This window comes from Carassius carassius, chromosome 17 (assembly GCF_963082965.1).
Source record: "Carassius carassius chromosome 17, fCarCar2.1, whole genome shotgun sequence".
NCBI classification, from domain to species: domain Eukaryota; kingdom Metazoa; phylum Chordata; class Actinopteri; order Cypriniformes; family Cyprinidae; genus Carassius; species Carassius carassius.
In genome coordinates this window covers 21,535,878-21,654,154 of record NC_081771.1, presented here as the reverse complement: position 1 = coordinate 21,654,154, position 118,277 = coordinate 21,535,878, and the positions used below count along the sequence as shown (strand labels likewise).

The following is a 118,277-nucleotide window of genomic DNA, read 5'->3' as shown; positions in this document are numbered from 1 at the left end:
GATCCAAAAACGATACAGTAAGGAGGCAATTGTGATTACCAGCCATGGTGAACAATATGATGTATAAACAATAAAAACAAAAATAAACATTTTGTCATTTAGATATTCATGACTGAGTGTATTTAAACAACCACAAACTACATTTTCAACCAGTATTGGTTTAGTAATTTTTTTTAATTTTGCGGCACACTATTTTAATTTTGTACAGAACAAAAATTATCAAGGCAAAATAAGGCATAATGAATACATTCCATATTGAAATACATCTCATCTAACTGAAGTGCTGCAATGTGAAAGCAACTCTGTGTGCAAGTCCTCGTTGGTCACTGGCTGCCTCAGTCATGGGCACATCTGCTTCATCGTCATCTTCCATTGGAGGATCAGGACAGCAGCGCTGCTTCAGGTAGTTGTGCAGCACCGCTGTAGCAATGATGACCTTGCAGCATCTCCTTGGCCTGAAGCGAAGAGTATTACATAAACACTGGAATCGATTTTTCCATATTCCAAACATGCGTTCAACCATGCCTCTTGTTCGGATATGAGCTCTGTTGTATCTTTGCTGCTCAGCTGTTGTGGGATTTATGTATGGAGTGAATAAAAAGTTACTCTGACCATATCCACTGTCACCAAGTAGAAGTCCACTATACTGTCCACTCTGAAACTGAGCACATAATGAAGAGTTGACAAAAATCCTTGAATCGTGAGTTGAACCTTTCCAGCGCGCAACAATGTTTGAAAACTCTAAATTAGGTGTGCATACACCCTGAACGTTGATAGAAAACCAGTTCCTACGGTTCCTGTACTCCTCAGCATCAGGGGTTGATGGACACTTGACAGGAACATGACATCCATCTATACAGCCAATGACACCTGGGAAGTGCCCATATTCATAGAATTGCACTTTATATTTGGCTTGGTCAGCAGCATCAGGAAACTTTATGTAAAGACTCCTCAGTTCACAAATGGCTCTGCTGACTTTGTGAACTATTCTACACACAATTGCTTTATTGGCACCACACAAATCACCAGTTTCACGGTGAAAGGTCCCGGACGCAAAAAACCTCAGTGTGAGCAGAACTTGGAGAGAAATGGGTAAAGGCCTTCCTCTCAGAGACAGACAGGAAAGTCTAGGCTCAAGCAAAGATATTATCTCCACTGCATTTTCCTTGGACATACGAAAGCGGTCTTGAAAAGCTGTGTCATCAAAGTAATGTAATGGATCACTCCTATCCACAAGTACTCTGGCTGGCCTCTGTTGTGCATGTTGGTTTTCATTTAGATATTCCAAATATTCCATGCTCCCTCACAAACAGTACTAAGCAGGAGTTAAACCTGCCTCTTTGAAGGATTAATTTAAGATTCAATTTAGTCATAGACTAGCTATAATCCTTCCTCTTGCAATCGGCTTTGTTTAATCCAGAACAGGCTAAATCTTTGACTATTTTAATATATATCTGTGCAAGTCGCTTTGAGTTAAGACAGCTCAAGTGGGCAGTTTAGTCTGGGACTAGGCTTAAGCCATGTCTGTGAAACCGGGCCATAATGATCAACCAACTTGAACCGATGAACTGATGATACTGCGCGTGCGTTTAATTTTTCAAGTATTTTGTTAAACATCGGAAAGTGTGATAAAATAACTATATTTTATTTTCCTTTTTATTATTATTTTATTTTCTTTAAGATGAATGTTTCTTATCTGTAAATTGTAGATTATGTATAGGCCAAAGGGGTTTTCAGGGAAGTTGGACATTAAGACTCTAAAGACTCTTTGTGTGAGGAATCGCAGGAGAGTTCTGTGTGGGTTTTATCCATTCAAAGAATTTGAGGGCTACTGCTTGGCTTATTGTTTTATCAATTTTTTTCTTGTGTCATGTCTATAGTGTTAATCTATATTTGTATATACAATTATATTTTCTGTTTTGTTCTTTGAAATAAATAAAAAAAGATCACTGTCATCAGTTTGGTTTTTTTGGAGGCACCTTGCATAAAATGGGATGCAGACACCGAAAATATACTGTATGCAGTCAACTGAACTTTAAACTACTTTATTGGCTTAAATGTTTCACATGCAGAATTGCCAAAGCAAAAGAAAAATGTCCAAATTTATAGTTAATAAATATATAAACAAGAACCATAGCAAAAGAAAGATTAAAATAAGAAAGGCAGTGGCTATTTACACTAAGTGCAAATGGCTATAGATTATATTTATACTATGTTAATATAGTAGGATTTTCTGCTATTTATATTACTTATTGCAAATAGTGGCAATTATCTGCACCTCGGTATTGTAGTACATTATAAAACAGTATGCAATAATTACTGAGTGTAAATTATCATTTCAAATTATTAAATGGATGCCACCATATTAGGACAATAAAGCCCTCTCACAACTTTTTGATTATTTCCTTCGTTTTTATTTAAAATAAATGCTTTTCTGATGTGATTTGAAAAGGGAGAAAAAAACTGTCAAAAGGCAGATTCGGACCCTGATCGAATTGTGAACACCACACGTTTTACCATCTACACTATTAGAGCCGACGACTGTACTTTATTTGTAATTTTGACTAGCTCAATAAGAAATATAAGGTGCCATTAAAGTGTAATATTACAATATACACAGTGAAGTGCAACAGAATGTTAATATATTGTAAGATACTACACAGATATTACAGAATAAACTTTAATTCTGTATAATTTTACCTCAGATGAAACATGGTTAAACATGGTTGCTTTTCCCGTCTTTTTTAAACCTTAATGTTCTTTAATATATTAACATTTTATTAGAGTTTTCTGTTAAGTATGCGCATCGTTTTAATTTACACACGACGCGAAAACATCTAACGTCATCACGCAATGCAAATTACAAGGGCATGCTGCAGTAAACACATATCAGTCACATACATGACGTACATCACCGCGCTACAGTCTGCAGCAAGGGATGAGAACGAGAATCTGCTCATCGGTTCTCAAACCGACAGAAACTGTTTTCAGTTCAGTGTACTGGTGATCCGAAAACCGATGCAACCGGTTCTTGACTCGAGAAGGAGAACTGCTCCAGCAGTGGGCGTGTTCGTTCGTCATCTGGCTTGGCTGATGTTCATCTTCAGTTCAGTCTTCACAGCCAGGGCCGGCCCGCGGCATAGGCGGTATAGGCAAATGCTAAGGGCGCCACTCATCCATAGGGGCGCCAGAATGAGTGAACGAGTGAAATTTTTTTTTTTTTTACATTTTTTTTTTTTTTATAATAGGCTACTTTTTAAAATCATTAATTTGAAATACTACCAAATAAAGCAAAAAAAAAAAAAAAAGTCCGGCTCTTCAATCTTCCCCCGCCCATCGAGTGCTTGAAGTGCGTCAGAAACAGAGCACACGCACGATCAGTTGTTGGTCAATTTGTTGTGTAGCGTGCCCAACGCCGCATCCAATGTAGACAGCACTGCTTTTGTTAACACACAGCTCGTAGAAACGGGCCTGGCATCTTGCGCCAGTTCTAGACACGGTGAAAGTTTCCTGATTGTGACGGAAGGCCGAATTTACATGACACATTATAAATGAGCATAGTCTGCGATAGATACAGTGCCAAAAAGAAGAGAAGAGGATAAAGACAGAGGTAAAGAGATGTAGTGAAAGAACAATTTATTGCATAGGAGTAAGATACTATAATTTCATGGCAGTTATTTTTACCTTAAACTTAATGTTAGCAGTTGTTCTGAGTTCTGAGTCCCCAGACTGTGATTTTGTATAATCATGTCAATTTTAAGACGCATTTTTTATTATCACTTTTTTATTAATGTTTTACTCTACAGTTGTGCAGTTTTGGGGGGATACTGTAGGCTACAGGCCAAAAGTTAGGAAACATTACTATTTTTAATGTTTTTGAAAGAAGTTTCTTCTGCTCATCAAGCCTGCATTTATTTGATCAAAAATACAGAAAAAATGTAATATTGTGATATATTATTACAATTTAAAATAATTTGTTTTCAATTTAATATACTTTAAATTATTATTTATTTCTGTGATGCAAAGCTGAATTTTCAGCATCATTACTCCATTCTTCAGTGTCACATGTGACATCCGGTCTATCACATGATCCTTTAGAAATCATTCTAATATGATGATTTATTATGAGTGTTGGAAACAGTTCTGCTGTAATGTGTGTGTGTGTGTGTGTGTGTATATATATATATATATATATATATATATATATTTATATGTGTATATATATATATATATATATGTATATGTATATGTATATATATATATATATATATATGTATATGTAAGATTTTACCTGGCGCCCCATGCATCACAGCCCATTTCACCCTGTCATTGTGTTCATGATTTAGCATATATATATATATATGTATATGTATATGTATATATATATATATATATATATATATATATATATATATATATATATATATATATATGCTAAATCATGAACACAATGACAGGGTGAAATGGGCTGTGATGCATGGGGCGCCAGGTAAAATCTTGCCTAGGGCAGCAAATTGGTCAGGGCCGGCCCTGTTCACAGCAGTTCAGTCAGTGTACTGTTTGAGTAAATGAATTAATCTGGGATATTGGTTTATTCTGACTTAGAGGGAGTGTCAGTCACGTTAAAAAAGTTAACAGCTTAAGTAATTTGTGGATTAATGCTTATATATTGGAGATGCGAACAGTTTCAAACGATTCAGTTCGATTTGGTGAACTGGTTCAACCGGTTTACTAAAAAGAATTAAAAAGAACCGGTTAAATTGAACGATTCGTTCGCGAATCGGACATCACTAGAATTTTAAGGTTTAATATAATTTAAACGGATAACTTATTTAAAAAAATTCACACCCCTCACAGTTGTCATCAAAGGCGAAATTTGCTATATAGACCAAAATTATTTTTTGAACCAGGCTCAAGCAGCCAGTGATTTATTACAGTTTTAGTCACTTCCTTATTGGCTTCAAGAGAAAGAGCGGGAGGTTGCTGCTCGGTCGGTAACATAGGTCGGTACATTTGACAACACAGCCCGAAAAACACATCTTTTAACCTTTCACTATTCAATTTTTTTTTATGTTGTTTAGACGTCGGGCAGTGTCATCTTTTCAACAAGGTTTGTTGGCTTTTAACAGCAGTTAGAGATCTGGCTAGAGACCCAGATTTTTAATAAAGATTGGCAATACATTTGTGCATTTAAGGGTTAATTACATTAACGTTAATTTCCAATGAAAACACAGTTTGCATTGACATGGCTGACAAAAAATTTAATCAACTATCGTCTATAGGACGAATACTGAAGCAGGTCTGAGGCTTCTGTTTTAAATCAGTCTCAAGCGAATGTGCAACACTTTTGTTTTTTACTTTATTTAAAAATAACAACAAGTAATAAATCGCTGATTACTTACCTCAGGTATTACAAATATAGCTTTTGATCGAACCACTACTCTCACTAACGTTACTCCTCCAATTATTCTACTCCTACGACTCCTGCGACTACTACCTCTTCTACCTCTTCTTCCTCTACTTCTTCGCGCGAACTTACTTGGCATAGACAACGTTCAACGGCTCTGCCTCCAATAAACCAGGCGCGTAGCCAGTAATAGGCCAGGGCGGCACTGGCCCGCCCACATTACTCACTGGCCCGCCCAGGCAAGTTTGATTAAAATAAATGTTTAGTTTATTTTTATTGTTCAAATGTATTTAAGGAACTATATAAATATAAACCTGATTTATTGTTGACTGGTGTGTGTTTAATTTGTTTTCCGAATAAAATGGAAATTGTTGAAGCAAGTTGTAGAAAACCTCCCTCCAGAACGTAAGCCTAATTGGTTGCTATGGTTGCTAGGGCGACACAAAGACTCTCTGAGCGGTGGGCTCTGGTGGCCTTTAGCCAAAATATCGCCATGATAATGGATAAACAAGTTTCTTTAATGTTTTATTCAAAAAGTGCCAGTGCTCTCTCCCGGTCAGCCTGACGCGTGTTCACCCGCCGATCTTACTGCAATAGATGAACCACCTTCACAACCCAATCTAAAGGTATTCCATTGCACTTTCAAGAATGGAAAATCCAGGAGCTTCTCATCAAAGTGGTATGGACAGTTTTCTTGGTTGGAGTACAGGGAAACTCCAATGTCCGACTGCAGTGAACGCAGCAGCACGAGAGGTCGCCAGAGCAGGACGAGACTATATAGACAATATGTAAGAGACTGATTTGTTTGGAAAACTTTCTCAGTGCGCGCCAAGCGAGGGAACCATGAGACTCAGGAGGAAAGAGGTAAAAATGGATGATCTATCTATCAAGAAATTAAGCTTTAATGAAAGCACAGACTTTAAGATGATAAATAAGTAACGTTACAGTGGTGTAGTCTGTCTACTACGTGATACGTTACCCACTTTTAAAAAGCGTGAGCAGTGGCGTAGCCATGGGTGTGCCAGGGTGTGCCGGTGCCACCCACAATGGCAGCTGGCACACCTAAAAATAGATGCAGAATTATTTTTTATAGTCTCAATAAAAAATGTTTAGCCTACTAAACTTGGGCTATTGTTGTTTACTTAGAAAAAATATATTTTAAAACCAACCCTTTCACGCGTAAGTTACAAATATTTTAACAGACCCCTTGTTTCCATGGCGAAGTGTCATGATTGTCACAATAACTAACAGATGTATCGCTATTCGTTTTATTTCGTTTTTTTTTTTTTTTTATTAAAATATATTCACAAACTTGCTTACCATGTCAACTATCTGATATTCCGATTCTTCGTTTAAAAACCTTTATAAATGATCTTGATCTATAACGAGATGAGTCCTGCCAGCCGAATTTAACGTAGGCTACAGCACTTGAATTCCCCAGTTTCTCCCGAAATACATGAAAGTAAGTGGCTGTTGAACTGGGAGAAGAATAGAGTAAACTTTATTGTTCTGATATGTGTGTCCGATATATGAATAAAACACGTCGGCAAATTATATTTGAATAGATATATAGTTTTTGCTGCTTCCATAGACATCAGTGTGTATTTTACTAACTAAGTTACCACTGTATTGTTTTACTAGTGATTATGTATATTTAAATGTATGAAACCTAAAATAAACATTATGTGGTTGAAAACACTGCATATTAGTTGTGTTATATGACAAGCGCTAAGCGCGTCCGTCTCTGGCTCAGCGCCAGCCAACACGCGAAAGCAGTTTGAATCTGGCAGTTCTGTGATGCCACTGAACATTCTAAATCATACTCTCAGGGGCACAGAACTAAGAATCGATTATATGGTGCCATAATGCTCAAAATGTAATTTACATTTTAAATGATTTTCGTAAAAAAATATCTGCCGACATTCGGACTGCCAACCAATAAGCAAACAGCAGCTGACTGTGACCCCAGCAGCTCCCCAGAGATCTTTGCCGCGCATATAAACCTTACTGTCTATGATATAAACAGAAAATTTTGATTGCACATTGCTAGCTAGCAATATGTCCCAGAACTACCTTCTTAATTTTTTTAGCAAAAAAAAAACCTCGGCTTGATGGACAGCCGGACACAAGGCCTAACGTTACACCTGATGAGAATGTTTCTCCCTCCCCGGGCCCAACATCAACAGAGGTGAATCCTCCTGCACTCCTGATACGGAAAAAAACTCCTATATCAAAATTGTCCAACATTTGCTCAAATGATCTTCGGGTCGAGCCGCATAAAAGTACTATACCCGATTTCTGATGTTTTGTTCTTCAGGCTCCGGACTTCTCTTGGTGCTTAAATGCTTGCTGCGCTGCTGTGCTTGATGTGCGCCATACTTGGTCTGCTTGCTGTGCCAGGGCTTGGCCCCGTATTGCTGCTTGCAGCTATTATATTTTATATAGTTTTATGGTTGTGTGGGGCATGGTTATGGTTGGGGTTAATCATTTTGCACAGTAATCTGACAATAAATGTGGCACACCCAGATTTTCATATTCTGGCTACACTACTGAGCGTGAGGATAAGTAACAACTTCGTTTTGTGTCAGAACTTTCACACTTTCGTTCATAAATTCACCCCATCTGTGTTTGCAAAGCGGATTGAATCGCGGAATTCAGTCACAAATGGAACTTGCGGAGTAAACCAGAACACGGGCCGAGCGGGGCTCATTCTAAGCAATCCAACGCGGACATTCATATATCAGAATCTGACAGCGATCAGCAGCTCATCAGCGACCGCATTTTTAAGCAGCCTTTACAATAACCTTAATAAAAACTTTTAACTTTAGAGTCTAAAGTAAAAAAAAAAAAAAAAAAAAGATATGTAGGCCTATCTCTGCTAGTTCATTTATTTATTTATTTTCTATTTTTTTGGTTCTTTTTATTTAAGAAGTTCTTTATATGCGTCTGCCATATGTTGCACCCCTCAAAAATTCCTGCCTAGTGTCCAACATAAACCCACTTAAAAAAGCGTGTGGACACGTAACAACCTCCCTGCTAACACACGACGTATCGCAAGCCGTTTTAGCATTTAAAACCTTTTTTGACTATCCATAAATATAATTTCGGATAGTCACAATTGTAATTCGGATAGTCATAATTATAATTCGACTAGTCACAATGATAATTAGAGATATCTGCAATTATAATTGCACTAGTAAAAAATCGGATTAGAGATATCTCTAAATACTTTATGACTAGTCAAAACTCCATTTAAGATATCTTTAATTACTTTATAGATATCTTCAATAGATGCGTCATACATCCACAAATGTAATTAGAGATATCTCTAATTAAATTTCGACTAGTAACAATTATAGTTTGAGATATCTGAATTGCAATTCCTCCTAGTCGAATTGCTGTTGTGTGATATCAGAATAAATTTACTCAGCTCCTCCCTGCCTACTCTAGCCTACTAACTGCTTACAACATAATAAAAGTCTGCTTTTGTTGTCATGGAGAGAAAAGCTACTGGATGAAGCGCTTCATGGTATGGCAAGCCGTTTTAACATTTAAAACCTTTTTTTGACTATTCATAAATATAATTTCGGATAGTCACAATTGTAATTCCAGATATCTATATTGTAATTATGACTCGTCGTAATTGGAATTAAGATATCTACAATGTGATTATGACTAGTCATAATATGCATTGAAGATATCTACAATGTCATTTTGACTAGTCATAATACACATTCCAGATATCTACAATACTATTACGACTAGTCATAACCTTCCATTGACTTCCATTGAAAAATATTTTCAGATATCTTCAATTGAGTTTTGACTAGTCGTAATTCCAATTCAAGATATCTTTAAATATGATTTGCCTAGTCAAAATTCTAATTAGAGATATCTCAAATTACAATTTGACTAGTGATAATTCAATTATAGATATCTTCAATTGAGTTTTGACTAGTCGTAATTCCAATTCAAGATATCTTTAAATATGATTTGCCTAGTCAAAATACAATTTAATATATCTTTAATTCCAAATTTTTAAAGATATCCAAAATACATTTGTAGATATCTGCAATTCATTTATGACTAGTCAAATTACAGTTGCAGATATCTTTAATTGGAATTTTGACTAGGCAAATCATATTTAAAGATATCTTGAATTGGAATTATGACTAGTCAAAACTCATTTAAAGATATCTGCAATTTAATTATGGATATCCCAATCAGATTTGTGACTAGGAAGAACTAGATTTAGAGATATCTGCATTTAGCTTTGTTACTAGGCGTAATTGCAATGTAGATATCTGGAATTAACAATTTGACTAGTCAAAATACGTTTATAGAGATCTACAATGTGCATGCAAATACACCTTTGCTGAGCCCAACCTTAAACATTTTATTTAATCCTAGCTTGGAAACTGTTGTCATCTGCAATTTGTCAAAGAGTTGTATAATAAAAGTCCTGCGTCTTTGGGTGATTTTAAACTGTTTTATACAGAAGTAATTCAAAAGTATGGAAATAAAAATGTAGCTGGAGCATGTGTAAAAGTGGTAGGCTATAGAGAGAGGACTTAAATAGGCTTTTGTCGTGTTTTATATCGTAATGTTGAGACGTGTGTGCTGTGGATTAAATTTTGTTAGCCTTTATTTACAAATGAACACATGCATAAGCCTTATGTCAGCCGTTGCAACATTTGATATAATGTTAAAAGAATCAGTATCTATTTATATTAAGTGCAAGCCTGACTTGTTGTCAGAAACTACTTACACTGTCGTCCACCGACATTTGATATCAGTTAAGACTGATAAACGATGTTGGATTGACATCAACTGTAGTGGTGTAATGGTTAAAAGCTGTGCTCTTTGGTACATTCGACCCGTGTTCGCGTCCGTTTTTTGCCAAACATTTTTCTACTTTTTCAAAATCTCATATCGTATTGGAAAGGCATTTATTTTCAATAAAAATTAAGGAAATAATTAAAAAGTTGAAAATAAATATTGGTTAGGGTAGGTGTAGGGAGGGCTTTTTTTGTCCCAGTAAGGTGGCATCCATTAAAAATGTTTAATTAAAATGATCATTTACACTCACTACGCTATTATTGCGTACTGTTTTATAATGTACTACAATACTGAGATGCAGATAATTGCCACTATTTGAAATAAGTAGTATAAATAGCAGAAAATCTTGCTATTTTAACAATGTAAATATAATCTATAGTTCTTTGCACTTAGTGTAAATATCATCTATCGCTAAGAAAATATCCAATTTACACCTAGTGCAAATAGACGCTGCCTAAAAGAATACATTGGCGCTCATCACTGAAAACAGCAGAATATCGTCATCATGGATCTCTTGCTATAATACAATACAATACTCCCACCTTGTGGGCTATTTATGGAAGCTCGTTTCCACCACTAAATAAAGAAATTAATTAATTAATTAATAAAGAAAAAAGCAACTTTTTATTTCAGTTATAAAATGTATATCTCTTATCGTCTATATATCACAATCCTGATTAAAAAAAAGTCAGAATGAATGGTAAGAAAATCTGCAAATTAGGCCTAACTTTCTTTAAAAAAAAAGAAATAAAAACCATTGTTTTTCATTGTCTAAATATATAATAGATAAATTCAGACGAGCAGTTTGTGATTTTCTGCCTTTATTGAACATTACACTGCATTTGGTCTATTTTTTCAACATGATTCAATTAAAACGCTGGAGAGCTTTTAGCACACAAGGCTGCATCCAGATATATTCAATAATCCATGAAGCACTTCATCCAGTAGCTTTTCTCTCCATGACAACAAAAGCAGACTTTTATTATGTTGTAAGCAGTTAGTAGGCTAGAGTAGGCAGGGAGGAGCTGAGTAAATTTATTCTGATATCACACAACAGCAATTCGACTAGGAGGAATTGCAATGCAGATATCTCAAACTATAATTGTTACTAGTCGAAATTTAATTAGAGATATCTCTAATTACATTTGTGGAAGTATGACGCATCTATTTAAGATATCTATAAAGTAATTAAAGATATCTTAAATGGAGTTTTGACTAGTCATAAAGTATTTAGAGATATCTCTAATTCGATTTCTTACTTGTGCAATTATAATTGCAGATATCTCTAATTATCATTGTGACTAGTCGAATTATAATTATGACTATCCGAATTACAATTGTGACTATCCGAAATTATATTTGTGGATATCAAAAAAAGGTTTTAAATGCTAAAACGGCTTGCGATAGAAGTGCGGATGTTAAGTGCGATTGCATCACAGCGTCACGACGTAAGCTGTCCCAAAGTCAAAATGCGCAATTCGAAGACTGCATTTGAAGTGCGAATGCATCACCGCGGCGCGACGAAGGCTGACGAATTTCGAAAGCGACTTGAAATGCGCCCTTCAGTTCCCATGAAAATGAAGTGTAGCCTACATCTATGGACACTTCCCACTCTACCATATCCCAGAATCACTTGCGTGCATATGACGACGGTGGCAGGTGAGAGGTCTGTGGAGGACTTCACATTTGATATGTAAGTATTTCCATTCACTCAAATACCTAGCGAAAGTGTTAAAAGCCAGGTTTTTTTTCCATTTAATTTTTTTACATAAAGCCCACAAACAATAAGACAGTCGCTATATAAGAGTGTTTTTGAAGTGCTGTCATGCAAGAGATGTCTACAAATGTTTTAACCAAACTTAAGCACTGCAGTATTTTGTGTGCATGGCCTGCTGTGTCATATTTTCTATTGGTAAGATTACAAACCTGTCTTTATATTTTTCATAAGTGTTTCCATTTTCTCTTGTTTTATTACTATTCTGGAGCGAGTGAGCCTGCTGGGAAACTTAAAAATACAAAGTTAATAGTACATTTTTTTGTTGTTGCTGTAATTCATTGTGCTGTTGTTGTTAACAGGCATGGTTTATTTGCTAAAGTGTCCTGGGACAGGTGAGGGAGCGAATGGAGCTGCTCAGGGAGGACATCAAACTACAGAGAATGAGAGAAGAATGCACGTTTTCTCTTCTTAAGGGAATGCATAACAAATACATTATTCATTAGCCAAGAGATAACAGTAGGAAAATTTTTTAAAGTTTTTCATTGTCTTTTTTTTAAATATCATATTGTCAATGGAAAAACCTAATTTCTCTAGTTTATTTTTGTAATGCAAGTTGTATACATTTTTTTTAGTGTGTAATTTGTTCATATAAACCTGAGTACTTTCTGTACATTTTTGTATTTTTGTTTTTCATATTCATGTGTAAATAAAAGAGAAGTACTCATGAACATTGTAATTTTTTTAATGCAGCTTATAATTTTTTTTCACAAAACATTCTTTTTTGTGTTTATTTTTTTGTCCTGTTAATATTTTTTTACACATTAAAACTAGGGATGCACCGAATCCAGGGCCCGGTTCCCCAAAACGTTCTTATCGCTAAGTAGTTCTTAACCTATTCCTTAACCTCTCTCCAAACCTTATGGCACGGTTCCCGACACGTTCGTACGCTAAGTATATCTTCTGTAAGTCACACTTTCGTAAGGTTGGTCTGGGGTGCGTTCTCCGATAACGTTGTCTCTTAGCGCGCTACGAATACTCAAAAGGTACACCTTAACTACAGGTATACCTTTGCTACGTGTGTTCTCCGAACTATACCTTAGGATGTTGCTTAAGGTAAACCTTCTTAAATTCGACCTTAGCAGTTGCTGTCCATGGTGGAGGTGCTGAATAGGTTGTTATCGACGCCTCGATGATCGATTGTGCGCTCTTTCCTCCACAGCAGTATAGGTAAAGTATTGAGAAAACAATGTTCTTTATAAAGAAGCGTTTTAGAAATAGTACAAACTTTATCGGGGCTTATTGAAATAAGTACATGCAGATATAAATATGAGTATGTGTTTATAATTTAGCAAGTGTACAATCCCAAACCCTCACGACCATAAGTGTGTTAATGTTCTCCCCAACGTATGCTGATTATCCACCAGCCGTATCACATTATTGGCGTAAATCGCTCATTTGTGTAATTGGATGATTTCCTCAATAAAAGCGCAAACATGAGAGACATACCGACATTCACTATGTCGGGGGAAAAAGTCCGCAAAAAGAGATCGCCCAGCTTCACTGCTGGTGAAATGTCTATACTGCTGGATGAGGTGGAACACCACAAAGGTGTATTATTCGGTAGTTTCCGCACAACGGTCTCCAAAAAAAAAAAAAAAAGAACTCTGGGAAAGCATAGCCATGAAATTGGCAGCGTCTGGTTCCTGCCCATTGAGACAGTGGGACGTGATCCGTAAAAAATGGCACGATTTTGCCAGCGCTGCCATAGCTATAAAGTTTGTGTAAACTCATCTTTCTTTATATAGACTCCTAAGCCTTTTCTGTCAAATGGTTCGCCAGCTGATGTGCCTTAGGATAGTAATTTAAAAAGCTAACAACCATTAGTGTATGGAAACTTTATTAATGAAAACACTTCCATACACTGGGTGTAGGCTATAACAACTTAAGTATTTTATGTGTATAATTTTAAAGTAAAAATGTAATTTTAATACTAAATCAGATTTTATATTAAATGTTCATATAAAATTTTCTATGTGTAATTAAACTGCGATGTAAAAAATCTTTTTGCGTAGTGGTGGCCACTAGCGGTATGAACCGTCAGCAGTGATAAGGTATAGCTAAGAGCGCTCCAGACCAACCTTCCGAACGCATGACTTACAGAAGGTATACTTAACTAAGAAGGTTTCGGAAACCACGTATTAACGATAAGGTACTTCTTAAGGTACAACTTAAGAACAACGTAGCGTTAAGGTAGTTTCGGAGAACGCACCCCTGGACCATTCGTAGCTCTCTCTTAGCGTTATTTGAGCTCATGACGCTACTGTACAGCAGTCTTTAGAAACCAGCGCAGCGAAGTACAAGTCAAACTATGGTATGTTGACAATTTTGTGGCTCAACAATGATTTTCTGTTATTTTTTAAGACTCATAATAGATTATGTTCGCAATGGATACAGGCCTATTTATGAAGTTGACTTTATGTGGTTACAGAACTAATAAGGTGGTAATTAGCCTAGGCTTTTTCGTAATGTAATTAAAGCGAATTGGCAATCATTTATTTGATAATTAAAATCTGGCAAACAATTTGGCTCTAAATGGCTAAGATCTTTAAATGGGTAAGCATGGTGGTGTCCAGTAAGCGACCAACTATGGCAGCGATCCAACATGTCCTTGTATTGAATCAAAGACGGAGCCGGACTCGGAGCCGTTTAGTCCATGTCAGTTTTTTTATTCGGCAAAACTTAAGCCCTTTTGACATTTTGCCTGACGTGGCTATATTAAAAAAATCCCCTCCCAAGACAACTCATTTTGGAGCAGCTGGACCTTCCCAGACCTGCGCTGGCCAGACTAATGCGGCGAAATCCTGCTTTAAGCCCTGAAGCCCAGCGCTACTTTTTTTTTTTTTTCTTTTTTTTTGCTACAGAGAGATTCATCGAGGTCGTGGGAGAGGGCTACAGCCTAATCAAGACCTCTGTGTGGAAGTGCGTCCACACTGTCACCAACGCCCTTCTGCGCCATGCCGGGGATTGCATCCTGGTGGATGGCACTCATCCCTATCGCCAATCCATCAGTGAATGATCAGGCGTAGGCTACTTATCGCGAAAGGAAGACGCGGCCATAAATGTGCAGGTTATAGTGGACCATAGGGGTGTGATATCTGACCTGGTGGCAAGGTCCAGCAACACCTCCTCTGACGAGAGGCTTGGTGCCCTTTTTTACGTTGCTTCCCCAGCATATTTTGAAATCTAACTCTCTCTCTCTCTCTCTCTCTCTCCCTCTCTCCGTTCATTGTAGATAGGTTGATAGGTTTTATTAAAAACATAAACCAATTGCAATCAATACCGCATTAAACAGAAGTAACTGCAGCTGCTTGCCAATCAATTCTAATTGTAAAGTACCTTGCCATTAATATAAAAGTGTATTATATAATTTTTATAAGTCGTTAAACCCATGTCAAGAAGCGGCACAAGTGGCACAACGGGATAAGGAGGGTGGATGATTAGCGAGGGATACCCGGTTCGTCTAACCGTCACAACATATCATGTGAACATATTACTGACCATTTGATAATTTAATTTATAGTCTATATTCTACTGATAACTTAAACTATGTTAAAATAAATGTTACTGTAATAATTTGAGGAATGTTTCATTTGCATAGAACGTGTTGTCTTTCTTAACGCTGTAATGCACCTTCATGTGAAGTGGAAAAACGATTCATGAGCAATCGATGCAAACTAATTCAGCACCCTGACTTTGGACAGCGCTCTTGTAACGTCGGACGTAAGAGGCAGCGTGCTAAGAAGCTTCCTAAGGGACACTTCGGGGAACACACTTAGAAACATCAACAACTTTGGTAAGATATATCTTTCAATGTCTTCTTAGCGCGCTAAGAGTGAACGTTATCGGGGAACCGGGCCCAGATTTTTTGGAAACCGAATCCGAAACAGAATACCGAATCCTACTCGCATCCTCATTCCATTATAACACAGTAAAACACATTAATGAAGTAAACAACGTCCACAGAAGTTTGTTCATTTTTATTTTTAAAATTTTTATTTTTATTCTTACCCAAGTACAAACCAAAACCTTTCAATAAATGTGCAACAATGCAAAGAAAAGTGTTATTCTTTTCTTTTTTAAACCAGAATATGTTTGGTGACTTAACTGAAATTAATGTTATTGAACATTTACTCAATAAACATGGATAGTTGGCAGTTTTTGTTTATAACAGTAGGCTAGGCTACGATTAGAACAGTAGCCAAATATTACGAAAAATATTACGGAAGATCACACACATCTCCTGCGTCATAATGAAATTATTGTAAAACCTCTAACCTTTCACATGAAATGTGAAATTTCCTTTCAAAAAAACAAGATGCTCTGCATTAACAGGTGACAGCCGGTAGCGAGTGTGGGAACGAATGTCCCCAGCCGTACTGAAAAGTCTTTCACGTAATCAACGGCCGTGTGACGTCGACCAGCGTAGCGCAAGCCTAGGGTTCGGTTCGGCGGAAAAAAAATCTAAGGTTCTGCCGAAACCGAACCCCATCAAAAAGCCCAGTATTCGGCCGAATCCGAATCCTGGATTCGGTGCATCCCTAATTAAAACAAATTGTTCTAAACTGAAAGTACGTTTTACAACCATTTACAGCATAGCTTAGGTTTAACATCAGAAAAACACCCTCAGTTTGAGCCCAGCGCTGCCTCCATGTGTTCTGGGGTCTTCAGGAGGTGAGTCTCTTGGTGAATGGCCAGCACATCCTCAGAGACTCGAAGGACAATGCTGTGGCTGTGGAACGAGGCACATGTCAAACACTCTGGAGAGACCACTCTTTATGATGTACCACTGGCAGACAGAAGAGAAACACCAGGCCTTCACTTCCCAGAAGATCCAGCAGCACTGTCAGGACCATTAAACTGTCCAACACTGGCACATTCAGCTTCATCCTGCAGTACAGGGGTCCAGTCTGATTTAGAGAAAGAAGGAAAAGAGAAATTGTTTAGCGCTATGACAACATAATTATTAGAAGAAATATTGAGATGCTTAAGTAAACTACTTTTAGTAACTACCAATACCATATTGGCTGAACTATCCTTAAGTAAATGTATTATCTTGCATACTCTAATATACTTAAGGCACTGAGAATAAAAGTAAAGGTATGTACAGTAGTATTCTGAAAAATAATTTGTCAGGATGATTTTACATTAATATTATTTCTGCACTACTGTGTATGTTGCAGTTTACTTCTATATATGTTCAATGCTATTCAATTTAAAGTTGCCTAGTAAAAATACTGTTGGGTAGTTTAATCTACAGCAATGTATCATGTTGCAAAAGACCATATTTCTGTAGTGCCAATGTCCTGTGAGAAAAACAAAACGTAGTACTTTATATTTGTACGAGTAAACTTAACTAATGTACTTCCTTACATTTATTGTCAGAATATTACATTCAAACAGAGCACTGCTCAGTTGTGATTGCTGCTGTTGAACATTGAGCTTTACTACTAACTTTTTTCAGTTTTATTTTTATACTTTAACTACTTAAAAAACGGGTTGTAAACCTGTCTACATATGATCACCTTGGTCAAGACAATAAACTATATAAAATCGCACCTTTGTAACATATCAGTCATCATTTGAACTGCTATGTGTGTGTGTGCGAGTTTGTGTATTTAGTAGTTTTTTATATGTATCATTACATTATTCAAGTAAGCTCCGAACCAGTACCTGCATTTAAAGTTGTAATCCGACAAAGGATGCAGCAAACCAGTGTAATTTACCTGGACTCGGTCTTGGCTGAGTTCCATCACCGTCTCCTCCATTATGACGTAAAACATAAATGCAAAAACAAGCAGTTCTGTCTCCACCTCTCCTGACAGGATTGTCCTCTCGTCAGCTCTCCTCTCGCACCGTTGCTATGCGACACAGCGGTAATCGGAAACACCTGGTGGCGGAATTAGGAAATCCTGCGAAGGCGGAGCATCTCACGCACTTCGGAGGGCCCTTTGTGCACTTCAGAGACCTGGGCCGGGTTTCCCGATAACGATGTATCTTAGCTCTTAAGAGCGTTTTCTACGTGCAAACTTACGAACGCTCGCAGCAATTCCACGAGCGTTTCCCAAAAATGCACTTAACATGAACGCGCGAGAACGCGCTCTACGTGCTACTTACGAGTCGCTGTCCATTCGCGAAGTGCTGAAATTTAACCTTATATGGAATCGTATTCTGAACGTTTAACCTAATAATTGTCATCTGTTTTGGATTACCAATCAAGACAATCGAGTCTATATAAAGCACCTACATACAGGCGGAGACACTGACAAAATGGCTGAACAAAAAAAAACAAGAAAAGATACCTTTCATAGACAAAAAAAATCAACAACATTTTTTACCAGTACTGGTCTATGTGTACATTTTTATAATAAGCACAACTTTTCATCATTATGAACAGAGGATAGATTAAAGGAATATAATATGTAATCAATACAGTTTCTAAGCATTGAGGGTCAGAGAAAGACAAAGACAGAGACGACCACGAAGTAGACTGGTGACTTTAAATGCCTTCATCAGACAGCATCAAAACCCCTTGGATATCCTTGATGACATGGCTATAATAAGGCGATACCGTCTGCCAAGAGGACAAATAGCCCAATTGCTAAATAGCATTGGACCTCAGCTGATGCGTGCCACCAGGAGAAATTTTGCCTTGTCCCCTGAAATCCAAATCCTATCAGCCTTGAGATTTTATGCAACAGGCAGTTTTCTCCAGGTACTTGGTGATGGGCTTGGACTAAGTAAGGCATCAGTTTCAAGAGCTGTTCAAGCGGTCACCAATGCATTACTCCACTTGCTGTGGAACACATTCAATTTCCAGCATCAAGACAGGACATCACAGAAATACAACAGTATTTTTTAACACATCATCACATCCCACAGGTCATTGGAGTGATCGATGGTACCTTGATCCCGATCCTTACACCATCTGTGGATGGCCATGTATATATATGCCGCAAAGGCTATGCAGCTATCAACTGCCAGGTGATCTGTGACCATAAGGGTTTGATTACAGACATTGTGGCAAGGTGGCCTGGAAGCACACACGCCTCCTTCATGTTCACCAATTCATCTGTTGGTCAGGAGGCACAAAACTTACAGGGACAGTGGAGGCTGCTTGGGGACAGTGGTTACCCACTGAGGCCATATCTCTTCACGCCTGTGGCTAATCCTATGAATAACAGGGAGACAAATTTCAACGAGGCACACCGTGTTGCACGTAGTATTGTGGAACGCACAATAGGGAGGTGGAAGATGCGCTTTCGGGCAATTCACCAGTCCAGCGGTGGTCTTTTGTTTGCTCCACAAAAGTGATTTGCAGTAATAATAGTAACAGCTATGCTGCACAACATTGCAGTGCAGATGAGAGTGCCCTTACTTAACAGGGAGGAAGATGAAGAGGTGGAGGAGGAGGATGTGGAGGACGAAGATGGCATGGGACCACATGGCCAACCAAGAAATGCCCAATACATGGCTGGTTTTCGTGCACGTCAGCAAGTCATTGACAGATTTTTTTGAATTCATTCCTATTTTGCCCAGTCTTTGAAGCAAATTTCCCACATTACTTCTTTTATGATTTTTTTTTTGTTAATTCATTTAATTTAGATGTGTTTTTTATCTTGTTTTCCCCTTTTTATTTATTTTATTTATAAATTCATGTAAACAAAAAACGAGTACAATAAAGTGTACAATAAAGTACAATCAAAATATTATTATATTACTCGCGTTGCAGTGTGTTAAATCTAGATAAAAGTGTAATCTGCCGGTTGTCCTGCAGGTGTCCTCATAAATCTGTCTTCTTACGATGCACTTGGGGATGTACGATTACTCCAGAGCACTCGTAGATCTACGAAGATTTTCAAGTGCTACTTAAGCTACGATGCTTTTGGGAAACAGACCGTAATATTAAGATCAATCGTACGATCGTTTTTACGATCAACTTAGGCTTACGATGCTTTTGGGAAACGCAGCCCTGGTCTTCGAAGTCCGTGGCGTTCGAAGTGTGTACACTCAACTTTGGGACACTATGGTTACTATGGTTAGTGTAGCACAACGTTGTTTTTACCATGGTTTAACTAGTAACCAATAACCATGTTTTTTTCTTATTTTATATATACATTTTCATGTTATATATTTATTTTACGGCATGTATTTGTGAAAGGGATTAGACAGCCGCAACACAGAATAACACTGCGCATTACAATGCACTTCAGTGGACCTTTTTGTCATCGTTACAAATATTTTTAATAGATCAGTAATAAAGTATTTTTTAAATAAACCTTTTACTTATCATTTAGATCATGATATTTAAGCTGCCTACTGCTAACTGCATGCCACTATCTCTGTAAGCCTTTTTTTTGGCACTCACCCCCTCCCAACTCGTCCTTCTTTACACTATTGTGTTTTTGTGTTGTGTTTCTAGACACAATAGGTAATTCCCTAGAGCAGTCCATTGAGGGAAGTTACCTTAACATGAGGCAGCAGAAGCAGGCATTTTTGGGCACTATTGTTACCTTCTGCTTCATATTTTTACAGATAGTGGCAAGTTCCATCACCACATGTGGAGGAAAATTGCTGAGAGCAAGAGACTGCTATTGAAAGACATAGAGACCTATAATAGTCATGACCCTGCCATGCCAACTGATGTTAATGAAGCGGAGCATCGGTATAAGGAGACAACCCATCCCCAAGATGGCCGTGGGAGGTTCATGGTACAGCTAAGCAGAGCTTCCTGAGGCCTCTGATTTATTTTGTAAAGACTCAAGTCATAATTGTTATTTATACATTTTCTTTACCTCTGTTGTAGCACAAATCGAAGACAAGTTAACTTTTTTTAACAAAACCATGCTGAAAATGAGACTGGAGGAGGAAAGGACAATACTTGTTCATGTGATGGCCCAGCACTGCTCATGGATGCAGTAGTTGCAGTCAACTCTTAAAAGAAAAACTTCAGAGGAAGGCAAGTTTCAATTTTGTAATCATACCAACCAAACAAGGAAGTGATGGTGATAAGGACACCAAACTTTAATTTTACCTACAAGAGACATATCTTACTAGAAAGCAGTTGAAAAACATTACACTGGCCATCTTATTTTGGTGGCTTATAACAAATATTACAAAGCACGTGGGTATGCATTGGTAATTTGGATTTGTTTTTCACTTTTAACTTTTAACAGACAAGTGAATCAAGGGCTCTGCAGAAGATGACAGTCTGAAGTTTCGGATACATTGAAAGAAGTGCTCCTTCAATACAAGGCTGTTTTAGGCCCTCAGGGCTCTGCTATAGAGCTGGAAGATAAACAGGAGAATGAAAGTGATTTCAGCAGTTCAGACAACAGTGAAAATTAAGAGGAGTGCAGGTAATAAATATATGAAAAGTGTCATTTTTTTAATTCCCTTAATTTTTGTAACCTGTTGTAACCAATGGACAATAAAGTATTACCCCAGAATTTCTGCTGAAAGTTGACTCTGTTTAAATTAAAATTTTCTAAGTACTACATTTGTTTTCCAGAGTTTGAATAGGGAAATGTTTAATGTCTACTCCTTGGTCTGTTTGTGTCTCTCAGGGAGGAGCTACCGGGCAGGTGTCTGTAATCGCTTGATTGTGGCCTGGGCAGTGTAAAAGGACTTCATGGCTGACATTCCGGGTTCCTTCTCTCCTGTATCACATTGCTTTGCTTTTTGTTTGCCTTTTTGCCAATGCCACACTTTCATTTCATACCATATAATTTATACAGATTTTTGCTTATTTCTCATTTTTCATCTCACGTATTTACTGTAATAAATTACTATTTTTTGTATCTTTATCCATGTGTGGTCTTCCATTTCATGTTGCCTGAGCAAAAAGGATCATGGTCAGGGTTACACTGTTGTTCAACATTTCTGGACTCGTAAGGTTTATATGTGAGCTAAGTAAAATCACACCTTACAAATTCCCTGACTCTATATCACCCTCAAGAAATCTAAAATTTTCCAATCTCATGCTCCATCTCCTGACAACACACAAGCAGCTGGAGGTCTAAAATTTGACTAACAAGTTTATCATTCGCTGTATCAAAAGAATTTAATAATAATAAATGCATTAGGCTTTTAGCCAAAGCGACTTACAGAGCCTTCAGGCTAAATGTTTTTATCTAACGTGTTCCCTGGGAAACAAACCCACAACATTGCACTGCTTACGCAATGCTATACCACTTGAGCCACTGGAACACTAAAAAATATGTGCCACATGCTGACATTTCATTAAATAATAGGTCTAACACCTACCTAGGCCTGTCTGGCCAATATGGGTGTCTGAATTGTAGTTTATAAGTATATCCAGTGCATTGAAATTGTCACAGCAGGTACTGTAAGGTCGGTGAAACTGGGTTTATCTCAGCAAAGAACTTGCACATAGCCCCATATTGTAGACTGAGAAACCAACTTTACAGGTGATACATTTTGGCCTCTTTACCAATGAAGGACAGCTGAATCAACCACCAAAACCCTATATTTTTCTAAAAGCCTATAGCCTGTAAATGTGAAACATGCAAGTGACATGTTAGTCACATGCTAATCATGCTAGAAACATGCTAGTGACATGCTAGTCGCATGCTAATCATGCTAGAAACATGCTTACAACCTGCTAGTAACTTGCTAATCATGCCAAGAACATGCTAGTTACTTGCTAATCATGCTAGCGACATGCTAGTCACTTGCTAATCAAGCTAGGAATATGCTAATTATGCTAGAAACATGCTAGCAACATGATAGTAACTTGCTAATCATGCTATTGATTTGCTAACAGCATGCTATTGATTTGCTAACAGCATGCTAATCATGCTAGTATCTTGCATGCTAGTCACTTACTAGTAATGTTAACAATATGCTAATCACTTGATTTTTAAACTTCTTAAACTTTTTTCATTTTTCAAACTTTTTAAACTTTTCAAACTTTCTAAACTTTTTTAACTTTCTGGTCAGGCTTTCTCAAGCCAGCATAAAGTTTGTCTTGACAAACTTTTTTATCTAGTTTTTCTATGCTATTTATAGTCAATGTCAAATTACTGCAGTGATGACAAAGGGAATTTAGGCATCACAGCATTATGCTGATGAAATATTACAAATGTTATTTTTGAGATGACAGTTGAGGAAAAGGTAGATTTGACCAAGTCATGGGAAATACCATAAACTGTACACATTCAAATCTCTACTGTAATCTAGCACTCACAATATAAGCTGGTGTTACATAAAGGCAAATCATTAAAAATCTGGAAGTGGACAATTAGTAGTTCACCGAAAGATACATAAAGAAATAAAAAACATTAACAGAGATTTGTTTTTAAACAAGGGACTTACTTAACTGTAAAATTTGTGACATAGTATTTATGACACAAAGGACCTTTTATCAGGCAATGATAAAACACCTCAAACATGCCAAGTACTGGCCCATTAACCAGCCTCAACGATTTATCGGTCTGTCATTATTCAAGATCAGTTAATCATTCTTGGAAGCACAGAAAATCAGGCATGGCTGCAATTTTTTAAACCAATTGTTTATTTTAAGATTGTAAAACACTTTAACCTTACAACCTTAACTTTTTCGAAAAAATCATAAAATATTGAAAACTGATATGATCCTGGAGAAATGTATCAAAAGATGGAAAACCTGGCTGTTAACAGACATGGGTTAATTAAACAGTGTCAGAACAACAGATTGCAGATTTCAATTCTGAGACCTTATCGCTATTCAGTGTAGACTGCATTTGGTCCAACTTATGATTTGCATTCTCATAAAGGAGGCAAAATTATACACTGACCTGAAACAAAAAGCTTCTTCAAAATAAGAGGGATAGTAACTAAAGTACTTCTTATACGCAGGTAAAATGTGCAATATGCAAATAAAATATCAAAAGCTTCTTTGTAGATCAATAAATGATTCACAAGTATTCAAACATTTTCCAGGTTTCCATTTTGTTCATAACAAACACACACACTACTTGTGGTCCACTGCTCAAAACAGAACTTCTAAACACACTAAACTACATTACGCAAGGACACACATGCTCCAATCTGTTTACACAATGTTCAGCAGCCACAGGTGATGCACTTGGTTGCACAGAAAAGCAGATGATAGTCTATGGTTCTCCATCAAGCATGGATCCCTATGAAAGACAGAGAGAAAATGAAAACTCATTAAAACTCACATATATTCATTCTGAGAAAGCATGCAAACATTAGTCTTGATTTTGAACTTCATTCTCAAAAAAAAACATATACATACATATGTATAGACAATATTAAATAATCAAAAATTTAGATTATACTTTGTTATGTTTTGTTAATTTAGCATTGATTGCATTAATCTCATTTAAGTATCTTTGTTAACATACAATGAATAAGGTAGTATATATAGTCCATAGGGACAACTGCTTTAGGTTGAATGGCAACATTTAAGGGGAAACTGTGTACCAGGGATGGGCAGTTTTTGAGAGTAACCAGGCATCTACGATGAGATGTGCATGTGTTATGATGTGATGTGCACTGAGCAACATGATTGGCTCAAAGGTCCTAGTCTGTCCTTCAATGTATCTTTTTACATTCTATAAAAAGTGGGCTGTAAGTCTGTGTGTTATCTCTTTGCATACAGACTCGGAAGCTGTGTGTAAACCAGATCATTCTCTGCAGAGAATTAAAGCAATACAAAAACAAAACTCTGTTTGGTTTTTCATTCTCAGTCTCTACAAATTGTTATTGAATTAGAATTTCCACAACAACTTGTACAAATAAAAATACATTTTTAAACAAATATACATTACACATTGCATTTTATATAAGTTTGTATATTTTCCAAGTGATAGTCACACACAAACACACACACACACGTTTCCTTATTAAAAATTTTTTTAAAAGCTATTGTGAAAAAAGTTTTTGTCTTACCTTTTTCACATGTGCTTCCCTGCTTCTCCTGTGCAAAGCTGAGTCTGTTCTGCTCGACAGCAGTGCTGTTGGACTCTGGGCTTCTGCTGTATGGAGGACTGCTCTCTCCATTCTGATGCCATTTCCAGATGCTTCTGGGCCAGTTTTAGGTGTCTACGCAGGCGGTCAATATCTCTCAACGATGACTCGTCACCAAAAGACTCCTGACCTGAGTCCAAGTTATACTCCGGTTTCAATCCAATGGACAGCTTGTCTTTTTTCAGTGCAGTGGGGTATCCTGGTCGGGCTGTGGGCACCTGTCTGCATATGGCGTCACGGGGGTGTGCAACGGTCTGGTGGTGTGTGCATCGCCGAAAAGCATCACAGATTCCACTGAGGCCAAAATGAAGAATCTCCAGTACCGTGAGAGACAAGCAGAGACAGCTAACTGCATACATGATCAGCAGGAAGATCGTTTTCTCCGTGGGACGTGACACAAAACAGTCCACCGTGTTAGGGCAGGGGCTGCGAGTGCACACAAACTTGGGGTCGACCTTAAAATCATACAGGGTATACTGGCCAAAGAGAAAACCAACCTCGAAAACAACCCGAGATAGAAGCTGAAGGATGTACACCTTCATGAGGCCGTCCCTCTTTATCCTCCTCCGACCATCGTGTTTAGGGGCAGGCTTCACAGGAGCTCTCTCTTTCTCGGGAAGGATCTCCTCCATCTTCATGGGATCTTCCTCACCATTGTCCTCAGCCTCCTCATAATAACGGTTAGCTCCACATTCAATCCTGAGAATGCGTTTCCTGTTACTCGGCTTGTACTCAACATCATTCATACGAGCGATCTTGTGCATAGCAAAGCCTAGGTACATAATAGTTGGGGTTGTGGTCAAAATAATCTGAAAAACCCAAAACCTTACATGAGAGAGTGGTGCAAACGCATCATAGCAGACATTTTCACAACCAGGTTGAATGGTGTTACAGACAAAGTTGCTCTGTTCATCATAGTATATTGATTCTCCCCCAACAACAGTCAACACAATGCGGAAGATGATAAATAGTGTGAGCCAGATCTTGCCCACAAAGGTGGAGTGGTTGGAGATTTCATCCAACAGCTGCGTAAGAAAGCTCCAGCTCATTGTGCTTCGAGAAGAACCACTGTCTCAGTCCTTCAAGAGAACAAGACATTAACTTTTAGAAATTGAAAATGGTACCAAAAAGAGAATAAAACATAAGTACATTTCATCCAATAATACAGCATGAATATAGCCTACCTACAACAACTGACAAAATTTGACTATTATGAGATGAGGTGCTGATTCATTGTTAAGAACTCAAAATCATGAACAAGACATTTACAGCTTTCCATGCATCTGAGCAAAATGTCAATGAACAATCTGTACGAGGTGCTTTACACTCAAGAAAAAGTTTGTATAGAGATCGCTAATGTGTCGTCATCATGACGTATTCCCAGTGGTGAACGCAAAGCATTTTGGGGATCATGTGTTAGCGATCTCTATAAAAGGCTTGATTAACCAAACAGATCCACTAGATGGAGCTAAAAGGACACTTTTATGTCAAATTCTTTCGCAGAAACAAATCAGCTAAGCAAAGGGGCGAGGAAAAAGAATTACAGAAAAAATATTGTATCTGATAAGAACTACTTTATCTTTATGTAAATGAAAAATAAAATAAGCTATTTTGCCCTTACAGGAAGAAACATTTGAGATTAAATGTCCCAAAATATACATTTAAAATACACATTTACTTCAAATTCTCCTCACTTTGCATTTATGTACAGTCGTGGCCAAAAGTTTTGAGAATTACATAAATATTGGAAATTGGAAAAGTTGCTGCTTAAGTTTTTATAATAGCAATTTGCATATCCTCCAGAATGTTATGAAGAGTGATCAGATGAATTGCATAATCCTTCTTTGCCATGAAAATTAACTTAATCCCAAAAAAAAACTCTCCACTGCATTTCATTGCTGTCATTAAAGGACCTGCTGAGATCATTTCAGTAATCGTCTTGTTAACTCAGGTGAGGATGTTGACGAGCACAAGGCTGGAGATCATTATGTCAGGCTGATTGGGTTAGAATGGCAGACTTGACATGTTAAAAGGAGGGTGATGCTTGAAATCATTGTTCTTCCATTGTTAACCATGGTGACCTGCAAAAAAACGCGTGCAGCCATCATTGCGTTGCATAAAAATGGCTTCACAGGCAAGGATATTGTGGCTACTAAGATTGCACCTAAATCAACAATTTATAGGATCATCAAGAACTTCAAGAAAAGAGGTGCAATTCTTGTAAAGAAGGCTTCAGGGCGTCCAAGAAAGTCCAGCAAGTGCCAGGATCATCTCCTAAAGAGGATTCAGCTGCGGGATCAGAGTGCCACCAGTGCAGAGCTTGCTCAGGAATGGCAGCAGGCAGGTGTGAGCGCATCTGCACGCACAGTGAGGCCAAGACTTTTGGAAGATGGCCTGGTGTCAAGAAGGGCAGCAAAGAAGCCACTTCTCTCCAAAAAAAAAACATCAGGGACAGATTGATCTTCTGCAGAAAGTATAGTGAATGGACTGCTGAGGACTGGGGCAAAGTCATATTCTCCGATGAAGCCCCTTTCCAATTGTTTGGGGCATCTGGAAAAAGGCTTGTCCGGAGAAGAAAAGGTGAGCGCTACCATCAGTCCTGTGTCATGCCAACAGTAAAGCATCCTGACACCATTCATGTGTGGGGTTGCTTCTCATCCAAGGGAGTGGGCTCACTCACAATTCTGCCCAAAAACACAGCCATGAATAAAGAATGGTACCAAAACACCCTCCAACAGCAACTTCTTCCAACAATCCAACAACAGTTTGGTGAAGAACAATGCATTTTCCAGCACGATGGAGCACCGTGCCATAAGGCAAAAGTGATAACTAAGTGGCTCGGGGACCAGAATGTTGAAATTTTGGGTCCATGGCCTGGAAACTCCCCAGATCTTAATCCCATTGAGAACTTGTGGTCAATCCTCAAGAGGCGGGTGGACAAACAAAAACCCACTAATTCTGACAAACTCCAAGAAGTGATTATGAAAGAATGGGTTGCTATCAGTCAGGATTTGGCCCAGAAGTTGATTGAGAGCATGCCCAGTCGAATTGCAGAGGTCCTGAAAAAGAAGGGCCAACACTGCAAATACTGACTCTTTGCATAAATGTCATGTAATTGTCGATAAAAGCCTTTGAAACGTATGAAGTGCTTGTAATTATATTTCAGTACATCACAGAAACAACTGAAACTAAGATCTAAAAGCAGTTTAGCAGCAAACTTTTTGAAAACTAATATTTATGTAATTCTCAAAACGTTTGGCCACGACTGTATATATATATTAACCATGCAGGGAAACCTTTTTAAATATTTAAATAAGTTAGTGAAAATAAATAAATGACTTTTTAAACCGTTTAACTGATTATTAATCGGTCAAAATCAGCTGATCTGAGTTTGCTGCACTCAGAAACCGGTGACTGTGAACGAATCAGCAGAGCTTGTACGAGCTTTTGTCATCGTTAAACCTTTCTCGGACGTTTCCATATGTCGAAATTGGTTCGCGCATCTATCTGTGCATGATGATGTCCAATGACTCTGGCGAGCGGAGCTTCTCAAAGTTGGGAATAATCAAAGGAGAGCTGCGGTCCTCGGTTGGGCAGGAAAGGCTAAGCATGCTGGCGCTTGAGTCTAGAGACCTGCGCTGGATGGATTTTTCCGTCCCACTCCCGCAAATTAAATGTTATTTTCTCCCGCACCCGCCCGCAAACGATCAAGTATCGTCCCGATACGGTCCGTGTATATTTTGGTCATTTGATTTTCTATTTAAAAATAAATAAAGATAAATGAGAAACGGTTTGATTTTCGTTTTTTCGTTTTTTTTTTAAGAAACGGAAAACGAAAATTTGGCTGCATTTTTCGTATTTTTGTTTGTGGGTAAAAAATGAGATTATGCTTTAATATTTGTTTGAATGTGTGGGCGGCGCTGAAACGCCCCTTTCATCCCTTCTGTACTGCACCGACAAGCGGCAACCGCAAACTCAGTTCATTTTCACCAGGAGAGAAGCGGCAGACAGCAGAGGATATTAATCCCGCGGATTCTATACTAGTGGTGCTTGCAAGCTTTATATATATATATATATATATATATATATATATATATATATATATATATATATATATATATATATATATATATATATATATATATATATATATATATATAAAATTGTTTTGACCAAACAGAAATTAATTTATTCAATGACATTTGAATTTTACTGTAGGCCTATATGATCTACAATGACATGAAATATGCGGATTTTTAGCCTACTAATTTTATTCTATACCTATTTAAGAAAAACCTCACAAGTAGCCTATGTTTTCATTTGCTATTACAAACAACAGCAACTGAAGCTTTATCTTGTAGAGTGTAGTCTGCTGCACTTCTCTGATCGGCGGATCCCGATCCACACCTTCCATCCCGAAAACAGGGGAAAGAGCTTCAGCTCCGTCAGTTTGGATCGTAAAAGTAAACCAGTGGCGCCCCCAGAAAATGTTAACAGGGGTGGCCAAATGAGGCCACAGTAAATTTTGGGGTGGCACATTAAAATAAAGAAAAAAAAATAAGTTTTGCAATATAGACAAAAAGTTATATCTGTGAGTTCTTGGATTTTATCGATAACGATAATTACACTATTTTGCTGAGTGTTATTGTGCTGATATCTTATTTTTAATTGTGCTGACACCTGATTTTTTTTTTTTACCTTTACAACATTGTTTCTAAAAGTGTGCACCATATTTTAGGTCAAATACTTGCATTTGGGCTGTTACCAAGCAAATGCAATCAGTATCAACAAAATTGATCTTTGCAATGCAGATAAAACAGAAGCTGCATCTGAAGTGCCATTTAGATGTTTTTACACACTGTTTAATGTAGCACCATGGAACATGGAATACTTTAACCTGCAGTTACAAATGAATAAATAATGTTTTGATATTTTAAAGATAAAACATTGAAAACTGATGTTTGAAATTATTTAAAAAATGAAAAGGTTCCATAAAATGTGAAATTAAAACCGCCAATAGGTGGCAGCGAGTCACTGTTAATAAGTGAGTCATTGCGATTGAACCGAATCATTTAAACGGTTGATTCATTCAGGAACGAAACACTTTAATGTTGCTCAGAGACGCAAAACTGTGGCTGCAGCAGCTGCTGCACTTTTTTCACTTCTTAAACTATTGTGAATTTACATTCTGCATTTAAATTAATAGTACCCACTGCAAATAATCCTAGGGGTGACCCCTTGGCGGCGCCCCTGCGTAAAACACCCTAAATAACACGAAAACCTTACAAAACTCAACACGATGTACTTTCTGCCATCTCGGTCTACATTAACTCCTTCTGAGTCTACATTAGCTTCTTTCTGAAACGTCAGAAATGAACCAGGCTCATGCATCAGACGAACCATGTCTAGCTGGACATGTCTACTTTTAAAATAATCCATTTAAATAGAAAAATAATAATAATAATTTTATATTTAGGCCTATGTAATTCAAATGAAACCAACGAGAGGTGCAACGTTTCCCGTCTGAACTCATTATCTGTAATGATGTCACACCATCACTATATTCATACTGTCATCTACAGAATTCGTGAATTCAGTTCATAATTCTAAGTAGCCTATAAGTGAAGTGAAGTGAAGTGACATTCGGCCAAGTATGGTGACCCATACTCAGAATTTGTGCTCTGCATTTAACCCATCCGAAGTGCACACACACAGAGCAGTGAACACACACACACACTGTGAACACACACCCGGAGCAGTGGGCAGCCATTTATGCTGCGGCGCCCGGGGAGCAGTTGGGGGTTCGGTGCCTTGCTCAAGGGCACCTCAGTCGTGGTATTGAGGGTGGTGAGAGAACTGTACATGCACTCCCCCCACCCACAATTCCTGCCGGCCCAGGACTCGAACCCACAACCCTTCGATTGGGAGTCCGATTCTCTAACCACCAGGCCACGACTTCCCCCCATAGCCTATAGCCTATAATTAAAACATTTAAACTAGACTAATTATGGGGAAAACTTAACTTATTTTAATATAAATTTTATTATAAATGTGGGGTTGGGTTTTTCCTATTTTTTTTATGAATGGCCTCGAATAAAATAAATAAAAATTAAAATAATTAAAATAATAAAGTTGTCAAGTCTGCTTTGTCAATAACATGCAGCAGCTGGAAAATTATAATATTATTTTTTATTTTATTATTAATTAATTAATTAATTATTATTATTATTATTATTATTTTATCTTGCAAGCACCACTAGCAAAGAATCCGCGGGATTAATATGCTCTGCTGTCTGCCGCTTCTCTCCTGGTGAAAATGAACTGAGTTTGCGGTTGCCGCTTGTCGGTGCAGTACAGAAGGGATGAAAGGGGCGTTTCAGCTCCGCCCACACATTCAAACAAATATTAAAGCATAATCTCATTTTTTACCCACAAACAAAAATACGAAAAATCCAACTAAATTTTATTTTTCCGTTTCTTAAACAAAACGAAAAAACGAAAATCAAACCGTTTCTCATTTATCTTTATTTATTTTTAAATAGAAAATCAAATGACCAAAAGATACACGGACCCATATTAATCCGTGTATCATTCGTTCTTTCGTTTTTCTAATTGAAACCAAAAATGGAAAAATAAAAAAACGACTTGTTTTTTAAAAATCTGTTTCCAAAACGAAAATGAAAAAACGGATAAAGATTCTTTTTCCGATTTTCAAATTTGTGCTAATATTAAAAATAAAAAAACGGATAACAAGCGTGTGTGTTTCACTCTGGTGTTTTCGTCTGATGCTAGTTAGTGACGGTCGTTCTTGAACGATTCGGTCATTTTAAACGAATCTTTAATGTGACTCGGGAAGAACGAGTCGTCTCTGGGAGTGATTCGTTCAGTCGCATATGGTTCTAGTTCACCTTTTTCAGTCAATGCAGTGGGAGCCGGAAAGAGAATTGATTAGTTCTTTTTTTATTTGATTAATGCCAATGTACCAAAGATAAAAGTACAGATAGGTAATGTCAATATTGCATACAAAGAAGTGGCATTCAGTGTTGGGAAGGTTACTTTGGAAATGTAATAGGTTACAGATTACAAGTTACCCTGTTTAAAATGTAATAGTAGTGTAACTTTTTCAATTACTTTATTAAAGTAATGTAACTAATTACTTTTGAGTACTTTTTGATTACTTTTCTAAATTTGTGAAATTTAAAGAATAATAAATAAAAGCATATACATCAACTTAAATACAGTTATCTAATAAGCATGTGTCGTATTCTGTGTAATAAACTCCTAAACATTGGTGTTTTTTTTAAACTGCTGTCTCTGTATATGATGATAGTTTTCTCAAAATAAGTAAAATGCACATGAAGTGACACAGAGCAGTTCTAGAAATTATGTTTATGTGCTCGTGTACTCCTATATTGAGGCGGCAGAGGTTGAAAACACTGCGAGCTTCAGTAGGCCTATGTGTAGTAAATGAAACCATGTCTTTGCCATTAATTTACAGGAGGGGCGGACTGGGAAAAAAAATTCAGACTGGAAAATTCAAACTCATACAAACAAATTCATGGACAAAACTATTTTTTATCTATTTTAAATCTTTAATTTGGGGACATGCAAAATAATTATAAGTTCTCTCCTGAACTGCACCTTCACTTCTATTTTTCTCTTCAGTCTCTTTATTTTGCCCTGTTATCCATCTCTCTCATGACTTTAATACTCAAGATTGAACAAAACTATACAATACAATACTCTACAATACTACAATATCTTTATAGAAAAATCCTAATACTGTACACGAGTCATGTTTTCCTTACAAAAATTGACTTGCTTTTTTTAGCCTATATAAAAGTAAAATAACCTTGTTTTTTTGTTTTTTTTTGCAAATGGATTTGTATTTATTTTTAAATTTTTATTTTTGGTGATCACAGTTAAACAATAGTAACCATTTTCTCTGGATTTATAGTTAAATATTAAAATGTTAATTTTCGTAAGGGTTGTGTTGTTGTCTGTCGTAGCTCCCCCTAAACCTATAAAAAAAAATCTGATTGTTTTTCAGATAAATTCCTACTGTAACATTACAACTGATAATAATGATGTCCTTTATATAGTTTTTTTGAGTGATGACTGATGAGCAACGTGCTGCTGCTTGATTAAATAAATAAAAAAACAAAGACAAAAAAGCATCTTTACAGATGAAACTGACCTGAAACCCTGAACACTAGTTCTGCTTCTCTGCTCCAGCTGTGCGCTTCCCCAGTCCACTCTACTCTCTCTCTCTCTCTGTCTCTCTCTCTCTCTCTGTCTCTCTCTCTGTCTCTCTCTCTCTCTCTGTCTCTCTCTCTCTCTCTCTCTCTCTCTCTCTCTCTCTCTGTCTCTCTCTCTCTCTGTCTCTCTCTCTCTCTCTCTCTCTCTGTCTCTCTCTCTCTCTCTCTCTCTCTGTCTCTCTCTCTCTCTGTGTCTCTCTCTCTCTCTCTCTCTCTCTTTCTCTCTCTCTCTCTCTCTCTCTCTCTCTCTCTCTCTCTCTCTCTCTCTCTCTCTATCTCTCGCATTGATTACTCTGAGTCTGATCCAAACCATTTGGCCGAGGCGCGGAGAGCGCGCGAGTCATGACTAACACTTCATGACTTATTAGAGATTTAATTATCAAATGGCGGATTCGCAAATGATCGCTTTAGTACATTCGGCAGGCAATTATACAATAATGATATTAAATAGTGGGGCAAAATCGGCTGCCAGGCCACCGAAATTGTCCCGGTTCTCCCGGTGTCCAGTCCGCGCCTGATTTCCACAGACACGCAGAACGTGCATTCAAGTGTACTGACCTACTTTTGATTTAGTCATACAAAATGTGGCATATTCCGTCCGCGTTAGGCATTCCGTTTTTATGACTGGATTCTACGAACCATAGTCAGTGCGATTTGGGAAAGAAATCAGTTAAATCTGTATGTGGATGTGTGTAAATATTCAAATGTAATCCCCTTTGTAATCGTAAAAAATTTCATAAGTAACTGTAATTTAATTACTCATTTTTTCGTAGTAACTGTAACTAATTACAGTTACTATATTTTTGTAATTAAATTACGTAACGCTGTTACATGTAACTAGTTACTCCCCAACACTGGTGGCATTATATGCAAAGCACCATTTACAGACGTGTGTCTGTATAGCATTGAAAAGATTAAACATTTTTGACAGCCTCAAGATTTTTGGAAGATTAAATAGTTTGGATATACTGTTGAACCTCTTGAACAAAAAAAAAACAATATATAATGGATTTTGATGAGTGAATTTACTGCGGTGAATATGACATTTTGCAAGAAGTCATAATTGGTTAATAATGAAATATACATTAATTTTGTCTTTTTGAATATTAAAGAAGCCAAACAGTACATCCTTAAAAAGCAGAGAGAAACCCTGTAGCACACTGAGATAGATAACATTAGAGAATTCCTTCCAAAATAGCTGTGTGAGGACAATCCCAAACGATATGTATATCAGTTTCATTAGGGTCACCACAAAAACAACAGCTTGTATCTATGTCTGATTTAAACCTTTTCAAAAACACTTTAGCTGGGTAAAATCTGTGTAACAATTTGAATGAGATTTCTCTAACCTTGTTAGTTATTATATATTCCAAAGACAGAGTCCATACTTTTTTCTCATCAATATAATCAACCACATTCCTCAAATAAGACACCACATATGGAGTCGTTACACGCTCCTTTTGAAAAAGCGATCTGATCTTATAGTTACGTGATGAAGGATACTGGACAAAGTCGTGGCCTAGTTTTTAGAGAGTTTGACTCCTAACCCTAGGGTTGTGGGTTCGAGTCTTGGTCTGGCTATACCACGACTGAGGTGCCCTTGAGCAAGGCACTGAACCCCAACTGCTCGCCGGGTGCCGCAGCATAAATTATGAAAACGGCTCCGGGTGTGTGTTCACAGTGTGTGTGTGTTCACAGTGTGTGTGTGTGTTCACTGCTGTGTGTGTGCACTTTGGATGGGTTAAATGCAGAGCACAAATTCTGAGTATTGGTCACCATACTTGGCTGAATGTCACATCACTTTTTCACTTTCATGTAACAAAAAGCATAGTTTTCCTACTGGGATTTCAAATGGGTGTAAAGATAAAGATAAAGTGCTGGATGATCTAATGAGTCCCTTGAAAGCGTAACAACTCCTTTAGGAATAGTGTCCATGATGATGGAGAATTCTTTGGGAGTTACTGGAAAATTACATTTACATAAGATTTTTTTTGTGAATTAAAATAAGACCTTCCAAGTTAAAGAACTAGGAAACAACCAAAACAAATTTCCAAATCAAGTACGGCTGAGAGGTGCTTAAAAATGAATGACCATGCAAGTAATGCCTGTTTATGAAATTTGGTTAAATTGTAAGGGATTCTAGCAATATTATAAATACAGATCAATAGGAAAGGGAGACCACCTAATTTGGAAAAGTAGTCATTGGGGATAAAAATCCATATTGAGTTTGGATTACACAAACACTGTCTAATCCAATTAATTTTGAAAGTGTTGTTCAAAGAAGAGAAATCAAGGAAATTAAACCCACCATAATCATATGTGTTCATTAATAAGTACTCTTTATTGCCTTTGTTACAACATTCAGTGTATAGAAAATAACCATTATGACAGAAATGTGTACATTTATAAACTGTAAGAAGTAAAAAGCTCAGAAATGCAGTAACTGTAAGAGTAAATAATAATTATAATAATGATGATGATAATAATAATGATTAGGCACCTGTTTGTAAGGAAGCATGTAAATTAATCTATCCAATGCTGTCACGTCACGTGACAAAAGAACGAATGATAGGATAAAGCCTTTTATACAGTCTTTATTATTATTATTATTATAATTATTAAACAATACAAACATTAAAACATTAAGGCAATACACTTAAAATCATAAAGACAAATAATAATAATAATATACACAGACATTTGTTGCAAGGGTAACTCCAGTCTATGGTCAAAGCTTACGGGTCTGTCACGTGAGGAGCGACTCGAAAACCCGAAAGACTCAAGAGATTAACTAATCAATTTTCTAACACCGGCACCCACTGCATTGACTGAAACAGGTGAACTAGACTATTCCTGTACAGAAACTATAGAATTTTGCGCATGCGCGACTGAACGAATCACTCCCAGAGACGACTCGTTCTTCCCGAGTCACATTAAAGATTCGTTTAAAATGATCGAATCGTTCAAGAATGACCGTCACTAACTAGCATCAGACAAAAACACCAACGTGAAACACACACGCTTGATATCCGTTTTTTTAATTCTTGATATTAGCATAAATTTGAAAATCGGAAAACGAAGCTTTATCTGTTTTTTTCATTTTGGTTTTGGAAACAGATAAAAAAAAACAAGTCGTTTTTTTATTTTTCCATTTTTGGTTTCAATTAGAAAAACGAAAGAACGAATGATACACGGATTCATATTCTGCCTGCTACTCTGTTATTTTTTCAATTGCTCCCCTGTTGAATATAAATTAAAACAAGAAACAAATGTTTCGTTTTATTTGCGTTTAATAAAATGTATGAAAGGAACGAACAAGGAACTTAGAACATAAATACAGTAAAAAGTAAGAAATGTAAATAAAAGAATATACCTATTAGGCTAGCTATAGTATAGCCTAATGAATTAGAATATATATAGCCGAATGAATAGACCAATTTTAAATATTTAGCAAAATAAATAAATAATTAAAAATAAACGGAATTAAAAAAAATTGTAGACTACGACTATAGTCCGTGCAGGAATAGCATGTCGTTCATTGATGAGGGCTTCAGATTAATCCGTCTCTGCCCATTTATGCGACCGCAATTACTGAAAGCCCTCTCCAATGGTGCGCTGGGAGCTGGAATGCAAAGTAGCCTACATGTCGTGTTACTTTGCTTAATCTCGGAAACTCTTGATATCGCCTTTTCCACCACTGGATCTCTCTTAGGAATGGAATTACACGTCGCTGTCCATGGTTTCATCAGTCTATTTTATTTTATTTTAGTCTATTATAAATAAAGGTTTATCTGTTTTTAGTCATTTTGCTAGATATTTCCACTTTGCGAGAGTCCCGCAAATAACTTTATTTTCCCGCAACCCGCACACAATAATATCTTGCTAATCAAATATTGTCCCGCGCCGCACTCGGTTGCGCTGGGTCCCGCGGTACTCCCGCGGGAATGCAGGTCTCTACTTGAGTGTCGAATGCACATGCACCAACGTAGTGTTAATTTCGTCACCTATTTTTAATTTAGTCTTAGTCTTAGTCTTGTGCCAAATGTCCTTGTTAGTTTTAGTCATATTTAGTCATTCACATATCTTTTTTTGTCAGTCAAGTTTTAGTCGACTAAAAGTCTCGTCATTTTGGTCTAGTTTTAGTCAAAAGAAAACTCAAGGTATCTTAGTCGACTAAAAGTCTTTTAATTTTAGTCTAGTTTTAGTCATAAAATTTTAGTGATTTTTTTTTTAAATAACACATTATTACTGATAAACATTTCAGTAAAAAAAGTGTTTCACATATCTCAAACATTGGTTAAATGTCATAATTACCTGACAAAATACACTTGTTGAATGATTTTTGTTGGATGCAAATGTTAAATGTGTCTGGTTTTCAAATTCTGATTTAGGAGACACATTCACAAATGATTAACCTGATCACAATTTTTTACTTTATTGATACTGCTTTTAATCGTAATGCAAAGACCGGTCATCGGGACATAAGCTGTCATATACAATAAAAGAGCCTGCGCAGCAACAGGAAATATAATTTAACACAAAAAGCCTGCCTAGTTCACTGTATTATTGACCACAGAGTTTCCTTGACTTTGTTCTTCATTAGTGGTGGAGTATTTTCAAAGCAGCGCTGGCAAATACAAGTTGTACCACGCAATGGTCAGACAAATAATGGAAGTGAATGGGAAACACGGCTTTTAGAATAAAAAAAAAACACACATAAACAAAACCAAATGAAACCCTGCAGCTCGTGACGATACATGGATGTGTAAAGGCATGTAACAATCGGTTTGTTCAAGACAATTAACAGAAGTTATATAGTTTTTTTACCTCTAGTTTACTGCATGAAATGTCCTGAGCACGTCCTGAGCCAACAGCTAGATGCTTCTTCTTCTTCTTCTTGCTTTAGGCAGATTGCAGACTTATAAGTGTATTACCACCACCTAGTTCTCAAATTAACCATTGACACTCTATCTACAATCTCAATTAGGAGTGTCAATGGCCACTGGAGAGATAGGTGGCGGTAATGCACTTATAAGTCTGCCATCCGCCTTAACACAAGAAGAAGAAGAAGAAGAAGCTGCCCACACACATAATCTGTGTCCCAAAGTTGAGTGTGCACACTTCGAAGGACACGGACTTCGAAGACCAGGTGCTCCGCCTTCACAGGATTTCCTATTTCCGCCACCTGGTGTTTCCGATTAGCACTCTGTCACATAGCAACGGTGCCATCGCAGCACTGACTAGAGGACAATCCTGCCAGGACAGGTGGAGCCAGAACTGCTTGTTTTTGTTTTTCTGTTTTACGTCATAATGTAGGAGACGGTGATTTACCTCAGACTCAGCCAAGACCGAGGCCAGGAAAGTTAAACTGGTTTGCTGCATCCTTTGTCGGATTACAACTTTAAATGTAGGTACTGGTTCGGAGCTTACTTGAATAATGTAATGATACATATGAAAAACTACAAAACACAAACACACACTCATAGCAATTCAAATGCTGACTGATATCTTACAAAGGTGTGATTTTATATAGTTTATTGTCTTGACCATAGTGATCACATGTAGACAGGTTTGCAACCCGTTTTTTAAGCAGCTAAGCTTAAAAATAAAACTGAAAAAAGCAGATATCACAGCTGAACAGTGCTCTGTTTGAATATTTTAATCAGAGGTGGACTATAAGGAAGTACATTATTTAAGTTTACTCATAAGAAGTAAACTGCAACATACACAATAGTGCAGAAGTAATATTAATGGAAAACCATCCTGAAAAATTATTTTTCAGAATAATACTGTACATACCTTTACTTTTACTCTCAATACAGTAAGTATATTAGATTATGCAAGATAATACTTCTACTTAAAGGATAGTTTAGCCAAAAATGAAAATTCTGTGATCCTTTGCTCATCCTTAAGTTGTTCAGGTTGGTAATTTTCATTTTTGGGGTTTTAAACATGACTAGAAGATTTTACCCAATATGGTATTGGTAGTTACTAAAAGTAGTTTACTTAAGTATCTCATTATTTCTTCTACTAATTACGTTGTCATAGTGCCAAACAATTTCTCTTTTCCTTCTTTCCCTAAATCAGACCAGACCACTGTGCAGGATAAAGCTGAATGTGTCAGCGCTGGACAGGTTTTTAATGGTTTTGGGCTGAGAGAGCCCCTGACAAAGCTGCTGGATCTTCTGAGAAGTGAACGCCAACAGTGAATGGATGCCACAATCCAGTCCCTGGTGTTTCTCTTCTATCTTCCAGTGGTACATCATACAGATGGTCTCCAGAGTGTTTGTCATGTGCCTCGTTCCACTGTCACTGTATTGTCCTTCAAGTCTCTGCTTCACCAAGAGATTCACCTCCTGAAGACCCCAGAACACATGGAGTGTTCAAAACTGATGTTGCTTTCCTGATGTTAATCCTAAACTATGCTGTAAATGGTTGTAAAAAGTACTTTCAATTATATAATTTGTTTTAATGTGTAAAAAAATGTATAAGCTGCAATAAACATTAACAACGTATATAAGTACCTCTTTTATTTACGCATGAATAAGCAAAACAAAAATACAAAATGTACAGAAAAGTAAATATTTACGAACAAATTACACACAAAAAATGAATAATGTATACAACTTGCACCACAAAAATAAACTACAGAAATTAAGTTGTTCATTGGCAATATAAAGGCAATGATTCAGTTTTGCCTTAGTCTTCTGAAGAATCGATTCAAAATTAATCTTACACCTAGATTTCTGATCTTTTCTGATCAGTCAGAAATTGAGGAGGACAAGGAACAAGAAGAGTGGTCTCGAATGAGATTAGGGCTACAGTAGTCGATCATGTGATAAACCATGGTTTAACAATGAGATAGGCTGGACTGAGAGTAGATTTACCGTGGCGGGTATAATTCGAACCTTTCGAAATGAGAACCGGTATGTAACAATCTAATGTAATGTACACATGTTCTAATGTACACATAATAGCTTTTTTACCATAACAAACAATAGGCCTATACTATAATAAATATATTTTACTGTAGTACCCTTGCATTCATTTACTACAGTGTATTGCATTGGTCACAGTTTGGTAAGGTATCAAGAGAGAATATAGCATGTGACGTGGATGAAGTATTGTAGCCGGACCCAGCCCGGAGGAGAGATGGAGCCTAGATACACCCAACCATCTCCACATGCAAGCACACACATTATGTTTGGTTTTACACTACATGCTACAACACTACATCTTTTTGATGTATTTTTTTTTCTTTTCAAACTGTGTTCACTAATACTAAATTTACAACCACAAAGAGCAAAAAAATAAAGTTTGGTTTCAATTTTGCTTTTGTTTTTACTTTATATATTCAACAGCTCTCTCCCAATTACATTCAATCATGTACATGTGAGCTTTTAAAGAAGAGCTTTAGGTTTTGAATAAAAGTGTGTATATGACTTAATCAAAAATATAACATTATGGTAAAGGTGTTTACAACGTAAGACAAATGTTTGCTTTTGAAATATGTTTGTGATATTTTGACTCTGGTGTTTCATTTTGAAAGAGATGTGAGGCATTTTGCATCTTGTGTTGTCAATTCTTGAATTGTGTGTTAAGTTTTGGAAAAAAAAAGAGGAAAACTTTGGAAAATGTGTGTAAGCAGTTGAAAAACCAAATGACTTGATCTAACATAAATATTCATTAGCTGAACACTAAAAAGAAAAAGGTATGGGGAAATGGGACAGCCTTGTTTGACATCACGTTTTAAATAAAATCTAGTAGATGAACCTCTTATGTTTAATAGAACTGTTTTTTTCAATTCAATTTTATTTGTATAGCGCTTTTTACAATACAAATCTTTACAAAGCAACTTTACAGAAAATTTTTTTTGTACAATATTTAGTAGTAGCTTAAAAGTGGTGACTGTCAGTTTGTGCGTGTATGACAGGATTTGTAGAAAAATTAATACGAGACGTAGTCAGCCAGACGATGAACATTATTACAATTATTAATAATTATTATATGATGCATTCACACTTGTAGCAATATTTGTTAGTTCTGTTTGTTGATTCAGGGTTAGCATCATCTGGGGTCCTATGAGGGTCAGCATCATCTCTTCTCAGGTGTTCTGGATCCAGACTGGAGCTTGTGTAAATCCTAGTAAAACATAGAAACAAATAGAGACATCATTAGCATAGCTGCTGATCCAACAAAGTAAAATTAAATAGTTTAACCCAAGCTAAAGAATAAAAATGCGCATTTGATCAGATGCAACTACACTCACAATTTAAGAGATGCAATACTCGAAATGCTTGGCGAAAGAGATGTGTTTTTAATCTAGATTTAAACAGAAAGAGTGTGTCTGAACCCTGAACATTATCAGGAAGGCTATTCCAGAGTTTGGGAGCCAAATGTGAAAAAGCTCTACCTCCTTTAGTGGACTTTGCTATCCTAGGAACTACCAAAAGTCCAGCGTTTTGTGACCTTAGGGTGCGTGATGGGTTGTAGCTTGGTTGAAGGCTAGTTAGGTACGCAGGAGCTAAACCATTTAGGTCCTTATAGGTAAGTAATGATAATTTGTAACTGATACGGAACTTAATAGGTAGCCAGTGCAGAGAGTGTAAAATTGGGGTAATATGATCATATTTTCTTGACCTGGTAAGGACTCTAGCTGCTGCATTCGATGCTAATCAATTTAAACTCATAGTGAAGTGACATTCAGCCAAGTATGGTGACCCATACTCAGAATTTGTGTCTGCATTTAACCCATCCGAAATGCACACACACAGAGCAGTGAACACACACACACACACACACTGTGAGCACACACCCGGAGCAGTGGGCAGCCATTTATGCTGCGGCGCCCGGGGAGCAGTTGGGGGTTCGATGCCTTGCTCAAGGGCACCTAAGTCGTGGTATTGAGGGTGGAGAGAGAACTGTACATGCACTCCCACCACCCACAATTCCTGCCGGCCCGGGACTCGAACCCACAACATTTCAATTGGGAGTCCGACTCTCTAACCATTAGGCCACGACTTCCCCAAAGTAAGCTACTCATTCAAACTCATCTAATCTATCTTGCTAGAAACATGCTAAAATCAAGCTAATCATGCTAGCAACATGCTAGTCGCATGCTAGTCATGCTAGAAACATGCTAGCAACATGCTAATCATGTTAGGAACATGCTAGCGACATGCTAGCAAACATGCTAATCATGCTAGAAACATGCTAACAACATGCTAGTCGCATGCTAGTCATGCTAGAAAGATGCTAGCAAAATACTAATCATGCTAGAAACATGTTAGTCGCATGCTATTCATGCTAGAAACACGTTAGCAACATGCTAATCATGCTAAAATCATGCTAGCAACATGCAAGTCGCATGCTAATCATGCTAGAAACATGCTAGCGACATGCTAGCAACATGCTAATCATGCTAGCAACATGCTAGTTGCATGTTAATCATGTTAGAAACATGCTAATCATGCTAGCGACATGAGTAGTCACTTGCTAATTATGCTAGCGACATGCTAGATACCTTGCTAATCATGCTAAGTACATGCTAGTCACTTGCTAATCATGCTAGCAACATGCTAGCAACTTTGCTAATCATGCTAATGACATGGTAGTCACTTGCTTGTAATGCTAGCAATATGTTAATCACTGGTCGCGTCCGAAATCGCATACTTCCATACTATATAGTAGGCGAAAAACAGTATGCGAAGCCAGTAGTATGTCCGAATTCTTAGTATTCGAAAAACAGTAGGCGAAATGTACCCGGATGGCCTACTACAGGGGTTGGCTACCTACGGCACGCGTGCCAACAGTGGCACGCAGAGGGATAATCGCTGGCACGCAAGCAATAAGGAAAACTGTATAATGACGTACAGTTTGATGTAATAACTTCTCATAGTCACACAGCCTGTTAGGAGCTACAAATACTATTAAAGTGTGAGAATTAACTTGCATGGATGCACGTGCAAACACTGCACATACTAGGTGCTTCAGATCAAAGCCTCGGTCTAACAGCACTCGTCAATGTCAAAATGACTGAGATGGCCAATCAGATCAAAGTAGGCGGGGTTTACTGTTCACAGAAGCAGAGCGCGAAGCGTCAGTTTAACGTTAAAGAGAGTGAGGTAAGATGAAGCTGCAAATCAATTAACATTAGTCAACTTTTAATAATACGTTTTACCATAGAAATGTTAAATGACCTTAAGCTATATCCAGTGATGAAAAATTTTCTGAAATATGGCCATTTTGAGAGAAAGAAAGTGGGGGGGGGGGGGGGGGGGGAATTGTCTCTCTCTGCAGACAATGAAGCGATTTTGCCCCTTTGTTGTTGAGAAATATAATGTAGCGATTCAGTATCGATTAATAAAAGTAGCGTGACAACACTCTGAATGCTACTTTTTGCACAGCACGATCTCAGATCTCTGTGTGCGAGTGGTGTGTGTTGTGTGTGTGTGTGTGTGTGCACGTTCATCAATTAAAGCAGTGCATTAACGTTGATTAAACGTTAAAAAAACTGTTTTTTATCGTATAATAAAAAATTGTGTATGTACCGTTTAAATACAGAATTATATCGGGGTGTTTGGGGTGGGGGGGCTGTGTTGGCACAGTGGTTAACCATAAAAATAAAAAATGGCACGTCATGCCGAAAAGGTTGCTGATCCCTGGCCTACTACTTCCGCCCGAATTCCGTAGTATGCATAGGATGGACACTACTCTATCCCATGAGGCCACGGGAGAGGACTCGTCATATTCATATTCAAAAATAACGGAAAATCGTGACGCCGCTGTTTTGAAGTGTAAGTACCTTATGGATAAACGCTGTTCATTGTGGTTAAAGTGTAACGTTACTTGTTAAACATAATCCAAGTAAACGACTGACTTGTTAAAGTTTTACACATTGTAAACTGATGAGACTATTTTGTAAATTGAGTTTAAAAATATGTTTAATAATCATTATCGATCAGAGGCTGTGCCTCAGCTTGTTAAGGCTGCTTTCTACAGACGGCTCGTTAAGTAATTTAATGAGATAAAGTAAAAAAAAAATTTACGAGTTAATTTACATTTTACTAGTGTTGATAAAAATTGTTGGATAACTTAACTTAACTTAATAGGTGCCTCAGTTTGATCATAAATCATCAGTAATGTGTAAATCCTGTTCCGATGTTACAGAGACTGATGAAACCCTACTCACTGGAAAGCATAATTCAGTAAGTATATAAATTAAATTTAATCTTAACTACACACACTCTTTACATGTATTTATGTTAGGATCATTACTGATTTATGCTATATATATATGTATATATGTGTGTGTATATTGTCTATAATGTATATATTATGTATGTATTTATGTATATATTGTGATGTGTGTATATATATGTGTGTGTGTGTTTCTGTGTATATTTCGATAATGTATTTATGTGTATATATGTACATAAAATCAGGCTGTCATTCTGTTCACAGATGTAGCTGCTGTTATTCTGAGGTAGAAAATTAAAAGCTAAATTTATATTTAGTAAAGGATTTACAAGCTGTCAACGAAGGCATGATCTGAATTGTTAATTCAAACGACGTAAAAACGCAGACGAAAGCGGTAAGAATAACGAAAAACATCACCGATTTTATATCATGTTCGCTCAGTAGATTGGGCTCTTTAAATTTACGCGCTGTTGTGACGACATATGTCACGTGACAATGTCAACATGGCGGATGTAGTACGTCCGAATTCCATTCATACTACCCACATTCATACTATATAGAACGTACTTTTCTAACGGTCGAGTAGTACGTTCAAATTCAAATGTAGTACCCAGTACGCAGTATGCGATTTCGGACGCAGCTACTGTCTTTTTTAACTTCTTAAACTTTTAAATCTTTTTAAACTTTTTTAAACTTTTCACATTTTCAAACTTTCCAAACTTTCTAAACTTTTCAAACTTTCTGGTCAGGCTTTCTCAAGCCAACTTAAAGTTTGTCTTGACAAACGTTTTTTATCTAGTTATTCTTCTTCTTCTTATTCTTCTGACCCAAAATTTTGCAACTCTAACTACAAACTCTAAACTCGGGTGAGTCGGGTCAGACTTTCAGACTGTTTTGACTTGGTGTGCTATATCATTTCAGACTGATTTGACTTTCAGTTTTCTTTTCAATTAATATAAAAAATCATAAAAACCCCATAGACTTACATTGCAGAGAGCTCAAATTGAGCCAAGACTACGGTGGCCCATTAGTGCACAAGCCAAAAATTCAAATCTAAACTCCCTGAAGCCCTAGACTCAATTAAACAACCATTCTATGTCTATCTATCAATCTATCAATCTATTTATCTATCTATCTATCTATCTATCTATCTATCTATCTATCTATCTATCTATCTATCTATCTATCTATCTATCTATCCATCTATCCATCTAGCTATCCATCTATCTATCTGTCTGTCTGTCTGTCTGTCTGTCTTTCTGTCTGTCTATCGGTCTATCTGACTGTTTCTATCTATCTATCTATCTATCTATCTATCTATCTATCTACCTATCTATCTATCTGACTGTTTCTATCTATCTATCCTAGCAACATGCTATTGTTCGAAACATGCTAGTCGAATGCTAATCATGCTAGAAAACATGTTAACGACATGCTAGTCGCATGCTAGTCATGCTAGAAAGATGATAGCAACATGCTAGTCGCATGTTAGTCATGCTAGAAACCATGCTAGAAATCTACTTAACTAAGTTAAGTAAAAATAAAAAAACGAATAAGTACCTGTAACTTGATCTGTTAAATTTTATTGAGTAAATTTAAATTAAATAATATTAAATTAATGCATTTAGAAGACACTTTTATCCAAAGCGACTTACAGTGCATTCAATTTAACAATTTTCACCTATCATGTGTTCCCAGGGAATCAAACCCCCAACCTTGCGTTTGCTAATGCAATGTTCTGCCACTTGAGCTACAGGAACACTTCAAGATCTTGTGAAAAATAAGTGAAAATTTCACTTACAAATCTGATATAATTAAGTAAAATCAGTTGTTCTTTTAAATATTTTGGAAAAGTAATTTGGAAAAGTTTACACTAATAAAAAACCTGAAAAAGAGATTCTAGAAATTTCTAAATGTATTTATTTTAACAAGAACTACAACTGACTTCAGACACAGCCTTAGATAAAATAAACTGAAATAAAATACATTAAATCTACCCCACAAACAGCATCACCAGCTCCACTTATTAATAACCAGACTGAATTTATTTCTGTCAGACGTCTACAGAAGATCTTATTGAGAATGAACTAAGGCAGTGATCCTCAAATCTGGCTCGCGAGAGCCACTTTCCTGCAGAGTTTAGCTCTAACCCTAATCAAACCCACCTGAGTTTGTTAATCAGTGTCTTCAGGATCGTTAGAAAATCACAGGTAGGTTTGTTTGATTAGGGTTGTAGCTTAACTCTGCAGGAAAGTGGATCTCGCGAGCCAGATTTGAGAATCACCGAACTAAGGTTTAGATATTGATTTATTGTTTCATTTGAAGTAACTGTTACATCCTAGGACGTATGTCATTGTTGCTGTTAATACTGTGTGTTAACTCCATATGTAACTGTGCTTCATTAATGCCTGACATCCTGTTGGGAGTTGTAGTTTTTGCTGGTTTTGCTCTGTTCCTCCCTGTCCTCTCGCAGAAGACCTAATTGATGTCACCTGTTCCTCGTCAGAGCTGTGGAGAGGAGCTTGTATTTAAACAGAGGGAACGGACACAACACCAGAGAGAGTTTGGCTTGTCTGTTTTCCCAGTTGGTGGTTTAAGCAGGGGTGCTGCTTTAAGAAAGCCTGTTGTATTTGATTGCTATTGTGTGATCAGGGCCTGTAGTGTATCTTCAAGACAGCCTGTTGTACTGGCTGTAGTGATTAGAAATTTGTTTCTTTTTTTTTTCTTCTGCCTGCAGATGCAGTAAGGAGGTGGGTGCCACTTTTATTTTATCAACGTATGCTTTTCTCCTGGTTTTGTGGAACAGTGAGGAAGTCAGGGAAGAGACATGTTGTTGATTTTGATGTTTTCTTTGCTAGGTAAGTTAGATTACTTTGTTTCAGTTAGCATCCCCTTTTTTTTTTGTTATTTTGGCCTTAACCCCCTCCTGAAGCTACAAGCGTCTTATTCTTTCTTTTTGAATTATCCATATTGTTTAACCTCTAATTTCCCCTTACCTTTAATGTTGTACAAAGACTTCACATTGTAAATAAAATCTTGAAGAGTTTCCATGAGTGTGAGTGCTGGGATTACAGATAGTCAACTCTCTCTCACTATTTTGTTTGCAGGTTCACCGACAAAATTGTTAATTTTTCTTAAATAGCATATGTTACTCCCCTTGTCACCCCTAGACACAGAGGGGGACGTAACATAACCATGTTAGAGATCAGTGTTTGCTTTAGTTGGGCTCTTGACCCTTAACTTCTGTTTTAGTGTTTTCTCTGGGTGTTATAACGTACTCCGTTACTAACGTAACCTCGGTTCTCTCTAGAAGAGGGAACGAGTACTGCGTCTTAGCTAAGACGCTACGGGAAAAGTCTCTTTTCACGATACACTGAAGCAAAAAATTAGCCTTAATTTTGAATTATTGTAAATTACATTTGCAGCAGCACACAGCCATAGGCGAGACGGCTCGCTCGCTCATTGGCTGCTCTGCGGCAACTGCACAAGCCTATCGAGTGCACGCTCGCGCCCTCCATGCTACTTCCCGCCGAAACGGGTGTGGCCTAGCCCTATAAAGGGAGCTCGAAAAGGCTGACTCACCTGATTTATTTCATCGCCGAAGCAAACCAGAGTGAATCGTGAACCCTCCGTCCGTCCCATATCTAGCAGCGTCCGTAGACGCGGCAAAATGACATCACATAATCAAGGCAAGGCCTGACCAATGTGGTAATGTGGGTCTTACGCAATACTGCCCATATAACAGTCGGCAGCGCATAGCGCTTGCGATCTCAGAGTTCCAATCAGGACCCTGATTCAACTATACCGACAACAGCTTTGCTTGCAAGGCGGGAACCTCCAGGTTATAGAACCTGATAAATGTAGACGGCGAGGCCCATCCTGCCGCCATACATATATCCTGTAAGGAAATCGCACTAGACCACGCCCACAACGAGGCGACGCCAGTCTGTCTGAAGACAGCAGAGCGAGACACATAAGCTCTTAAAGCCCTAACGGGGCAAAGAAGACTTGAGTCTCCATCCTCTTCTGACACCGACAGGGCAGACAGGGAAATAACCTGAGCCCGAAACGGTGTGTTGAGGGATTTCGGCAAATAAACGTGCCTAGGTTTGAGTATGACCCTTGAGTCATTAGGCCCAAACTCCAAGCACGTCGGGCTCACCGAGAGCGCGTGCAGGTCACCCACACGCTTCACTGAAGCGAGAGCAAACAAGAACACTGTCTTGAATGACAGATGTTTGAGGCTAATCGTTCGGAAAGGCTCGAAAGGGGAACCTTTCATGGCCACCAAAACCATCGAGAGGTCCCATACAGGGACTGACGGAGGTCTGGGAGGATTCAGCCTCCTAGCTCCTCTAAGGAAGCGGATGACCAAATCGTTCCTTCCTATTGACTGACCGAGCGTTGTCTCAGAAAACGCTGCGATAGCCGCCACGTAAACTTTGAGCGTGGAGGGGGCTCTGCCCTTATCCAACAGCTCCTGTAGGAAGGAGAGAACCTTCGTCACCTCACAACTAAGGGGTGAACGTCCCCGAGCTGTGCACCAGCTGGAGAATACTGACCACTTCGAGGCATATAGCCGTCGAGTCGACGGAGCTCTAGCCTGAGTGATAGTATTTAGCACTCCCACTGAGAGATCAGCGGGTAACCGTTGAACGCCCACACATGGAGGGACCACAACTCCGGTTGAGGGTGCCAAATCAAGCCCCTGGCCTGCGAGAGGAGGTCCCTCCGCAACGGCACTGGCCACGGGGCAGTGTCTGCTAACTGCATCAAATCTGGAAACCATGGTTGGTTCTTCCAAAGTGGTACTACAAGCAGTACTGAGCATCTTGTTTCCCTCACCCGTTCTATCACCTGCGGAAGGAGGGAGACAGGGGGAAAAGCATAGAGCGGGCAGCACGGCCACCTTTGTGACAGCGCGCTTTCGTTCTTGGAAAAGAACGCGGGGCAGTGAGTTTTCGTGGGACGCGAAGAGGTCCACTTCCGCCCTGCCAAATCTCTCCCACAGCAGCTGGACAGTCTGTGAGTGTAGAGACCATTCGCCCGTGGGAACATTGCCTCTGGACAGTCTGTCTGGAGCCAGATTCTGTAGCCCGGGCACATGAACTGCTCTCAGCGAGCGCAAGTTGCGCTGAGCCCAAACCAGGAGGCGTTCTGCCAACCTGTACAGGTTTCGGGACCTGAGACCGCCCTGGCGATTTATGTAGGACACCACAGACATGTTGTCCGAACGGACTAAGACGTAGTGGCCCTTGATTCGGGGCAAAAGCGCGTCAGCGCGTTCTCTACTGCGAGGATTTCCAGACAGTTGATATGTTGGAGCTTTTCCCGTTCTGACCACAGACCAAAGAACGGTCTGCCCTCGAGCAGCGCTCCCCATCCCGAAGTGGAGGCGTCCGTCGACACCATTTTCACTTTCGAGGAAGTCCCCAGGCTTACACCTGATTGGTACCAGTCGTTCGCTGTCCAGGGTTTCAAGGCTGTAACACAGCTCTGATTGACCTTGAGACGCAACTGACCGGATATCCACGCTCTGCGCGGTACTCGCGCTTTCAGCCAGAACTGCAAGGGGCGCATGCGGAGCAGGCCCAACTGAAGAACTGGAGATGCTGAGGCCATGAGACCTAGCATCTTCTGAAATTCTCTGAGTGAGAAGGTCGCGCCGCAGTGGAGAGAGCTCGCTTAGCGCTGAATGCCCAACGCGCGCTGTGGCGACAGCCGCGCCGTCATGGAGCGTGAGTCCAGAGCTATACCCAAAAAGTATCGTCTGACTGGGGTTCAGCAAACTCTTTGTCCAGTTGACACTGAGACCGAGTTTCTCGAGGTGATCAAGTAAAATGAGACCCCCGTCTTTCTTGGGCACTAGAAAATATCTGCTGTACAGCCCCCCTTCACTTTGAGCTTGAGATATAGGCTCCACAGCCCCTTTGCTCAACAGTTTTGATATTTCGGTCTGAAGTAGGTGTGCTACTTCTGTTTTGACTGTAGTTTCGACGTGCGCTAAAAAGCGCGGAGTGCGTCGAAAAAACTGTAGCGAGTAGCCTCTCTTTATAATGTCTAGCACCCAATCCGAAACCCTGGAAGCGCTGACCATGCATCTGCATGAATGGCTAAGGGTTGGATGCGAAGCGCGCTTTGTTGGCTGGGCAACGGCAGCGCTTCGATGTGCTGTAACATGGGCGTTATGCCTGTGACATTTGAGGCGGGGAGCGCGCTGATCACAGCGGGCAGATTGCTCTTCCTCGACCCCGCCACGGTGCTTAACCGAGTGAGGGAGGGCTGAGCGGGTAGTGTGGGACTCGTGCTGTCTGTGAGTAACTGTGGGCTGTAAGCGTGCACATTTACTGCTTTCGACTCGCTGTCTGCCTGGGCAGAACGCACGTGCACGGGTTTCGTTTTTACAGAAACCACACGCCTTGTGTGACATGGTGTTTGTGGCCACTGAGGAGTGGGCACGTTTACTATGTAGTGCGCGTGATCGACCTGAGTCGCTCTTATGGGCGCGAGCCCTGTGTGAAGGGCTGTGCTTATATGTGGAGATGGGCACTGAGCAGTGGGCATCGTCACTACATTTATAGCACCATCGGCCGTGGCCGGGACACCAGAAATTACACTCTTTTCGGGAAATATCTGGGTAGCCGTGTTAACGGCTTTTGTGTGCAGGCAAGCAGGCAACTGTACAGGCTTGTGCGTTGCAGAAAACGCTGAGACAGTCACAATTCCTGGAACTGAAACAGCTGTGCGCTTGGGTGAGAGCTCGGCCACAGCGGAACTCATACACCGGCGCTTTCCTAGGAGTGCTAGGATGACCTCGGTGCTTCCGGCCTCACCGTAATCCTCTGCCGTGGTCCCCGCGGCGCGGGGCGACGGCTGGTAGAGCGAGAACGGGGTCTCGAGCTGCGTTGCTGACGCTGTTACGATGAAGCAGCAGGAGGCGGGGGCCGTGGCTGAGAGCTTTGCGGGGCCGGTCTAGCACGACTCACTGCAGAACCGGAGCGCTTCGGGAGGAAGTGCTTGAAAGCTTGCGACGCTTTCTGGTCCTCGACGAATCTCTCAACAAACTCGTTGACAGACGATCCGAAGAGGCCGGCGGGAGTCAGCGGGGCGTCGAGGAACGCAGTGCGCTCAGACTCTGCCATGTCTGATAGCGTCAGCCATAGATGCCTCTCAGCCACAGTAGCGGAAGACATAACTCGTCCAATGGCCTGTGCAGCGGACTTAGTAGCGCGGAGAGAGAGTTCCAAAGCACTCCTCAAATCCGTGAAACAGATAGCTTCAGTTCCCATCTCATCCAGCTTACGGAGGAGATCACCCTGGCAAATCTGCAGCGTGGCCATGGTGTGTAACACAGACGCAGCCTGCCCAGCACCAGAAAAGATCCGCGCGAGCAGAGATGATGTAATCCGGCAGGCTTTCGATGGCAACACCGCTTTCGTCCGATGTCCAGCAGAGGGCGGGCAAAGGTGCGTCGCTATCGCCTGTTCCACCGGCGGAAGTGACTGGTAGCCTCTGTTTTTACCATCATCCAGTGCGGAGAATGCTGGCGAAACAGACGAACGAGTTCGCGCTGAGTATGGAGCGTTCCAAGCTTTCGCCACCTTTTCATGAAGCTCAGGAAGAAACGGGGCGGGCTTTGAGCTAGGAGAAGTACGCTCATCCGGAAGAAAGCTACCATCCAGCCGGGAACGAGAGGGGGGCGCTGGTGCAGACCACTCGAGGCCGAGGCTCGTCGCGGCCAGCGTGAGCACTCGCATCAGCTCCTTCTCGATATCAGCCCGTCTGCTGGGCTTCTGAGCAGAAGGCGCGAGATACCCGAAGCTCGTCCAACCCTCACTGCCCGAAGCTAGCAGAGAGCACGTGTCCTCTTCCCCCGCCGCGGCCCTGAGATCCACTTCCTCGGAAGACACGGCAGCAGATAGCGGGGGAGGCCGGTGAAGCAGGGAGAACCGACGAGCTCTGTTGAGCTGGAGACGGTTCCAGAATTCGCTGGGAGCGGCGCTTTTTACGGCGCTGTGGCGCAGCGGAGGAGGCAGGCTCGGAGAAGAATGCCAGGCGAGTCCTCAGAGTCACCATCGGCAGTAGCTCGCAGTGAGGGCAGCCTCCGTCAGCGAGCGCGAGCGCTGCATGATCCTCACCCAGGCAGGAGACACAGATGACGTGACAGTCTCCTTCGCTGAGCGGGGCTCTGCACGAGCCGCACGAGGGCATCTTTAAAAAGACACAGCTCTTTTACGTGTGTGTGTCGCAGGGCGAACACACACGAGGATATAAAAAGGATATAGGCGCCGGAACGCGCAGCAGGAACGGCAGTGGAAGGCGGCGTAGGCCAGCAGCTTCAGGAATGGCTCGTCCCGCTGAGATGCTATCTGACGACGCTTGCTTTCTCTCGTGATCCAACGATGCGTGAGCTTCACTGAAGAGATGAAAAATCAGATGAGTCAGCCTTTTCGAGCTCCCTTTATAGGGCTAGGCCACACCCGTTTCGGCGTGCGCCCTCATTAGTCTGCTGTTGCATCAGCCTGCGCTTGATTTTTATTTGAGCTCAGAGGGAGTGTCAGCCACATTAAAAAAGTTAACAGCTTAAGTCATTTGTGGATTAATGCGTATTAGAGATGCGAACCGTTTAAAACGATTCAGTTTGATTTGGTGAACTGAATGATTCGTTTCGCAAACCGGATATCCAGACTGCTTTGTTTTGAACTCTCTCTCACAACAGACACGGAAGAGAAGACAATGCTGAATAAAGTCGTCGTTTTTGCTATTTTTGTACCAAAATGTATTTTCGATGCTTCAAAAAATTCTTGCCGTAACCCGACCGACCCTGTCAATTTAGGACCGACTAATTGCTTTTAGTCCGACCGACTTGCCAAATGTAAATTTGCGTTAAGACCGACCAATTTTTTTTTTTACTCTTTTAAACAACTAATACAAAAGCAATAAAATACTATTAATTATATTTAAGTATTGTAAATATATACATTTCCTAAGCCTACATACAAACGAAGGCTATTTTCCTTAATTAAAAAAAAAAAACTGTGATGTCATCTATGTTTACACGGATGTCACACTGCCTGTGCGTTCGCTTCGTCTCATACTCTCATTCACTGTCAGAGTCAACGGTTCGCGCTTGGTAATGATGGCTGCGGCTGCAGTTAGGGCTGTCGCGTTTAATAAATTTCCCCTGCGGTTATTATGGGTGGCTCAGTAGCGCGATATGTGGATTTCAGGTTTCGCAAAGGCTTCAGCTACTCCTAACTGTCGGCAGGGGACGGTCTCAGCTGTTCATTTTGATGTTCCGCGACCTGATGCTTCAGCAGCTGCGCTGGATGACAGGGGACCAGGGGCGTCGGACTGGGGGTAAAACCAGTACTGATTACCAGGGCCCCAAAGGAAAAGAGGGCCCTTGAAAAGTCTGGAATATATATTTTCAAGGAGGGGGGGTTGGGGGGGGCCAATAGGACTGCCTATGCACAGGGCCCGGGATCTTGTGCAGCACCCCTGCAGGGGACACTCTAAAACGCTTACCATCAAAAACGCTTAACATGGCTTGTACTAATAGATGTATTGCCGCGTCACAGGAACCTTTTTGCAGCAAATTTTGCATATCGGCTCATCTATATTGCCTGGCTCGCCCTTTTCATTGGGTTGAAAGCCGAAATGTTCCCAAACTGGGAAAATTACAGTCATTAATTACAGTCTTGTTAATTAATTGAAAGATATAAAATATCACCATCAATTTTGTACTGCCAAATATCGTTATACATGCCCTAAATACAATAAAAGATGTTTTGAAACATGTTATTTACAAATTACTGACATGCAAGGAAAAAATACCTCTTATAACAATTTAAAATACTGTTACAGTTAAAGTTGAACATTGTGTTATCTGTGTTTGTCTGTGATGCCATTTCTTCCACATTGTGCTTATGTAATATTTGTATAAACATTCTAATATAGACTTACTGATGAAAAAAGTCAGTAATATAATTTATCGCAATTGATTTCTGGGACAATATGTTGCACCAAAAAGTATATATATCGTGACAGGCCTAAGAATGATATGAGCAAACTATTCTTTTATTGTTTTAACATAGATGGTGCTTGCTGCCTTAAAAGAGAAATCAAAAGGAGATTAAATTCTTGAAGAGTACAAGGCCACCGATACTTTGTCAAATGAAATGAGAAGAGCGCTTGTTAACATACTGGTGGGGCACATGACAGCGAGGTGTTGGGTAAGCTACATTTTCACATTTAAGATAATTGACTGTAATATGTGTTTTTTTTTTCAGCTAATGATTAAGACAGAGACCTAAATCTATAATCTAAATGTAAGACTGTTTTTTTTTTGTATGCATAGCTGTCACTTACCGTATTTTTTCATAGTTTGGCTGGTCCTGCGACTTATAGTAAGGTGCGACTTATTTATCTAAATTAATTTGACATGAACCAAGAGAAAACATTACCGTCTACAGCCGCGAGATGGCACACTATGCTGCTCAGTGCTCCTGTAGTCTACACTGAAAACAACTGAAAACTGTAAACTGAAATATATTTACTTAAAGACAACTGAGAAAGACTGAATGCAAACAAAATACCCCCAAAAAGAAAATCCTATTCTGCAGATTACAAACTGCAGGTGGTAAAATATGTAGCCGAAAACGGTAATCGAGGTTACAGGAGCACGGAGCAGCATTGAGTGCCCTCTCGTCGCTGTAGACGGTAATTTTTTCTCTTGGTTCTAAATAAATGTGACTTATAGTCCAGTGCGACTTATGTTTTTTTCCTTGTCATGATGTATTTTTGGATTGATGCGATTTATAGTCCGAAAAACATGGTACGTGCTGTCCCATCCCATATATGTACCTTTTATTTTTGGTAGGAGGATTCCAACCCAGAAGCAGAGAGAGCAGTATGCCATTGGAATTGTGTCTTTGTTTCCGTCATTGAAAGACCTATTTTCCAAGAAGGGATATGTAAGACTTTTCCATAAAATTATCAAATGTTTTTACTTGAAGGAATTGATTGATAAGTGGAATCTTTATCGCTAAAGTTCACATGATCTTATGTGACTGTCATTTCACCTGCTATAGATTTAGATGTATGAATGTAAAATGGTCCTGTTTTCCCCCCAACATTTACAGGAGCACTTTTATGATGCAGCAAGTGGAAGTGGTTATCTTGCTTGGCGTTTAAAAACCGTTCAAAGAAACAACTCTCGTCACACTGAAAGAAAGAATAAGCCTAGCTCTGAAAAAGGAGGTCCAAACATCAGGAGAGACATTAGCTTAGAACATCAGCTTGAGGGAGATGCTCTTGTGGAGGCCATTTCACTTCTTGCTCATACAGGAGTTGAAGAAACCATTTTTGAAAAGATGAGACCGACATTTCGCTATCGCCAGGAACTTGTTCACAATGCTGATACAACAACAAATATTCTAAAAACCTTTCCAAGGTTTCTAGACACCAAAGGATTAGTAAGTAATATTTAAAATGATTGAATGTTGCTTTAAGTGCATGTGTAAGTGTCTAATGCTGATAAATATTTTCAAGGTGAACCAAGATTTTGTTCTTCTGTTCGATTTTGAACACATCCTCAAAGCTCTTGGAAAGGTGGGATGGAACCTTTAAGCCAAAAATCATTCAAGAAGCAAGTGTATTGTGATTGACAACACTTGGCGCCAGGTCAAAAACTAGCTAGCCATAGTCACCTGCGAGCTTCAGTGTAAATATAATGTCAAAATCAAATCAATTTGAGCGCTATTTAAAACCAGATTATTGTAACCACTCTAAGCTTGTCTTTCTTGGGAAGGCTAGCGTGTCTCCAGCATGGTGATAACACTCATTTCTTTCTCTATTGGAGCTCAACCAGGTCTCGTCCCATTCAAAAAAATAAATGTGTTGTAGTCCAAATGAGTCATTTGTAGTAGTTTTTTAAAAATTATTTCTGTTAAATAAAATATCCCTCTGGAGTTTGATCTTTGTAACTTTGCAGATGTTTTTTATGCTCAAACAGCAACATTACAGACTAACAAAAGTTGAAAAAGTGAAAAAGCATAATAGGATCCCTTTAAACTTCACATTTTTAAATCTCCATATGAGGTCAAACCAGTTTTTGTTTCTTCTAGGTATAAAATGGGCAATGATCCTGCTGACTGGCTCAGTGTGTCTCCAGAGACTGGAGTGATTAAAGTCAGAACCCTTATGGATAGAGAATCTGCTTATGTCAAAGATGGAAAATACAGAGCTATCATTTTTGCTGTGGATGATGACGGTAATTTGTGTTTCTAGGTAGAAGGCATTCATGCAGCATATACTTTTTTTTCTAATATTTTTGACTTGTGTGCAGCAAAATCTCCAGCAACTGGCACAGGAACTATGATAATTGAATTGGAAGATGTAAATGACAACGCTCCTGTTATTAATGAAAGGAATATAACAGTTTGCAACCGTGGATCAGCCCCAGTTCTTCTCTCTTTAAAGGACAAAGATGGACCTCCTCATGCTGCACCCTTTATCGTTGAGACCCAAGGAGAAACCAGTAAAAACTGGTCCACCTCAGTGAATGACACATGTGAGTGGTTTCTAAGAAATTAAACTAACTGTTTCACATTAACATTTCTGGCTGGTTGGTAGTGGCTACATGTCTAAATATTATAATGTTCCCATTTTAGCATCAGGTGTTTTTCTGCATCTTAAGTCTCAATTGGAGCAGGGAGCATACAATGTAGTCCTGAGAGTGTTTGATCAACATAAACTGTATCAGGACAGCTCCATTCAAGCAACTGTATGTGACTGCTTAGGAGATCAAGTCCAGTGTACTGACAAACGGTTAGCAGAGATGTCATCTGGAGTTCTTGGGATCCTGGGAGGAATCTTGGCTTTGCTGTGTATGTAGTTTCTCTCATGCATTATGAGTCCTAACACTTGGCAATCAAATTAAATGAGGCTAAAGAAATTTATTGTTGCTGGTTTACTAGGTTGTCATACTCAATGCAGTGGGCATACAGCAAATTTATGCTCTGTATACTGATAATTTTACAATCGTAGTTGGTCTTCCAGGTGTTGTGTACATATTAGGGTGGCCATATTCGCCGTTCATATGGGATACGTCCTGGCCATGATTGTAATATTGCCTAAAGCATCCAAAGCATTTTGACCAATAACATGCAGGTATTGAACACAATCAACCAATCATGGGGCTGCACGTGAGAAGGTGAGACCTACAGGGAATGATCAAAGTGATGCAAATATGTACACGTTTGTTAAGTCGTTTGACTTGAAGAGTAGCTGCGCACTGATCAAAAATGACACCAAAGTAGGTGCGAGAGTGATTCAAAAGCATAAGGAGCCATCTCCTCTGCTCTCTATAGCTCTCATGAATGTCACACAATGATCGACCTGCACATTGCAAACAACCTTAACCTGGCTATTTTAAGGAATAATAAAATCCTGGCAGGGACGTGTCCCATATGAATGACGCATATGGCCACCATAGTGCATATAGACAGTTGCTGTATATAAACTATACTGCAGAAATTGACTTTTCAGTTTAATTCCTTACTACTACTCAATTTTAATGTTTGCTAATATTCCAGTAAGTTTTGTCGTTTCTTGTACCACAGTGCTCGTTTGTCTTCATTTTTTTTTACTGAGGAAGAAATGCGGTACCAAAAAAGAACCATTTCATCCTGAAGGTGATGGAAGAGACAATATCTACTATTATGATGTGGAAGGTGGTGGAGAAGATGATCAGGTGGTTTTAACTTGAATAAATTTATCAGTTTGTTATGGCTGAATTCAAAGTGTTTGGTTAAATTTAAAACAAAATATTGACAGTCAAGCAACCTGTTATTTGATGCTACTTTATAAAAAAAAAAAAAAAAAAAAAAAGAAGATATTTCAGTCAAATCCTGCCTGCAGTGTTTTAAGTATCATGTACAGATCTGTCTTTTTCTTGACATCTTTTTGCAATATAAGCATTTTTTAAGCTTTGTGAAATTCAGTGATGTTATCAACTCAGTTCAGTTTAAATAGTATCTGTGCAATGAAGTCAACAATATCGCTGTAAATGAATTGTCCCCAACTAAGCAAGCAAGAGGCGACAGCGCCAAGAAACCCAAACTCCATTAGTGACAATACCTCGATGTAGTAGTTGGTTTTCTTCTTTGCTGTTCGTCCACATCTTACACCCTTTCTGCACAGGGTTATGATCTGAGGGTGTTGCATCTTGCTTTGGACAACAGACCTGAACTGTTCCGAAATGGTGTGGCACCCACTTTACTGCCAGCACCTCAGTATAGGCCTCGACCAGCCATTGGGATTGGGATGTTCATTGATGATGTAAGGGAAATGCTTAAAGTCTGTGTTTGTTATATCTTTTTATAACAAGGCGTAAATATTGGAATAAACAACTTTGTACCACAGAATCTGAAGGCTGCGGATAACGACTCAACAGCAACCCTCCATGACTCCCTCCTGAAGTTTAACTATGAAGGAGGAGGCTCAGATGCAGGTTCACTCAGCTCCCTCAACTCTTACAGCTCAGGACACGACCTAAACTACGACTTCCTCAATGAGTGGGGTCCACGCTTTAAAAAGCTGGCAAACATGTTTGGAGGAGTAGAGGATTAAGGACCCCCCCACCCCCGAGCTGCGGCGCAAGAGGCACGTTGATGGTTCATAAGTGCATAAATGCTAGAATTCACTTCATTGCCTGGTTATTTGCATACTATGTTCAAATACGTTTTATATGTTTAAAGTTGGGACTGGAATAATAGCACCATTCATGAATCAGCATAAACACAAAAATAATTTGCTTTGAAGTGTTTTCTTTTCATGGGAGCAGGTTTTTTTTTTTTTGTCTGTCTTCATCCTCTTTAAATGAAGCTCCCAATTAAAAAGACTTTGAATATTTGCTCTGATTGCTCAGTAGGCAAGAAGGAATAATAGGGCAATCCAAAGCTGTTTGACTGAATATTTTATGTAATGTTTTTTGTAACCTTTTGTTAACTTTGCCATTAAAGATTGATCGAAAGGATGAGTGGTACTGTAAATTTACCATTTTTGAAAAGCACTTATTTTACAAAAACCTTTTGTATATTTGCTGCTGTTTTATTTCTGTCCTGTATATGTTATTAAACCAATTACTTTGAAAACTTTGAAAGAAAAAGAGTAAGTCTATAGCACCTCTCACAGTAAACTGGAACATGGGAAAATCTTAGTTTTGACAAAATTTTTACCGCTTACCGCTGGCAATGAGCCTGACCATACTAACCACCGTTTTTTTTTTAAAGGTCACTCCACCATTTAAAATGCAAGGCAAGGCAAGTTTATTTATATAACACATTTCGTACACAATGGTAAGTGCTTTACATAAAAGAAAGTAAAATAAACATGAAGAAAAATAAACAAGTAATTTTAAAACTTTGAAAATGATTTTAAAATTGACTTATTTAAAAGGAATTTAAAAACAAATAGAAAATTATTTTACACACAAAAAAAAACGGTGAAAATGTAAAATACAGTGCAATCGGTTCAGACATTGCACAGTGCTCATTCAATAAATGCACAGTTAAACAGATGAGTTTTAAGTCTAGATTTAAATGTGACTAGTATTTTAGCACATCTGATCTCTTCTGGAAGCTGATTCCAGCTGCGGGTGGCATAGTAACTAAAGGAGGACTCCCCTTGTTTTGTGTGAACCCTTGGTATTTCTAACTGACTCGATCCTAATGATCTGAGTGGTCTGTTTATATTCAGTGAGCATATCTGCAATATATTTCGGTCATTAGTCATTTAGTGACTTATACAGGTCCTTCTCAAAAAATTAGCAAATATGTGATAAAGTTCATTATTTTCCATAATGTAATGATAAAAATTAAACTTTCATATATTTTAGATTCATTAAAAGACCTGAAATATTTCAGGCCTTTTATTGTTTTAATACTGATGATTTTGGCATACAGCTCATGAAAACCCAAAATGCCTGTCTCAAAAAATTTGCATATTTCATCCGACCAATAAAAGAAAAGTGTTTTTAATACAAAAAAAGGCAACCTTCAAATAATTATGTTCAGTTATGCACTCAATACTTGGTCGGGAATCCTTTTGCAGAAATGACTGCTTCAATGCGGCGTGGCATGGAGGCAATCAGCCTGTGGCACTGCTGAGGTGTTATGGAGGCCCAGGATGCTTCGATAGCGGCCTTAAGCTCATCCAGAGTGTTGGGTCTTGCGTCTCTCAACTTTCTTTTCACAATATCCCACAGATTCTCTATGGGGTTCAGGTCAGGAGAGTTGGCAGGCCAATTGAGCACAGTAATACCATGGTCAGTAAACCATTTACCAGTGGTTTTGGCACTGTGAGCAGGTGCCAGGTCGTGCTGAAAAACGAAATCTTCATCTCCATAAAGCTTTTCAGCAGATGGAAGCATGAAGTGCTCCAAAATCCTGCCACATTAACCAGAAAGTTACTCAGGTCATCGGTTGTCTTGTACCACTGTAACGCCTCCACGATGAATAAAGTTCTCATGACTCAGGCATCGTCTCAGCTCCACAATGAAAGCATTGCCTGTTTTTTCAGTACAGGAATTCGTTGTTTTCTGAAAAAGCAGAAGACAGAATAAATTTACTTCAATAAACATGGCCTGTCCCTTTTAATGTCCAAATCAATTTATTGTGATAATCTAACTAAATTAGAAGGTAAGCACTATCAATCAAAGGGGATTATTATTTTTATTTTTTATTAATGAATCATTCTGAAGACTGGAGTAATGATGCTGAATATTTATTTTTGCTATCACATGAATAAAATACTTGGGGGAGGGGTGGTCGCTATGGGGACTCGCTACGTCCGGTGTACACACACTTCTGGAGATTTCCATCAGGCAGCTACTGACGCTCTGTCGTCGGGGCTCTTTTGTTTACACCCTTACATTGGCAAGTTGATTATGTTCAGGGATTAGTAGCATTTCAAATATATGTATTGTGCATCCACAACACTCCTTGCTGTCATTAAAAGAGGAAAAGTGATCAAGCTCATCCACTACAGTATGTATAGGCTATGTCTAAATTCATAGAATTTTGATTTAATTAAAAAAATTCATAGATTTTTTATTTAATATAAATATGTATAATGACATGAAAACAGTTGCTTAGTTCAAGTTCAATTCAACAATATAATTTATACTATTTTTTAATTTTTAAATAATATTGTTTAAGGGAAATTAGCTGGTATTTTATTAATCATTGTTAAAATAAAACCACATTTTCCATTTTTAATTTGTGGTTTAAAAAAGGAATGAATGCAAACGTATACGGACCCATTGATTATGTCAGAGATCACAGAAGATAAAGATCACAGAAGAAACACCTAAGATATTGCATTTGGATATGTTTACACATGTCAGAGCATATAAAAAAAAAAAAAAACCCACAGTTGTTCCAATGTTGACCACATTATGTGCCCAGCTACATCTGATTAAAATATTATGCTATTTAACAGTGAGTGTAGTTTCAGACATTACAGTGCTTCACTCGCACTGACTCTTATTTCTGCCTGAAAGAATGAAAAGACAGAGCTGAAGGTTGAGCGATTCGACCAATCAGATGAAAGGAGCGCTTCAGCTCCGCCCACAAGTGCGAATGAAATATTGAAGCCATAAACCGAAATGATCAAAACGTACACGGGCCAACTGTCTTGTCCATGTTCTCTCACTTGAATCCTCTTCTTGAGATTTGAGTCTCTGACCTTCTGCAAGCCCCGCCTTGTTCACGCAGTGATTGACGTGTTGGGAGGGGGCGGAGACGTGATCGGCTCGGAATGCATTTTCAATGTGCACATTGAATTTTGATACATTCATTGTGGGACATTGAATAAAAATGCAATCGTAAGTGTCTTGACTGTGAGTGTTAATGCATTTAAGAAAAATAACATTTAAATGATAATTTACGTTGCACAAATGTATTGGAAAATGTAAATGTAAATACAGAAATGCATTGCCATTTTACATATTGCATTGTCATTTTGCATATTACATTCCAAATTGAATAATGCTACCCATATGCTTCCATACTCACACAGAACTAGACAATATTTACAAATATACATCATGTGATAGTACAGGCATATTTAAAAATGCTTTTGTTAGTCACTTGCATGAGTTCACACAGAGACCGTCACAGTTTCTTATTTTGGTTAGTTCATAATTTGGAAAAATGAAAGAAAATGAACAGTGTTTGATTTGTGTTCTCTATATGACAGCGTTAATGTGCTTATTTTTTGTATGTCACAATGGTCAGATTTGTCAGGGAACAGCACAAGTGTTACTGTGCACCCCTTTTCTGAAAATTAAAGCATTTCAAAATACAAGCCCTGTGTTTTGTAATCTTTTACATTCACTTTCAATGGCCGGCAATTTTTGACCGGGAACATCACAAGTGTGACTTCGTGCCATTTTGTACAAAATGAAAGCATTTTTAAAAAAATTTCCTGGTTAAACATTAAAGTAGGCTAGTGTGATCAACAGTGAAACTTTTTTTTCACCTTTCTCACAATATTGACAAAATTATTAACAAATAATGCTTTTTTCACTCCAAAACTGAGGTGCATAAGCTCAGATAAATGACTCCTACAATTACATAGTTTGAAAATTAAATGCAAAACCAGTCCTAATTGAAAGAGAACAAGTTGACAAAAAGATTGAATCCAAGATTGGGTGAAAATATGGTACAATGAGAGTGATTTATAAGCTATATTTTATAGGACGGTCATTTTTGACTGGGAACACCACAAGTGTGCCATATTTTTTACAAAACAAAAGTTTCAAAACAAAATTCCTGGTGAAACATTAGAGTAGACTAGTGTGATCAACAATACCAATTTTCTTCAGATTTTATTTAATATTTCCAAAATTATTCAAAAATTAAAAAAAAAAAATACTCAAAAAATGAAATGCCTACTCTCAAATAAATGAGGCCTATGATTATTCAGATGCAAATCAAAATATAAAACCAGTCCTAATTGAAAGAGAACATGTTGACAAAAAGATTGAATCCAAGATTGGGTGAAAATATGGTATAATGAGTGATTTATAAGCTTTTTTTTTATGGGCCGGTCATTTTTGACCGGGAACACCACAGGTGTTATAGGGTTTTGAACACCACATGTGGGTTAAAACTAGTATAATTACAAATTATACTATTGTAATTACAATTACAATTTTGTTGGTACCCATTAAGAATGATAAATAAATCCTACTAAATTATGTTTTTGAAAAGGTAAAAATGCAAGTTAAACATGAGTGCGTGAAATGCTCTTACCTCTTCAGGTGTTCCAGTAGAGTGAGGAATGTGATGTGATTTGGGTCTGGTAGTGACCGCAACAGATGCATCATGCAGTTTTCTTTTGCTGCAGGATCTGATAGAGCTATGATGAAGAGGAGTTTGATAAAGTGGAGTGTTATTACACATCTAAACATGACTCCTATTTGCTACTAATCACGCAGTGGTGTGGTTTTAAGTGTGAAAGATTACAGATGAAAGGCCATACCAAGGGTCCCTACAGACAGTGTGTGTGTTTGTTTACTGAGCCAGCCGACAGCTGGAAGGGGTCAGACCTCTGCGTGGCCTTTCCCACAACACTGCTGCTGCTTTTAGACTCAAGACACGGGCCTCCACTGACCTCACATAACCAGAGAGAGAGAAAACATTAGGGTTGCAACTAACTATTATTTTGATAATCGATTAATCTGTCGATTAGTTTTACGATTGACCGGTTTATGTACTTATATTTAGGTTTGCCCATTTTCCCCCAAGTAAATTATTAATAAAGGGTCTTTATCATTCAGCATATATTTTTAAGAGATTTTAACCATTTTGCATTTCTCCTCTGAGAAATCCTCAAGAAACACATTTTATTTCATTTTTCAGTTCTGTCTCTCTCTGGGAATAGAGTGGTTTAGTTGTGAAGACAAAACCTGACAAATAAAGATTAATTCTTCACCGCTTCCCTCAAGATTTTTTCTATTTTATTCAATTAATGAGTCAAATAATGTAAAAGACTCGACGATGCTTGACATTTTGTTCTATAATGCACATTACACACACTCCTGCAGAAAACACACATTTTGAAACAGTGGTTTATTTTTCCATGTATGTTAACACATATGAATGTTTGGGTGTGAGTGTGTGAAGTTTACCTTGTACAACAAAATCTCAAAGTATAGTTATGTTTATCACAGACCAGAATATGAGATGCTCCCCTCAAAAAACTTTATATTAATCAAAATTAATAATCATTATAAAAACATCACAATGATTTCATTAATGATATTGCAGCTGGACTCACTATGAGTTCCTGTGTTTTTCATTTCTAGGCTATTTACATGTAGTTTTTGTGTAAAGACACACGCAGTACATGATCAGCATTAAACAGCCTGTGCAAAGCTTTTTAAATGCAGTCTATAGTATTGTGATCGACTGAGGAAACTGGTTATATTTAATTATTAATAACTAATAATTCCTTACATTTAATATAGCGCTTTTCTGGGCACTCAAAGCACTTTACATAGAAGGATGAATCTCCTCAAACACCACCAGTGTGCACATCCACCTCCAAATATTTGACAAAAACTACAGAAACATTTAATAAGGTAATTATATTATTTATATTAAATTATATTGTTGTAAAAATTATCTTTACACAGAGAAACAGAGGGGGGGGGGGGGGGTTTGGAATATGAGCAGGGTCAATCTGGCCATTCATTCAGGGTTGCTCTGGGTTTAGTACAAACACAACACTACTCTAGGGAGGTATAGTCCCACAAAAATAGTAATGGGCTCAGATTGGTTAGCTGGCCCAGTGTGTTGTGATTCGCTTACCGCCTAGAGCACGTTTTTCGGTAACGTCACGCCCCTTACCTTTACCAGTCGTCTGTGCTTTGGTGGTATTAGAAACAATGGCGTCAATAAAACCATACCAATTTGAGCCTGAATCGGACCCAGAAAATTTTAGTGAAGAAGAACGAGCAGAACCTGTTCAAGAACGGCGTTTAAATGACGTTTCAGAATGGTATGTTTTTTGTTGTTGATATCTAATACTTTTTTTAAGATACGCTGTAATTTAATTGTACTAATTATAATAGTTGATGTTTAATTTATAACAATAATAAGTGTTTGTCTATTAACAAAAGTGTATTCAAGAACCTTTTTTATTTAAAAAATATATTTTATTAGGTGTACATGTAATAACTGTGCAAAAATGCCAATTGAAGAGGAAAACATCTGCTGCAAAGAAATACAGAAGGTAGTGTAATAAGCTAGTACCAAAATTATGCATAACGTGTTAATAGTTCTGTATAATTCTTTTTTCATATTTAAAAGATGAACATAGGTTAATTGTACAGTATGTTCTCATTGTCTTACATTACTGTTTAGGTTGTAAAACGAATGATGGAGGTTCCAGACCCTCCTAAATGTATGGTTGAGCATCCAGGTTTTGAACCAAACTGCTTAAATCCGTATACTTTGCAAAATATCAATAATATTTACAGAGCCGACTATGGACCAGTGAGACGCAGAAATGAAGAGGAGTAAGTATTTATTAAATTTAATGAAATTATGTTGTGTAAAAGAACATAAATAAAAGACAATAGATACAATATATATATATATTTACACAAGACATTTTATTCAAAGACAAAAACTAATCAAAATATACATTTTTATCAAACATATTTTCATATCACATATACATGTTTCCAATATACCACTGGTTTTATACACAATATTGAGGTTTTCTATTCCTGCCATAGGCGTTTCCGTTATCTGGCCTATCGCAGCTTTGTCAGCTGGTGCTGGGGCTACCTAGGACATAGTGTGTGGGTTGTCATCCCCTCATGTGTTGTTAACCGGATCCGTCTACAGTTACCTGATCCAGCGGGACAGTATGTTGGGTTCCGGCCACCCCTCGACTGAATCGTGACACACGCTGGGCAATCACCTCTTCTTTGGAAGGTTTTTCATACTGTGATGACAGAGGAGGTGGAATGGGGATTGCATGCAGCTCTTCTGCATATGGCTTGGGGTCCACAAAGACTTTATGTAACAGAAGGCTCATAAGGTCATCCACATAGTCTGTAAAAAACAGAATACTGAGTCACTCTATGGTTTTACATAATTACTGATAAATAATCTACCTTTGTTTTATAATTAACATTTGTGTAATATTTATAAATATTTTTTGTAAGCTTATATTTGTTTTATTATAGCTTTTTTTTATATTATTGTTAATAAAACAAACTTACTGTATGTTGGTTCTATTTTCACTGGCTTTGCTGTGCATTCCCCTTTTTTGGACTTTGGAAAAACGATCTTATACACAGCCTGTCCTTCAGTTGTTGTTGCCTGCTCACGGTTAGCATTTTCATTATAGTGCATTGCTGCAAGATACAGCCTGTAATCAGTGCACAATCCATAAAATATGAAAAGATTAGTAGACTGTGTTGTGACAAATAAACAAACAATTCAGAATAAGAGACAAATGTTCAATCAATGATTATAATGGTTTCTTTCTTGCAAGAAAGGCTCACAGTCGCACAGTCAGTCAAGAGAATGTGAGAGTTCTGGCCAAGATGGGAGGCTTTATAACTCTTTATATCTCTGCTACTCATAACATAGATAACATACTGTAGGGCCACAGGCAAGGCTCCTAACCTATTTAACCTTTTTCTTCCTTATTAGGAAAGAACATTATTTATTATAGGGAAAGATCATTAATATTAATAAAATAATGAATTAAAAAAAACATTTCCATAACAATTGTTAGAAACAATGCTTATAAATATTACTGAATATGTCAAAGATTATTACCTGCACAACATTCCTATGAAAGGGAAAATCACGTTCTTTGGGGCAAAACGCAAAATCAGACTGTGGAAAGCCTCCAGTGATGACGTCTGAAAGTTGTGGCTGAGCTTTTCTATATCCTTGAGAACTCTCTTGTTGTATAATAGCTTTTCCACTTTATGGAGCGCTATTGATCCTGTAACCAAACAGATAAAATATGAAGAAAATCTCAGAATTTTACTAGTTTACTGTCATTTTATTGTCATCTGTCTCTCTATACAGTCATACCTGGTTGGATCCATTTTTTTGGATCCCTGGAAACTTTGTCTGGGTGTTCACACTTGGGGAAGAGGTGGTTCTCATGAACATGTACATTTTGGATGTGGTTCTGCAGTGAAGTCCACTTCGCCACATTTTCTGGCCCAGTAAACATGGTTTCTGATGCTGTGCAACCATTTTTTCAGCACCTCACAGTCCTTCATTTTTGAAAGTTTGTCAAGTTTCTTAGATAAACCTGTACAAAGTAAAAGCTTGGTTGTACAATCATTATTTCAAGATAATCAAATTAACACAAAAATAAAAATGTACATGTTAGGTTGAACAATTAACTGAATAAGAATCAATTAATAATACAAAGATAAATAATTACCTTTCTCAAAGTGCCACACGTCATAGAACTGAGTGATATTGCGGTCCCTCAGGTACTTCTGAATCTGCGGATGGCGATCGGTGACGATGTAGTCAACAGCTAAACCATTAGACTCGAGCTTATCGAGACAAGGCTTCAATCCCTCCTTTTCCATATGATAACTTCCACCAACTTCATTGCTATGTTGTTGGGTACACAACATTTCAAATGTATAAACAGAGTAGAGTATAAACAATAACAGATAAAAGAAAATGTAACAATTTTTTTAAATGCTTAATTACTAACCTGAACTAGTTGAAGATGCAGAATTTTGTTGGTTTCCATGTGCATAATGGTGTAGTTGCCAAATTTTGCTGAGTGTCCTATTTTAAACATCATTATCATATATAGAACATTACTGAGAACATCAGTATCATAATATTTTAGGAAAAACTCAAAGACTATAAAATAAACGGCGTGATTTTTTTTGAATATACTGTAAACGTACCTGGCATGTCAGCACGCATATCTCCAGCCACAGCAACATTTCCTCCCTCTTGCAGCTGTCTTATAAGATTCAGTTGATCTTGGTTCCACTTGTGTATTATGGTAGGCTCAATGAAATTCCTGGCATGAATCCTAAAAGTTACGAAATGCATCATCTGGAGCTTCATGGCCTTGAAAATCTATTAACATAGAAATCATAGAAATCATACAGTACATACATACTGAAACAGTATTTTTTTGTGAATTTTATTGTAGTTGTAATACCTTCTCTAGTTGTTTAAAAGATCCACCGGTAAAATACGTTGCAGTAGACAATAGCAGGTTTCCAAGTGGGGTACTCCCTACAATGGGCTGGCTCTGCCACTGTCTGTAGTAGTTACACTTTTCACAAAGCTGGGTGAATGCAACAAAAGTCCCCCTTCGTCTGCTCTGGACAACACACTTTGTTTTACAAATTGGACAGGACACAAACAGCTCTCGAAGACAGCTTTCAAAAACAATGTATTTGTTATCGCTTTGGTCGGGCTGTGGATCTATCCTAAGGCAATATAAAAAGAATAAATATTAGGAAGTTGCTTTCATGTTTTATATATTTTTTTAAACACAAATGTTTTGGTAAAAAGTGTGTAAATATGTATTTATATCTTACGCCAATTCTGATTCTTCAGTAACAACAGAATCTGGGTTATATGTGGAATCAGTGGGTTCAACATTTAATTCTGATTCTTCTTTCTCATCTAACACCAGACGAGGTCTCTTACTGGGCCTGAAGACTGAGCCCCTTACTGGTGTTGAAGACTGCTGCACATAAGGGAAACATGTCAGTTGTTTGGGTGCCCACATCATGACCATAATATGTTGCCTGAATGCCTACAAGTACAAAAAAAAAGTAAAAAATACAATTACTCATAACCATCTGTCATGCTATTACAATTTTTTTTACAGTGAGAAACATAAGCCACTTTCTAATACACATAAGTTTCAGTAGCCGGTATAACAATTATAATAAAAAAAGACAATATGTACTAGAACTGCATATGATAAAGTAACACAAACACATTTAATGTCTGTATTTCATACCTTTGCTCCTTAAGTGGAAACTGCTCAATGTACCCATTGAAAGTTGTGTGCCCACTGATCGCATCTTTGCCTTTATCTCTGTGGCTACAGTTTCGGTCTCTATAGGGTCTGACTGATATCCAACTTCATGAAGTGTAGATGTAGTGGGGAGCTCTTGGGAATTCGAACCCTGCTGAGATGTTGTCTGTAAGAAATAATGACAATATGTAATCAATGATCAAATTACAGCTTAAAACATACATGTGTCATGTAAAATAGTAGGAAAAAATTAATTACTGGATAATAATCATTGGACCACAAAAAATAAGCTTCATAAGCAAGAATTTCATATAATTGTTCTAACAAATTATATTAGTCCTCAAAGGGATTTTTTTGATTAAAGAGTGAAGATCTATAGTAATCGGTAATGAATGGAATCGTTATTTTTGTATTTTTAGAACGCTTATAGCAAACTATCTGTCGCTATAACTATTAACCCAAAACGAACACTAAACATTGGATTTACTATAGTAGCCAAATCAAACACAGAACCATGTTTAGCATGCCTGCAGATAAACAAACATGTAGATAAACAATACATAAACGCTCTAATCAAATAATAATATACACTAATTCCAAGTTCGCTGTTGAGATTAAGAAAAAAAAGTTTGTAACGTTAACGTTAGGGGTTTGTCGAATGCATGAATGAGCATTTAACAAACTGGTTTGCTGAGCCAAACAGCGTTGTTATTTGTTCACTTCCTTGATACAATGTACAATAAGCAATACAAACTATTACAGTAAAACACATCGACGAAAAATAAGTCATACTTACAGGTTGTGGCCCGTAAACAGCTTCTGTTTTTAAAGTTGGAACTGCTCCAATTTTGAGGGACCGAGTTAAAAATAAATTTTAACCATTGATCCCTAACTTCCCCGTCCCTAGGAAGGCTGAACAAAGTGGACCAACTCTTCTCAATCTCCCCAGCAATATAAAATGGCCCCGCCCCCCCCCCCTAATTTATTATTCTCGGAGGAGGGGTTTTGGGCTTAGTGACGTCAGCAACCCTGGAGGAATGTCGTGTAGTCCCTATCGGCCGTTTGCTGTAGTCCTTAGAAATGGATTTCTTTAAAAGCAAATATCTCCCTTTGCTTAAAACTTTGAACATTTTAACTTTGCAGATGTTGTTTATGCGGAAACAGGAACATTACACACTAGCTAAAGTTAAAAAAGTGAAATCGTGTTTTATCACCCCTTCAAGGCTGTCCTTGTCCTGTTTGCAAATGGCTAAAAGGGAAGAAAAAATTATAATAAAATACATAGAATCAGTTCACAGTTTTATGAAAAGCTATGAAATCCTTAAAATTAAGTGATGCTAAACTTAATCGGTAACACTTTAGAATAATGTTCCATTAGTTAATGTTAGTTAACTACTTTAGTTAACATGATCTAAGCAAGAACAATACTTCTACAGCATTTATTAATCTTAGTTTATGTTAATTTCCACATTTACTAATGCATTATTTAAATCAAATGTTGTGCTTGTTAACATTAGTTAATGCACTCTGAATTAGCATAAACTAACAATGAAAAACTGTATTTTCATTAACATTAACAAAGATGAAAAAATACAGTAAATAAATGTATTGTTCATTGTTTGTTCATGTTAATTAATGGATTAACTAACATTAATGGACCATGATTCTAAAGTGTTACCACTTCATCTTTGTAAATAAGTAACAGTAGTGATGCTTTAGCTCCATCACTATTCTAGACAGTCAAAGTGCTCACTGTACATATTGTGCTCATAACACCATTTAGTTTATGATATAAACGTAAATAAGAATTCATTTAAACTTTGAATTTTTATAAAGTCTCAGCTTTTACTGCTAACTACGTTAGCAATGTCGCTATTATTAATAGTCTGACACTGGTGGTTAAATAAGCTGTCAACATAATGTTAAAAATGACCAAAACACATCGAGAAAGAACAGCTGAGTCTTACTTGTGAAAGATAATACCCCGAGATCTGTTTTTATTATCGTGTGACGGTTTTTAGATGCCCAAGCTGCAGATGAGTCAGGTATGTTTTCTTCTGTCCTGATGTGAGAGTAATGAGAGTTGCCCGCTCCAATATGGCGGCGACGTTGACGTGCGGTCGAGCAGCCAATGAGGCGTCTAGGTATTTATATGTCGATGGTTTATAGCGCCACCTACGGGGGTAAGTGTAATCGGCATTAATACTTTTATTTTTAAAATCATTTAAACTCATTAAAAAAATCTAACATTCTAAAAAGTTATAATATTCCGCGAACCATCTCCTAGTAACGTTCCAGAGTTACTTCGGAGATTAGAATTTCCTTCTTTAATATGAAATAAATCTCATGTTTTAAATTAAAAATTAGTCAAATATTTGAAAATAAAAAACATTTATTAAATTGACCGATGAAATCAAGAGACAATTATTTTATTAAACAACCTGCTTATTTGCATCATGTTAAACCCAAACCTGTTCAATTTGTATCAATTGTAAACCTATAATAGTAAAATGTCTTTTACATTCAGCAGGTTTTTATTTTGTAGTTTTTTTTTTCACACGTTAAAAGTGATTAGATTGATTATCCGAAATAGCTACTGATTTGGATAAATTATTATTAGATGACTGTCAAGTAAATGTCAACCCATAACAGCAAGGAACGCATTTAAATGCAATTTAAATGACACAAGTAAAAAGTTGGTTTTGGTGCACTAGAAAAATATTTTTATTTTGAAAGCAACCATAAAACGCGTTTCAAACTTTACCATGCAAACAACTTTTTTCTGAACATATTTTCACAACATAGGCTACTTCGAACACAGGCTTACAGTCTTTAGGTGAACAGAAGTGCGCGAGTGCATTGATTCACATGTTGCTGGTCCCCGGTGTGTTTCTCCGCGGACAGTAGTGGCGCGTGTGCGCCCAGTCCCCGGTGGCGGAGCAGAACGGGCACACGTAGCTCCTCAGGATCGGGCAGAGGATCCGTCCGTCTCGTGCCTTCAGCCTGTGACTCGTGTAAACCAGCGCCGTCTCTCCGTTTTGTCTGCATAATCTGCAGATGTCTCGCGGGGTGCGCAGGTCACGGCTGGAGGAGGCGGAGGTGCTGGAGGCGCTGCTGGTGGAGCCGGCTCTCATCGGACCCTCCGCGGGTGTCCCGTCCTCAGCGGAGGCGCGTGCTTCATCCCGATGCTCCAGGAGCTGCGACAGAGTCGCGCGGAGATCCATATAGTCGCGCCACATGATGAAGCAGCCGTCAGCTGCGGGGAGGCTCTTCTCGCATTCGGTCAAAGAAGGGGACTGCATCGTATCCGTCTTGAGTCAGGTGTGTGTCCCCCATCATCACACCGATCTATTTATAGGAGAATCGTCTAAAGATTCCAGACAGGAATGCACCTGGCCCGTGCATGACCGAGGTCGTCACAAGGTCACTGGGGTCATGCACGCGCTCCTATTGGTTGTGATCGTGTCACGTGCCAGACTGAGTCTGCCTGTCTGTCTGTCTTTTTGTTAACATTGTAACTTTTTCAACTAGGCCTACATGCCAGCTTGTACTATTAAAAATAAGTTGGCAGAACCTAGCAGTAAACAGCCTGACATGTAAGCAAACAATTAAAAAAAATAACTTTATTAACTTTGTTAACTTTTTTTTTTTTTTTTGAGTTAATGTAATGTGTTATTTGGAATATTTATACCAATAAACATTCTGAGAGCATGCACTCCAGGCTGGGCCATCTTTGATTTATCAAAAAAAATGATCTTGTATCTTAATTAGAAATTATAAAACCTTAATTTGTGTGTGTGTGTGTGTGTGTATCTTAACATATTTAACATATTAATATATTAACACATTATTAAACAACCATATTCAACAACATATAAAACATAAAGCCTAGGCTAGGAGTTCAATCCATAATTCGTAAAATTCAAAACAACTCGTACATTTTGTGCTGACATTTAACAGAAAATGAAAGTCTACAACATTAAAAATGTTATTGTAACATATGCAACAACTAGGCTAACTAAAAAAAACTGAAAAACTTTCTTTTCTGTCTGCTTTCTATAGTCTGATTAAATAAACTTTAATTGTGACCATATTTGAAAGATTTATATTGGCTTTCAAGTTGGTTCACTTTATCTTTTGAAAATCATACTCCACGTCATAAAAACCCGGTTTTATCATCTATAAACTGGCTACCTATTAAGTTCAGTATCTATAACAAAGTACTGCTGCCTTCTTATAAGGCCCTACATTTCCCAAGTATTGAAATAGTACACTTACAAGTACTGTATACTACTTGTACATTGAAATTAGTACAGTACATACTTGGAAAATATAGTTGAACAAAGTTTACTTATTAAAAATGAACTTCAAGAATACATCTTTTCGTAAAGGGAGTAATGAAACAGCAAAATCATAGACAGATTATATCACAATAAATACGGGACACCTTTCCCCAAACCGATATATGCATAACTAAATATATGCTGTATATCCTTATCTTCCTTATATAGTGGACTATGTGAGTGTGATTTTATTGTATTCACTTATTACTCCATAGCACTTACAAAATATGATAATATTGTCATTTTAGTTTAACAGACTAAATGAATGGCAAACATGATTCTAATTTAAGAGGGTTTAGATCTGCCTGTGTGAAACTAACATTCAGAACCACTGCTAGAGGAATCATGCATTTGTGTAACTCAACTTTTGTTTTAAAACCTTATTTGTGATAACTTCCCCATGTTGCAACTAGCACTGGACGTCCCTGTGTTTAGAGCAAACATTTAAATGGTACCTAGTTTATAATTATTTAAACAAATGAAATCATGGCTATGTTGTCTCCCAGAAACCAACACCAAATGTGGTCATTGAGCATTTCATGAGACCGATGGATTGAGCATTTCCCATTGAGCATTTCATGGATTGAATGATGGATCCGACTCTCTCCTTTTATTCATCCCAAAGTGTTGAGTGGGGTTCAGGTCCCAGCTTTGTGCAGACCAGTTCTTTTGTTCCACACTGGAGACAGTTAATCGTTTCTATACGGAGCTCACACAAGGGCAAAATAACACTGAAAAACGTTGATATATTTTAGATAACGTGGTGTAAGAAATGTAGCATGTGGCCATTTAATACCTGCAATTTATTTTAATAAAACAAAAACTTGCTGTGCTCAATGTACACTTTTATTTGACTAAAAATGGAGAAATAAGGTCACATCAACATTTACCCTTGTTAATACAGTATACTCAATATCTTTCCAACAGAAGTAAAATACACAAGTTTTTAATTTCCTTTTATATTAAAATATCAAATAGTCTGCAATCTAACAGTGCTTATGAAGTATGTCACTGGCTTTATAGCAGAAAAGCTTCATTTTTCCCTCCGCTCTGCCAGTGGTCTTCAGCAGAGTAAAAATTATAATAATAATAATAATTAAATAAAATCAAAATACATGAACCTTTGTTATCCTGCCCACTTTTCATTTGACAAGCTGATCATGCGTGTAAAAAAAAAAAAAAAAAAAAGGCAATTACACAGATCTTTCTACAGAGTAAACTGAAGTATCACCAGACACTTCAACTTGCAAATGTGTCAGGAGATGATTTTTCTCCAAATCAAGATCATTTTCATTTTTCCAAGTATAATCTCACTACATTGCATACCACGACTGGTCCCAAAAGCTGGCTGATTTAACTGTTAGTATCGCTCTTCTACTGTATAATCAAGTCTATACTGACAGGAAGTTAAAATGAATAAAAAACAAATAGACCACAAAATTGCACAAAAAAAATTGGAGTCTCAAATTGTACTGAAATGTACAGGCACAATTAACAGTATATATTCATAATAAATAGGGCAATGGATGTACTTCAGAGGAAATGGCAGAACGGATGCAGACATCCCAGCATGCATCTGCAACTCAGACGAACCAACCTCCTGAGACACAACCTTCAGATGGGACGGTACATGATGTGTTTGAAGTGGTAGTATGTGTGTTTGTGTTTGGCAGGACACCTGCGTGATAAGTGCAACATTTGTATAAGGTGATGCTGAATCCTGGGCTCGCTCAGATGGTCCTCCTCTCGCTGCAGTTCTTCTCCACACTGGAGCCAAGCTTAAGCTCCCTTTACACATGAACATGACTGGAGACAACAAACGCAGGGGAGAATGGCCACAGGCTCGCTCTGTCTCCCCGTTGGACCGTTGGCTTTGTACACACAAAAAAACAATGTTTGAGAGAAAGGGAGTCTCTGTTGTCGGAGTTAGACGTCAGTTGAGAAATAGTGTGTTCTTCTTCAGCTCAGCGAAGGATATGGGTGGATGCTGCAGGTAGTACAGCAATACCTGAACCTGTGAAGAGAGAGAGGGATTCATGACACTTACATTCTCAATCATGTGTCAAACGATCAGCATTATTCATCCACACCACTAGATGGTGCTGCAACTGAGTTTAGTCTGATGAAGAAACAGGATACTACTACTTTTTAACACGGAACAAGCCATATCAGAATAAGTTCAGAATTGGTACTGATGATTATTATTATTAGTAGTTGTAGTATTAAGACTAATGCCCTGTTCACACCAAGAACGATAACTATAAAGATAACGATACTAGTTTTCACACCAGTGAACGATATCGTCTGTTTATTCTAAGCGTATGCTCGTTTGCCACTTTAAATTCTCGAGCTCAATCCAGCAGGATGGATTCTGATTGGCTGTCAATGTTTTTATCTTTCATCAGCTGGAAAATCGTTCTGAAAATGATTCCAACGATACCGTTTTTCTGGCGGAGAATATAGTTGTGGTGTGGACTCTGCTATTCTTTAATACTCAGAACGATTTTTAGAACTATATCTTTATCGTTATCTTTATAGTTATTGTCCTTGGTGTGAACGGGCCTTAAGAGTATATGAGCTTTAAATTATTAATAATAATAATTATCATCGTCATTATCATCATTCCTCAAGAGATCAAGAAAGCAACAAACTAATAATAGTAGTAGTATTAGTGTTGTTGTTAAGAGTATCAATTTCCAATTATTAATATATTTTATAAAAAATAAAAAGACAAAATATGAGCTCCAAAGTTATACACACTTGGGAATTTTGTCAAAAAATAGCTGTGTGTGTATCTTTTGTTACTGTTACTGTTATTATTTCTCTAAAAAACGTTTGCAAAACGTTTACCTTATGTGCGCTGAATATACGCGATGGCCGGATCAACATTCTGTGCAACGTAATATAACCAATCCAGGGGTTTTTCTGCATTGATCTTTTTTTTTGGCGGCTGTCAAAGCCTTATTTGATCGGTGAGTGACAGTGACAGGGCGCGTACGAGAGAGAGCCCCGGCTGCACGCGCACTCACAGTCTTCAAACAACACGAGTGCTTCTTGCTCTCTCTCTCTCCCTTGTGCATATTAATCAAAATCATTAAACATGATAGAAAAAGGGCGGAACGCCAAAGTTTCACGCGCGCTCGCGCACTCACAATCTTCAAACTACACGAGCGCTGTCTTGCTCTCTCTCTCTCTCTCTCTCTCTCTCTCTCTCTCTCTCTCTCCCTCCCTCCCTCGTGAATATTAACCAAAATCATTAAACATGATAGAAAAAGGGCGGAACGCCAAAGTTTCACGCGCGCTCGCGCACTCACAGTCTTCAAACTACACGAGCGCTGTCTTGCTCTCTCTCTCTCTCTCTCTCTCTCTCTCTCTCTGTCTCCCTCTCTCCCTCCCTCCCTCGTGAATATTAACCAAAATCATTAGACACGATAGAAAAAGGGCGGAACGCCAAAGTTTCACGTGGAGCATTCGGAGATTTTTTTTTCTCCATGACAGGCTGCTGGCTCCCACTGTTAATGGTTTTTTTTTTTTGGAAAAGCACTCTCTGTATTAGCTTAAAGCCCTCAAGTTTACATTTACATACTGTATTCTTTCAATTGCTCTAAACAAGTATTTTGGGTGACATTTTTTATTGAATGCTAGACATCAAGTTGTTGTTATTTTCATCTGAAAGAACTTCTTTTTTCAGTAAGCTAGGCCCTGTGTTCAGTAAGCTTGTTTCAGTAAGCTATGTGTTTTCAAGGTTTCAAGGTTTTATTGAATGCTATCTCTATACAAGTGCAAAGTAATGCATTCTTAGTCAGTCTTTTATTTTGTAATTTTAAGAGCAATAAACATATATTGCAATGTTAAGGAATTGATGTTTTTTTCATTCAGATATGTAAATCAACATGTATAAATTGTTAGTAGTCAATTAATGGGGAGATAATCGAAATCAAATCGGTCTGGGAAAATTAATCGTTAGTTTAATCGATGCATCGAAAAAATAATCGCTAGATTAATCGTTTCAAAAATAATCGTTTATCCCAGCCCTACTCAGGCCGCTTGTTCAGTTTCTGATATATCATTGTACAATCCATAACAGCAAACATCAACAGTCAAAGAGTCTCTTCAGATCCACTCACACAGTAAACCTGCTGCTTTAGATGAGCAACACATGAGCGCATAAACGCACGAGTGAGCTAAAGAAGCCCAGGACTCTGCTCTCAGCATAAGGGCAGTGTTACCGCAATAATCAGTATTACTGTAATAATGTAAGTGCTGACGTGGATCTACAAACTGTCAAACACACCAAACCACAACGCATTAACTGATATATGATATATCCATGCTGGGAAAGACAGTGTAAAGCCCTAAATGGGCGGTGAGAATGTAAGCCAGGACTGACCTGTGCCATGACATCATGTGACCAGATGTCAGAAGCCAGTGTGACGTTGGGTTTACTGATCTCCGACTCTGACGGTCTCAGCAGAGTGGGGCCAAACACTGTGCCCAAATTATGCAGAGACATCTTATTTACCGGCTCCTTCTCTGCCACCCTAAAATGAGAGGAAACAAACACAAACACAAAACTGAATCACATCTTATTAAACTATTATTAAGTTGAACAGAGTTTCTAATGACTTGGCACATGTACTGTAGCTCAAGTGTGATGTATAGAGCTGTCCAGCAGGTGTCCACAGTGAGCGGTGTTGTTAACTGAATCCAGCACGTGCGGTTTGTGTCTGTGACATTTTAATGGCCAGTGGTTAGACTTGGCAATATGGCCTCCAGAGAGATTATTTGTGACAAAGTATATTTTCAAATCTGGAATCAATCAGCAGCCGTCTTTAGTGCCACGATTCTTCAGAAATAATTCTTATATGATGTTTTGGTGCTCAAGAAACATTTCAATGTAGAAAACAGCAGTTTTCAAGAAGCTGTTTTCACTGCTTTATATTTTTTGGAAACCTTTAAAAAGGTTTAAAAACCTTTGATGCGGTAAAATAAAAAATAAAAAACTGTTTTCAAGAAACATAATAAGGGAGTACCATATAATTGACAATAAATCAGCATATTAGACTGATTTGTGAAAGATCATGTGAAACCCTTATGTGGTGTTCGGGTCAATTTGACCCGGAGAAGATCTTCTTTTTCCCTGAAAATACTAGTTAATGTTATCGCTTTGGACTGAAACTTAGTGAATTTGTTCCCAAAGGGTATAACTAAATCTTTCTTACTTTTTTGTGGGGGTTTTGTTACCTTGTTACACTTGTGGTGTTCCCGGTCAAAAATGACCGGCCTATAAAAAATAGCTTATAAATCACTCATTATACCATATTTTCACCCAATCTTGGATTCAATCTTTTTGTCAACTTGTTCTCTTTCAATTAGGACTGGTTTTATATTTCTGTTTGCATCTGATTAATCGTGGGCCTCATTTATCTGAGAGTAGGCATGGTCAAAAATAGTCACAATGGCCGACCATTGAAAGTGAATGGGAGAGACTGAAAATAACAACAGTTTAGTTTTCAGGAGCATGTTCATTATTTTCATGTACACATATGAGCATATGTGCTTGCAAACATCGAGCCCGTGGACCTGTGCATGTATTGATACATTTATACACACGCTACCCAGACACACACACACACACGTTAAAACACACAAACTTTGAGTATTACACACATTCTTTTCCACAGAGAGAAATTTGATCCTACCCTAACCTGCATCTAATATACATTTATCCATCTGACATTACCACACACACACACACAAACACAAACTGGCCGTGACTGCAGTGACCCGGCTTCAAAAGAATCTTTTGTTCTATGTTCTTGTTTCATCACAGCTTCCAGACAAAATATTATGACATTTTGTTTTGGAACTGTGAGGTTCTCAAACAGAACTAGACAATATTTACAAATATACATCATGTGATAGCACAGGCATATTTAAAAATGCTTTTGTTAGTCACTTGCATGAGTTCACACAGAGACCGTCACAGTTTCTTATTTTGGTTAGTTCATAATTTGGAAAAATGAAAGAAAATGAACAGTGTTTGATTTGTGTTCTCTATATGACAGCGTTAATGTGTTTATTTTTTGTATGTCACAATGGTCAGATTTGTCAGGGAACAGCACAAGTGTTACTGTGCACCCCTTTTCTGAAAATTAAAGCATTTCAAAATACAAGCCCTGTGTTTTGTAATCTTTTACATTCACTTTCAATGGCTGGCAATTTTTGACCGGGAACATCACAAGTGTGACTTTGGGCCATTTTGTACAAAATTTCCTGTTTAAACATTAAAGTAGGCTAGTGTGATCAACAGTGAAACTTTTTTTCACCTTTTTCACAATATTGACAAAATTATTAACAAATAATGCTTTTTTCACTCAAAAACTGAGGTGCATAAGCTCAGATAAATGACTCCTACAATAAAATAGTTTGAAAATTAAATGCAAAACCAGTCCTAATTGAAAGAGAACAAGTTGACAAAAAGATTGAATCCAAGATTGGGTGAAAATATGGTACAATGAGTGATTTATAAGCTATATTTTATAGGACGGTCATTTTTGACTGGGAACACCACAAGTGTGCCATATTTTTTACAAAACAAAAGTTTCAAAACAAAATTCCTGGTGAAACATTAGAGTAGACTAGTGTGATCAACAATACCAATTTTCTTCAGATTTTATTTAATATTTCCAAAATTATTCAAAAATGTAAAAAAAAAATACTCAAAAAATGAAATGCCTACTCTCAAATAAATGAGGCCTATGATTATTCAGATGCAAATCAAAATATAAAACCAGTCCTAATTGAAAGAGAACATGTTGACAAAAAGATTGAATCCAAGATTGGGTGAAAATATGGTATAATGAGTGATTTATAAGCTTTTTTTTTTATGGGCCGGTCATTTTTGACCGGGAACACCACAGGTGTTATAGGGTTTTGAACACCACATGTGGGTTAAAACTAGAATAATTACTAATTTGTTGGTACCCATTAAGAATGATAAATAAATCCTACTAAATTATGTTTTTGAAAAGGTAAAAATGCAAGTTAAACATGAGTGCGTGAAATGCTCTTACCTCTTCAGGTGTTCCAGTAGAGTGAGGAATGTGATGAGATTTGGGTCTGGTAGTGACCGCAACAGATGCATCATGCAGTTTTCTTTTGCCGCAGGATCTGATAGAGCTATGATGAAGAGGAGTTTGATAAAGTGGAGTGTTATTACACATCTAAACATGACTCCTATTTGCTACTAATCACGCAGTGGTGTGGTTTTAAGTGTGAAAGATTACAGATGAAAGGCCATACCAATGCCCTCCATGAAGGCCGGGTACAGTGGGTCTGTGAGAAGAGGTTCTGAAAGCTCCCTGAAGTACAATTTCAGTGTCCCTGCTATGGCACTGATGTCCATATCACTCAACATCATCAGGATATCTTTGGTATCTGAGAGAGAGAGAGAGAGAGAGAGAGAAAGAGAGAGCGAGAGAGAGAGACAGAGACAGAGGGAGAGAAAGAGTGGATGATTTGCCATCACAACAAACGCTGCAGGAAACACTCATGCAGGCTGAGTAATAAAGCTCCTGGTATGACATATGACATAATAGTGAGTAAAACATGTATGCTAGCCGAAGCCACAGCTCTGGATGGTCCCTACAGACAGTGTGTGTGTTTGTTTACTGAGCCAGCCGACAGCTGGAAGGGGTCAGACCTCTGCGTGGCCTTTCCCACAACACTGCTGCTGCTTTTAGACTCAAGACACGGGCCTCCACTGACCTCACATAACCAGAGAGAGAGAAAACAGGGTTGCAACTAACTATTATTTTGATAATCGATTAATCTGTCGATTAGTTTTACGATTGACCGGTTTATGTACTTATATTTAGGTTTGCCCATTTTCCCCCAAGTAAATTATTAATAAAGGGTCTTTATCATTCAGCATATATTTTTAAGAGATTTTAACCATTTTGCATTGTCATATCCTAATCAAAAATATACCTGGAGTTGTTTTATTATGTGTTAGTAATCCTTTGTCAAACTCTTCTGCAATCAAAACACTGACCCATACTCTAGCAAATTTCACAAGGAGATTTCGAATAATGTTTTCACCATGGCAGTCCTTAGAGCTCCTTAAGTAGTTTAACATGGAATCTTTCAGAACATATTTTCACGAAGAATAAGGATAAAACAGAACAAAATTGCAGTACATTGCATTTTTTTATTTACTGGGAAACAGCTTTATAGCTTATGCTGTGAAATTGTAAACAATCCTTCGAAAAAAGTGCCAATGGCATAAAACCTGAATGAAACTCACATTTTAAAGTAAAATCCATCAGAAGGTTGTCCAGAAAAAAAAAATGGACACACAAAAACCTGCTGTGTGAAAAAGAGCAGTGAATAATTAGAAAAAAGTGCATTTCAAATATATTTAAACATTTACCTCTCTCATTCAGTCATAATTAGGCTGCAAGACTGAATTTTGAACTGGTAAACGACAAACTGATTACAGAACATGCTTGTAAAGCTTTAAATGTTAACTGTTAAAAAGGAATGTTATCAGCTTTTACGACTAAACATTTGCAAACAACATTGTACTGGAGAATCTGCACAAATAAAAGTCTTAGGGGCAGTTCACATATCGCGCCTAAAAACGCGTGGAAAACGCTAGGCGCACTGCTTTCTCCTTCTTTCCAAAGCGCTCGGGCAGAAGCGCCCCTGAGGTGTCTGCCTTTGCTAAGCAACCATGACGTGCTCTCTCCATGAAGACGCGGAAATTTCAGCAAAGGATAAATGGATTTGCAGCTTTAAAAATCGCTTGCAGTAGCTCTGCTTTTGAATTTATTTCAAAATGGCAATCCATATACAACTATGATCAGCTGTTTCTTCATCTTGGCTGAGCTTTCAACGTTGTTACGGGAAAGGATGAAGCTGGTTGGTTAGTTCTTGTCACATGACCCGCGGTGCGCTTGCGGCATTCTGAAAAGTTGAAATGTTTTTAACTCGATGCGCAACCGCGTCGCTTCCATTATGAGCGCGCATACCGTGCACCTACATTGGAAATAACGAACTTGAGCGCGCAAAAGACGTGATATGTGAACGGCCCCTTAAACAGTTCAGTAGTGCAGAGTTTACAGGTTACTCTTCTTGGGGGGCGGTGCGAAGATGGCGGGTTGAGCAGACGCGTTTGTCGAAGCTCGTGTCAGTTGTTCCCAAATGTTAATTTAAGGTGAGCAGTTCCTACTGTTTTACATCAAAATGTCCACACAAAAATTAGTTAAACCTGCCAAACTAAAACTTGACCCTAAAGGCAAAGATTCCTGCCAAACTAAAACTTGACCCTAAAGGCAAAGATTCCTCATTTAATGTTGAAAAGACAGATGAAGCGATAGACATGGAGCATGATTATGCAATGGAGATTGTTGTGAATAATAAGAGAGAACGTGGAAATGGCTCCCTGCCTTCAACTCCGAGCAAGATTTCTGCCGAAAAAAGACCTAAGCCAAATACTGAGGGTGAGAAGTCCGGAATCTCCAATGAAACTATTTTGGAGGCGATTCTAAATCTGGAAAGGAGGGTTGATGAGAAGTTGGCGGATTTAAGCGAACAATCCAAACAGAGCAGCGTTATGATTGCAAGCTTAACGAAGGCGATTCAGTTCAACACGGAAGAGGTGAATGAGTGCAAAAAAAGAGTGAAGGACTTGGAGTCACATAATGATGATCTTCGCAAGGAGAACCGGGATCTTAAGGTGAGGGTTAGAGAACAGGAAAGATACAGAATGAGATGGTGCCTCCGTATCAAAGGCATAGAAGAGAAAAAAAGACGAAGACATCAGATCAGTGGTTATCCAAACCCTTGGTAAGATTGCACCCGATTTGGAGCCAAAGCTGGAAGAAGCTGTTGATGTTGTTCATCGGCTGGGAAGAAAGATGGACAGTAGAAGCAGGAACGTCATTGTGCTATTTGTACAAAGACGGGTGAAGGACGAAATCTGGCATCTAAGCAAAGATTCTCCAGTCTGCAAAAAGGAAGGGATTCGATTGATCAAGCTAGACGGGCAGGAAAGAAGGTTTTCTTTAGCGGTCCGTATGGCTTTTTTGAAGGGCGGCAGATTAATGTTGATTAGGGGTGTGACGATTCACTCGTTTTCTCGATGCATCGATTACAAACCCTGTCAATTCATATGCATCGATCTTGAAACATGATTTTTGAATCGTGAATCGCCGATCTTGGACAGTAATCGATTCAAATGCTAAGAATCGAATGAATCCCGATTTCTATAGCGATTCAATGCTTTCAAAATGTATACACATTAAATTACTACACGCACGAATTAATGGAGACCTTGAAGAGTGTTCGTGAATCCTCTTATCTGTCCTTCACGCGCTCCACTGTTTACCGCCTGAGACTGTCACAGGATTTCGCTCGCGCTCCATTCGTCTCTGACGCAGCTGACGTGTGATCTATAGGGCTCGTGGCCAGTAATGCTAACGTGAAGTAGTTTTACTTTTCTGTAGTTTGTCAATGGCTCTCTGCGTCTTACCGACGGAGTTACCGGAGCAGTCGACAGCTGTATTTATTGCATGGACGGAGCAGAAATAAATCATACGCACAGTTCCACTGAATGATAAATGTGTTTAGACAATGCGGATGAACCGAGTATATGAAGGAAACTTTTAGAATTAACCACAGCATTAACAACGACCTTGAAATAAGAGCGCGAGATTTACTATCTGATAATCAGATGCATGAAAGTAGCGTTTGTTTCATTAGCAAACAGACATCTGACACGTTTTCTCTCAGAATCATTCGCTGATAATTAAATGTAGTCTAGTATATAAAACAATCATAAAATTGCCATTAGGAAAAAATATATATTACAAATGATTGATTATTGTCCAGCAGTGTATTTGATTTATTACAGCTAATTATAAGTAATTAAAAAAGAAGATAATTCCTTGTAAAAAAAAATTATAATAATAATAATTATAATTATTATTATTATTAATATTATATAGGCTACATACATAAAATGATTGTATTTGACATTTCTGTCACTTCTGTAATTATGGCTACGCCCCTGGTGTGACAAAATGTTAGCTTATACATAATACTCTTTAAGCTCTTTTTTAAAAACTTGGCTTACATACATTTTTACGTATGCCATGTCGCATCATTAAACTATCATTTAACAATGGACAAAAGTTTTTTTTTTTAACCTATGGTTCTCTAAACATAAATGCTACTGTAATGTGCCCCCTCACTAAGCATTTAAAGAATTTAGTAGAAGCATTTAAATAATCCCATGCATGCACTTAAAGAAAGCAGAATCGAATCGTTATAATCGAATCGAATCGAATATAATTGTGAATCGAATCGAATCGTTCTAAATTTTTTACAATTTAAAAAATCGTTCTTGAATCGAATCGAAAACCTATGAATTGTAAATTGAATCGAATCGCTGCCTTGCCAAAGATTCACAGCCCTAATGTTGATGGATGAGGTGTTAATTTTAGGACAGTGGGTAATTTTGTTTCATTGGGCAACTGGAGCTCTAATTGTAAGTTTACAGGTTAAGCAGATTCTGAGTGTCAAGTAGGTGTTTTATAGTTTAATTTTTGCTTTTATTCTTTTTTTTTTTTTTTGTAGAGTTTTATGGTTAAGGCTGGTTATGGTTCTCTCAATGTAAGGGGCTTGAAAGACATTGTAAAGAGAAAGGCAGTTTTTTTTTTGTTTTGTAAAGGGCAAAAAGTTCATTGCCTGTTTTTACAAGAGACTCATTCAACAGACTAGGATGCCTCTTTTTGGGCTAATCAATGGGGTGATAAGATTTTTTTCAGCCATGGTTCTAACCGTTCTGGAGGTGTGGCAATGTGTTTCAACAAATGTCCTAGGGGAATTCATTAGTTATAAAGTTGATGGTAATGGTCATTGGCTAATGGTGGTACTTAAAATTGATGATATTTTTTTCATTTTATTTAAAGGCCGTGTTGCAAGGTACATTTTTTTACGAATTTGTGCAATTTGCTTGATGGTAATAAACATTTAAACTGTTATCCATTGTATTTTATGTTGTTGGGTATCACAAAACGGAATATAATACGAAAAAGCTCGTAATCACTATTTCATACCACGACTAACGACTTTGTACCGTTCCAGGCAAGTTACGCCAAACTTTCTGAGTGCAAGGAATTGTAACTAGATTATTATTTTTTTTTTGCAACGGTACATTGACCTAAAATCGTTTTTTCAACATGTGCCACTTGCATAAACTGCATCCGTAGGCAGTATTATCCGTAGGGGCTGTCAATGTTGTTTCGCGTGCTGTGTGACCTCGGAACTCGAAATACATCGATCTAGTACGAGACACGAGTTCACGGGTGGGAAGTCACGAGTTTGATTGCCGTTCCTGTGCACTTTCATGGGTTTAAGGTTGGAAAAACACGGGTTACGGGTTGCCTGGAACGCGGCATCATACTAGACTGAGGCTACCTTTCCTCGACTTCTCCCCAACGTGACGTCATCGCAGAGTTGCATAAAAAAACCGTTAATATCAAAAACTTAAAAAATAGGTCTTTAAGACTATTTTTGAGAAATTTTAAAAATGATATACATGTCTTGAGTGATTTATGTACCCATTAATCGAAAGTGGTGGTTAACCTGCAACATGGCCTTTAATATTTATGGCTTTAACAATGCAGCTCAAAATCAGAAATTAATAGAAGATGTCTCTGAGGTGATTACAGAAACTAAATTAAAAAACCCAACAGATAATATTATAGTAGGAGGGGATTGGAATATGGTTCCAGATGAGTGGAAGGACAGATGGCCTCCCAGACTTAACAAACAGCGGCTTAATGTTTCCATTGAATTTTTGAAATCCGAAAATAATTTGTATGACATTTGGAGAGATTTATATCCTGACGCTGAATGTTTTTCCTGGTTTAAACCTAATGGGGAGAGCAAATCCAGAACTGAATATTGGATGGTAAGTAACAATATTATAAAATTTGTTTCTCAATCTTCTATTTTTAAAGCTCCGTTAACCGATCACTGCTTTATTGATCTTGTGCTAGAACCTGTGGGTAAGCAATTTAGAAACAAAGGTTATTGGAAGTTCAATGCCCATCTTTTACAAAATGAAGAATTTTGTCGTAAAATTAAGGAATTGATTAGAAATATAGAGATAAATGATTCTTTTGACTGTAATGTAAGCAAATGGGAATATTTAAAATTAGAGAATTCTCCATACAATTTTCTAAGAAAATATATAAAGAAAAAAAGATTTTTGAAAATAACCTAATTCCTGAAATAAGTTTGTGCTGTACTAATCCTGTGTTAAATAATGAGGAAAAAAAAAAGAGGCTGATGAAGCTGCAAAATAAATTAGATCATCTTTATTTGGAGAGGGCACAAGGGGCCCTTTTAAGGTCACGTGACAGGTGGATTAAGGATGGAGAAAATAACTCTTCATATTTTAGTAATTTGGAAAAAAATAGGCAACAAAGAAACTCCATTGATAGTTTAATGATCCAAAATGAAGAATGCAAAGATTTAAGAAGAATTGAAAAAGAAGTGTTTGTTTTATTCTAATTTATATTCTTCAGATTTTTCTTCAGATGACTCTGATCTCTTTTTTGCCAAAATTCTAAACAATATTCCACACATTGATAACTCGTTTAAAAATTTATGTGATTCGGATCTTAAGAGTTGAAGAATTGGATTCAGTTGTTATGAAGTTGCCTTTAAATAAATCTCCAGGGACTGATGGATCACCAATAATTTTTTTTTTACATTTTTTTGGAAGGATTTAAGGATTTTATTATTTAATGCCCTAGCAGAAGCTATTGAAAAGAAAGAGTTGATAGAAAGTATGAAGCAAGGATTAATAGGGCACTGACACTGGCAAAGATAAAAGAGTTTTAGATCATTTGAGGCCTGTTACTTTACTCAATACGGATTATAAGATTTTTTCTGGGGCTATTGCTGCTAGACTGAAAAAAGGTATTTCTACTATAATTAGTGAGACACAGTCAGGCTTTTTAGAAGGAAGGTCAATTCATAATGTAAGGTTGGTTTTAGACTTACTAGTGAGGCGGTTCAAGGAAGTGGATTTCTTATTTTTTTAGATTTCTTTAAAGCATTTGATGCGGTAGAGCATCCATTTATTTTGAAAACTTTGAAGCACTTTGGTTTTGGAAGAAGATTTATACATTTAATTGAAATGTTATATAATGATATCAATAGTTCGGTAGCTCTAAGTTATAGAACTTGCACACGATTCCCTATTAAAAGGGGAATTGGTCAAGGCTGTAGTAGTTCCCCATTATTGTTTATTATAGTAGCAGAGTTGCTATCGATATTGATTAAAAATAATGGTATTGAAGGGTTATCAGTGTTGGATAGTATAATAAAATAATAATAAGTCAATTTGCAGACGACACAACATTGTTTTTAAAAAATGAACAACAAATTCCTTTAGCTTTACATTCGGTTAATATGCTTTCTAAGGCTTCTGGCCTGTATCTGAATTTAAAGAAATGTGTAATGTTAACTTTACTTGAGTTTCCTTTACAATCATTATTCAATATTCAAATAAAGAAGGAATTAAAATATTTAGGGATTATTATCTCTAGAGAGAGAGTAACAATGGAGAATAAAAATGTATGGAATAACATAGAGAAGTGTAAATTGATATTGAATAGTTGGCTGCAAAGGGATCTTAAAATCTTTGGAAGAGTTCTTTTGTCCAAAATGGATAGTTTGTCTAGACTCATCTACCCAGCCTTTTCCATGCCCATTTCAACAAAAATGATTAAAGCAATAAATAAGATGAATTTTAAATTTATTTGGAGGAATAAATGTCAGTACATAAGAAAGGATGACATGATTAAAAAGTATGAAGATGGTGGAGTAAATTTGATTGATTTTGATGTTATGAATGGTGTATTGAAATTAAAATGGTTAAAATCCTTCATATGTAATCATCAATCCTTTTGCTATATTGTCCCAAGTGCAATTTTTAAAAAATTGGGTGGAATTAATTTCCTTTTACGGTGTGATTTTGAGTGTACCTCTTTACCAGTAAAACTTTCTGACTTCCATCAGCAAGTGCTGCTTTATTGGAAATTATTGTTTAAGCATAATTTTACGCCCCATAACACTCCACTTTGGAATAATAGATATATAAAATTTGGTAGAAAATCATTTTTTTTTTTAGGTATGGAAATCCAAAGGGATTTGGGCTGTTGCCCATTTTTTGGATTATAATGGGAATTTGTTATTACAGAGAGTTTTGTGAGAAATTCCGACTGCAAACAGAACTAACAAATATTGCTACATGTGTGACTGCATCATATAATTACTATTAATTAATAATATTGATAGTTCATCATCTAGCTGACTACGTCTTGTATTATTATTTTTATTTTTCTAAAATCCTGTCAAACGTGCACAAACTACTAGCTACTACTAAATATTGTAGAAACATAATTTTCTGTCAAGTTGCTTTGTAACGATTTGTATTGTAAAAAGCGCTATACAAATAAACTTGAATTGAATTGAAAAAATGTACCATATGTACAATATGTACAATATTTACAATCGAATTATTAGAGCCATTCCAGTTGCTTTAAGAGTAATCGTTAAAGAAGATATTGTGAACTCAAAAGTGTCCCCGGAATTGAGGCAGCTTTCCTTAGAAGGTCATGATTTTTGTAATAAAAAAATGCTCTAATAGAGTTATTAGAACTATTAGCACGACCAGGTGCTAAAGGCTTTGGCGGACTCCATCTGCACAGCGATCCAGCTCAGCAAGACCCAGGTAGCCCCCAAACAGGCAATCACCTTCATTAGAGCTGGGCAGAAGGAACAATTCCACCGGCCTAGCTCTACGGGGGGGCTCCTCTCCACTGCTCGTGATTGGCAGCTTCAGGTTGACCTTGGAAGACAGCTTAAGTTCCCAGGCAACATCACAGCCACTTCTCTCCACCCAGACATGGTGCTAACATCGGAGTCTACCAAGCAAGTGGTTATCCTGGAACTAACTGTCCCCTGGGAAGACCGTATTGAAGAGGCCCACGAGCGCAAGAAGGCTAAGTACGCAGGGCTCAGCTCGGAGTACCGGAACAATGGCTGGAAAACTCGCTGCGAGCCAGTCGAGGTCGGGTGCCGAGGCTTTGCTGGCCACTCACTGCTGCGAACCCTCAAACTCCTTGGAGTGAAAGGACTGCAATTGAAAAAAGCCACCGCAAACATCTTAGAGGCCGCAGAGAGGACTTCTCGGTGGCTGTGGATCCGTTGGGGGGGATCCATGGAGCAACATGCCACTTGGACACAAGCCGGGGACTGATCACCCCCGGCTGGGTCGCCCGGGTGAGGGTGTATGAATATTAAAGACCCGAAACACCCTATGACCTCGGGTTTTTCACTGATGACGTGTTCAAGTAGCACCAGAAGGTGTATTCAAACTCTATTAGAAAGTTGATTTCACTGGTTTTATATCAAAACCCAATTAGACGAGAATATGTGCTTAAAGATTTTGATAGGAATGAAGTTAAAAAAAATTGAAAAAACTAATTGTCTTACCCCCTCCCTCCAAAAGTTAAAGAGGTGTGCTTCAAGATTATAAATGAGATTTATCCTACCAAAGAATTTTTAAGGTTAAAATTTAATTTTGATACAAATTATTGTTTTTTGTGAAAAAAGTATTGAAACTCTAGAGCATGTTTTTTTTGGTGTGATTCAGTTCACTTCTTTTGGTGTGAGATGCAAAAGTGGATATGTTCCAAAGATGTTGAATTACCACCATTCAATGTGAAGGTAGTTAGGTTTGGTATTTTTCATGAAAACAAAGAGTTAGAATTTTTTCTCAATTCTCTGATATGGGAGGTTTTTTTATTCACAAATGCAGATGGTTTAAAGCTAAACCCAACTTTATTTATTGGTGTAACGAGCTAAAACTTTTATATAAATCCTTAAAATTTGTTAAAAAAAAAAAGGCCTTAAGCTATGTTGGAATTATATAATTTAATTTAAAAGCCCTTTTTGTAGTATTGTTTTCTTTTTATTTATTTATGCATTTGTATTATTTTTTATTTTTGATGTGTTTGTTGTTATACGCTTGGTTAGGCTCAACCAAGTCTGAATAATTGTGGTTATTTTTTTGAAAATATGTTCATGTACCTTGTTTGGTTGTAATGTTGTTGAAATAAAGGCAAAAAAAAAAAAAAAGGTTACTCTTCTTTTTTGAAGGCTCAAAGTAAAGCACTCCCACATCCGTTGAATGCTGCAGAGACGCTGTTCGGGAAGCACGTGACATAAAACGAGGCCAGCTATTGGCTATTCGCTACTTCTCCTGCTGTACTGGTTGAGTAAAACCTCCGGTGGCTCATTACTGCTACACTTTGGTCACCGCAGATTTGAAATATGCAAGAAATGAGCCGCTTACGGCAAATAAAAGTTATTTAGCAACTAATCGATGACTAAATCAGTTGACAACTATTTTAATAATCGATTTTAAACGATTAAATCAATTAGTTGTTTCAGCTCTAATTACAAAGAACTCAAGTCAAAAACATGTCACGTCGCACATGTCTGAAGTGCATGTCACACCACTGGAAAGCCTTAAGGCCCGTTCACACCAAGCACGATAACTATAAAGATAACGATAAAGATATAGTTATAAAAATCGTTCTCAATATTAAAGAACAGCGGAGTCCACACCACAACTATAACGATAAAGGCACAGAGAAACGATATCGTTGGAATCACTTTCAGAACGATTTTTTTTTCTGACGAACGATAAAAACATTGCCAACCAATCAGAATCAATCCTGCTGTAATGAGCTCGAGAATTTAAAGCAGCAGACGCGTGTCCGCTTAGAACTGGTGTGGACGCTAATATCGTTATCTTTAAAGTTATCGTTCTTGGTGTGAACGGGCTTTTAATCATCATATCTGATTCCATTGATGCAAGCATAAGTTCTCATTAGGTGTGCGATCATACCTGGTTACGCGTCCGTACAGCATGTTTGTCCTCCTCTGGTCCAGCATCTCAGCGCACACATGCCAGAAGCATATGTTAAACCGCTGGAAAACAAAAACAAGTCTGTGACCTCTGCTTCTTATAGAGATGCAAGAAATTATTTTACGATCTAAATCTGTAAAACAAAAACATGGCTGTGACATTTTATTGAGATGCAAAAAAAAGAAATTAAATATTTTAAGATGTAAATCAGTGATCTCTCCTCCTCGTGGCTCATCTGGGACTGCGCCAAGTAAGCTTAATAGAAAGCCAAGAGCGTAAATATCTGTGTTAGAAGAACTTGGTCCGTGGGCCAGGACTTGTCTTTATATTGAGGTTAATTTCTCTATGAATTGAGGTGAAAATCGGCATAGTTTTCCATATCCAATCACTTATTTCCTGTAAGCAGTGACCATTCAAGAATTTGATGCCTTGGAAACAATAGAACTATATTCATACCTGGTTGTGTGGCCAGACAGCACGTCTGTCCTACACCCGGTGCATTAGGCTGAGACGTAATAGTTCTAGTTATGCAAGACCAATATTCTCTCATCTCCACTCCTGGTGGCGGTATGTATATATATATATATATATATATAGTTTTTTTTAATACAAGATACGAATAGAGTTATTGGTAAAACATATATTTTTTTAATTAAGTAAATGATCAAATTTTTCTTGATTACAAGAAAAGAGTTCCCAACACTATATACAACAAAACTTGTGGGGACTGAGAACAAAAAAAGAAAAGGAACATGTCAACCATATAACCTTAAACAATTACTCAATACTAATAAACAACTAAACAGATAATAGTAACAATAAAAATGAAAATAGTCAGCAGGGGATGCTGCAAAAAGGAAAATTAACTACATGTCAAAAATTAAGAACTCAAAAAAAAAAACATTCCATAGCTTTGTGATATAGAAGTAAAATCTGACACATCCATCTTTTACCATTCCTTGTTGCCTTGTTTTAATTTGCATGGCTGTTGTATACACACCTACACGGGTTCTGATTGGACTGGGACGTGAAAAGCCAGACTTGTTTTAGCCGAGAGACTCATTTTCTGTCGGTATTTGACTACGTCACATGGAAGCATAACATCACTGAGTTCCAAACTGTATTTTAACATTTCTTACCTTTCCTTACCTGCACGATATATATCTCCTTATCGCTACTGATGCTCAGCTTGGCCTTCTTGCTTTCCTCAGGTCGAGATGTAGATGAAGATTATGAAAAGTCGAAAAAGTTTTTGTATCAGACATGATCACATTGGCGATGAAAGGTTTCCTCCTGTGGCACATCAGTTTAAAGGCCGGCCCATCTTTTAAGATTATGTTGATTTTTTTCACTGTAGCCATTGTGATCATTTCTTATCCTGTACATACAAATGGAATTGTTGCATTTTTGATGACTCACCTGGTCCACTGTTTACATGGTGGTGCAGGACGGGTCACTGCTCTCTACTGAGACCAGTAGCGCTTTCACCACATGGACTTGTGCGCCTCCTCTTCTTCTGTGGCTCTGGGCAACTGGAGTTGATGCAAAGAGCCACATAAATGCTTTGTCCAAAATCATTCCTAGTTTCCCTGGGTGAACGGCTTTCCTGGATCATAGGAATTAGTTTACCCTTTAAGCATCTCAAGACGCCCTTTCCGACAGACCTGTACAAAGTAGATATCATCATAATGATCCAGTGAGTTTAAAAATAAATAAATAAGTCTTTCCCTGCTTTCCCTGAGCAACTGGCTTTTCTGCCTTCAGGATGTGGCAGCATACCTTCATAAAAAAAACACAGTGACGGCCCGTCACCATCGAGCATAGGGTTGAGCACAGATGATCGATGTTACAAAGTGGCGTCAGTATCAGAACATTAAACTGGATGGTGCGTGGGGGCCACAACCACAGCTACTGATCGACCATCAACTTCACCAACTCCCTTCTGACAAATAGGGGCTGTCTGCATCAACATAAATGTACTTTAGGACTGTATAAAAACATGCCCTCTAAAATGCCTGTACAAAAACTTTTGCATTTTTACAAATATATACAATATGAGGAATGATAGATAATTTTGTATTTAATGACCAATCAACAAAAAAAAAAAAAAGGCTTACGGTGTGTGATCATACCTGGCTGTGATATAATGTTCCTGCGTCCAGAGCAGAGCAGTACTGTCTGATGAAGAGTTTATAAAGTGGAGCACATCTTAGCCACGGCTCTCCAAATCTCACCGCTCCAGTGAAGAGGAATTCCCCCGTAGGTAGGGTGACCATATTTTGATTACCAAAAACCTGGACACTCGGCCCGGCAATATGATACTCAAAGTTTACTCAAATTTGCTTTATTAATTTCAATACATCTATGCCTCCTCTGTATGGATATAAAATTTGGTAACACTTTACAATAAGGTTCATTAGTTAACATTAGTTAACTACATTAGTTAACATTAACTAATAATGAATTGCACTTATAAAGCATTTATTGATTTTTGTAAATGTTAATTTAAACATTTACTAATACTTTATTAAAATCTTGTTAACATGAGTTAATGCACTGTGATCTAACATGAACAAACAATGAACAGCTTTATTTCGATTAACTAACATTAACAAAAATTCATAAATACTGTAACAAATGTATTGCTCATGTCATGTAAGTTAATACATTAACTAATGTTTAATAAATGAACCTTATTGTAACGTTTTACTGAAAATTTTATATTACAAAATACTATCTATACACGCCAGGACATGATGTGAAAACCAGGACGTTTGGTCACCCTACCCCTAGGCAGCAGCTTTGTTGCATCTTCACAGGCTTCAGATCATATCTATATATATAAAACACGCACGCACACGCGCGCGCGCGCACACACACACACACACACACACCTGTCTCTCCAAGGAGATGCTTCTCTCTGGGCTGTGGCTTGATTGAGAATGATGATGAAGGAAGGGAACAGAGCGCTACTTATGTGAAATGCAAGATGAGTAACACTGCAGAAATAATCACACACACAAATAAACAACAAATGATTTTGAAAATGTAGATGATGAAATGGCTCTTCAAGTAGACTTTCTTCTAAGGGAGCTGGACAAGCGCAACACAGAATGCAATTAACTGATAAGTAAGTTGGACACAGCTTGGAGCAGGAGAAAACTCAGGTACAGAAGAAAGTAAAAGAGCTGAGGAAATACAGGGAGGAGTGGAGTAAAGACGATTAATATTATTTTGTGGTTAAAATGGCATTCCCTGAAATTGTCAAGTCGACTAATCCGTGTAGCAGGAACATTCCGTTCTCAGTTACAATCGCCACAGGGCCAGTCTGGTATGTTGAGAGCATGAATGCAGGTTTGCTGGGCATTGCTAACATTGTTGTGGATTTTTCCTTATACTTCTTGATCCCTTTTACACTCCGGATACAACGTTTTCAGACCAACTGGTTCAGATTGCCTGGTCTGGTACATTGACAGCATGAATGCAAACTGTGAGTAGTGGAGAGACAGCATGTCTGTCCTCCTCTGGTCCAGCATCTAAGCGCACAAATGCCAGAAGCGTATGTTAAACCGCTGGAAAACAAAAACAAGTCTGTGACCTCTGCTTCTTATAGAGATGCAAGAAATTATTTTACGATCTAAATCTGTATCGATTATTATTCCCCACTTTAGCCGTAGTCATCATATCTTATGCCGTACATACAAGTGGAAGTGTGTGTTTCTTTTTTTTAATGATTCACCTGGCCTTGGACCTGTTGAGATGCAAAAACAAATGATCTCCCGCTGGTGCTTATTTGAAGGTCCCGGGGGAGTCTCGGAGACATCTTCAGCATTTTAAAAGGTTCCTTGTAGAATGAATAAACGTATTCAATGTTGCTACATATTTCTGAAACTGTGAGCAGTGAAGAGACTTACCGAATCCCAAACCTGCCCTGAATATAGTTCCAGATGGCTCTACGGAGCATGGAAGTGTCCACACCCAGGTGTCTGGCCATTGTGTTGTGTTGCACTGATGAGGGCAGAGCTGCTGGAGTGGGACTTCCTGTTGGAGGAGACACCGTTCCTGCGGGCTTCTTTTCAGACACTATCTTCTCCGACTCACTGAAAACCAGACATTGTGTTAGAATGAATTGTTTCATTTCTAAAGACTCACCTGGATGCTGTATGGGTCGAGGAAGCTCTGCTATCTCCTGGGACCAGTAGTGCTTTAAGCACATGGGCTGGTGCGCCTCCTCTTTCTGCTGTGTGGCTGGCTGAGCTGATGCACAGAGACCCACAGAGAAAGAAATCTAAAACGCTCTTTGCCACTTACATGCAGAATGTAGATTTCATCATCAGAACTGTGAGTCCAAATGAATAAAATTCTAATTACCTAAAGCATGGCAGTTTGGCTGAGGTCCTTCAGGTCCGTGGGCCAGTACTTGTCCTTATATTGAGGTTAAAATCGGCATAGTTTTGCATATCCAATCACTTATTTCCTGTAAGCAGTGACCATTCAAGAATTTGATGCCTTGGAAACAATAGAACTATATTCATACCTGGTTGTGTGGCCAGACAGCACGTCTGTCCTACACCCGGTGCATAAGGCTGAGACGGTCTCCGAGGGCACGCCGTCACTGTGTTCCTCTGAAAGTTCTGTGAATGCAGTTATATGACTGACATTTGAGAGTGGCTCTAGCCATAAAATGCCATTTTCATCAAGACTTAAATCCACGCCGATATCCATCTCACCATCATCTGCTTCATTAGCCCAAAAAGGTCCCTCAGAAAGCTCCAGAACCTGCATGGTCAGATCTCCTTCAGTCAGTCCGACTGCTGAAAGAGCGCATATTCCATTTGAATGATGTTGCAGCCTAAGATCGCAGGCAGTGTGCAAGCTCAAATCTATTAACATGGGAGCCGAAATAAAAAAGGACACACCACGCAGCCACAACAATATTCTCAGAATAGAACTCAAACAAAAACATTGAATTTTTACTGACCTGTCAGCTTTGTGACATGGAAGTAAAAGCAGACACATCCATCTTTTACCATTCCTGTTGTTTCCTAGTTTTAAGTTGCCTGGCTGTTGTACGCACACCTCCACAGGTTCTGATTGGACTGGACGGTGAAAATACAGACTGTTTGAGCCGATAGACTCAGTTTCTGTCTGTATTTGTCCAAGTCACATGGAGGCATAACGTCGCTAAGTTCCAAACTGTCGTTTATTTTCTTCAACATTTCATACCTTTCCTTACCCATCACCTGAACGACATATATATCTTCATATATGTCTTCATCTTAAACGTTTTTGCATAATAAGAGTTAAAATTGAAAACTACAAAGTGAATGCAATGAAATAAAAACCTTAATTTTAAAATGATAAAATTAGCTTTTGAATGTAACTTAAAGCCACTTTGCTTTCAGTCAAATCTCAAGCTTTCTTTGTGTTTTGATTCATATTCAAGGTTAGTATTTGTAGTTTAGTTACTACTGATTTATCTGTATCTTTTTTTATGCAGTAAATGAGAAGTGGTCAAACTGGCCTTGTTTCTTTGAGATGTACAAAGTAGATCTCATCATAATGAGCCAGTGAGTTTAAAAATAACTTAAATAATAAGTCGTACCTGCTTTACCAGGGCAACTGGCTTTTCTGTAGTTTGCCTTCAGGATCTGGCAGCATAGCTGAATTAAAAAACACATTGACGGTCCGTTACCACTGAACACAGCGTGGAGCACAGATGGTCGATGTTACAGTGACGTCAGGATCAGAACTTTGGACTGGATGGTGCGTGGGGACCTAGGGGCCGTCTGCATGAACATAAATTTACTAAAATGCCTGTACAAAAAGTTTTTTACAAATATATACAATATTAGGTATGATGACAGGCATACAGTGTGTGAGCATACCTGGCTGTGTTATATATATTATATATATATCATATATATCATATCATGTTCCTGCGTCCAGAGCCGAGCAGTACTGTCTGATGAAGTCTTTATAAAGCGGAGCACATCCGGAGGAATTCCCCCGTGGGCCGCAACGTCATAGCATCTTCACAAGCATCAGATCATATATGCACTTCTCTCTGGGCTGTGGCTCTGACCTGAATATCACGACTGCACTGAGAAATCAGCAAATACAAAAACTTTATCCACCAAACACATGGGGGTTTTCGTACTTGCCTTAAACGCCTGGTTCGACCCGGTTCAGCCACTGGATCACAGGCTTCACGTCGCTGTGTTCGTCAGTGCCTGCACCAGTTGGTGCAGAGACATTTCAGTGACATGTGGGTATTGGTACTTGCCAAAAACGCTTTCGTCGAATCCCGAACTTGCACTGGATCTAGATCCAGATGGCGCTACGTAGCATGGAGGTGTCCACACCCTGGTGTGTGGCCATTGTGTTTTGTTGTACTGCACAAACATATTCATTCATATAGAGGTTTTTGCCCTAGACAGAAAAAAAATCCCAGATGATAGCAATCCCTAGCAAAATAGTCCCTTTTGTCGACGTCAATGCCATTTCCTACGACTGCTGTGGATGCTTTTGTTGAAGCAGTCGTATACGTTGCTGAGCAGGCGTAGTCAGGCCAAAACTGAAAGTAGAAGACCCTTGAAGTCTTCTTCAAGTCCTGAAATATGGGCACAACAAGAAGAACCTCATTCATCAAATACATGTGGGTCTTGAATACTTGCCATAAGCGCTTTCGTCAACTTGTTTCATCTGTTGTTCACATCGCTGTTTTCATCAGGCAGGCAGGAGAGTTGTCTGTTGTCCATCATACAGCCACACCTTGCCGACAATGTTACACCTGTACCTGGAACATACAGGGGAACTACAAAAGGACATGACTGAATAAGTATGAAACTCACTCCCCGTATGTGTCCCCCTAATAGCTTCAGTCAGGACCATAGAAATAATTGGGTTACATTTTGAAACGTTCTTTGCCACGAACATGTGAGATGTACATCTCATCTTTAGAATAACTGGAGCATTACACTAATTGGACTCTATGCTAGGAGGATGAGAGAACACAAGAATACTATTAAACACAAACAATACATTCTCTTATTGACAATATATCATTGAACTAAAAATACACGTCTGAACAGACACTACATAGACAATAGGTACTGCCTCCTGGTTCAACATCTGCAGTCTCTGGATCACTGGCCTAACGTCACAGTTAACGCTTCATTTACACATGTGGCTGATGCTGTGCCTCTCTCAACCCCAAACGCCATTTTTTCAGTTTTTTGCTCTCTTCTCTTTAACTTTCGGAAGTCTCTAGAACTAGAAATTTTTTTTCTCGGTGCGACCGATGAGTACAGAACAAAACTTGACCATTTTTCAGAAGCAATAATCAGCCAAATTTGCGAGTCCGGTCAGTGCCTCCAAAATGGCCGATGACGTGCGTGAAAACCCTCTATAAACAAATTTGGCCGCACTTATTTACTTTGAGCGAGTCAATGGCGGCCAACATTTCTAATAGCGGCTGGTGGATTTTGGCTCACTTCTCTGCAAAAAATCAACGAAAACGTCTGGAATATACAGCGGGGAGAGTGTTCGTCTATACGGTTCGTACGAGTTCAGTGCTGCTCGGAATGGTGGAGATTTTTGTTTACCTTTTGAATTGTTTCCTCCCGGGATGCAGATAGTTTTACCTGCCTATTCGGTTGGACAGCGCCATATTTGTCACAGGTAAGTTAATGTTTTCAGATGTAAAGGCTTTACGCATTATTTGTGAAAGTTTGTATCATCATTTGACTCTTATTCTTGTTTTCATGTCGCACACCAAGGCCAGATTATTTTGTTTACATTCGTTTCTGATGACAATTTCTAGTTCATTAAAGTTTATTTTTAAAGTATAAATTTATTTTTGTTTTGCTTAACGTTGCTCAAAGCGTTTTTAAAACATTTATTGTCACATGCAGCAAACATCTCCTCACTGTCCACTAGCTAACTTACCTGTCCCCAGAACACACTGTTAAAAGACGCAGTCTCTGTCGGCCCAAAAAAAACAAACTGGGCTAACAGGCAGTTTGAAACATAACAAATTGTTCCAGCCAATAACCACAAGAAGGATTTGGGGGTGTGGTTAGTGGGCGGAAGAGGAGGAGGGAGCTTTCTTTTACTGTCTATGGGAGGGAGGATCTAGCTAGCCTCTGTTTTTATTTTTATTTTTTTACAATACTTCGAACGTAAACAAGAAGTGACGTCAATTAGAGCACATTTAAGAGTGTTTTGGTGCTGCTCTTTACATGTGAGTGATCAGTGTGTTTTGGTTGATAATGCCTCTTATTAAGCTCAGAGGAGTCAATGTGGACTTTCCCTTCACTCCATACTCGTGCCAGGAGGAGTACACGAGAAAAGTAATCGAGTGCCTGCAGAATGTAAGAATCTCAGTCACCACACTGTGTGCAACCCTGCATGCACTGTACTGCAAGCAACATTTATTGATAGTCTTTGAAATACTCAACGACCTGTTAAATGTTCTGCCTTAAATTAATACATTATTAGGTAACTGTAAATGTGTATATGTACATTTCTGAAATGCATAACTGATAACTGAATTGCATGCATTTTCTGCCAAGCTCCTTTGAAACGATATGTATTGTGAAAAGCACTATACAAATACATTTGAATTTAATTTAATTGAAAATAAATACCCTCAAAAAAGATTCACCCTCAAAATTAAAAAAAAAAACTACTTTTACTACTAAGGTTATAGCCAAAAAGACAAAAGTCTGCCACTTTTTGTTGTTTCCAAAAAGTTAAATCACTTTTTCCATCAGAGGTAAAATGCAATGGCAGAATGACATTCTATCGAAGGTAGAATGACTTTTGTTTTACTTGCCCTTTGTTTGGTGTATAATATGAAGGCTGTAGTGCTTTAATCTAATGCAATAAAGATTTGAAAGTCTTCCTGTAAGGTCACACATGTTCTATTATTTTTCTATTAATAAGAATGACATGCACTTGTTCTCTTCCAGAAAGTCAATGGTGTTCTTGAAAGTCCCACTGGCACTGGTAAAACGCTCTGTCTGCTGTGTTCAGCGCTGGGCTGGAGAGAGAACTTCAAAGACACAATCTCTGACCGCAAGATAGCCGAGAAAATGGACGGTGTGGAGCTGTTCCCTGACAGACCAATGTCATCGAGGGAACACCAGTCACCAACAAAGACACTCCAAGTACTGTCCTTCATTTATTGATTCGAAATTGATATGGTTTATTTTCATTAACATTTCTAAACATTGCTTGTGTTTTCAAAAGTTACATTGTTGTCGAAATTATAAACCAAATCATAGTGACAGTTGACATTACGGACAACCATAGGAATTATATTTCAAGAACCAAGTTTCAATATCATGAGTTTTGTCTTGTCTTTGTTTTTTTACTTTAGCTTATGTCACGGACATCCCTAAGATCATATATGCTTCCAGGACCCATTCCCAGCTAGCACAGGTCATAAATGAGCTCAAGAACACATCCTACAGGTCAGATATCCGAGTTAACATCACATATTTAAAGGGATAGTTCACAGAAAGATGAAAATTCTGTAATTATTTACTCACCCTCAAGTTGTTCCAAACCTGTTCAAGTTTCTTTCCTCTGCTGAGCAGAAATGAAGATATTTTGAAGAATGTTGGTAACCAAACAGTTGACAACATCTATCGACTTCCATAGTAGAGGAAAGTCAATGGGTGCCGTCAACTGTCTGGTTATCATAAAAATTATAACTGATTATTAAAAATAATTATGTTATCTGCATTCATAAATTATTATGTTTGTAAGTGTCCTTTTTGTGTGTGTGTGTGTGTGTGTGTGTGTGTAAAAACAGTTGACCACAAACAAAGAAATCCTTCTAATATGCTGATTTGCCAGGACACTCTTGAAAAAGAGATTTTTAATCACAATTAAAAGAGTCTCTTCCTGGTTAAATAAAGGTTTAAAGTTTGGTGCTCATGAAACATTTCGTTTTAATATCATAATGTTAATATTTGTCGAAATTGTGATCTTTTTTTTCTCTCCAGGATTATTTTATCAATAGAAAAAAGAACAGCATGCATTTGTAATGAAAAAAAAATTATAAAAATGTCTTGACTGTCATTTTTGAGCATTCATCCTTGCTGATTAAAAGTATTAATTTCTTTAAAAATATTAATAACAGATGGTACTGTTCTTTATTATAGGCCAAATATTTGTGTTTTGGGATCTAAAGAACAGCTGTGCATAAACCAGGAAGTGATGCGTCTAGAGAGTAACCACTTTAAGGTATGCTGATCAGTACCTCAATGTGAGTATGTGTGACGACAGACAGTTAAAATACCAGAGGCTGTATCTCAACACCAAATTAATGAAGGCATTATGCCTTATTTCAAGGTCCACATGTACAGGGCAAATGAGACTATGAGACTAACATTGGTGGCCTGTCAATAGAGATTTGTGATTGTATTAGAGACAATTTTTTCAATTATAATGGTTTTAGTTGTTAATGTACGACTCTACGAGAAATAGCTGACTATGTTTTTGGGTTTGGGTCTTTATTTAGAGAAACGCACTTTCAAAGAAATCATGAATACTATCATGGATGTGGAGGATCTTGTGAAAACATGCAAAAAGGAAAGGTGAGACACTATCCTTGCCTTGACTGAAGCACTGAAAAAAATAGTGGTGTTCTTCAAACTGCTGATGCTGCATCTGAGTTAATTCCAATGGGAGTGTTTGTAAATAGTGACATTGCTCAAACTGTTTGTTCCCACAGAGTTTGTCCATACTACCTGTCACGCTCACTCAAACAACACGCTGATGTCATCTGCATGCCTTACAACTACCTGCTTGACCCAAATATTAATATATGTTTAATATATTTCAAAATATAATTCCTGTGATGGCGCAGTGGATAAGACACATGCCTTTGGTGTGAGAGACCCGGGTTCGAATCCACTGTGACACACCAATGTGTCCCTGAGCAAGACAGTTAACCCCTAGTTGCTCCACAGGCGTGCGACTTCTGACATATATAGCAATTGTAAGTCGCTTTGGATAAAAGCGTCAGCTAAATGAATAATATAATGTAAAAAGCTGAATTTTCAGCATCATTACTCTAGTCTTCAGTGTCAGATGATCCTTCGGAATCATTCTAATATGATGATCAAGAAATATTTATGATTATTGTCATTGTTGAAAACAGTTGTGCTGCTTAATATTTTTGTGTAAAGCGTGATACATTTATTTGAGGAAATAGAAAGTTCAAAAGAACAGCATTAATTTGAAGTCGAAAATAAGTAACAAAAAAATACCTATAGTCTTTTTATCAACTTAATGTGTCCTTGTTTAATGAAAGTATTTATTTAAATAATTTATTTACTGACATTTTAATGACATTGTATATTTAGTTTATATTTTAATTATTATTATTTTTGATTTGCTATGTATAGTTATAGGATAAACGTTTTTTATTGTAAGTGTTCCTGTAGCTCAAGTGGTAGAGCATTGCGTTAACAAGCGCAAGGTAGGGGGTTCGTATCCCAGGGAACACATGTTAGGAAAAAACTGTTAGCCTGAGTGCAATGTAAGTCGCTTTGGATAAAAGCGTCTGCTAAATGGATTAATTTAATTTAATTTAATTTAATTTAATTTAATTTAATTTAATTTAATTTAATTTAATTTAATTTAATTTAATTTAGTTTAATTTAATTTAATTTAATTTAATTCACATTTATGATTTCTGTTAATTTCTCAGAGTCGAAGAGCACACAACATAGAGCTGAAAGGAGCTGTATCATCATAGCCATTCTGCGGGAACATGCCTCAGACATTAGCAAAACTAATTCTGGTTAGTTTGGCAAAAACCTGTCGACATTTCAATTTAAAATGTATATTTTAAACATTATATAAATAAGTAGTTTATATATTTGTGTGTATGGGTGTGTGTATATATATGTATATATATATATCCAATAAATAACTCCATTATTTTATTCTTTGTTATTTCGCAGGATTAAAACTGGAGATGCCAGCAAATAATCAAGGAATCACCAAACCCGGCAGGTGAGTGGAGCCTCACTGAACTGGCAATCTGATTCAGTTTAGTGCTGGGAATGAGTATTAGTGACCTTGATATATTGACTACAAAATCAACAATTTTAGATGCACAACAGCTAAACTGAACTGGTCATTGTCTTTCTCTTCCTCTTTTGAAGCTTCTTATATGAGCTTTTTCAAACGGCTAATGTAAACTTTGAGAATAAAACGGCTATAGTGGAAGCCATGGAGCAGATTACAGGATATTTAGCAGGGAGTGAGTATTACTCAACTGATCCTCCAATATAATCTCACTTTCTGTTTATCGGTTCAACTTTGACCCATATATGCGTATTTTTTATTTTTTCTGCAGGGCCTGGTGTCTTTCTGAAACCCAGCGGACTACAGAAAGTAGCAGATATTATCCAGGTACGAAGTGTAGACCGTGTTAAAAAGATAAGTGGACAATTTTCTGTATGTTTAATGTTTTTGTCCTGAATAAGTTGGTGTTTGGGGCTAAACCTACAGAGGACAGCAAGACATCACAGATGGGAAACGGCATGAAGGAATTTAAGGTTTGCTCAGACTGATTTTCACATTCATGGAGTTTTCTTTGTTAAATATCTGCAGATATCAGGTTTTAGTTGGAGTGAGTGATAATGTGATGTTGCAAATTTTATAATAAAAAGGAAATTAATTAAAAGGGTACAAATGCAATCAAAATCAAATAATCCTGAAAAAGGATTTCCATCCACATATTAGTATAATAACTGTTTGTAATGATAAAATCTTCATATTCATCGGGAAGAAGGAGGAGGGAACCGGCGGACAATCAAATGAAATTTTAATAATCAAAAATAAACACAAAACAGCGCATTAGCCCCTCACGGACGACTGATGCGCACAAATAAAACCAAAACATAAAATAAAGCCCAGGCCTGGTCCTCTCTCGTCCTTCACTGTCGTTGCTCCAGTTTTATATCCTTCCATCTCCTCTGTGGGACTCGAGACCGGTCGCTCATTTCCCAATCACTCCACCGGCCTCGCTCGTTCCCACTTCCTCGGCCCCGCCCCACTCGTCACACTGTTTTAAACATTGATCATAAATCATCATATTTTCATGATTTCGGAAGGATCATGTGACACTGAAGACTGGAGTTATGTTCAACCCTCTTGAGTCGGTAGACGCGTATACCCGTTATGAGTCATTTTCTCCTGATAACCCCGAAAAGAACTTAAATTACACTTTCAGTTTTGATCATACAGATTAGAGCAAAATCGAATCTGTAAAGGGTCTTTTTTTGGATACAGACATAATAACAACAAAACTTTGTGCACTTATAAAATAAAGATAACAAACAAGGTGTGCTGTCTGCAGCCTTGGTCTGTGCTGATCTTCATTTACAAAAACGTCATTAAAATGAACTGTAACTCCGTGAATACTCAACGAGGAGACATGAGAGAGATATCTATAAATATCTCTCGCCACCGAAAACAAATATTCTGTGATAAAGTAATCCATATGAAAACAACGCGATGTCCGTTTTTCACATCTCTTTTTCCAAACTATAATTCCTGACTAAATGTATAATCAAGTGAAACATTATGAAGTTTCAATGACAATATACAATACTATACCATTCAAAAGCTTGATGTAAATAATATAAATGTAACAAATAAATGTAACTGTAACAAATGTAACAAACAATGCTGTTCTTTCAATTTATTCCCCCGAAAAAAACCTGAAAAAAAAAAATTCTCTGCTCTTTTCAACATTAATAATAATCTATTAATATGATTACAGCGATGTTTAGTTCTCTGGTGACAAGAAAAGTCATGATTGCCTCCAAAGGCAGCATTTGTTACTGTTGTGGAAATTCTAATTCAATAACAATTTGTAGAGACTGAGAATGAAAAACCAAACAGAGTTTTGTTTTTGTATTGCTTTAATTCTCTGCAGAGAATGATCTGGTTTACACACAGCTTCCGAGTCTGTATGCAAAGAGATAACACACAGACTTACAGCCCACTTTTTATAGAATGTAAAAAGATACATTGAAGGACAGACTAGGACCTTTGAGCCAATCATGTTGCTCAGTGCACATCACATCATAACACATGCACATCTCATCGTAGATGCCTGGTTACTCTCAAAAACTGCCCATCCCTGGTACACAGTTTCCCCTTAAATGTTGCCATTCAACCTAAAGCAGTTGTCCCTATGGGCTATATATACTACCTTATTCATTGTATGTTAACAAAGATACTTAAATGAGATTAATGCAATCAATGCCAAATTAACAAAAATAAAAATTTCCATAACATTACAAAGAGACTTTCACTGATGCACTACTTAAAAAAGCCAAATCTAAAACCTTTAACAACTTAAACAATGCAAAAGTTTTAACACTATGCGTGGAAAATTATTTAAAAAAAATTTTTATATTGACAACTGCTGGTTTTGCACATTTATTTAATGTTTTGATTTATTTATTTAGAAATATTTTTTTTCAGTTTACTTTTATATGTTATGGAGTAACTAATAAATCTTAATTGGTGAAAGGATATTATGTGTATAATATGTTTTATAGTGTTATGTATCTCATAGTTTTCTCACAGGTATGTGTGCAACGGTGGAGCATACATTGGCGGTGGGCTGTCAGGTTCTCGCGTGCGTGTGGGGGGGTTGGGTGGGTTGTAGTACTCATAAAATTTCTTCAAGGTTGGCAGGTATGATAATGTTACAAAATATTTTTTATTCAAATAAATGCAATCAAAATCAAAGAATCCTGAAAAAGGATTTCCATCCATATATTATTATAATAACTGTTTGGATTAATGATGCTGAAAATTCAGCTTTGATCACAGGAACAATTACTGGATTAATGTCTGTTTAAAATAAACGCATTTAAATGTGCTGTTCTACTGTGTTTTTTTGATCAAATAAATGCAGCCTTGTTGAACAAAAGACTTTTTTCAAATTAAAAAAATCTTACTGACCCTAAACTTGTGCATGTTGTAGTGTATGTCAGACGATAGTTCCTTTAATACTCGTCTGTCATCCACCCCGCCCCACTTGCTTCTGAATAACAAATTTGTGTCTGAAATCAGGTCCACAATTCATCCAGTCACCAACAACTTCAAGACGAAACAGCAGACTGATTTATGTGCTTCCTCTTCTACAAAGAAACAAGGTTTGAAACTCTTATTCAACACTTTGCTACACCTCATGTGTTTTGCTATTCATTGCTATTGACTGGAGCACACATTCTGGGTGTTTTTATGTAATTTTTTTTTAGTCATTGGAGAATCTGAAATGTATTCCCCTGGTTTCACAGTCAAGGCTTAAACCTAATCCCAGACTATAATGCATGTTTGAGCTGTTTTAACTGAAAGCAACTTGTCAGTGCTGTTGTTTTTGTCTCAAAATGCACACCATATTATATTTAATTATAATATATTAAATATTTAATTTAATTTAATCAATCAGTAATACTATTGATCAGCCTTACCAAACGTGGATGTTTTTTCCACTAGAAACAAACCTTGTTGTGTTATTTTCATTTAATACTGTGAAGCTGCTTTGATACAATCTGTATTGTGAAAAGCGCTATACAAATATACTGGACTTGATTTGACCAACACCTTGGTGGTGCACATGAAAACCACTTCCAAAAAAAAGTGATATTGCTCGTCAAACTTGTATGCCAAAGCTAGGAAAGATTGAAATGGTGTGTGTATATTTTATAGGGAATGTGCTGAGTGTTTTTCTCCGGGGTTCAGCATGCAGGAGCTGCTCTGACAGGGATTACGCAGCATCATTCTGACCAGTGGAACTCTCTCGCCGCTCTCATCCTTCACCTGTGAAATGAAAATGTTCGTGCTCTTCTCTTCTAGCTGTCCCTGCTGAGGTTTATGAGTTGATGCAGCTAGGATACTAATTCTCTGCTGATTTTCTGCAGTCCTTTCCCTGTATCCTTGGAGAATCTTCATGTCATCCAGCCTGATCAGATTTCCGTCAGTATCATTGAAAAAGGTCCGGACGGCGTGAAGTTGAGCAGAGCCTTTGACAGGAGGTGAGTGTTTCAAGTAGTGTAGTGTATCAAGGGCTGTTTAGTCACATCAACACCCTCTGTTTTATACTGTCATTTATTATTCACCCACTTTCTATTTCAAACCCAGGTGCTATTATTTTGATCTGAGAAATGTAATTTATATTTGACCATAGGATGTCAAGGTCCAAAAAGTACCATAGAAGAAGTTTATATCAGTGGTTCTCTACTGCTTTGGCCATGGGATCCACATTCTCCCATGGTCATTAAACCCGTGACCCAATTTTTGTAAGAATTTTACATAAAAGAAATTCCATCAGACTTTACTTAACCTGCACATTAATTTTAAGGATATGACTAATATTGATGAATAAAAAGTAGCCTATAAGGTAAGGCTGTTTAATAGCAGTTTTAAAATAGTATTTCACCCCAAATTTTAAATTATGTCATTGCTCACCCTCATCTCATTGCAAACCTGGAAGGCTTTCGTTCATTCTTGGAACACATGAAGTGAACACAAATGATCTTAATGAAAAACGTTCATAAAGAGATCGTAAAACTAATCCATATGAATTAAGTGTTTAAGTTCAAATTTTCTGAGGAGACTTGATCGTTTTATATGATGAACAGATTGAATTAGTCTTTTATTCACATATAAACATTGATCAACAGAACATAAACGGAACCTCAACTGAACCTGCTTGACGTTCAAGAACAAACCTAGTAGAAGGTTTTAGAGTTCTAGTAGAAGCTCAAACGTGCTGCGTAACACATGAGAATGAACCTCATTGGTTCTCACGTCAAGTGAACATGCTCAAGCTTCTGTTTACCATATCTGATGTGTGATGAATGTTTATATGTGAATTAAAGCCAATATTCAATCTGTTCATCAAATTAAGCTATTGAGTCTCTTCAGAAAATTTGGCCTAAACCACTCAATTAATATGGATTAGCTTTACGATCTCTTTATGGACTTTTTGAAGCGTCAAAGTGGAAGTTGTTTAGACTTGTCAATGGATGGACATAAATCTCTCAAAAAAGATCTAATTTGTGTTCTGAAGATGAACGAAAGTCTTATGGCTTTAGAGCGACATGAGGGTGAGTAATGATAGAATGTTCATTTTTGGGGGAACCATCCCTTAAATACAATAAAGTTAGTAAGTTGGTGTGAGCCACCACAGTCATTTAACAATATACACAATGACACAAAGTAAAACATAAAGTGGCATTTTGGGGTTACAGAAACAACAGTTACCATAATAAAAATAAAAAAATAGCATAAACTAGCATAAACTATTAATGAAATGGAAACTGCTCCTGGTTAATAGAATGAACATCATAGCTGCATGCAAATTCTTCCCAGCTAACACAAGTACCAGTTACCGAATTTACTGGTACTTTTTGGTAATTTTTGTGCTTTATTTATAACCAAGTGATATGTAGTGTGTGCCACCGCAGTGCACCCTATGAGTGCAGTGTAATAGCTGACAGGACAGGAAAGTTATTTTTCTGAGGTTCAAAACAAGTCAGAAAAATGGCTCTGACATACAGTAGCCTGACAACAGATACTGAAGCAGGACAACAAGTTTTTCTCAGACACGCTTTATTTAAACTGCGTCTGACAGAAGAGTCATCAGCTTTTATGCACGTCTTGCAACAGAAAAACTAAATTACATTTGTTGTTGTTTATTTGACTGCACATCCCCACAACCTACTCACTCAGTCTTGCGACCCACGGTTTATTTACTCGGGAAAGATTAAATGTGAGCCATTAGGAGGCTTGTAAACTGCTCTTTTGTTTTTGAAGGTTTGTTCCTGAAAACATGTCGTCTATGGGAAACACTCTTGGTAAGACTAGCACAGCAGCTGATCTTAAACTCTTATCAAGAATGATCTGATGATCAGCATGATGATATTCATATGATTGGGTTTGCAGTCAATCTGACACTGGTCCCTCATGGACTGCTGGTGTTCTTCCCCTCGTATCTGGTGATGGATAAGACTCTGGAGTTCTGGAGGGTAAGTCTGTTAAAGATATACAGCATGTTGCTGGCGCTGACTGACCAGTTCAAATTGGAGATGATCAGTTTAAGTGACGAGTTGTGATTTTGATTCAGACTGATTTCGAGAAAAAAAAATCATGATGATTTATTGAACAGAACTAAAACAATGATTTGTTTAAAAGTTAGACAGCATGTTTCTTACGCTTGCTAGGTTTTAAAATAAATGAAATACTTTTTCTTTTCTTTTTTTTAAGTTTCTTTGTAAATTTCTGTACCTTGTTCATCTTTTGCCAACTTTAGAATTTAATTTACTATGCACCAATCCTCTTCACTCTCTCAGGCTAGTGGACATGCAGGTCGCATTGAGAAAGTGAAGCCCATGTTTGTTGAACCGAGGGGTAAAGGCACTTTTACTGAGGTAACCACTCAGAGGATACCAGTGGCGGCTGCTGGTCTTTCAAAGAGGGGAAGCTCATTTTTGGCCTACATTATAACCCTCTGATGGTCTTCATTTGTAGTGACACTCGGGGTCTTTTTGACCCCAGACAATAACATTTAATTTTGTAATAGAAAAATATTTAATTTTTTTACAAATATAATTTTACTCTGTTCATTTATGTTTTTACCATACTTTGTACAGTTTTTGGAGGATTTAAATATTTTAAATTTCTATAAATAAATAAATATTTATTTAAATAGGCTTTTTTTTTTACAAAAAAAGAAAAAAGCATTTCAGGTAAAATTCACTTCATAAAAGACCCAGATATCTAACTTTCATACATGGGGATACCATGGATTTATTATTTTTAGCGTAAATGGCATAAGCATTTAACGAACACATACAACCGCGCACTTTGGCAGAATTCAATTCAAATAGTCATCAACAGCCATTAGGTAAATTGCCTTTAAGTTAAAATTGCGCATCAGAATGGACAAATTTGTTTTTTGAGGGAGAAAAAAAAAAGAAATTAAAAAAATGCCAGCAAATGAACATGTACAAACTGTGAATAGTCGCAGTATCAGTATTGAAGGAGAAGTGCTGGATTTTCGTTTTTTTTGCCCCGCAACTCACTTGAAGAAGTTCAGGCAAATAGAAACACCATACACTACGTAGCAATCCTTAATTGAAGAAATGTGGCAACACATCTCTGGAGAGAACCTCATATTATTAAATTCAAAAGTGTTTTCCATATGGATCAAAATAGGCTACATTTGTGAACGCACATTTTCTGAAATGTTGTGCATCAGGTCATGCAAGCCTGCATCTTAAAGCCTCTGTCAAACTTTCTGCGTCCGCGAGTCCGCTATGGGACGCTAGGTAGGCGTGACGTAAAAATAGTCATTGGAGAGTGTGTGCCGAGGCTCTGAACAGACGACCGCACGGACAGGTGCGCGTGGTCAGTAGGCTTCAAAAGCAAAATTGCATATGAGGCAAATTTATTTTAAATCTCACGTCAGGTTCTTTCGCGCTGATTTTTTTTAACGTGACACAACGCGTTTACGTCTCCCACAAAGCGGAAGGAGACACAAGCGCTGCATCCAAAATCTCATACTGCAAAGAGTCAGCAGTGTTTTGATTTGAGGGCGCGGGCAAACGTAAAGAGAACTTTGTGGTGTGTGTCCATTGCAAGATAGAGCTGGCATACCACAACTAGGGCCCTATAATTTCCGCGATGCAGAAAACGCGGAGGGAATCGCGGAATCCAGTCATAAAAACGGAATTTACAGTTTACCGCGCGGAATGGCACGGAATTTGCCACATTTTGACTGAATTAATCAAAAATAGGTCATTGCACTTACATCAAATCACGATATGGACTAATATCTGTAAATATTAAGCTGGAACAGTCTATTTAAATATGAATCCAGCATGTTCTGCGTGTCTCTGTTAATGAATGGATTTAGGTTTAATCTCACAACATTTCTTCCATGTTTTATTTTTAATAGTAAATCCCCTTACCAAAAAGTTAGGTTAATTTTCAATAATTAAAAGATAAATGAATGTTTTATGTGTTTAATGTTTAATGTGCATCTCAGAAAATGCTTTATTTAAAACCACAACTGAATGGCACTTAAATGCACTTAATTCATCTGTCAACTTTATTGTCATTGTTCACAGTACAAGTACAGACAGAGAAACAATGGGTAATAATTAAATGTTTATTTTTGATGTATGCATTGCATTCTATGCATTTAAAAAATACAAATATTTTTTTTCTAAAAAAGGAAACTTAGCTGTTCATTTTAAGAGACCCAGGAGTCTTTTTTTCTCTTGCATAATTAATATTACACTTTAATTAAGCAAAAACGCGACTTGCACTTAGACCATAGTGCGGCCCGCTGGAAAAAAAGGTTGAGAACCACTGATATAAAGGTTGCTGTCCCATTTTATACAGGAATTGTTCATTTAAAAAAATCGAATTATATTGTTAGTTCTAATTATATTGTTAACACAAGTTCATTTAGAACTTTTTTTACTTATAAACTCCTTGAGAATTTAAAGTTAGTTTAATAGTATTTAAATTCAAGTTTAAAAAAAGGTTTTAATTGCTCAATGTGCTCAATGAAATTCGTCTTCAATGAAATTCATCTTCCTTCCGTTAGAATGAATGTTTTCCTGCCTTGCTAAATGTTGGGCTCATGATCAATAAGTTCTATTCGCCTCAATCTGATTCAGTAAAGTCAAACCGCAGACATTGAAGCTGCATCACTGAGCGCGAGTCCCGCGCGCTGTGAGGCAGGAATAGAGGATTCCGCTTGGTCTTAAAGCCTTCCGCAAACATCCACGATCACAAATAACAATGATTTTCGTAAAATAATTATTAATTATTAATTGATGATTTGTTATTAGCATTATGGTCTTGTGAAAATAATAATATGGGCTGCGAGAAAATTATGAATACAAAGAGTAGTGCTGCTTGAGTGCAGGCATGTTTCAGCCCAGCAACACACCGTTCCTCAGAGCCAAAACACAGACCGAATTCTGTTCAGCTGGAGGGGGCTGGGTTTTGGGTAGTTATTCATGGCTTGTGGGGGTCGAGATAAAGGTGTGAATTGCTCTTTCATATGGACAGTGTCTTATGAGGCTTTCACTTGCTGAACTGGTTTATATAGGACTGTTGTTTTGGCTATATTCACAGTGCTGGCTCTCTCCGACGAGAGAAATGCAACATTCACACATTACACTATTCGTTTTTGTTTAAAAAACATTTCAAGCTTTCTGTAGATATATTTTTAATGTACCTATGTGAGACCACGATATTATGTTAATTAAAAAATTATAGATTTATTATCATGAAAAAATTAAAGTGATTAATGCACATTAATAATTTTTGCACAAACACTTGAATATGAGCGTCGTGGTTTTCACTCGCTCCAAGAGCGCTCCGTCACGAGTACAATTCATGCCAACAGCCCATAATATAACTGCATTTTCAGCAAGAATTCATGTTAAACATATTTAGCTTGATCAGAACGTTGACTGCAAGAGTCGAGCGGGATGTTAAGAGTTTGTCTGTTTCTTTTACTGATTATTTTCGAGTTAAAGCATGATTTAAACAGATTCACACTCAATCGCTTTTGCAATAATGCATTCAAACAAATGTAATCTTACAATGCTACATTATCAGCATACTATCTGATTTTGAAATCTTGAAGTTAATCGATCTGTTTAGAAAAAAAAACTGACAAAAATGTACTGTTATTTTCATCACAAACAAAATTTTCACAGCAGAAAGCAGCAATTAAAGATGTAATGCTTACAATGTTATTAGTTTGGCATGTGATATAGGGAAAAAAGTTTACACATAGCTTAAGCCACTTTGAAACTCTCCAGTTATTTTTTTAATTTTTTATTATATTTAATATGCTATTTTATGAACATAACATTTCAAACATACTGAAATACTTTATCCATGGAGTGAAGGCGGAGCGTGTTTCTGGTATCAGAGCGCGCGGAGGGGAAGTTGTTGCTTCTCACAGACTCTGATGCGGAGTGAGAGAGATATTTCACCCGACGAAATGAAGACAACCGCGGCTGCACAAGCACAGCACATCTGCCAAAAATCAACCTGCAGCGATGCTCGTTCATCGACTCGCCAAGCTTTACTTTTGTAGGTCGCATGGCAGTAAATAATTCGATAATATGACCATGCAGTCAATACAGATATTTAATAAAAACATTAAAACAAGCTGGGCTGTAAAATAAAACAATAAAAAACGCACGCCAGGTCTACACCAGACACAAGTGGAACAATCCAACAAAAGACAACAGAACACAGTGATGGATGCACTGGACTCGATCCCCCTCAGTGAACTGATGCTCGTTCTGTTTATGATGAAATGTTCTGACACTGCATTCAGATGATTTGACACTATAGTGTGATGTCATCAAGTTTAGACACACTTTTCGCTGTGGGGCACAGATGACAACTTTGATGTTACCCTACTTTAAAAGCAAGTAAAGAAGGTTCCCTTTAAAATTACTTTAGTTGTCAATTACTAAAGTTTTTTTTTTACATTGTGTGAATGTTGTTGATTATAATGAGAGAACTAATGAGAGTTTAATTGTGAGGACATTTTATTAATTCGTTAGAGTTTCAAAGATTTAATCGTGCCGGTTTAAATTTATTCGTTTATTGTTTTAGGCAAATTAGGCCTAAATAATGGGAACGAAATTATACAGTGCTTCACATTTAAACATGCAACAATTTCTTAATCAGTTTAAAGACAAATGTTTTTTCCCCAATAAGTTATGTCAAAATAAAGGACAGGTAACGAATAACAAAAATGCATGTTGTTTTATTAAAGGAAAAAATATATTTATATTTAAAATATAAATTAAAATATAGGCATAATATATTAAAATATTGACATTTTGCACATTAATCCATGTAGCCTACTCCCCTAAAATAGGCTACCACTTTTAATGCTCCGATGCAAAGTAAACCAAATTTCTTTTGAATAATATAACGCATAATTAATATAATATAAATAATACTGCACACCTCTTAAATGTGTCAAATCTAAAATATGGTTTAATATCATGTAGCTTAGAAAATATAAGCACAGACTCAGGCACAGGCTTGACATTTATCCTGCTTGAATTCGTTCTAAGAAATGCACATAACTTCATAAATACCAAACTTTCATCTGTGAATATTAAATATATTAAATATTTAAACTATAGTGTTTTTCTTTCATTTTCCGTGACTGAAGCAGTCAAATGTAACACATCAGTGAGGCAAAACGGACGTCTATTAGCGAAAATGTGCTTTGATGCGCTTGTTTGATAACTCGTGGTTAAAGCGCCACTCAGCGGTCAAAGGCTGCAAATGCACTTTACAAACGCCACGGCGGCGGTACCCGCGGCGGTAAAAGAGGCGTTTTTATTCATATTAAAAATGCATATTATTTTACAATATCAGAATGTACTATAAATATCTGTCTATATCTATCATCTATCTAATAAATAAATATATATATATATATTATTATTATTATTATTTAAAGTATTTTATTCATGTGATAGCAAAAATAAATATTCAGCAGCATTACTCCAGTCTTCAGAATGATTCATTAATAGAAAATAAAAAATAAAAATAATAATCCCCTTTGATTGATAGTGCTTACCTTCTAATTTAGTTAGATTATCACAATAAATGGATTTGGACATTAAAAGGAACAGGCCATGTTTATTGAAGTAAATGTATTCTGTCTTCTGCTTTTTCAGAAAACAACGAATTCCTGTACTGAAAAAACAGGCAATGCTTTCATTGTGGAGCTGAGACGATGCCTGAGTCATGAGAACTTTATTCATCGTGGAGGCGTTACAGTGGTACAAGACAACCGATGACCTGAGTAACTTTCTGGTTAATGTGGTTGAACCGCTCGTTCGAGACACACACGGATTGCTCAGAGGTGCAGAATCTCATCATATCCTTATTATTTTCCGCGCGTTCTCTCTGTACTTATGATTCTTTACAGCCTTTAACCACTGCCTACAATGGGCTGGATTGTTCACTGGAAATTGAAAGTAACTCACTCCCGCTAAACATTTACTCTTTGAATTATTACACCCGGGAGGGAACAATACAAGTTGACACCATTATGACTAAAAGTTTGCTAAAAAGTATTATCTACTAAAGCAAGGTGCTATTTGACTCTGGTCAAGCGTAACCATAGCAGAATGGTGGGAGTGGCCTTAGATGGCAACATGCCTAGTGCATTATGGGTGTTGAAGGTTTCCAACCTATTTGGCTAGAGGGAAGACAACAAAATTTTTTTTATTTTTTAATCTAGTAGTATCTAGTTTTATCTTTTATCTTATTTAGCACCGATTAAAAAAAAATGTGTTCCTTTTTTTCTACTGCATAGTACAACTTATAATAATATATCTACTAACATACTTTTAAATACCTTCAATTATATTTAATTGTGACTGTATAAAAAAAAGGCAGTTAAAGGCAGGGTAGGCAGGTTTTTTTTCCTAAAAAAACTTGTTTCCCAAATTTGTTTAAACTGTCTTTATATACCAATACATAATTAAAATGTTAGTACTCTGAAAAGGAGAGTATAAAAATTGTGTGTCTGTAGTCCTCTCGGGGCTGCAATAAACACAGCTACTAAATATGATTGGCTGGGCGACTGTCACTCTCCCTCGCTACCATGGCTACCACCCCTGCTGCTACAGGAGCTGCCCACATGCGCGCACCCGCAAGAGGGGAAGAGGCATTGAAGCTAGGAAGAAAGTTACTAAAAATAGAGCTATATAGTTTATAATTGTTAATTATAACTTACAATTATACGGGTTGTAGTCATCACAACTGAATTATTATTTTATAACTGGAAAAAATATTCAAAAGCTGTGCTGAGGCGTTCTAGTAACTAAAAATTAAAACTAATTACAATGCATTATTTATGAGATGTTGCTAGTTTTATGACATTTAAAAAGCATCAATTACATTCTGTATTTTGCTTTTACTAAATTATTTTGGCTACCGCCTTGGTCCTACGCGGACCTGATTTCAGCCTGACCCCCACCTGCTGTTAGCATTCCATTGACTCCCATTCATTTTGGCGTCACTTTGACAGCGAATAACTTTACATCTGAGGCTTTTAAAGACTCCATTTGTACATGAATTATTTCTAAAGAAACACGAAACTGTATAAAAGGCTCCATTACATTGTATCTTACGTTATGGTCCCATAGAAGCAGTTTTTGTAAAAAAATGGCTAATGATTGCATCATAACCTGCGACTCTCTGTCGCACAGTAGAGAAATTACCGTATGGACAGGAGGAGAAGCTCGCAGGCAATCTTTTACTGTGTATGAGGTGATTGGGGGGACGCGGAGGCATAAAGTCAAGGGAGATAATTAATCAGAATACTTCTAATTGACTTCACTTGTCTCCGTTGATTCCAGTGGGGTCACTGTGTCCATTTCTTTTACTGTCTATGGATTTCGCAGTGGGACTCGACTTCTCATTACACCGGAAGTAAGAATTCAACACAATTTCTCCATTGAAAGTTGGGGTATAAGCAGAGAATGTCTAATATGGTGAGAAGTTTCACTCTCACTACACTTCCGGGCTTCAGAACTGGTTGCAGTTCCACTCTGATTCCATATGAGGGCGCTCACAGGACAAGTGCAGAATGAATGGAGGTCAATGGCGGTATACCCCTCAAAATCCACTTTTCTCAGGATGTAATTTTTTGTCTAGTAATTTAAATGTTGTATTTGAAAGGAGATGCAAAGAAATTACACATTGCTGGATGTTAGATTTTTTAGAGTCACTTATTTGCTTTAAAAAGTCTTTTAAAATGTCAATGACGTCATACACATCTTACGACCAGAGATACTGCTTTACGGCAATCCTTCAGTCACTTTGGTGCTTTCAGAGAATGTCTATGGTGCTTTCCAGAGCCGTTGGGTAACTCCTAAAAAACCCATTCAGTCTGTGGAAGGTGATTCAGTGAAGAAGTTAAAATATGAACAAAACAATTTGTATGTAGCAATCGAGTAAGGGAAGAGTCCCCCTCCCAACAACACGTATCGTAACGATGTTTGGTAGCCCGCGCAACCTGGCCGATTTTGGATATTAGCCAACTTGGCATTTGGCCAACTTTCCCTCCCACGTGAACCACCGTAAATTTAGGTAGGCTTTGATAATTAACACAGTCCACATGGGTTACCTTTTTTCGTCCTTGGGAAATGAGAAATAGGACAACCCTTGCCCACTATTAGAACAATTTATCATTGCACACCTGCGAGGCATTTTTTTCCTTTTAAAATTT

At 37.7% G+C, this 118,277-nt stretch overlaps 5 protein-coding genes, 1 long non-coding RNA gene and 2 pseudogenes across 16 annotated transcripts; 3 read left to right on the top strand and 5 right to left on the bottom strand.

Moving 5' to 3' along the window:
* Positions 1 to 24,149: 24,149 nt before the first annotated feature.
* On the bottom strand, positions 24,150 to 26,408 carry LOC132091007 (gap junction gamma-1 protein-like; annotated as a pseudogene).
* A 29,977-nt stretch (positions 26,409 to 56,385) lies between these two features.
* On the top strand, positions 56,386 to 59,107 carry LOC132091006 (B-cadherin-like). Its single transcript, XM_059497795.1, has 7 exons — positions 56,386 to 56,396; positions 56,602 to 56,747; positions 56,823 to 57,047; positions 57,148 to 57,363; positions 58,099 to 58,229; positions 58,679 to 58,816; positions 58,901 to 59,107. Exons 1-7 carry the CDS (start codon positions 56,386 to 56,388, stop codon positions 59,105 to 59,107), a joined length of 1,074 nt encoding a protein of 357 aa, XP_059353778.1.
* A 7,257-nt stretch (positions 59,108 to 66,364) lies between these two features.
* Positions 66,365 to 67,753, bottom strand: LOC132091005 (uncharacterized). Its single transcript, XM_059497794.1, has 5 exons — positions 67,609 to 67,753; positions 67,345 to 67,516; positions 66,871 to 66,928; positions 66,780 to 66,813; positions 66,365 to 66,609 (listed from the first exon to the last, which is right to left on the bottom strand). Exons 1-5 carry the CDS (start codon positions 67,751 to 67,753, stop codon positions 66,380 to 66,382), a joined length of 639 nt encoding a protein of 212 aa, XP_059353777.1. The 3' UTR covers positions 66,365 to 66,379.
* A 351-nt stretch (positions 67,754 to 68,104) lies between these two features.
* On the bottom strand, positions 68,105 to 69,499 carry LOC132091003 (uncharacterized). The gene is made up of 4 exons (XM_059497793.1): positions 69,105 to 69,499; positions 68,720 to 68,993; positions 68,457 to 68,634; positions 68,105 to 68,148 (listed from the first exon to the last, which is right to left on the bottom strand). Exons 1-4 carry the CDS (start codon positions 69,305 to 69,307, stop codon positions 68,105 to 68,107), a joined length of 699 nt encoding a protein of 232 aa, XP_059353776.1. The 5' UTR covers positions 69,308 to 69,499.
* Positions 69,500 to 72,340: 2,841 nt separating this feature from the next.
* On the bottom strand, positions 72,341 to 72,855 carry LOC132160569 (nanos homolog 1-like). Its single transcript, XM_059570219.1, has one exon. It carries the CDS (start codon positions 72,853 to 72,855, stop codon positions 72,418 to 72,420), a length of 438 nt encoding a protein of 145 aa, XP_059426202.1. The 3' UTR covers positions 72,341 to 72,417.
* A 2,578-nt stretch (positions 72,856 to 75,433) lies between these two features.
* On the bottom strand, positions 75,434 to 99,947 carry LOC132161322 (active breakpoint cluster region-related protein-like). 11 transcript variants are annotated; one of them, XR_009438128.1, is made up of 9 exons: positions 97,524 to 97,787; positions 96,649 to 96,714; positions 96,456 to 96,552; positions 96,290 to 96,343; positions 96,071 to 96,175; positions 95,833 to 95,959; positions 95,293 to 95,454; positions 93,698 to 93,878; positions 92,663 to 93,582 (listed from the first exon to the last, which is right to left on the bottom strand). XR_009438128.1 is itself a non-coding variant. In XM_059571289.1 (6 exons), exons 3-6 carry the CDS (start codon positions 81,317 to 81,319, stop codon positions 75,830 to 75,832), a joined length of 456 nt encoding a protein of 151 aa, XP_059427272.1. In that variant the 5' UTR covers positions 81,320 to 81,336; positions 91,898 to 91,944; positions 95,658 to 96,202; the 3' UTR covers positions 75,434 to 75,829. The 11 variants fall into 11 exon arrangements, 3 of the variants coding, with proteins under 3 accessions (XP_059427272.1, XP_059427271.1, XP_059427270.1); XR_009438123.1 differs by lacking the exon at positions 97,524 to 97,787 and adding an exon at positions 99,869 to 99,947 and having other exon boundaries at positions 95,833 to 96,175; XR_009438122.1 differs by having other exon boundaries at positions 95,833 to 96,175; positions 97,533 to 97,785.
* On the top strand, positions 83,930 to 85,821 carry LOC132160568 (uncharacterized). Its single transcript, XR_009438044.1, has 2 exons — positions 83,930 to 84,020; positions 85,394 to 85,821. It is a non-coding gene; the product is annotated as an uncharacterized LOC132160568 (long non-coding RNA).
* A 244-nt stretch (positions 99,948 to 100,191) lies between the features above and the next one.
* LOC132091059 (regulator of telomere elongation helicase 1-like) lies at positions 100,192 to 111,455 on the top strand (annotated as a pseudogene).
* The last annotated feature ends 6,822 nt before the right edge of the window (positions 111,456 to 118,277 follow it).

Excerpts from the sequence above, each read along its gene's own strand:
- LOC132091006 (XM_059497795.1), top strand. Across the intron at positions 56,748-56,822 it reads TTTTGCTGTGGATGATGACG|CAAAATCTCCAGCAACTGGC; the intron begins GTAATTTGTGTT and ends ACTTGTGTGCAG. Across the intron at positions 58,817-58,900 it reads TTGGGATGTTCATTGATGAT|AATCTGAAGGCTGCGGATAA; the intron begins GTAAGGGAAATG and ends TTTGTACCACAG.
- LOC132091005 (XM_059497794.1), bottom strand. The coding sequence starts at position 67,753 with ATGTTTACTGGGCCAGAAAATGTGGCGAAGTGGACTTCACTGCAGAAC. Across the intron at positions 66,929-67,344 it reads TTCATAGGAATGTTGTGCAG|GCTGTATCTTGCAGCAATGC; the intron begins GTAATAATCTTT and ends CACTGATTACAG. Across the intron at positions 66,814-66,870 it reads ACCGTGAGCAGGCAACAACA|ACAGCAAAGCCAGTGAAAAT; the intron begins ACTGAAGGACAG and ends AAAGGGGAATGC.
- LOC132091003 (XM_059497793.1), bottom strand. The coding sequence starts at position 69,307 with ATGGTCATGATGTGGGCACCCAAACAACTGACATGTTTCCCTTATGTG. Across the intron at positions 68,635-68,719 it reads CTTTTAAACAACTAGAGAAG|ATTTTCAAGGCCATGAAGCT; the intron begins GTATTACAACTA and ends CTATGTTAATAG. Across the intron at positions 68,149-68,456 it reads TATGCGTGCTGACATGCCAG|CAATGAAGTTGGTGGAAGTT; the intron begins GTACGTTTACAG and ends CCAACAACATAG.
- LOC132160569 (XM_059570219.1), bottom strand. The coding sequence starts at position 72,855 with ATGCAGTCCCCTTCTTTGACCGAATGCGAGAAGAGCCTCCCCGCAGCT.
- LOC132161322 (XM_059571287.1), bottom strand. Across the intron at positions 96,344-96,455 it reads CTGTCTGGCCACACAACCAG|GACAAGTACTGGCCCACGGA; the intron begins GTATGAATATAG and ends CCTCAATATAAG. Across the intron at positions 95,455-95,832 it reads CAGGGCAGGTTTGGGATTCG|ATGCTGGACCAGAGGAGGAC; the intron begins GTAAGTCTCTTC and ends TTGTGCGCTTAG.